A 144,179-nucleotide genomic window follows, 5' to 3' on the forward strand; every position below is an offset into this window, starting at 1 on the left:
CAGTACCACAGAAGATGCAGTGATACCATTCATAAAACAATTTCAGACTACAGTTTCAAATGCAATGCTTTGGAGGAAGCATTTGCTTAAAGCAGCATGAGCATCTATCCCTTTCTCTGTTGCAATGGCATGGCTTATGTAGAGTCTGGTAAGAAAACAGATCAAAAAATAAGAATGATCTGCTCAAGACACCCAATCTCCCTCCATGCTCACCATGGGACCAAGTAGTTATCACCACTGGGATGGAGTGGATTGAGACTTGAAATGACCAAGCAGAACACTTCCAAACAGGAACAGCGTGCTTATGCCATCTGCAAATGCTCCTTGAAACATAGTTCCTGTTATCTGAAATTTTCCACTGGATATCCCACATTCAACAATTAGTTGTTAAAGTATTAGCCAGAACCAAATTCAGTCATTCTTCAAATTTTTTTTTTGCATAACTCTTAATGTATTAAGAACACGTTTTGCATTTCCCAGCAATGGTAGTCCAGGGTCACTGGAAAAAGGTTATGCTTTGAAAGCATTGAAAGCATTTACTGCAATTTGCACTTAATGAAGCAGAAAGGGGCCTTTAACAGGCTTTCTGCAATGTACATTGATTTGTCACCAAATGGTGCTGGAAACACTTCACACCCCTTCAGCACCTGGCTTCTTAAAAAAAATTCTTTATTAACATTAAGAAAGAATAAGCACTAAAATATTAACTTAGTACTCAACAGTGTAGGAAGGGAAACCTACACTGGGTATAATGAAAGTGTAATTTTTGACATCATACATATGCAACGTATGACTAATTGCTGAACCCACATAAGAATGTTTTCTTTCAGTGAACCACTGGAACTACTATCTGAAGTACATGGATCACCACAGAACAGTGTTGGATTTACAAAAATGGCACTCAAACATAAATGAGGGCAATGTTGTTACAAGCTGATGAAATTATGGTATTTGGAAACAATGTAGGATCACACATGAACTACTGTAACGAAACTTCAACAGCATGCTTGGTCCCAGGAGCACTGGCTTGTGACTCATCAGAACAGGTCTCAGAAGTTATTGTCAAGGATCACTTCAAACTGCAAGGCTTTTCCAGCTCACAGGGAGAAACTGTACTAAACAGTTTTGTAATCAGACCTACACAAGTATATTTTCTCTCTACCTTTAGCAGTTCCACTTCAGATTACATAGAAGTGGCAAGGATTACAACTAATGACATACAACATTGTTGGAAGCCCTTTAGCCAGTACCATAATTAAACAACAAATATTTAATTGATTTTTAAGTTTCCTTCCAATTGTAATAAATTTGTCCCGCAACAGCAGCTACATTTTTGAACAAAACACATGAAATGTTCTCTTCTCTGATACACACACGTTTGCTTATTTCAGCTATAATCCAGAATGCATTTAATACTAACAGAGGAACAATATGGATGTCTTCCTCAAGGGAATCTTGTGTTCACAGATTGTAAACCCAAAGGGCCACAGACATATTTCCATATTACAACACAACAATCTCTGAAGAGAAGTAGACATAGACCACCCTGTTTACCATCAAATATTTTAAGAATCCTGTCAGATTAGAACCTCTCCCAATATATCAAGCAGTCGGTATGATGCACATGGTAAGATTTTACACCATTCTCAGCCACATTCAAGGTGCTCAGAGTTTATTTCTACTCCGGATTTTTTTTTTCCCTTTTAGCAGACACACTACTATTGTATCAAATCAAATACTCACCTCCAGCACCCGTGGTATCCATCCTTTCCGGTAACCATATGGGGGAGGTTCCCTTCGTGAGGAGACCAGAGCAGTCTGCCTGGATCTCTGAGCTCTTGCTCTTTCTTCTAGTTCTAGCTGATCTTGGGACAGCTGGGTTGGAGCTGGCAAAAAACTGGATATCCATGGACAGCAAGCAAAAGAGAATGACATAAAAGTTAATTCTTTTAACTTCACTCAAGGACACTCAACTATGCTTGAGCCAACTTCTTTCTAAGTTAATACTTTCTTACAATCGCTCTCTACAGATTAAGCAATAATTTCTAAAACTTGAGCATTGCACTTGTAAATGTGAGAGCAACTTCTGAGATTAGAGTGGCAAAGGCAATGTGTGCTTTCTCAGCATTCTGGAAGATTCTTAAAAAAACTAATGCTAAATTCACCCACATTCACATAATGTTTGAACAGAAGAGTGCGAATGCCCGTTTTCCAATCGTAAGGTCACACACCGTTTTCCTTTACACTGCTACGAAGAAGAAATAACTGCTGTGTTCCTATATCCCTAGTCCCAGTGACTCGCTCTCCCCTTCTCTCAAGGCAAACACACACAGACAGATCTGACAACAACCTTCCCTCTCGACGCCTGACACCTCCCTGCCAAGGGCAAGTGGGTACCCAATTTCTTAATTTCCCCTTTCTCAGCTCTTCTTGTCTGCAGAAACCTTTTATCCATTTACTAAGAAAGTATGCAGAGAAATTCGGGATTCCGGGGCAGCCACCGGAACTGCACTCCCACGCTCTGCAAGAGACACTACAACTCGTAACAAAGACCGCTCTCCCTCTCTGACGATGAAGAAACCTCGACAAAATCCCAAGGACCCAAGCGAGGCGGAGGAGCTCCTTCCACCCGCAGTTAACACGAGAAAGCAGAGCCGTGATCAGGGCCCAAACATCCGCTCCCGCCAGGGTTCCCCCAGGCCCGACCGGCCCCCGCCGCACTCCCTGCGGCCGCGGCCCGGCCGGCGGGCCCATTGCCCAGGAATGGCCGCGGCCTCTCAGCGCGCTCCCTAACCGCGGCCGCTGCCGTCGGCGGAGTCCCGCAGCGCGGCGGGGAATCCCCGGGCCGGCCCCGGGGGGTCGCAGCGCCCTCACGGCCCGGCTGGGCCTGCCCGACCCACCTGGTGAGCGCCATCTTGACCGCGTACACCGTCCGCTCGGCAGCCGGGCCGCCGAGGAGAGAGAAGGTGGCGCCGCCTGCACATGCGCCGTGCCCACAGCGTGGCCTGGGAGTTGTAGTCTCCGTAACGTCACCCCCGGCGCGGCGGCGCACACGGGTAGGCCACAAGGCATCCTGGGAGATGTAGTTTTACAGTATCCCGCTTTATTTCTTCAGCCATCCTATTCCGCTCCCCTGTACTATTCACACAAGTCTCCAACAAGTTCAGTAACTTCACAGTTCATCCAGCTGAAAATGCCCAAGTAAAAAGCAGAACATGTAGACCAAATGGATTGGAATAAAGTTTATTCTGATACCCGCTGCTTAGAAATTGTTCAACTGGGACATGGAAGTGAAGAAGAGAGACTTAAAGTGGTGTGAACATATTGATTTTAAATAGAAAGCTTCTGCATTAAAGAGGAGTTGTGCCGTCTACATTAAATGGGCATCCATATGTTACATAGGAGTTCTTTAAATCAAATCAAGAGATGCACTCTTTAGAGAATAATTAAAATTTGGAAGATGCAAAAATACTCAGGGAATTGAAATACATGGGAACTAGGTGGAGCTTTATATAGGAAAGTCACTATTCGAGTTAAAGTGGCAATACATAGCACCATATATAGCCAAAAACATTATTGATTAGTAGCTGCTACTGTTACATCGTATTTAATGAATCAAAGGCAGAAGAGTCCCACTGAACCAGACACGGTTCATCTAGAAGAGAAACAGAAGACAGGGAAGAAAAGGGTAGAATGACTAAAGAAACAAACGTCTCTATCTATCTATCTATCTATCTATCTATCATTAAAAATTATACCATAAGAGGCAGGAATATGATATGGCAGAGTAACTGTCTTGTAGTCCTCTAGTCATTTTGTCTGCCTTATCATCTCCTGATCTGAAAGGTGAACTACTCATGCAGGCTAAATTAATCTGCTACAACTTCTAGGACAGGGTAGATTTGGAGGAAGGTGAGGGTAATCCTGTGCAGTCTCTCTATGCCCAAACTCCTCATCTCCTGTGGGAATCAGCTTTTGGCTTAACATTGTGGTGACAGCAGCTCTGTCACCACCTCTATGAATGACAAATACTTTCCCTTGTCTCTGAGAAAGCTGGTGTCTTATGAGCACTTCAGACAAAGCTAAAGATACAAGACTTTGTCACCTACCATTTATCAATAATTTTCCTAAGCAAAACTCATCTGTCATCCCTTCTATCCATTTCTGTCACTCATTTAGTGACAGTATTGCTGTTGTCATATCTGGCAATATTGCCACCAGATTCAGGAGCCTTCTTTCCCCTCTTTGCCAAGGCTTCTGTGCCCAGCTGTTATACTAGTCTCAGTGAAAAAAGAATGTTTTATCCCTCCTACTTTGACATTTCTCCTTCTTCCTTTGCTGTGGAGCATTAATTAATACTGTATTGGGGGGAATGTATCACCACACCATTACTTTTATCTTCTGCTTCTGATGATCTTTTGATTAAAGAATTAGCATTGTGCAACACTTGAAGAGGTGTTCCACTAGGGTCGGGAAGTGGCTGGCCTCCCAAAATACAAAGGAACCATCAGCAGTGGATCAATTCTGACAAAGTATTTCTGAGGAACTTACAGAAGAAGGGACACACCATGATTTATACTGGTCACTGTTTTCATCAGCTTGCTATCAATATGAAATTGCTATTCATAAAGTCTGTATGTTTCCAAATGAGTGGCAAAATGTTCAGGGATATTGGGAGGAGAGTCATACAGTGTGAGCTAGATGACTTGGTAAGTAGAATCCATTTAAATGAGCTGTGTTTCAACATCACATTGTGCAAACATACATCTGTAAGAAATGGTGGTGTTAAGTACAGGCTGTGCTGGGAACCAGTGACTCTAAAAAGGACTCATGAGGGTTATGAGAGACAAGCAGCTTAGAAGAAATTTCTTGTGCTATGAAGTAACAAAAAGACTCATGCAGGCCATGGATGTAGAAGTAGGGATATGATGATCTCTAGAGGGACTCTTGTCCTGGTCTTCAAGTTTCTAAAACAATGCTGGAAGGTAGAAGAGGGTTAAAAGACTACAAAGGTATTATAAGGTTATCATTAATTGGAAGTATAAGGGAAATACAATAAGTAAATTTGTTTTGTGGTGAAGTTTAAGAGGTAAATGTTACTATTTCCAGATTAGAATGAGGTTAACTCCATTCATCTGTCCTTTGACAATTACATTACAAAAAAAAATTACCTGAGTGAGCAAATGAAAACATTTAGTGTATTTTGTTCATCAAAAAAAATTGAGAGGAGATTTGACCATCTTGTATATGTATCTGCACAAATTAGAAATGCAAGATATTAAGCCACTCCTTAATCTCATACAGGCGAAACAACCAGTGACTGGAAGTGGAAATTAGGAAAATTCAAATGAGAAGTTAGGTTGAAATATTTAACAATGAGAGCAATTAACCTTTGAAAAACTGTGGGAGGTGCTCACTTTCCTACCCCTTGTTATCTTCTAATCAAAGCTGAAATCTGGGAAGAGACAGTTTCATTATTACCAGATCTGCTTTAGGCAAGCCTGAGCAACCAGGGCCCATACAGGAACAGTCAGATTAAACTAATTGTCCCACAGTCACAGAGGGACAAGAAAAGTTAATATTCCCTTCTCAATTGATGATCTCTGTGCATCTTCATGTATCTCCTAGGTCTGGACTTTTTCTGAACCAGACCTCGTAAATGTTCAAATGGCAGAGCTATGCTCTGCTCTGTGCCGGTGCAGCCTCATCTTGTGACTGTGCACAGTCTTGGGCACCACAATGTAAGAAGGACATAAAGCTACAGAAGAATGTCCAAAGTATGGTAATGAGGATAGAGAAGGGCATTGAGGGGAAGCCTTTTGAGGAGCAACTGTGGTCCCTTGGTCTGTTCAACATGGAGGAGACTGAGGGGAAACCTCAATGCAGTTACAACTTCCTTGTGAGGGGAAGAGGAGGGGCAGACACCAATCTGTTTTCTGGGGTAACCAGTGTCAGGACCTGAGGGAATGGCCTGAAGCTGAGTCAGGGGAGGTTTAGGTTGGGTATTAGAGAAAGGTTCTTCATCCAGAGGGTGGTTGGGCACTGGAACAGGCTCCCCAAGGAAGTGGTCACACCAGCACCAAACCTCACAGAGCTCAAGAAGCATCAGGACAATTCTCTCAGGCACATGCTGTGATTCTTGGGGTGTCCTGTGCAGGGCCAAGTGTTGGACTCAATGATCCTGATGGGTCCCTTCTAACTTAGCTTATTCTGTGCTTCTCTCAAATGAAACATTAGGCAAGGAATGGTTCTGAGAATCTGAAACTTATTTTCCCCAAGTATAAATCCCTCTCTAAGACAAAAAGGATTAATTAGTTTCTGTCTTTATCAGGATGTTTTTTCGACAATATCTTTCTGGACAATAAAGATATCAGGTTTTCAAATGCATCTCTATACACAAAATGATCGTGCTAAAATGATCCTTAGTGTGGTAAGAACTCTGGAGTTGTTGGCATGGCTGGGAGTAAGGACATTTTTAGTTTGATGAGAACATCATAGCTGCTTTTAATAACATATTTCTGATGCATTCTGAGGAGTCTTTTGGGGTAGATTTAAGCTGTTAAATCCTCTGCACCTTTTTTATCTACTTCAGCACTTTGCACATTTGCAAATCCAGAATTAAATCGTTCATTAAATATCTTGTAACAAATTAAGATGATGATACAAAGGAATGGAATAAGCTATTGTTAATATCAGATATTGTATGCCTACCAGTTGCTGCATATACTCAGATAAAAATGATCAAAATAAAAGAATTTTCTTAACTCAAGGGATAAATTATGGACAGGTAAGATGCTAAACAGTGAAAGAGAAGAGATTTAACTAGATGGAAAGGTTCAACCACATCAGCAATCCCTGTACTTCACATTCCCTTAGGGGTTACAGACAGCACTCCAAAGGAATAATTATAGCTGGGGAGAAAAGATCACAAGGTTTATTAGTGCTTTTGTAAAAAAATCTTTAAATTCTTCTAGCCATGTTTGTGTTCTCTGGAATGACTGAAACGAGGCTGGTTTAATTTCTAGTTTTTGTTGCATATTGTAAAAAAACAAACTTTCTTGGGCAAAAATGTTCTTATGTAATTCTGTAAAAACCACAGACGCTGTGGATGTTTTGCAAAGGTCTTGGAAGCATTCCACTTCCAGGTGATAAGATCATTTCACACAGGACATGTTGGTACACTGACACTTCCCAACAACCTGCAAGAAGAAGTGGCGTGCCCTTTAGGCACCAACAGCTTTAGCAAATAAAGTAAGGGGAATTTTTTTGCCAGCAGAAATTATGAGAGAGAGGTATGGAGGTGGCATGCAATTGTCTAAATTGATGCCACACCACAAGGTAGAGCAAAGGCCTTGAAGGAACAAAATAGTGCTGGAAGTGGATTTTGCTGCTCATGTAAAGCCCTGCTCTCCAAGGAGCACATCACTTTCTATTGTCACATTCAGACTTTGGTGACTACTGACTCACAGGGACTGAATGACCTTGGGCAATGGGCATGTTTTTGTTGAGAGATATTTTATCCAAATATTGGCTCTGTACAGTGTGATTGGTAAGAAGATGCTGTTTTAAGATTTTATGGCTTCCCGAGTCAGCTCTGAAGTTTCTATTGCTGATATAAAGGCAAAACCTGCCAATATCCATTTAAGTTGGACCAAGAATGGGGTGGGTTTGACCTATCAGAAGACCTGTGTTGCAGGCTGGGTCCTGGCAGGCCTGTCTGTGTTATCTTCTGGAATTACCTCCAGATAGGAGGTTGCTGTATTTCCTATCTTTCATGTTGCTTTGCACATCTGTCAACTATTACACAGAGATTTTTTTAATATTTCATCTGATGACCTGACCAAATCAGAAAAGAAACAGAAAATATTTGAGAAGCACAGATCTCTAGCAGTAGAGATCCCACCAGCCACATCTTTAATTGTATGACTTGGCATTGCTACAGTGATTTTTAGAGTTTAACTTGTTTATAGCTGCAGAAGAGGGATCTGCCTCAATATTTGTGTTGCTGACTATCCACAGGATGGAGATCAGAAGAGTCAAGGGTCAAGGTGTTCTGGTAACCATTTCTCACCATTCCTTTTCATATCTCCTCTAAGATGCTCCTCTAGGTCCACAAAATCACCTGCTCTCTGGGACTGTTTTCTTCTCTTTTCCCATGCCTCCTCTCCATACATGAGGAATGAGAAATGAGCTTTTGTGGATATCTTGCCATGTTCTTCATCAAAGTGAATCTAAAAGAGACATTGATTCTCTCTAGGGAGGGCTGATGCTGACCTTCTGTCCTCTCTTCAGGCAGTCTGTCTGCTCTGCTGCTTGGGACAGAGAAGCTGAGTCTTTGGGTTTGCATCTGCATTTCATGAGATTCACACCTGGGATGCAAATATCTTCAACAGGAATGAAAAGGAAACGCTTTTCACTTTTCGCAGTTTGGCTTTCACAGCAATTTGGGGTAATCTGAGATTTAATTTATTCACCAGTTGAAAAGGGAAGGGAAATCAAGCCAGCATCTTTCTTTCAAGCCAGGATTTTTCTTGCATAGCCCCGTGCAGGCACACACAAAAGAGCTCTGATCACTCTAACTAGGTGCTTGTTCTAATTATAGAAAGATTTAGCGTTGGTTACATAATTGCCCACTGCACATCAGCACATGGCATTGTTATGCTACAAAAGCCTCTTTTTTTATTCCTCTCTCTGCAGCAGACCCAGTGTCAGCCTGTTTAACAGCAAGCTGCAAGGAACAAAATAATTCTGAAGAAACCTTCCATAGCTTTCCCAGGAGAGGCCAGCAAAAATCAGATGCTGACCTGCTCCCTGTGCTGGGAGCATTGCCAGCATGTGGGATCTAGCTGTTGAAGCAGGGGATTGATAGCCCGGGCAGCAGTCTTTTAAGCATCCCGGGTAGAAGCAGTGGGCTGTGGTCAGGAATCAGTGGTTGTGCTGAGGTTAGAGTCACTATTTTTAATTTTATATGCAATAGCACAGTAGCTTTAAATGGACACCCCACTATTATGCCCACTGTCAGCCTGAGCCATGGAGGTTGTCAATTTGTAAACACAAAAATCTATCACAAAATTTACATATGCTTTAGTAGAACAGTGGACCTTTTCCCTGTATTTTTAAGCTTTTTAAATTATGTGATTCAGAGTTGTTACTTCATGTTCAATCTGTATTTATTTCTCTCATTTCCTCAGCAGTATGTCAGGTTCACATCTCCCTAACTTTTTATTTTCTTCTTTTTTTCCCTCCAAACCGTGAAGCTTCCTTCCAACAAAGAGTCCTTCCTACATAATTTGTAATGGTCCAAGACTAAGCTGCAATGCTTCACTGCCCCGCATCCGTTCAAAAGCTCCCATCTGTCCTAGAAGGGAAAGAAACTTACAGCATTGCAGCCAGTTTAGCCATCATATGGCTGATGCAGCAACTGGCCATGTGGGCCCTGTATCTTCAGAGTGCTAGTAGGGTAATCACCCTTATCTCTGCCCTTCATAATTTGTAGCTACTTTGTTTCTTAGAGATAATATTTAGCAGGAAGACCTCACTGTGCAGGCATTGGCATTAAGGTCTGCCGCAGAGTACAAGTGAGGAAAACAAAAATGAAGCCAGACAGAAACAAAAGGGATACTGTGGCAGCTTGATTCTATCTGAACGGCACATGCCAACCAGTGCTGCTCTGTCACTCCCCTCCTCAGCTGGACAGGGAGAGACAATAACAAAAGCCTCATGGGTTGAGATAAAGACAGGGAGAGATCATTCACTACTTACTGTCAGGGGCAAAACATGGGGACTGGGGACAATGAAATTAATTTATTTTTAATTTATTACCAATCAGATCAGAGTAGGATAGTGACAAATAACCCCAAATTTTAAAAAAACACCTTCCCCAACTCTCCCTTCTTCCTGAGCTCAACTTCACTCCCTATTTTCTCTATTTCACCTCCATCAGAAGAACAGGGTGTCACGGAATGGAGTCTGTGGTCAGTTCATCACACATGAATGTATGTTGCTGTTCCTTCTATCACAGGAATAGAAATCACACTCTTCCCCTGCTCCATTGTGGGGTCCCTCCCCTGAAGAGTTCTCCGCGAACTTCTCTAATGTGAGTCATTCCCATTACCTCCAGTTCCTCATTAACTTCTCCAGCATGGCCCCTTCACAGGGTCACAAGTCCTGCTAGCAAATCTGCTCCAGTGTGGGCTCCTTTATTCTCATAGAGAATTCCACAGGTCCTGCCAGGTCCTGCTCTAGAGGGTCAGCAGCATCCACTTGCTGCAGGTGGACATCTGATACACCATGGCCATCCATGGGCTGCACAGGCACAACTGCCTTATCATGGTCTTCACCATAGCCTGCAGGGGAATCTCAGCTCTGGCACCTGGAGTACTATGACCCTGAGATTAGTTCAGCTGGTTAGAGATTGGTGCTAATAACACTGGGGTTGCAGGATTGATCCTCAGTATGGGCCATTCACTGAAGAGTTGGGACTTGATGTTCCTTCTAGGTGCCTTAGGATATTCTGTGATCTGAAAATAGCCACCTTCTCTGCCTCTCCTTCTCCATTGACCTTGGTGTCTACAAGAGCTGTCTCTTTCACATATTTCCATTCCTTTCTTCTCTGACTGCAAATACTTCTGCACAATAACTTTTTTTCTCTTCTTCGCTATGCTATCACAGAGGTGTTACCACGGTCACTGACAGGCTTGGCCTTGGCCAGTGGAGGGCCTGTCTTAGAGCCATCTGGTGTTAGCCCTGTCAGACATGGGGGATGCTTCCACCAGCTTTCACAAAAGCCACCCTGTAGCCCCCCTGCCCCCCACTAACAAAATGCTGCGACACAAATCCAATACAGGTGTCCATCAAATGTTTCCAATATTATGTTGATCTTTTAGGAAAATATTTAACACACCATTGTCCCCCAGGTAGGGAGAAGATAGTTAAATTTCCTTTACAGCACTTTTCCACAGGGGTTTGGATGAAAAACCTGTTCATCCAGGAAGAGAGACTTGATTTCAGGATGTTTTCTTGAGTGCAATATCCTAGTCTCCTGAGCTAGTAGATGGGGACAGGGGGCAGAACAGCCCCCCCGTAATCCAGGAGGAAGCTGTTAATGACCTGCTGAGCTACTTAGATGCTGACAAGTCTATGGAACTGGATGGGATCCATCCTAGAGTGATGAGGGAGCTGGCAGACGGGCTTGTGAAGCTGCTCTCCATCATTTACCATCAGTCCTGGCTCCCTGGGGAGGTCTCTTATGATTCAAGGTAACGGTAACCCAACGTGAATCCATCTTTAAGAAGGGCCAAAAGGAGGATCTGGGAAACTACAGGCCTGTCAGCCGGACCTTGGTGCCTGGCAAGTTTATGGAACAGATCATCTGGAGTAAAATCATACTTCACCTACAGGATGCCCAAGCAATCAGACCCAGCCAGCATGGATGTTGGAGAGGTAGGCCCTGGTCCGGGATCTGCCTGATGTATGAGGGGAAGGTCGTGGATGTTGTCTACCCAGACTAGTGAAGGCTCTGGAGCACAGATCCTATGAGGAGTGGCTGAGGGAACGGGGGGTGTTTAGCCTGGAGAGGAGGAGGATCCGGGGAGACATTATCACTCTCTACTACCGCCTGAAAGGAAGCTGCAGCCAGGTGAGGGTTGGCACCTTCACCCAGGCAACCAGCAATAGCACAAGAGGACACAAGCTGTGGAAGCGGAGATTTAAGTTGGACATTAGGAAGTTCTTCACAGAAAGGGTGATTAAACATTGGAATAGAATGACTAAATATTGGAATGGCCTGAATGGGGAGGTGGTGGAATCAGTATCCCTGGCAGTGTTCAAGAAAAGACTGTATGTGACACTTAGTACTGTGGCCTAATTGACAAGGTAATGTCAGGTCATAGACAGGACTCAATGATCCTAAAGGTCTTTTCCAACCTAGTTGATTGGGTGAAATAGGATGTGAAATTTAATTTAAGTATGAATTTTTTTTTAAGAGCACAGAAGATGGGTTTTCTGAGACCCCCACTGACAAAGTGGGACTGCGTTTACCCTGCAATTGCCGAAGGGAGGTAGGAAGCCTTTAATCCGGGGTGCGAGCTGCTCACTTCCCCGCAGAAAGGCATCAGCGCAGCCCCGGAGCCGTCGAGGTGCAGCGTTCCATTCCCCCCGACCTCCCCCCGGTAGTCCCCTGTGGGCTCGTCCAAGGACCGCCCCTTGCAGTCCCGCCGCTCCCCCGCCCCTCCGAGCGGCCGCGACGGGAGACTACACTTCCCGGCGTGCCGTGCGAGCCAGGGCCGTACCGTGTGCGAGGTGGAGGGGGGGAGCGGCGAGGGGCGCGCGTGAGTTGAAGTGCCGGCGAGGCGGTCGGTAAGTGCCGCTCCGAGCGCAACCGGAGCGCCCGGGCCTTCCCACCCTCACGGCCGCCTCGGCGACTCCGGGCCCAGGCAGCGAATGCCGCTCTCAGCTGCGGCCCCGGCGGAGGGGACCCGGTTGTTGCAGGGCTCGGCGCGGCCGGGGCTGCTCGCGGAGGCGGGAGCGGCGCGGGGCGCGGACGCTGCTCTGAGAGAGCCGGCCTGGCCTGAAGCAGAACCCAGAGCAGGCGGCGCCGGCCCCTTGTGTCCTTCATGGGCGGATCTCGGGCGCGGCGGCGGACTCGGGCCCTGGGTCCTCACTGTCCTCGGGGTGGTCAGCGGTCGCCGCCGCTTGCCGAGCCTGGGCAGGTGGCGGTGGGGTCACCTTCGGGGCTCCGACAGGGAGCCGGCACCGTCTCGGCTGCCCCTGGTGGGAACAGGAGAAGCTTAGCTGTAACGCGAGGGACGCTTAGGTGTGCCCAGTTGTGTAAAAGTCAAAAAAGCCACCTCACTTAGGTGAAAATAGAGCTGGAGGTGATCTGTCAACGCAGGGCTTAATATCGAGAGGCTGTGACATCCCAAGGCTTGTTTGACAGCTGACAGGGCCCTTAAGATATCCCTAGGGGTGTCGTAATGGCTCATTTACATGGAAAAGACTTCTCTATACCTTATGCAAAACATTGAAATACGATTTACTTCAGACAATTATATTTCTGTACCTTATATTGGAGGGGTTTTAATTATTCCCTTTTTATTGCTGCAACATGTTAAGCATGAAAGTAGGAACTTTCTTGCTAAAGAATTCAGCTTGCTGCCTGTTTTATTTGCTACCTAAAGTTCCCGTCTTCTATTTGTGACGTACAGCTGGTGGGTATGGCAATAGATGTGATGTAACAAACTGCAGATTATAGCTTCAGGTAGGAATAAGATGCAAGAACAGATGGACCTGCATCCTGCTTTCAATAAAATGTTCTTTTAGTAATTGAGAAAGTGAAGGAAAAAATAATGAAAAAGAGAGGCATATTTTCTGTTAAGAAAATGTCACTACACCTTTCACTTTTCAATAAATGTAATTTTACAGAAATGTACAAGGAGCACAAATGATTTAATTAAAACACTCTGCAAAAAAATGACTTTTGAAGGTGACAGAGGATACAAGAGATCTCTGTACAAAAAAGATTGGTCCTGTTGGAAGAAACCCCAAAATTTCTGGAATTACAATGAGGCAGGAGAAGGAGGGCAACTTTTTTTTTGTGAAGTGTGTGTGCATTTGGCTGCAGTTAAGAGCCCAGTTTTATTTTCTGTTGAGTGTGATCATAGATTCAAAGGAGTCCTGGTCAGCCCGCTACCCATTCTGGCAGGAGAAAGAGCTGGGTTGCTGCAGGCGGCTGTGACAGGCACTGACGGAATATGTCTCAGCTTTTCTGCCTCACAATTACCTAGGGTTTGTAAGGAAATAAAAGGAAATAATAAAGTTTAGCTAAGGTTCATGTACAAAGGTCTCTTGTGTTATATTAGCTTGCTTTGCTGATTGTGTTCTTGTGAACTGTTTTTGAAAGACTTGACCTGTGTCACTGCATGTGTTTTTTGATTACAAGGCTTCTGAGAGAAAAGGCACAAGCAGACTGACCCTGCTAAAACTTCACAATGAGAAGTAGGCACGTTTCTCAGTCAAGTCTGGGATGGGAGGATTGGTAGGCTCCACCTTGATGGGGTAAGAGCCTGAACTGTGTCGAGGGTGCTCTTGAGAGCTTGCAATAAAGTGACAATACCTTTTGATTTGTGGTAGAAGCAGAAGGAATGGTCAATCATACCTTCTATCCAATACCAGCCATAGGGAAAGGAAAGAAAAATGTACCTAACTCCTTATTTTTTTTCATATCTGAGTCCTCTACAGTGACATAAAGAAATGGAAAATAAAATATATATATTAACATGTAATGAGTTACATGTTAATGCTACTTTACATACCGCAATCAATGAATGTAGTGATCCTAAGTGCTTAGTGTGCGAGATGTGTTCATTCCCCACCCTTGTCTCACAGAAAAAAAAGTGATTGAGAAGTGTCTCACCCCAGGCCTGTATTGGGCCTGTGACAGAGCTAGGAATAGGCTGTAGATTCCTGCACAAGACTGTTCTTCCAGTACGTTCCCTGTCTGACACTTGAATGCGATGGTAACAATGAGAAAACCAATCTCTCTTGGTCACTCTGATCAGTTCTCCCATCCCCTGTGGTTGTCTGGCACAGACTGCTGGAGTGGGATACAACCTCCTGGGGTGCATTGCCTTTTCCCAGACCACTCTTTATCAATGTGGAACTTTAAGAACTAGCCTGGCAGAGTTTCTAACAAGCTTTGGGTGTTCTTGATGTTGCAAGAGCTCTTTCTAAGCCCTGTTTTTTTTATATCTTCTGTTGTCCCCTTAAAATCTGCCTATGCTGTGATATCTTCAAAAATTTGTGTTGAAGTGCCTGTTGATAGGATCAGAATTGACTTTTGGTGATCTCAGGCTTCCTTCTGTCTGTCTACCTGTTGTATCTATCTCCTTGAAAAGCCTTTGGGATGCTGAACAAATGTTTTGTTGCACATATGCAAGGTCTAGCAGTTAGTTACTTCTGGATTTGTGGCCAGTAGACGCTGTTGAGTTAGGAATAGCAATGAGCAACTTGCCCTCAGTTGCTGGGTGATTGCTTGAGCTCTTGGCTGAGGGCAGTGCTAGCAATGTGTCATTAGGAAAGGAGCAATTAAAACTTGGATTGTCAGGTCCTCTGGGGCTGTAGGCATCAGATCACTAAGTCCTGATCAGATGTTACAGTTGCTGTTTCATGTCTTGGCAGGGTTCATCAGTCATGGCACTAAGGGCCTTGAAATTTGCCTCATTGACAGCAGCTGCTTCTGGCATCTATCTGTATGGAAACAAGTTCCTGGATCCTAATGACTTTGGAGTTGTTCGTGTGGGCCGAGCCATTGCCACAGTAAGTTCTATCGCAGCAGTGTGCAGGAAGATTGCTAGATGGATAAGGGAATTGAAGTTCACAAAAACTTGGGGTTTTCTCCATTCCCTGTCTGCATTTTCAGTTGGCAGCTGGCTTAGGAAGTGCGAATGTCTGTCGGGAGCTCTTCAAGTTTTTGATACATGATGAGAAAGGAGGTGAAAGCATGTAAGGAATACAGCTGTTGTTTGCACATTTTGGAAAAAGAAAAATGAAGATACTGCACTTCAGAGAGCTGTCTCTGTTTCCCTGGATAGGGTCAGACCTTCAGAGCAAGGTCTCACTTTGGGCCCACATTTTCATCAGCTACCCTTCAAGGTCAGTCGCCCAGGTGCAGTGTCCTGCTGCCTTTTGGGAGTGACTTAGTTCAAACCCTCCTCTCTGCATATGCCATTTTCACATTCTGTTGTAAGTATCCTGGTTGTATTGATAAATTAGGGTAACCATTGTCCTATGACCCTCGGTATGAGATTTCAGGAGAGAAGGACTGGTGTTCTGTGGATCATTCTCAAAGCAAGAGTAAAGTATGAAGTACGAATTTTCAAAGTATGAGTAAAGTAGAAGTATGATTACATACTTCTGAGATTGGAATGGTTTCCAGATGTGTAAAATGAATGCTGTATCTGCCTGGCATCACTGATATTTCTCAGAAAACTGGGATTGGAGACTGCTGCCTTTTCCTTGACGATGTTCACTGATGAATCCATGAGCAGCCAGGAACATGGAGAGCAGAGACACTGGAGGGGGTATCAGTCTCCCTGTACCTCACTTGCATTATACATCTGTCACTTCAGGCCACAATCTCCATCATTTATAGACCCCCAGTGGTAAGCAGCTGTCTATCTGCATTTTCTGTGACTTCTAAGCACTTCGTTAATGAGTTTTACAAGGAGTCAGCTCCTGAGGGCAGATGCAATGAGAAACAAGCTCTGTGGGTTGGCTCAGGTGCCATGTGCGTGCAGCATCATAAACTGTTGGGAAGAATGAATGATTGTTTTGAAAGGGTGAAGGCAGAAATACAAACTGTAATCTTTCCTTCTTACTTAACAAGTTCTAAGCTTTGTGCTCTGTCCCTGACGATAAGGTGCTGCCTGGTGGCAAGGAGCAGCTCTTTCCCTTTTAATGCACAGGAAATTGAGGCATGGAGAGGGAATGCAGCTTATTGCTGGAGGAAAATCTGTTATTCAGGGTGTTTGGGTTCTCCAGTGTGTCCTTGAGTTCTGCTTGCTTGGCTAGTGTTTCTCAGTCTTTCTTAAGCTACTGTTTTTGTGGTAATCGACTATTTAAGACAAAATAAGTGAGAAGTTCCAGTGATGAGGCTGTACAGTTGGTCTGTTTTGAGTGATGGTGAGAGATTACCTTCCTGAAGAATGGGAAGTAGGGGAAAGGAAATATTCTTTGCTTTAGCTGGTGGCAAATCACAGACATGCCTGACTTTCATGTTCTCTGCCTTCAGGGAGGTCACAAGTCATTGGCTATAAAGCGCTTCACTGGTCCTGCTCTTAAATGCATTAGAGGGTTCTGCACTCATAGCTGCAAGCAGTGACCCCGAAACCAAGTTACCAGTCTTCTGTAAGGGATGGCAGCATGTGTTTAAATCTGTGTGTATACTTTTAAAAAATAATGTTCTGTCTCCTTCTGAATTCTCTGTTTCCTTTGGTATGTATGACTGCATGTATTTGAGTTGCTTCTGAGAGGTTCTTTAGTCTTGCTGCACCAGTGACCTCTGCCTTCCCTGCTCATTGTTGAACAGTGAGAAGTCAGCTCTCATCTGAAGACAGGCAGCCAGAACTGCTGTCACTCTTTAGCCATGGACCAGGTGAAGCCAATAGAGCAGACATTTAATTCTAAGAAGCTGAGCTTTGGGTTTATTCTTTTTGCAAATTTTTGCAAATGGGAGATAAATCTCTGTAGCAAACAAGTGTTATTGGTTATCGGTGTCATCTACATGGACCTAAGTATCTGTCCTTCAATCTAGTCCTGCCCTGTATTCTTATCTGGATGCTTGATTCTGTCATTGAACCATAGCCAGGCAAAAGCAGACTGTAACGAAGCTTGTAAGTTCAACAGCAGCTGACACAAAACTTTAAGACAAGTTACAGTGGGGCAAACAAAACAAGACAAAAGAGAAGCCTGAAGAAAAGAACACATGAGGATCAAGGAATCTGAAGTACAACTGTGAGACTCTGGACAGATTTAATCTGAGTTTGATAAGAGAGATTTGACTCTGGTTGTATTTTAAGCATGTTGATTCAGTAGCTCTTGGCAGACTCCATAAGAAACTTGATAAAGCTCACTAGCAGAAAATTTCTTCTTAATGCTCTGTTTAGGGAACTGGCTCTTATGTATGGGTAGACAGCTATTCAGGGGGAACATTGTGCCACAACTTGGTAAGATCTGAGGATAGGTTTAGGAGCAGTGGTAGAGTGTATGTGCAGTGTTGAGTTTTCATTGATACCAAGTGGGACATTTAACACTGAGCAGGATGCAAGCTCAGTGAAAGTAATCTGGCATTTGTAAAGGGACGGATTGGTTGATTTTGTTTATCTTTTTTTAACTTCAAGCTTCAGTCTTACACTGTAACATGAATGACAGCACTAGTCTTGGATGAGAACGAAGTCAGTGATGTGGGCAGCATCACGCTGCAAAGCGTTTCTGTATTCTGTATTTCAAAATTAGAAACCTGGCAGAGCCGTTGTGCATTTGCTGTATTCTTTTGAGAGTATATGAGTTGTTTTCGTTATGTGGAAGGAACATTCTGTGCAGTAGCTAGACACTGGGAGGGATTTGGCAATGTCAGAGTTGCCTATCAGGATCATCATAATATTAATTTAGTGTTTAAGATTATAGTGTAATTAGCAACCGCTTAATTAATTCCCTCTTCCTCTGTAATACAGGCCAATCTGTTAGCTGCTTCTTTTTCAGTTGGAGGTGATAATTACCCTTGTGGACCAGAGATAAAATAAGAACCAACTCAAGCCTTCATGCAAGACTGATTTGAACCTCCCTCCACTTCAAAGTTGTTCTTTGAGATTGTGAAGATGCTTTGAAAAATTTTTCTTCTGAATGGTCTCTGCAGCTGTGCAGCTCCTGAGTTGACCAGGGGCAAGAGAACCTGAAAATCCAGGAAAAAAATTAGATGTGTTCACTTTACAATTTGGAAAAAAGGAAACATAAGAAACCTAACCTCCAGAAGGAGGGAGTGTGTCTGTTTGTTACTGATTCCCATCTTGGTCCTCTCTTGGATGCATTTCTGAGTTTTTGACTCTTTCCCTGTTTTCAGTTTTGCTGGCTTTGTCTCAAACCAGGTTTGCTCTCCTTGCCTCCCTGGCTTTCCTGATACATTGACTGTACTTTGTGGCTTTCCTGGGCATGTTTATGGTGTAAAGTGGGACTGGTATCTGGGGTGCCAGAATGGAATGCTGCCCCTTCAGTAGGGGGATTTGAAGAAAACTGACTTTCAGTGGGAGTTATGCAAATGGTTCTTCATGACAAGGATCTTGAAGTTCAAACGGCACATTAGTGGACAGGCTAGTTGTATGTTCCCTTCTCTCCCTCCAAACATGACCTGTAGATTTCTCTCCCATTCACTGATGTTCTGACTGTGGAAAGAGAGGAACTTTAGGGATAGGAATTTTGAAATACCCCAGATCTATTTTCAGAAATCATTAAGGCACTTAAGAATATAATTCCATTGTCCATGGCAATGTCTAACAGGCTTGAGCTGGATCCCATATTCTGGTATTGTAATTGGATATTTGACCCTTTGGCTCCATAGTTCTTTGTGCGGTTGAACATCCCCAAAAGTATCGCTGCTTGTGCTAATCTTGAGTTTGTCTTCAATCACTCTGTTCCCTGCTGAGCCTCCACCCAGAGCAAGCTGGTTAGGCAGTTTGGAGCTATGAAGTGGGATAACTGATGTGGCACAAAAAGAGTCTGAATGGCCTCTGTTACTAGCAGCAGACCTTATTGTGGAAGCCCCAGATGGCTGACTGAAGATGGGAGTCTGCTGTGCAAGGTGCTGTACAGAGATTAGGAAAATGCTTTGAGCATCTCAAATAGCACATAGTATAGGAGTGTCAAGTTTTGCTTATGTAAAGTGACATATCAATAAGGTCCCTGCACTTCTTTTTATAAGTGTTCATTGAAATTAAAATGTTTTCATTTAATTTATTAATGAGCCTGTTGTTCAGGCTTCACCATGGAGCCTGAACTTTAAAGTCTAAGATACATGCATTCTCTTTAACAGAAGTCTTACTGTTTTGATAACTGTAGAGCTTGCTCAGCATTTCTGGTTTCATTTGCAGACGGCAGTTATCACCTATGACTACCTGACCTCTCTTCGGAGTGTCCCATATGGATCAGAGGAGTATGAGTTCCTCAAGTCACAGGTAGGTAATAGCCCTCAACTGCATTCCTCAGAAACTGCAAGACACAGATGTGTTGCTGTAATGCTATCAGCTTAGTAATTCAATATGCTTTCTACCAGATTGTTAACAGCAGTATTAGATAATAGCCCCATTTTAGATCAGCGTCTTGCAGGACTTGCGTTGCCCAGTGAAGAAGGTCCTTTGTCAAAAGTAGCCATATGCATCCATTGCTCACTTACGTCCAGTAGAGACTCCTTGGTGTATGCATTTGGTTCTGCTGCCCAGACTGGTTGTGTGGCAGTCAGCTGCTGAGAGTGGCCCGGCAGTACTTTCCTATTCTGCATATTGTTTGGTAATGGCCATAACATAAAGGCTGACTGATTTAAGTAAAAGCAGTGTCTTGGAAAGGAAATAATAGAGATGAATCATACTTGCAGATCTCTGAGGAAATGAGAATTGTGCAAAGAAGTGTACATCTCACTGCGAAACACACTGTTGTGTTTTGATATCAGTAATTAACAATAATAGCAAAAACATTTCTAGTAGGAAGGAAGACAAGCACCCCTACTGCTCCTCTCAAGTCTTCTGCTGCATCTTTCATTCCAGCCTACATCCCTATAGTTCACTGAGCTGTGAATGACGCACAGTTTTAATTGAGTGTTTGTGATATATGTTAGCCAGAGTTCCTCTGCTATTCCACTTCAAGGCCTCTTCGGAGTGGGAAGTACAGCTTGTGCCAAATTAGGCCAGTCTGCATAGTGTGTTTGATTGAAGTAAGGTCTTTAGCCTCTTTTTTCTTCTTGGTGCATGTAGGATTTAGGCCACTGGTGTGGTTGGTTATAATGCATGGAGTGGTGTTCTCCAGGGATTCTCAGACTGGAATGACTATAAAGCTGGAAACAGCCTTGAGTAAGGTAGAGATCAGTGACATTGGACTCTAACATGCTTCAGTATTCCTCTGGCAGAAAATCCACATCATCAATATGGTCTTAGTAAATCTGGAATGGTTTGCAGAACGGCTTCCTTGGGCTTGTTCTCATCCTCTGTTGTCTGAAGATGCAAAGCTGTTCTAATGTAGCTCCCTGTCCCAAGTGAGTGGCACTTATGCCCTGGCATAAACTGGAGATAGGTGTGTTGGAGTCTGGAGCTTCACTGTCCATCTGCCCAACATCTCTGCCCTGGACCTTTGAAACCTGGTTTGCAAAAGGGCTGCATGTAGCTTCCTTGAGCGACACCCAAGTTGTGGAGTTATCAGTACTGTGGACAGCTTATCATTTGGTAGAATTTGCAGCAGCTGTTGCAAATTCCTCATCTTTTGCTGTGTATCTGCACGGTTTCATTAACCTCTGTTAAGCGGGTTTTGATGATTTGTCAATCCATGCCCCAGGCAGGCAGAAAGGGCCCTGTTTGCTAGCATTGCACAGAGCTGTGGCCTCCCTGCTTGGCTGCCAGGACTAGCTGCCAGGATTAGGCAGCTCCTGCAAATGGCAGAGCCAGTGGCAAGCACAGCATGCCAGCATGGCCAGCACTAGCCTTCAGGTGCATAAAGAGGCATGAGCTTGGAGACAGGAGGAAGCCAGCACAGGCATAGCATGAATTGGTGAAACTCATTGACCAGTGGAGGCCAGTCCTGCTGTTGACAGGTGTTACAGAGTGCAACCACTAAGCCTGGCAGGAACAGCTCTTGTGGATTCTTCAGCAACATCCCTGTAGAGCTTGTGCTAGTGAAGCATCAGTTTGGCATGGGAGATACTTTGGATCTGGGCAATTGTACACCAAACTGTTTATCTCAGTGCAGTTTTAAGTGGATGGCAACCAAGTGTTCACCACCTTCCAGCTCTTTTTTGTTGTTTTCGTACTAGCTCAGAATGACTTGTAAGAAGTTACCCCATGGGAGCTGGTACTTAAGATTTGTCACTGGATAGGGCCTAGAGGATGTGAATGCCCCGCCCAAATAACTGTTTTAACAATACTTATACAGATGTTGCTTCTACTAGCTTCTGTCTTGGATAGATCTCTAGTACTCTAAACCCTTCACTGTACTCTCTCTGTCCTTCTAATGAGGCCAGCTTAACCTGCTTTTCATATACTGAAAGTTTGCAATTTTCTTTTAAGCATGTGCATGAATTAGCTGCTGATTTCCAGATGCTGTGCCTAGAAGAGAGACTGTGAGGCAGGGTGTATATGTATGTGTGGGTGTGGGTGTGTGAGATTTGGTGACCATGGGACTGCTGATAGTGCCAAAAGGTCTGAATCCGGTTTTTGTGCCTCTTTCTCCAGTACTGGGGTGCAGGTGCATGTATGCCTGTGATGTGCTTGCAGCTGGGAGTGGAAAAACTCTTTTTCCTGTGGATCTCCTCTTGGTACTCAGCATACTGGTGATGCTACTCCAGTGTAAATAATGCTTAACTTGTTCTCCATGAATTCCCAGTGAGACATTAAACTGGGGTCTCTAAATTACCCATGGCCTTGCATGAGAGATGGGAAGGTTCAGTGGCAGCACCAGTCCCTGAGCCTACTGGGGCCAAACAGGGACATAGTCATTAGGAAACAATTAAATGCAAAGCAGATTAAGAAGGAAATGGGTTCCCCAGGGACTTTTAGCCAGGTTCCTGCTTAGCTCCAAGGAATTATCTTCAATTTTACTATATATTTCTGTCCCTTATGAACCACTTTTGATGCTAATACTCTAAGCCCCTCCGTTCCTCAGTTCCCAGCACTTTTTTATGGCCAGCAGATGGGAAGTGTTTACTACTTTCCTTTAGGTGGCAAGCAGTAGATGGGAATTCACTGTGTGTCCTGAGGTTAGTTTGCCTCTCCCTGGATCTCCTGTCAACTAGGAGATATGAAACCCACTTGCCAGATGGCACACATCACTGTCCCTCAGCAACAGCTATTTTTCATTCCTGCCCCTGCCTGAGGCAGAGATGAACCTGCTTATGTGCTCAGGCTTTATGTCCTTCCCAGTGGTTGTTTCATTTCACCATGGATGGCTCAACCACATTGAAAATTCAATCTTTCTCCTAAGTTAGGGGTCCTTTCCTGGTATGTGGGCCTTTTTCCTGCATATGATGGTACTGCCAGTGTACTGATGTCAAGGGCAGTGGTAGCCATGGCTCCAAGACATCGTATATCTGAAGGTCTAGTGTCAGGAGCGTTAGGGGAGCATTGGGCTTTCTTCAATTAACGTTTGTTTCATTAAATGATTCTGGACATCTTTGCACATGTAAGCTTGGGCATTTCTTTTCTATTCCAACTGGCACTGGACCAGAGGAGGAAGGAGGGCAGCCTGCTCAGTGCCATTTCCTTACCTGTTGTTTTCTCAACAAAACATTGTATTCTGTAGAAGGCTGCATTTCTCTGACATTCTTCTGCCTCAGTGAATGTTGGCCCTTCGCAATGTGTGTCTCCTCAGTACCAAGTCAGCTTACCATGTGACATTTCCAGAGAGGTGTTCCTCTCAGTGTAGGATCTGGATGTCTTGGCTGACACTCCTTCATTGCTGGCATCAATTTCTGTTGATCCTGCTGTCAATCAGGAAGCGTGTCACAGCATGCAGTTTGTTTAAGGGCTAGTATCAATGGAATTCTGGGTTGTCAGTGTAGCAGTTGCAATGGGTCAATTGTCTTGCAGATTTTGGTACAAGTGGTCACAGTTGAAAATCTTGAGCAGAACATCTTTTTGTTGTTTTCCTCTGTCGGACAAAAGGTTACTGCTTTGAGGGTTGTTTTTTTATTTTGTAATGAAGAGGAGACAACAAGGAGAAAAAGGATCTGTGGGCAAGGTATCTCAGAAGACAGTGGGAATCCATTCTTGAATTAACTTCATTGGCTACAAAATTGCTTTGTCAGGGACAAGCCATTTGGGGAGATTAATTAAAGTCCTCCTTTTGAGGGCAGAATGAGGCTGTTCTCCTCATTCAAACTTACGGTTATTGGGCTGTCAGTACCTGGGCAAATATTTGGAAAGCGTAACCTTGTGCCATCATTATGCAGAATACAATTTCTTGCTCCTTGGAGGTTCTTCCTGGCTTCACTATGTTTACTTCTCACAGTGGAGTAGGTATTTTCAAATTGAGTTTTGTCTCACAGTGAAGTGGCACAGTTGAAGGATCTTGGAAAGAAGAGAAATGAATGTTTGTGTGTGCATGTTTTCAAAAATAATCTACAGTTTCTGGGTAGTTCAGACCAATGAAAAAGCTTGTGTCTTTGAATTTCCCTTGTGATTCAGTGACACTGTGTGCCTTAAATATTAAGTGATGTCCTAAAATAGTTTCTTCCTGATGGAAGTGGACTGAATCTGCAGAGACAAGTCTTCAGGAACTCTCCATGGTATTCCTTCAAAAAAGCAACTGTGAATGGGGATTTTGGGCTGTTCTCCACCACAGCCAGTGTACACAGTGGTGGGTCTACTTGTACTTCAGCCTCTGGTGAACTGAGAAAAATTAACTTTCCTATGAGACACGAAATAGCCATTAGATGGCAGTGACTTTCTGTCACCAAACTAAATGGGAACCAGTAATAGAGAGGTGAAGAGCTTCAGAGCCATCCACAGTCCCTGAGCTGCTCATGTTTGGTTGCCCTATTATGTGCTCCCTGGGGTATCTCTTCATCTAAAAGGCATGGTCAACACTAATGCAATCTAAAAAAGCTACTCTCAGGGCCAGCTGGTGGCTTGATGACTCTGCATTTGAGCGCTGCTGTCTAGCAAACTTCCTGACAACACATAAAGAGTGAAAGCTTTGCACTGAAAACATAACAAGCTGTAAAATAAATCTTATAATTATAAGACACTTCCTTTTCCTCCTTGTGCTTTCTGGAGTGGTGTCAGCTGAATGCTCTGGCCATAGCATCTCTAGGTTTTAATTTTGTGGCATTAAAAAGGTCCATTTTTTGTGGGATCTGTGCCTATGAAACTAGATGTTCTTCAGTCATCTGCAGTGATTTATTTAGAAAAATGGCCCATCTACCGTGACATTTTTGAAGGAGGAAGGAGGAGAAAAGTGAAGGTAAGGAGGCAGTGCCTCATCTATTGCATGCTTTTTCCTGGCGGTGCAGGCTTGTCGGTGAAGTGCTTTGCTCCAGGAGTGTAAGTGTGAATTGTGCACTCGGCTTGCCTGAGCCGTCTCTTCAGCCTCCCAGTAGCAGTGGCACAGTATGCCTGGGGAGCCTTCATCTATGTCTCCTCCAGGTGGGGCTATCCTTTTTCATTTGAATCCCTGAGGACGTCATCACATTGCTTCCGTAGAGCTGTTGAAGAGGTACATAGTAGCCAGAGTACTATCTGAAGAACATCTCTGGTAGAGTGGGGAAACCATTAAGAAGCTCTGGGAGGATGGAGGCTGCAAGGAGTTTGCATCATAAGAAACATAAAAAGAACAAATGAGAAGTGGAGAAATAGTCAGGTTTTATATAGTGTTTGACTATGCCTTGGGTGCCAGTGTGACATGAACACTCAGCAGTGCAAAGTCAAGAGATTAGGCAAGAGATGGTATCTTCTCTGAAAAGCTCATGGTCATGGTTGATTTCCTAGATTTTCACCCTAGATGTGAGTGGTGCAAATACATGCAAACATGGAATTTCTCAGAGGCTGAAGGTCTGTGTAAAGAGGGAAGAAGACAAAAAGCAGAAATTACTTAGCGTGCTACTGTAAGTGACTTAATGCTGATCCCATTGACATTGGATCAGGCCCTGATTAGGGTTGTTTTCTTAATGACTGTGTCACCTTGAACTACTGACCAGTTTGTATGGTTCACAGAACACAGAAACAGATTATTCTGAGTTGGAAGGGTCCCACAAGGATCATTGAGTCCAACTTTTAAAGGAATGGCCCATATGGTGGTTGGAGGCGACCTCTAAAATCAGTAGAGCTGAGAGATAGCCAATACTTAATCCATTCTAAGAACAGGAAGACAGCTAGCTTGAGAGGAAAAATAATCTTATCTGAGGCTAGGAAAAATAGATACCTAAAAGTTTCATTTTGGGAGAGACATATACTTGCAACGTCAAAGTGGACTTCTGAAATGTTTTGTTTGCCCTTTGAGTCCTCAGCAAGACCCATATTGTGGATTCTGTTCTCTTTTCTAAAGTTCTTGTAGTTAGCTTGCAGTGAAACTATCTTGAAATACTCCAAATTAGGAGTACAAATTAGATGTAAAACCAGGGGTGAAGAGAATAGCAGAGGCATGCAGAGGCTATTTCATGGATCAGTCCAGGTTGGAATTTCAGAGGGGGACTAAATATTGTAGATTTTCTCTGCTAAAGCAGTGACCTTATCACATTCTCCCCGAAGTGGATCTGATAAAAGAGTGTGCTGGAGGGCAGCTCACAAGTACCTTACCTGTCAAGCAAGTGTCTTCATTTAGCCAGTTAAAGTCAGTGGTGAGGGAATTGTTGTGGTGGGTGGTGTCTTGCAAACCCTCCTCTGGACTTATTCGCAATGTGGGAGGCATCTTAGTGGGTTCCAGACAAATCCTTTTGACATATGTGGGGGCTATGCTGTTTGCATACTTGAGGGAAAGGTGTCTCTGAAAGGAACTGCTGTATTCTTCCATCTGGTGTTCCAGTGCCAGGCAGGACTCTGTCAGGCCTGGGGAAGCCTTGTGGACTAGGAAAAAGGGAAGCTGTTTCTCTTGAACTAGAGTAGTTGATGATTTAGTTCTAGGAATAAACCAAAAAGTATAATTCAGTGTCAGGTTTTAAAGCTACCCCTTGCTTCATTTACTAGTGTTCAGGTGCCCTGCCTAGGAATGTGAATTTTTGTACATCAGGGCAGGTAGACACGTGTCAGTTTGTTCAGGGAGGAGTCCTTATAGTCAAGTAGCCATTTTCTGAACAGAGTCAAAGGTTCAAAGGTTTATTTGGAAGAGTTAATCCAAGATCGTAATCACATTCACTGGTACACTAGTTAAACTTACTTTAGTCCTGTAGGACTGGCTTGGGGTGTCTTTATTTTTGTTGGGTTGTTTACTTGTATCTTTTTTGGTTTGAAAGTTCTGTCTCAGTGGTTGCAAGTTCTGCTGATGGTGCACCATTCAGAGCAGCTTGCTGCTCCTTCCTCTGCAGTAGCATCATTTTGGCAGGTCTGACACCAGTAACAACTTGTTTTTGTCAGTGTACTGAGCCGATGTGACATGGAAGAGGGTCACAGCCAGCAGATAAACAGGGGTCATCTTTATAAAGCCTCCACTCTGTTCCGAGATCCACTTTAACAAAGAATTTGCATGTGAGCTTGTACATATATGAACCTTCCAAATATTTTATGAAATGCTTTCTGCCAAGCCTGAATCCATTTACTATGTTGCTAGTTTTGCTGAATTTAGAGGTAATTTCATTGAAAAGGTCACTAGCAGAATTGCTTTTCAAAAAAAAAAAACCAACCATCTCTTAAAATGTCTTTACTGCCTGTGCAGTCTTTGTTTGAAAATGTACTCATTTTGAGTTGCCTGTGAACTCTGTAGCTGTGCAGCCTGTTTGTTATTGTAGGGCTTTTCTGAACACAAGTTGTTTTTTACAGAACTGCTGAAGGGCAGCAGGCTTTGTTTATCATAGGACTGTTGTGTGAAGAGAAGTAGGGAGGAAGATAAGCTTTTCTCCCTCTGGCCCTTTCCTTTGCATTCACAGTCAAGCAGCACAGCCGGGCATTTCCAGAGCTCAGCAGGAGCTGTTTCGTCTCTGCAATGCCCTGGTATCACCTGTTCTGTCTCTCTTCCTCTCCAGGACAACATCCCTGCCTCTATTTCTTGCAGTAAAGTAAATTTTTGCTGTGTCATTCTGAATTGTGAGTTATTCTGTGCCAACATACAGAATGGTGATCCTTGACTGGGGAATGTTATGTTAGAATGATGGCTCCTGAGTGATGGGGATTGAGAAACAGCAAGGCTGTTAGCTGGAACTGCACCTTCTTCACTCTGAGCTGGTGCTCATTCAGGACTGTGTGCTTGAAGACAAGAGGTGACTGCAATCTGATGCATGTGGGGGGCTCCCAAGATCAGTACCAGCTCCTCCTGACCTGACTGGCGGGGTTGTATCCTCTGCAACTTTCCTTGACTTCCACTCTTCCCAAAGCGGACTGAATCTGTACCAGAAGTGAGGGTGATGTTTGATTCTTTTAAACCTATGTTTTGATTTTAGGATAGCAAGTGTTTGGTAATGTGGTTAAGTACTGAGCAAAATGCACGTAGAAGCAGCTTTGTGCATGCATCTCTTCTGGTGTATCCCCATCTGAATGCATGCAGCTTCTTACACTGGCCCTACACAGCTGAGCTATCTGTTCACTTCCAGTGCCATCCTGTACCAGGCCCGATTCAGCTTCCTGCCTGCTCCAGCTCTGCCCTTACCTCTGCCCACCCCAGCCCTGGCTGCCACCTCTCTGGCCTCTGCCCTGCTGGCAGATTGGATATAGGCTTACCCTACCTGGCCTTGCATTCCGTGGTAACTCATGTGGGAAAGATTTGCCACAGTCCTGATTTTCTGAGAACTGGGACTCAAGTGCTGGGAGGACATACTGCTGAACACAGGCAGGACAGCTCTCCCAGGCTGTTGCTTTGCACACTTGTGTCAATGACAGTCAAACAAGCAGGTTTCCCCTTCCCAGTTCCTCTCTGGAGTAGGATTCCCAGCTTTGGCAGAACATGGTCCTCATCTGAGAAGATGAGCTCCACAGTGTGTGTGCCTTAGTCTCATTCCTGTAAATCTCACTCCAGAGATGGCCAGATGTCAGGTTCCACAGGATGTTGAAATCCAACGAGCTCACTGCCCGAGGAACTCTTCTGTTTACAAATAGCCTAGAAACCCACTATATTTCCTGTTGGTAGGGATGGAGTGAAGCAACTAATGCAGACGTGTATTTTATTTGAAGGATACTAAATTTAAATAAAGCAACAATAAAGAGGTCAAGCTCTGTCCTTTTGCAAAATCTTTGAAATGATGGGATGTGTATGTAGCTAATATAGGAAAGTTCCTTTAAATAGTGTTCACTGTTTATAATTGTTGGACATATGTGTAGTAAATTAAAGAAGCAATGTATTGGTGAGACCATTTACCCACAGGACACCCATCCCAGTGACAGGTGCCTCACCTTTCACCTGCATTGCTCAACAAATTTCTTCTCAAGAGGGGAAATGAATTCTCAATAACAACATGCCTAGTAATTACCCGCACTGTAATTCTGATGTGCAGTGCTGTCACCCACCATCAGGTGGGAGTGGAAAAGGCACTGCATTTTGTTGATGGTTGAACATTTGTTTTCCTCATCATTTTGACACCAGAGGTAATTGCCATTCCTGAAATATTCTCTCGCTACCATTACAAAGCAACTGTTAGGGACAAACTAATTATGAAGAATCTCGTTATGACAGATTAATAGGCCAACAGAGGGGATTTCTTTTTTTTACTTTCAGGCAACTGAGTAGTAAAATCTAACAGCTCCTGTATAAGTGCTAGAAACACGTGCTTCTCTGTAAGCCAACAGATTTTTTCTTAGAAATGGGAGATTTGAAAAACTTGAACTAGCATATAGAATGGGTTTCCAAGCTTCCTTTTACTGAGCTTTCAGTTTCCCAACATTATGTGCCAAAATGATCTAGGGTGGGGCCATTGCCATATGGAGGAGAGGTCTTCATGGCTGGTATCAGACCAGTGTCTTCTGTCTGGGTCATGGTTGAGCAGCATCATGAAGGCTTGAAGTGAAGAATGCTGGACTTGTGGATTTTATGGATTTTAGAACAGGACACAGTCTTTTACTATCTTTTATTATCTGGACTGCTTTACTGCCACTAAGGGTTTTCTGTGTCAGGGAGGCCAAACTAATGTGCCGGTTGAGTTCCAAGTGTTCAGTCTGCTTGTGTCCCCCTGGAAGTTGCAGAATACCTGCTCCAAATTATTCTTATGGTATGCTATCTGGGAGCTGTTATGACGTGGCCCAAACATGTCTGCTTTCCTGTAGTAGATGGAATTGAGGCACCTTGCTTCCCCATGACTGAACCATTCTGTGAATTCTCAGAGGAGGAGGACTTTGAAATGCCTATATTTCTCACTGTTGACACAATGTATGCATAGTTTGGACAGCAATCCATTTAGACTTGGTAATTGTGCTTTCAAAGAGTTAGGTGTGTATCTTGTGGCTGAGTGGCTACTGTGGGGTGCTAGTGAATGCCAGGGGCTGATGAGCAAACCATTAAGAGGGAGCCAATTATAGACTTCAAAATAGAAATAATATAGAGAAGCTCCTGGATGAGGTCTGTTCATGTTCTCAGCTTTGCCTCGATGTTTCCCTCAAGTTGTCAGGCAACTACAGATCAAAGGATCCATGTAGCTGGGATTGAGTCCCCTCTTACCATCTCCAGCTAGGTGTTTGTCCTAGCAGCACTCTGTCCAGGAAAGGAGAAAATCTTCAGAGGTAATCAATGCACAGCCCCCATTCATGCCATGGTCTCCTTAATGAGAGAACAGGGAAGCTCTGTTATTTCCTGAGACTGAATCAAGACTGTGTTTATGTCATTTTCCATCTTCTCCTGCCTGCTGACTTCAACTCCCAGTTTTAGTGTAACTTCATTCTTCATGGGATCTCTGTGTGGAGTATATAAATGCTTTAATATTAAATATTTGAGGCTAGGAGTCATAGATAGTATTAGCTTTGGATTACTAGCATGTGCTTTAATTTCTTTGCTTCATGTCCATCTTGTGTTGTGCAAATTCTTTAACGTCTTTTTTTTTTTTTTGCCATGCAAATATTGTCTTTGGGAACAATCACAGTGATTGCACTTGGCCACCAAGATCTGATTTTTTGGAGGATCTCTATCAGTATTATTGTTCTATTAGGTTTTGCAACAACACCTTTTGTCTTGAGTTTACTATTTATGCCTTCTAGCCAAGGTTAGACATTGGCTGTCTTTGACTAGCCTGTTGATGGAGAAATGTTGAATATGTAGTTTTATATAAAGATGATCTCAGTTTTATTCCCTTCACAACCTTGGTGAGCCACAGCCAAGTGCAGGGGAGGAATGCACAATATTGTTTGTTTTGATACTAGCTGCAATAAAGGCAGTTGTCTCTGATGCTGCTTCCTTCTGCTTTCTGTGGGAGCAAAAGTAATCTACTCTGAGTAACATGTGGCCTTACCTGGGCTCTTCTTTTGTTCATCTCAGTTTAGTGCCATGTCAGATATTCGTGTTTTACTTCATTAAATTGCTATCTCATGCTATTTTGAAGTGGCACTCTCATAGTCAATATTGGTTCTCTCTCTTCCTTGTGTTCCTAGCCGCCATAAGGATTCAGCAGACCAAATGCTATCTTCACTGGCACGCACATAAGCCAGTTTTGTCCAAATTCTCCTTCCACTGACACCTGCAGATACCTACCGTTTTCAGAGAGAAAGCAGTGGCTGCAAGAAAGTATTGGACTTTCTAATAGCAGTTTAACGAGTCTATTGTGTATGAATCATAAGTGACACCAGCTCACTCTCCCGTACTGGTGACATTGATGGGATGCTAATAGACACCAGCTGCCTTCCTTGGTGTGGAGCTGTGTGGTGTCAACTAGATGAAAAAGCTGGAGTTATTGATACTTTTTTTTTTTTTTTCCACTGTAGTCAGCAACTCTGATGGATACCCAGAAGGGAACAGACCTGCTGAGTAACAAAGATACATTCCTTGTGGTTATTTTCTTTTTTAACATGGGCACTTTTTTGAACACAGAACTGCACTTTGCCATTGGTGATGACTTACTGGCATTGCAGCCACTTTCTCTGTTGGATGTGGTGTTATGACAGTCACTGCAGTTTTTTGGAATTGACAGCATAATCCCATGGTTGTTATCTTTCTTGACTTCCTCGTCAATCCAATTTAATCACTTGTAGGTATTTCATGTGTTACTGTCTCTTTCCTCCTCAGGCATCCAGTTCCTGTGGGAAGAGGTCTGTACTTTAAAGGTCAGAGCTTCTCAGATTAAAGAAGGGGGAAGGAATCTGCCTCTGTCAGTTTGGTAAGGGGCTGTATTCTCTTTAGAGACACTGCAATAAAAACTCTTTTTTCTGGGGTCTGTCACCAAGGTGAATGCTGGTGTGTGTCTGCATGGCTGTAAGAGAGGGAGCCGGCTTGCTCTGCTCCTCTGGCTGTTGGAGTGACCTGCCAGGAGAGAAGTTACATATGTACAAGGGGGAGAAGCTGCTGTTGCACAATTTAATCACTTGACGTTGACTCAGACAGATCCTGACTGGAGGTCAGCTGTGACGTGCAGCTGGTAGGGTGGGATTTGACTGTTGGGAAGAGAAAAATGCCAGCCCAGATTCTTTAGCATTGACAAAGTGGATGTGACGATTCCTTCCCTCCAGCTGCAGCAGCTGCCTCTGTGCTTCCTACTTTTCTGCACACCCACAGTAGGCGAGCAGACTGTGAAGCTACTGTCTGGACCCTCAGCTGAGCTAGATGAGACGTAGTTGAGCTTTCTCGATGGTGCTTGGGCCATCCATCCTCATAAAACTTACATTTCAGTGTGCCTTTCAGTCTGTCTTCTGCATGTTGCAGCTTCCTGTGGAGTTCATGGCTTTTCCAGTTCTATTTTATTGCAGGATGGAGTATAGGAACTCAGGGAAGAGGCTGTTAGATCTCCATCTTCCTTCTTGCTGCTAGGATTCTTCACTTAGCTTTGAAAGTGTAGCCAAATCCATGTGAGCTTCAGTGACAGCTAATTGTTACTGTGGCCTTCCTTGTTTGAGCTCTTCCCCCCACCGTCCTTATGGCCCAAGACCAGCCCTCACTTCCCATGCTACTGCCTTTCCACGGTGTTCTTAACTGGAAATAGCTGTCTGGGGAGTATTCTCCCTTCAGGTGATTTTTACTGCACAGCATCATCTCTTGCTATTCTGTCAATAGTATGTGATTTCTGCAGGGTATGACAGCAGCTCCTGTTTAGGAAATACTTCTGAGTGTAATACATATCTTCACTGATACTATTGCTTACAGTAACTAAAAACAGCAAATGAAACAAGACTTCATAGGACTGATGGGAAGGTGTGAGAGCCTCCCACACAGCTAAACACAATGCTAAATTAGATGGTGTCTTTACAGCACTCAGCTTGTTTTCACTGGCATCCTACGTGGTTTGATCCAAGCTGAAGGGAATTAATTTTGTTAGCCAGATTTTGAGTGGTGCTGTGTCAAATTTATTATCATTTCACCTGCCTCTGTGGAGCTGCAGGCTTTGTGATCAATGGATCAAGACATGTGCCTCATTTCATTGTGGCTTCTGTGAATGTCTCTGTTCCTTCTGCAGGCATGCTGTTGAATTACTTTCTATCCTCCTTGGGTTCTCTGCAATGAGGCACAGGACAGATCTATTTGTATATTAGCTATCAGGACAACAAGGCACTGAATGCACTTTTATGGACTTGCTGTCTTTGCAAGTACTATATTTTTGTGTAGACATGGGTCTGATCCTTCTGTCTTTGGCAAATCTGATCTGATTTTATCTTATTTTCATGTGTAAGTAACCATTAATGGTAATGTATGTGCCCCACGGAGGAGCCTGTGTGAAGGACCTTCACAGGGTAAAAGAGCCTCAAGAGCAGAATCTTGTTCACTGGAGGTAAAGTCTGTGTATGTAGGGAACTCATCTTGACTCTCAGATTCCTGCCATAGGCACAGAAGTTCTACAGCCCAGTTATTTTAGCATGTTATTTTCCCTTTGTCTCTGACCAGCCCTTCCCTGTGCTTCTTGTTTTCCTGGCTCAGGAGACTTACACAGAACAGTGCATTATATCACAGAGGTGTCTAGAGGGGAAACAGCTGCTCTCTTCTGATTTTTATCCTGAACTGCCCCACAGATAACTAATTGCAGCTCAGTTGCTTCTATTAGCTATTTACCTAAAATTGAGCTGGCTAATGAAAATGTTTCTAATTAATACGAGGCAGATTAAAACTCATTACAGCAAGGTCGTCAGTAATGAGAGATAATCAGACCACAAATGACCGAGCTTGGAGTAAAATGAAGATGGAACACAAGCAGGCAATTGGTGCTGGTTGTGCATGCACCAGCCAGCAAGGGCAGGGTTCAGCAAGGTCTGTACTGGTGCTCTGCTCTGCAGTTGAGAAACACTGCTTCCTACTCTGCAGAGCAGCTTGCAAGTGACTGGCCAAAGGGGTGGATCTCAGCCTAGTGTAAAAATGTTTTCGGAACCAAGTGGCATCTCACACTAGTGGTTTGTTGCTAGGCCAGCCTTCAATCACCTATATAAACAAAGTTGTGAATAGGGCTTTTAGCAGTAAGACTTGGGAGTATGTATGGCACAGGTGGGATGTCAACACTTGTGTGCACTTGTTTGTGGAAATTCTGAGTCCTGATGTTTGGGGGGTGTGAGCTTGCATATCTGTTCAGTTTAAAATGTGTTTGCCTAGGTTTGGAAGAGTCTGTTGTGATCTCCAGGGAAGTTTTGCTTGAATTATAAAATGTATTTGCTTTAATTTCAGCTACCTGTAGGACTACTGAAACAAAGCCACAGCACCAACACCAGATTTCAGCTGTCTGTAGGCCTACTGTCTATATTCCATTAGTACTGAGTTTACTGGCCATCCCGCTAGTTGTGTCACTCCTTGTGTCTGTGTTTATGAAATTGAGAAGCTAAGAAGTTGTCACTTTATTCAAGGGGATCCTCTCCGTCCTTAATCCTTTCCAAACTATAAAGCTCTCTTTCTCACTTTGTTTCTGTCCCACTGGCAACCAACTGTTGTGCCAGAATTTCTGAAGGATGTTATTAAGTTATACATAACTCACACAAATAGTGAATTATTAGGTAGTGAGGTACATTGCACCAGGGCTTATTCCAGTTCCAAAGACATGGATCTATCTATCATCGGCAGCATGATCAGTTAGTATTGGTATAAGGAGGCATTGGAATAGCAAATATCTAGTGTGCCTAGGAATGAGCTTTTGTAAAAGGTAAGTAGGAAAGATAATACAAAAAGCAGGCAATAACATTGTTTAGAGTTGTGTGTCTTCCTGCAGCATCCTTGCTGCCAGTCAGTTTTGATTACCAGTTTGGTAGTGTTAGTGACGGCTGTAGCAGTTTATATTTACTGTATGCTTATTCAGATTAATTGAAAGAGGAGATAACAGCCCCTTAGACAGAACTACACTGTCACTGAAATGGGTTCTACGTTTTGTATTGCTGTTTTTAAAGCACCCAAGTACCCTATTCACATCATCAGTAGCTGTATCCTCCCTAAGGATCTTTACAGATCTTTTGTCAAGGCCACTGATTTCAGTTTCTCACTGTGTTAAATTGAGGTGGACATCTTTTCATTTTTCTCTGGTTTGTGCTGCCCTGGGTCATCTAAAGCCATTTCTACAGTTTTACTAGTCCTGTGCTTATGGCCCTGTCATTATCTGGGGTGGAAGAGAAAAGGTTCTTTGCTATATTCTCTGACATGTCTTTTCTCCTGACCCAACTCTGTTTTGGGGATACCCACCACAGAGGTGATGACATCCTCTTTTGCCTCTGAAGGGAGTCCAGAGGACAGCCTGGCTCTTCCAGTTCAGTCTCTTACTGCAGGCATTTCTGCAAGAGTGTTCTTGTCCGGGATGGCTGACAGCATATATGCTTGGGATGCTTCCTCCCCACTCTGTGCTACAGGTTTCTTCCCAGCATCCCAAAGGCTTAATATGAAAGACCATAAGCAGCAGTTCTGTTCTGTGGAAGGAAAGCAAGAGTTTGTCACCAATGTCACAAGTCCTTTGAATGGCAGGTAATTTTGTGAATGTGGAAGACCCTTGCACAGGTTGACCTCAGCAGAAGATTTAACCAGAATTTGGGAGCTGGATACACCAAATAGGTTCTCTAAAGGTTTTAATAATGCACCCTGTTTGTATTCTCTCATTGTGGCCAGACAGTAGGGTAATTTTTGTCTTGATGTCTTGAGCAATAGTGTTTAAAGCCCTTTAGACATTTTATTACCTGTAATGTTCTTATGAGTCTGTAAAATGGAGAATAGCAATCCTGAGTTTTGTAAAGGGCTTTGTAAAAGCACTTCTAGAGATGAAAAGCTCCATATAAAATCAGGTATGGTTGTTTTATCATAAATATCTAAAGCCTTTCTGAATTCCATTAAGCTCTTGGCTTTTCTATCCTCTGACAGTGAGTGCCACTGGTTAATGCTGAATTGTGCAAAATGGGATGTAAAAAAAACCAACTTAAAAACGGTTGTTGTTTTCTCGAATGCCCTATTTGTGGGTTTATATGAGTTGGAAATAGGAATGGGAACTTTTTATTTTCATGATCACATACAACTTTTCTCTCTTATGCATCAACAGTCTCCTAACATGTCAAATCTCTTTTTAAATAGACTCTTTTATATGACGTGGTCATGTTTTCCCTTGTCCTTTTTTATCTATCTTTTTTTGTGATAGGATGTCTAGAATCCAGGGTTGGGTTGTGAATTCAATTTATACAATAATCTTTTGATGGTTTTAATATTTTAAGCTTTTTTATCACAGTCAAACAGGTTTTTTTAAATTTTTCTGACTCACTGTATGCATTGAGCAGGCTGAGCTGTCCACAAGAATGTGATCCAAGTGTTGGATGGTTCCAGTTAATTGAGAGCCCAGCAGTGTGTGCGGGGAGGACAGACTGCACCTCCCAATATGTGTGACCTTGTAGCCGTCTATGCTGAGTGTGAGATCTCCCAGTATATTGATTTTTCGCCTGTCTTTGGCAGAGTTTACTTTTCCACAGCGATGAATAATATCTCTTACGTCTCGTGGAATTTTTGTCACTGCACTATTCTCTTCTTTGCCAGATCACTAGCAAGAAAGTTAAACTTCGGTGTAAGAACAGGTATAATGGGACACTTTGCTGTTTGTTTTTAACAGTAATGCAGGTCAATCCTTTTATAGTAGACAGCTCCATCTGTGCACTACCTGGACCTCTTCCCCTTTTCATCATGTTTCTCTGTTTTCAGTGCTAGTTCATCCTCCCTGGAAGTAACAATGAATGCAGGTCCTAAGATGGACAAGGCTTCTGCAGGATCATCTGGTCTGAAGATGCTCAGAGCAGGTTGAAATGAAACTGTCGTGAAAACAGCACTAAATGTTGCTGCCTTGTCCTAATTGGAGTGTCTTCCATTGCTGCTATCTGTAGTGCTGGGTCTCTGAGCTGGGAATGGGATGAGGAAGTGATGTTCTTGTATCTCCAATAGTTACTGAGTTTTCCTTTCATTCTTTGTGAGGATATTTATTGAAAGCCACTTGAAAGTCCCAGTAAATACCTCTTTTCTAATACCTCTTTTCTATTCTCTATTGTATTAGCAAGCTCACAGTATTTTGGTAGACTGGTGAAAAATGACTTTTTTCCCCTCAAAATCCCTGTTTGCTTTTTATCAGTCATATCACATTTAGCTAGATGATTTTTAGTACTCTCTGTAATTATTGTCTCAACTAATTTAGTTGATACAGAATTAAAGCTTGCAGGACTATAGTTTCCCAGATTAGTCTAGATTTTTCTTAAAAATCAGGGCAACATTTATTCCCTTTCAGTCCTCTGCAAGTTAACAGTTTTAATATGAGATTTCCTTTTATTATGGTTATTAGCATCTCAGCTACTTTTTGAATTCATCTCTAATTTTTATGTGATTGAAATTTCCCAGGTATTTTCTGGAGACACCTTCTTGAAATACTGTCTTGGAGAATGTCTCTCCATTGCAAGCAGTGATGGGCAGGCTGTTCTCTGCATTCCTAATCCTCATTTCACCTTTTGCCAGCTAAGAGTATGCCCTGCAGAGCTGGGATATCTTTACTGAGGGATTTCATATGAGGAGTTGCTTCCACCACTTACTTTACTGTGTTCAGTGCCCTTTCTGAGCACTTTTGCCACCAGGTCTGTCACCAGATATCAAATACTGAAGTTCTCACTGGTAGATTTTAGTTTGAGTATTTGTTTTCTTCTAAATTAATTCCTTTATTGTTAAGACCAGATCAGCACCTGCCAGTTTAAGACATCTGCACATTTGATATTCTGATAAGCAGTTATGTGCCAGTAATCTGTGTGAGTAAAGGCTCCTCCTAAAGCAACCAAATTACTTGGGAAGCCGGGTCTGATTGTACATCAAAGATAAATTAAAATACACCCCTTTGCAACTCTGCTTGCTGAACATGTGCTTCATCCCAGAGATGCCTCTTCTCCACACCTAAGAGTTGTTACTTTCACAGTTTTAATAATCAGTGTTAATCCCAGTCTAACTGAGGTTTAGGTAAAGCAGAGGAGTTGGATAGCCATTTGGGCCAATGTAGAATTTGTCCTGCTGAAATTTGGAGAAGGGTTTTGAGACAGAAAGAGATGCCCATGTGGACTGAGGAAAGAGCTGTGTGCACAGACAGCATTTGTGATCTGAACGGCTTTCTGATGGAAGCTTCTTCTTGATATTCCTTGGTATGTGAAATGCTTCCTTCCTTTGTAGTGTGCTCCTAGGGGTCTGTGAATACATCTGTGTAAAACTAGGTGTTGTTTCCAGCTCTTTCCTCTGATAAAAGCAGTCTTCAAAATTTTGCTTGGGCAACATAGAGCAGTATCTTGCAGAAAAGTTCTGAGCCATTCTGGGGGTTTCCATTCACCTTGCATTTTCTTCAAGGAGGAACAGAAATGTGGGCCACCGCTATTGAACATCATAGTAGGAATGTGACGCTCTGTCTATGATGAGGGGAATGTAGTCTGTCAGAGAAACAAGTGCTGCATCTGGAGTGACCTGTCTTGGGGAGATCCATGAAAATAATAGAGATCATTAGGAAACTTTTCCTCTAAAAAACCTTATCTGGTTGATAAGAAAAGGGTCCTTGGAAGCTGCATTCACAGTCCTACTTCTGCCTCTTATGTACTTCTGCCTCTAATGCAGACTGGAGTTTTGTAAGATGTAGGGATAGAGATGTAATTTTTCTGGAATAAGTTGCTTGGTCATCTCATCTCTCCAGAAGTGCAGGAGGTGGATTTCCCTGGTCCAGTCAGCCAGCCAGCCAGGGCATCTGTCTCTTAGGTGTTTAAGCCAAGCCAGTTGTGAGAGCACAGTGGAGGATGCTTTGAAGGGGGTTTTATTCTGTTTTGTTCCTGGGGCCCTCTGTAAGGATCCTCTTGTCGAGGACTGCTGCATCCATGAGGCCAACCAGCTTCTCAACAGCTTGGATAAATTAGTGAGGGCAAAAATTTCCTCTCACCTTGTGCTAGAGGAAAAAGGGGCTATTGCCACCTCCTTCTCAGTGCTAACCCAGATGTGAAGATACACCCTGTATGGAGGCATGTCTACAACCAGTTGCATTTTTAGTTTAGTTGCATGAGTTTTCCAGCCTGTTTTTCCCACCTCCCTTGGGAATCCATGCAGTGTGGGTAATGTGCTGGAGCCAGCACCTCTACCCTGAGCTGGCTGCTTGGCCTGGCACCCAGCACTGCACTACAGCCCCGGGTTGCTGCTGCTCTGCCCTGAGTCATGCTGCAACCTGGAGTCATTTGATGAGCTCCTGCTGTGTGTGGGAGATTGCAGGTCCCTGTGGTGGCCTGAGCTCAATGCTGGGAGCTCAGTGCTGGGTTTCTTGGAACATATCTGTAAGTGCATTGCCCCTGTTTCCTGTCGGTGCTTTTGGCTGTGGCTGTGCAATACTTTGAGGTGTGTGGCTGGCCACGACTCTCCTTCACTGCTGGCAGGGGTTTTCCTCCACAGCTGGAGGCAGTGGGTAGAGGGTGACTATTAGAGCTGCAAAAACACTGTTTCACTGTGATGGGCTGCACTACCTGTGCTGTGACAAGCAACCCAGCTGCACTGGCTCCCTCTCTCCCTTTCTCTTTCATCCCATTAATCCCACCTTGGTCTTCTTGCTCTCTTCTGTTACAGTTTCCTTTCCTTGTTCCTGTTTTCCCTGCTTTTGTCCTTGCTGCACACAGGGAAGGAGAGCAGGGAAAGAGCTAGGGCAGAGGCTTGTTACAGCAGGAGCTTCAAAGCTGTTGTGTAAAATGCAGGAGAATGATGTGTGAGACTTGAGGCATACTCATGGGTTTTATTTGTAGCCGACATGTGTGAGTGTTTTTGAGCTGGCAATGCTGGGCTAAGCTCACTCACCTAGCCTGAGTTACACTTGCCTGTATTTGCCCATGTAGGAAAATGTGCGTGTACGTGTGTGTGAGCATGTGTGCATCAAACTCTGAAGTCTCACACTGAGGGTGAGACTTGCACATTAGTCTTTCTCCTCACACTCCCCTAGGCCTGTGTTTCATGCACTAGCTTCCAGCACTCAGTCTGTCCCTGACACATAGCCAAATGCGAGACACTCAGCCTGTCCCATGATGTGACATGGCACTGCTTTGCACAGAGAGCAAATATAGCTACTGAATGGCTGGGTATATATGGTGTTCATGAATGTTTGTGGTATTGTTCCTTTTTGTCACATACTTCAAGGTGTTTGGTGGAGTCCATCACAACAGGATCTTGTGCCATTGAGGGCTGCAGACACAGGGTTTGACCTTCAATGACTTCTGACACAGAAGCCAGAGGAATGAGGAGACTTCATGCAGATTGGTGTCAGGCATTAACAGGACATGGGTGTACAGTTATTTTTTGTTATTGATCTGATTAGGTTTTATTAATGTATCAGGGTAAACTTATATGAAATTCATTAAATATTATTCAATATAGCTGTGTCCTTGGTAGGAGGCTTTTCTAGTGACAGTAATAAAGGGAGAATAAATCATTGTCACTGAAGGATGTGGTGGCTGGTATGTTCTTGAGGAGCAAAATGAACCATAAAGCTGAAATACAGACCAGGCAAGTGGTTGGCAATGGGTTTTGTCATTTGGAAGTTGCATTTTGGCCACTGTGAGCGCAGCTGGCAAGTCTTACAACACTTAGTTGCTCAAACGACTGTCACTGCAGACTTTGTTGGCAATGTAAGCATTAAGACCCAAGACCTGACTGGACTGGAGGGATGTAATTTCCCCTTGTGTGTTTCAAAGTGAGGTGAGAAAGACGAAGGACTGCGCACATACTGTCCTCCTCACTGCCAAGCAGAGATCTGTAATTTTGATTTTTAACAGACTCTTCTTCTGAACTCCTGGGAGTTTCTGGGATGGTATCTGTGGTTTTCTTCTCATTTTAATTCACTGCACTCACACTAAGAGTCTAACATAAGAGTTGTGGTGATGATTTTTTTCTTTTGTCAAGCAGTTTCCAAACTGTGCATCATAGTGCAGAATTGCCGTGCCAAACCAATGCTGCCCTATGGCCAGACAAAATGTGCTGTTACTGATCGTGTTGCCTATGCAAACAAGTGTTGAAGCCCTTTATATTTGGGAGTATCTTGTCCTGGTCTGGTTCAGATCCTTTAAATCCAGCCAGAGTCCTAATAGTGGACTGACACATTAGATGATGATGCCTACAATCAAGAATGGAAATCCTTGGTCTGCTTAAATATTGGACAAAAAAGATACATATGTGGACATATGCATGTAACAGACAGCAAAAGGGCTTGACGGATGTTCTGGTCTCTTTGCAGGTGCACCTGCGCTCTGCTGAGCGCCTCCGGGAGTTGTGCTGCTCCAACAGAGGCACCTTCATCAAGGTGGGGCAGCACCTGGGAGCGCTGGACTACCTCCTGCCTGAGGAGTACACCCGCACCCTCAAGGTGCTGCATAGCCAGGCCCCGCAGAGCACCAGGCAGGAGATTGAGCAAGTTATCCGTGAGGATCTGGGAAAAGAGGTAGGGGCAGCCATAACATGTGTTGGCTTCTCAGGCCTCAGCAAGCCCCGGACAGCCAGAGGAAGGAAGACAGCAGCTAGAGGAAGGAAAACTGCTGTTTCTCAGTTATATGAGATACCGAGGGGAGGTACCTTGTCCTTGCTTCTGAGTGAAGGCCATGCGAGTTTTCCCTGTCCATCAATGGGCATTATTGGCAGGCTTTGGTGAGGAGAAGATAACAGGAGGAAGGGTTTGAAAGGTGCCAAATGGAAATGGCAGGACTCAGCAGAGCAGCGTACTCTGTATGCCAAGATGAACAGGGTTGCTGGAGGTCAGGATGGAGGGCTGTCTGCCACACTGAGGAGTGGGAGCTGGAGGTATTGATGTTTAGGACAAAGATATATTGGCAGAGCTCTGTGAGGGATGACTGCTCTCCCCTGGCTGCACTAGACCAATTCCAGCTAGCACTGACAGCCCTTTACTTTCTCGAGCCCCTAATTAACCCCCAAAGAAAATAATAGCATAAATCACTTTTGGTGCTGCAGTCAGGTAACGCAGTAGCTCAGGAGTCAGTGCCATCATTAACCCTCAGCAGCCCACAGCACTGAGATCAGTAGGTAGGTGACTGTGTTCATTTAGATATAAGGGAAGTAACCACAGTAAATTACTGAGGGTGTTCTGCTACTTTGCATCTTGCTCTTTACAAGATACCCCCTCACACTCTAGCCCAGGTTGAGGAGAAGCATTTCAAGGATCATGGCTGACATAGTAAGAAGGGAGGCAGGAGGCAGCAGTATGCAAAGGTGATGCTAGGGAAAGTTGTGTGAGAGGGAGGAAGACAGAAGGTTGAATAAGGGAAGCAGTGTGTACATCTTTTGTTTCTCATATATAAAGGTTTTTGGGGTTATTTTGGTTGTTCTGGCCTGTTTGACTGTGTGGTAAGGATGTGTGGGGGAAACATAAGGTAAGTGAAGTATTTGCACCTAGAGGGTGTATTATGGGCATATTTGAATGGGGCGAGTCTGCCTATGTGTAGTTTAAGGGTATACATATTGTCTAGCCAAGAATGACCCTTAATATTTCCCTACAGTTTAATGGCAGGGTTAATGTCAGCCCCCAGTCTGCAACACACTCCCTCTGTTAGGATTCTGTCCTTGTAGCATGGCTGGTGCCAACTATTTCATAGCTCAGTGGATAGATGGAGCAGAGCAGGCTGACCGCTCCCTGCAGGCCTCTGTCTCCATGGGCTTCCATGTGGCAATCTCCCACAGGAGCTGTGGAAAGCTACCCCAAAGTTAACCCATGTTAAATTACCGCACTAGCCACCTCTGGCACAGTTTATTTGGTGTCTCTTAAAGGCTGAAATAGGTGCTTGGAGGTGGGACCTTTTCTCTCAAGTGTGTGTGCAGCTGCCACTGATAATCCCTGGTTTCTTTGTGCTTCTTGGGAGCTAGATGAATGCTGTGTGCCTCATTGATTCCCAGTGAAGCAGCTCGAATATAGTCTCCACAGCAACCTTACCTCATAGCATTCACTTCCTTAGCATGGGCAGTGCTGGGCAATATTTAATTTTAAAGTTACAGAGGGAGGGAGTGTAAAAAAGGTAGAAATGGGAAGAAAGTGATGGAGAGAAGATGGTAACAAGAGAAAGAGAGCAATGATAAAAGAGATAAATGAAGAGAATTACATATATAAAAATAAAGTACCTTGTAAAACTGGGTAGTATTGAAAGCTGATGTAAATGCCTGTATTAATATTTACAAGGTACCAAATCAAGATATTTAAAACCAGAAAGGATTTGGGAACCTAATGCACCAAAGCTGTCATTGCTGGAGCCTAGAGGGTTTAAAAGGGTTGCTTCAGGAACAAGTTTGATTTCAGTGTAGCCAGATCCTCAGTATATTTTAAATATGATATACTTTAGCTGAAATATAGGTGGCAGAGTGGAAGGTGGAGTATCAGGGCAGAGAAGAGTGCAGAGAGTGATCCTGAAATTTTCATTCCTGGGGCCAGCATCACACCTGGGAACTTGCAGATGAATTCAAATAGAAGGAAAAAATGGCAATGGGGGAATCTTCTCACAGTGCCTAGGCCTAGTCCTGCTGCTCTTGAATTTGGTGGTAGGACTTCCAGAACTCCTGTCAGGACCAAGAGCAGGGCTCTTTATATGAATCTTAAGTGTAGGCAAGAAGTAAGTACATACAGCCTGGATCAGTGCAGAACAAATGGGAGAAAGAGAAACTGGAAATACAGTGATACCCAGGGAGGAATGTGACAAGCTAACAAATTAGGCAAGAGCTTGCAAAAGGGCAGGAAGATCAAAAAAGCCAATTTCATGTACAGAAGCATTATATTTTTAGTCAATTAGAAATAATCAGCCTTCTGATGTGACCTACTCCTGCAAATCTTATCATGGGCTTGGATCTTTGATAAATGTTTTGTGGGAAAACTGGCTTAAATGGAGACCATGCCAATGGGATGGATGTTTGAGCAAAGACAGAGAATTTGTGAGGTGGATTTCTGGCAGTTCAACATGACTCTGTTGCCCCCACACAAACTTACTTGATACCCTGCTTATGGGGTCTCCCATTTTAGGCTAGCATCATGGCTGGGGACTGGGAGCTGCAGCATGTAGCTCTGATGTAAAGGCAAATGGCATAGGTTTGACACAGAAGGAGAAGCATCATATTTGCTGACTAGTGAGTTTTCCTGTCTAATCCTATTTTAAGTCCAGGGCTAGTTTGTGTACCTATCAGGGATTGTTGGGATTAAGATAATCAGTAGTGTGCAAATGCTGTCTTTCTAATCTCAGCCACAGTGGTTTGGATGAGTGATAGTGGGAGGTGATCATTCTCTTGAGTGTTATATGCAAGAGGTTGAGGTGGACAGTGGGATTTGCAGGGTAACACAAGGTAGTGGCAGTGGGAGAGGCTGCACAAAGAAATTTTTGCAATAACTCCTGGAAACTATCACCACTGGGATCACAGAGCAAGAATCTTTTTGGGAGACAGTGGAGATACTGCAGGTTGGGCTTGTTCTGGGTGTATTCCTTGGAGCAGTTGGGAAAAGCTCTGTTCATAAGAATGGGTGTTAAGATATGAATGAAAGAGTCTCTCCTGCCTCTATTTTTATCTTCCTTGCTTGAACAAGGTTCTGAAAGTGAAAAGGTGTCAAGCGTGGAAAATGAAAGCAAGCCAAATATGTTCTTTCTCTGCAGAACTATTAATGACACAGGGAGAGACAGCTGGTTCAGCTAAGTGCTGTATCTCAACGAAGTGCATGCAGAGCAGAGCCAGGCAACTTCTGGTGAAATGTGGACACCACACATTTTAGGAAGAAAGACTGATGAGAAGCTCTGGAAAATAAAACTTTCAGAGTGGGTGCACCTTAAAAGCACAAAATCTTTGTGCTTAGAAACTAGAAAAGGTGGAAGAAATTTTGACAGCACTGGAATTAGGGACATTTCCTTCCCCTGGTAGGTTTGTTGGAAAGGATTGTCATGTGGCTGTGGGGTACAGGGATACTGGGGAGATGATGCCACTCTGTTCTGATTAAGGACCTTTCACATCATCCCTTATCATAGGATGTAGTGGTTGCAGAAGGACTTGTCAGCTTATACAACCCTGGTCTTCCAAATATCCTTTGTGCCTTTCTGTTGCGTGGCTCCACTACTGTCCAGTGCGTTCCCTAATATGGTCTCACTTCTCTGCTACTCCACAGTGCTGTCACAGTTGTGTGTCACTGTGGCATCTCCTTGCTTCACTGTGTACTCTTCTCTATGCCAACACACACTCTTTCTTGTCCCAAAATACCTCCTCATGTTGCACATCCAAGTAGGCCATAGCCTACCCACTCAGCACCACTGTATTACTTCTCCTGTGTACAGCAAAATGTCACTTTTCACATCCTATTGCTCATCATCTTCCAGCCCATCCTTACACATTGGCATTTTTTAATCAACTTATTGGCCTTTTCCCTAGGACTTCTTATTCTCCTTCTTGATATCTTTGTGTCTGTGCCATACTCATGTATGTTTGTGCCATACTCTACTCAGGCCTTAACTCATGTTGGAGGTAATTTTCCTTGGTGGGAGACACTCCCTTCCTCCCCATCCCTATCCCAGTTCCTGCTTCTTTCTGGCAGGTTCCTGTTGGGAAGCTTCTCTAGTCATTGCTCCTGTCTCTGGTGTGAGATTGTTTGGTTGGGGATTAGGGCAAGGATAAAGTTAGCACACCTCCAGCTGAGGGCAGTGTGGTCCCAGGCAGGGTCTTTCCCATGTTGATGAGGTGCTTTTCTCGGTTTGTGGCTGCCCAGGTGCTCTGTGTCCAGGCTGTCATTGCTTGGGGAGTGACAGGCTGCTGTTAGGCATGTGACTAGCCATGGGAGTGAGTGTATCTCCTTGTCTCTTGACCTACCTTCACATCTAACAGTTGCTGAAACTGTTGCAGAGGAGTAGAAATGGTTGAAGCTGAGCATCCTCAGATGTTGTCAAAAGAGGGATCCCAAGAAATCCTGACTGCAGGTATCCATATCTGCATACATATATATGCCATTGCTGGTGAGTTTTCTGTGCTTCAGGGAAGGCTGAGGCAAAACAGTTGCATAGGGAGAACACGCCAGTGATTTAAAGCTCTGCTTACAATGCTTGCTTTATTTAAGATGGTAGAAAAGGCTGAGGAGAGCTCAGAGGTCAAGACTTCTCTGCTGAAGCCAAATCATATAAAGGGCTTAAACAGATGGAAAGATAGTCATTTGGAGGGATGTCATTCTAGCTCTGCTTTGTGGAAATGCAGGTAATGGAAAGTAGTTTATAATTGCTTGATTACCCAGCACCTCCAAGGAGACCATCCTTTTCATCCACAGTTAATTGCAGCTTTTACAGGTTGTTGAAGCACTGTTTTGCCATTTGCAAGAAACCTCCCGCAGCCATACAGTAAAGGAGCTTGTTGATTGAGCAGGGCAGGATATGTCAATGCTTTGACTGTGATTTATAAACAAAGCACATGTGGTAGAAGAACCTCCTGTGCTGTGATTTGTGAAGGAGGATGCATTTCCACAGTGATGTTTGGAGGATTCAGCCTTGGATTTCTGCTATTGTACCTGGCACAGCCCAGTGCTGTGCAAGTAAGAAACAGATACTTGTCTAAAAATTCATTGTCTTTGCAGCAAAACTGTGGCTAAGGAGAATACTGCCCTTTGTCAAATGTAAGTGTTAGAGACTATACAATATAGAATTTTTGTCAAGTCTCTAAAGGGGAAAATGATGCCTAAAGATTTTTAGCTTTTTATATATTTTTCATAGATTTGTAGCCTTGTGGATTGCTAATTTGTGACTGCAGCTCCTAGTACTTTTCCTACCCTTTCTCCCTATATTTTAGAACACTAATCTAACCTTCTAACACATTCCTGAAATAATTTTAGTCTTACTTAAAAGGAGGACCATCAATAAGGACATCTTGTTTTCCAACCAGGATTAGGAGACACAAAAAGTGGGATAGAGAAGCCCCTCTCTATCCAGTGGGACCAATTCCAATGGGGTAGTACCCAGGGAAAAATTACCTAACCAACTGCTCTTCTAATTGGACAATATTTAATAGGTATACTAATCAACTAACCTTACAAAAATTGTAGAATTACTGTACTGTGTGTGGTTTTTGCCATATTGTGTACCTGAAGGTTTTCAAGTAAAGGTTTGCTATGTTATTATCACTGTAATGTTATTTGGGGAGGTTAGTTCTCTTTCCAGGCAACACTTTAATTTGCTCCCTGTCTTGGCTTAGGAGTGGTATTCTCTAATTTAGTACTCCAGCTAAAACCAACTGAGGGCATAAAAGGCAAAGATCACGGGTTGAGATAAGAACAATTTACTGGAAACAGCAATCAGATAAGAAACAAACAATAACAGCAATAATATTAATAACAAAAGAAACAATTTATCTGAAAAGCCCCTGACAATAATACCTAACTCTTCTGTCCACCATTTAACTAGACTTGGAGGAACCCCTTCTCCTTGGAAGAGAAGGAGAGTCCCTTTCTCCTGCCACTGGCAATGGCATGAGGTGGGATCAGGTAACTTTAGGGTCCTGGCCACAACCCCTCCTGGCTATTGCAAAAGATTAACCCTGTCCTGATTGGAACTAGAGCACTCCCAAAGTTCCCAAAGTGTTTTTTGCATTGGGTGTATGAAATATTACTAATCTGTTGTTGAAATGTACCCATATACACCTGGCAGTATGGTCACTGCAGTGATCTGCAGTGATGCTGCATGACCGTTTGACAGGGAGGGACAAAAATTGTGTACCCCTGTGTACTGCGATGGGAAAGAGAGAATGAAAGCACAGCAAGGTGCTAATCCCCAGTGCAAGAGACTTCCCTGTCCTTATACTGTTATGAGAGTATGAGAAATAGCAGGAATAGAAAAAATACTTCTTACTCCTATTTCTGTATAAATTCTTGGTATAGTATGGCAGCCTTCACTGTGACGGTGACAGGGAGAAGGATGGACTTGATTCCCTATCTTCTGGAATAGTCGATGAGAATTTTAAGCTCTCACAAGACATATGCTTCTTTCTAATTTGCAGAATTATTCAAGTCATGCTCAGCCCTGGGGGAGAGGACCCAGGCCCTCAATAGGCTGTTGGGTGTTACACTGCATGTCCTACAGCATCCAAGGTATTCCCAAAGTAGCATGAGCCACTTTCTGTAGCTGGCTCCATATGGTGCTCTAGAGAAGATTCATTTACTGTGCTAGGTCGCAAGGTCTTCATGTCATAATGGTTGCTGCAGGTTCTGTTACGGCTTCAGAAAGCCTTTTCCCAGGCGGGCAGTGTTGTTTAACCCATCCAGGATGCCAGGACACTCCTCCAGTGTTGCACAGCCTTGTGGTTGAGTGCTCTGCCCAAAAGCACTGATGTATGGCACAGTGCACAGTGCCTCCTGTAGTTGCCTGGGGCTGTGGAGTGACACAAAATGGCTTTGCTGAACACCCAGGTCTCCTGTAGCTTATGAACCTGGTTCTGTCCTAAAACACCATGTCCAGCAATGCTGTGCTGGGGTGGTCTGTGAAGTGCATCACTGTGCATTACCTCACTAACAGACTCAGGGCAACCAGATCTAGGTCAGCAAGAGCCTCTTTTGCCTGCTATGGGTGTTGTTGGTTAAAGGAAATCTCCTTATTCTGCATTACCCTCCATTACCCACCCACATGGAAGCTGAGCTGTGGCAGGCCATTACTCTGACAGTGTGAGGTGCTGGAAAGTGGGATGGGAAGATACAGCCCTTCTCTCACCACTCTGAGTCTCTTGCAGTACACACTGCAGGGCTTCCAAGCAGACGTCAATAAAAACCACATTTTTATTAAAACTGTAATGGCGAATAAAAAACCTTCACATTTCTTTCAATAACTTGGGATATAAAAAAGAGATTTTTATCAATTATGAAAAAGATTTTGGCCATAAAAAGGTAATTTAAAGAGTCTGAGATGGATGGCGAATAGCATTAATGTCACCCAGAACAAATGGTCTTGCATTACTCAACTGAAAGGCACAAGTGGCTGCCTGTGCAGGTCCCGCTGCTGCTGCAGCCTCTACTGTGCTTGCCCTGCCTTGTCTTTGGTAATTGGCCTCAGTCACTGGCAGATCCCAGTGTGGCTGCCTCTACATTGAGCCCTTGTGGGGACAGCAGCTGTCCATAACTGCTGCTCCAAGGGCAGATTTGGAAAGCAAACAGAGCTTTATGTGCCTCAGGTAGTGAACTTGCTTTGTTTCTTGTGTCCCTGCTCAGTCTGTATGCAAACTCCACTGTTACTGACTCTTGCTGTCGTGCCAAGGACAGCCTGGTGTCCTTACTGCCAGGGGAGCTTTTGAAGAGCATACTGCCTTTTTCCATGGGTTTTCTCTCCACTCAGAGCTCCTGGGAGAGTTTGGCTGGGTCCTGCTCATGGCAGCCTCTCCCTGGGTACTCTAGGCCCCACAGTCTAAGAGAGGGGAGGTTTTGAGTATAGATTAGAGGATAATCTTTGACTTCTTTCAAATTAGTAAGATTTACAGTATAGAAGGTTTGACATTTGAAGGACTGTTTTGAGGGCCTTCTGTAAGGAAAATAAAACTTCAGATCAGAAATTGCAATGGGGAATGACCTGGTAAGGAATAGTTCTGAACTGGATGCTTAGTGATGTTTTTTGCCTTCAATTTACAAATTCTTTAGGTGCCTGGGGATTAGTGTATGACATACCTGCATGGAATTTGTTTGCTCAGTGTCTGCAGATGGTAAGCCATGTTCAGTACAGTTTTCTGAGTTTTGATTACACCTGAAGTGTTGCTCTGAAGCAAACACATCTTGGCTGACAGTACACACAACAGCTGTGTCAGACTGTATTCAGTGTCCACATCCTGTAGAGGTGGCGGATGTGCTGCACAGCAATGCTCAGGCCATTGACAGAAAACACTTTTCAGCATGTGGGTAACTCTTCCAATTCCAAACTATTACTGGAAATTGCAGTCTGTAACTGAGATTAATAGTTCTTATTCTTGCATATGGAGATTTTTTTTTCCAAATGTGTATTTCCTTTGCTCAGCAATCGCCAGGCATTTCTGACACAGCAGGATCCGTGTAGGGGCAGAAACCTTGAGCTGCTGTTTTGAGGGACTGGCTTCTGTTTCAAAGCCCGCTGCTGATACTCTCTGAAATATTCTTGATGATCGGATCTTGACACAGACTGCATTTACTATGCCTGATTTTTCTCTGAGGGAGTGAAGAATCCTGTCATCTGCCTGCCTGCCCACTGATCTTCTAATCTCCTACTTGATGCTGCCTAATCATAATTTCTTTCAGAATTTTACATCTGCATAGTTACTTGGCTCTTGACCCATCAGAAACATGAAAACTTTATGCAGTGAGTTAGGGAACTTTTGGCAATAGGTTATTTGTAGATGAAACAAATGACGTAAGATCAAATAAGGAGTTACAGGGCCTGACCTTGACATATTTGTATTTTTCTAACACACAGAATAGTCACATAGAATTTTTACAAATTTATGAGATGTACGGTGATCTAATAAGTTTTGTTTTATGGCACTTCCGGGATCTGTTTGACAGACAGCTCTTGATTCTATGGAAGGATGCTGAGCCATAAAAAACATTTAAACTGTGCTTGCAAGTTTTCTTCCCTGTGAAAAAAACTGGTAGGAGCATTGGAAATTCTCATTATAAGAAGCCACACACTCAACATGCTTTTACGTTTTGAGGATTGAGGCAAAAATTGGGATCTAAGGTGTCTCAAAGTTCTTTACACCATTAGTGAGCAAAGTGTGTTTGTTCCTTATAGGCAGACCACCCTGAGGAAGTTTTCTGATGTTACCTTTGTGAACATTAGGCACATTTTGCACTTATTTTCTGTAAGCTTTGCAGTATTTAGTTTTACAGGATGTTTAGTTCAGAGCCAAACCTTTGAAGCTGTCTGTGACAACTGAAGAAGTAAACTCATGTGACCTATTGCTTGTGCCAGGAGAGCTCAGCTGAAGCAAGCCTACAAGTTTCTCCCCTACAAAACTCACATAACTACTGCATCTCAAGTTAGCAAGTTCTTGGAAAAGGCTCTTCAGCATCAATCCTTCCAAATTTCAAGTTATTAGTAGAAAATTTAAATTAGTTAGCTCATTTTGGATAATGCATGAAACTGAAGTGGTATCAGTTGTGCGTGGAGAACAAAGCTAACTTTCTCAAGCACCTTATTGGATGTAGCTGATTGGTTCAGGTCTATTAACTGCTATTCCCATTTATCAAGAAAGGCTAGAGCAATTAAAATTACCAGGGCTTGTTAAGAGGGGTTATAGTAAAGAAGTCTGTCCATGTAACTTCTCCCGCCTTGCCCTTTGTAAACTGCTAATGTCTTTGCCCTGGCTGCCAAGAAAACCTATAAGCCAATGCCTCCTCTCTCAGTCCATCTTTTGTCCTTTGGACCATAACCATAAACTAAACTCTTCCTCTTCTGTTTTTTTTTTTTGTTTTACTGTTTTGTTTTTTATTTGAAAGAGGTGTGAGGCTCATTCTTAATGGGATGTTCTAGCCAAGGCCTTTGCCAGTCCCTTGCAGTCATTAAAACCAGCTCAGGAATTACAGTTCAACTGCTCCAAGATAAACATTTGAGACAGTGGGTGGTTCTCAGTGAGTGAGCAGGAAGGAATGGAAAGGTATGGAGCAGACTGGTTCTATGGGCCTTATCTCTCTAATGACTACACAATCACAGCACACCGATGACAGTGTGTTGGACTGAGTGTCTCCAATGACTTGTACCTGATAAGGGAGGAAGTGCAGTCTGACCACTCTGGGATACTCTGTCCTGGCTTTGCTCTCAATAGGACATGTCTGAAGTGGATCTCAGTACTTGGCCCTTCTTCGGTGAGTGAATCCTGGGTTGTAATGAGGTGCTTTTTGAGATGGTTACAATAGATTGAATCCCCCAAACTATTATCTTCATCCACAGAAGGCAAAATATTTTGAACTGTAGGAAACAGAGCTACGTATCAGTTAGTATTTAGAGCCTTCCTATTATGAGTGCCCTGTTCCTACCAGAGGCTGTCTTTGTTACTTCATTTTTGAGCTGCATTTTTGAGCCTGAGGGAAGGAAGAAAGGCAGTTGTATTCTGGCTTTAGAATAATGGGTTGCTAGATGGCTTGGAAATGCATGTGAATTAATCAAAATTACCCCCCTAGTTTTGTTTCCATAGCCTACTTTTGTCCTGGTGACAACCTCTAGCAGTACACACTGGGGATGCCAGAGGAGAACTTACATTCAAGCTGTTTCCTATTGCACCCTGGACTGTCAGCCCTTCCCTTTGCAGTACTCGTCACCCTGCAGTGACAGCAGCAATGCTAGGCCTGTAAGTGTAGTTGATTTATGTTAACTGTTGAAACAATAATGTTTAATCTGTAAAGTGCTAATCTATTTTTTATGTTGATTATGAATAGGCCAGCTGTGCCTACTTTACTATTCATGGAGTTTAGTGAACAAGCCCATTTCACAGGCTGGGTTTGGAGGGTAATTTACATGAGAGCAGACACTGCTTTAAGGAAAGCAAGTCAGCTGGGTTGCACCAATGAAGCAGGGATTTGGCAGCCCTGCACTAAGATCCAAGGGCAAGGAAAAAAAGCATGGGAGGAAGAGGAGAAAAGTAGATAATAAATGAACTGTAGAAGGAGCAGACAGATCAGAGCAGACATGTGAAAAGTAGGGGAAATATTGTCAGGAAAAGAAAGAAAAAGTTGATATTCAGAGGAGAGATTGACAAGAAGGAAACAGGATAGGATGTGGCTGATTTAGCATAGGACTTTTTGCATCACTGCAGAGAGCTCAGGGCTTCATTGCATGTATGACTGATCATTAGGGATGACCTAATGCATGGTGCCAGTGACCCTATTGGCAAAGTCAGTTTTGGATTTAATTTGTTGTGCAGTTGTCTCTCTTGAGGGACTTTTATCATCTCTGTACATTTTTTCCAAGAGTTGGCTGCAAAGGATACAAACTCCAGGGCCTCATCCAGACCTCTTTGTAAGTTATTCTACCTCAGTTTCTGCTTAGTCCCTGCACCTTGGTCTCTGTGGTGTGGACTGCTGAATAGCAGTGTCTTTCGCATTGATTTGTCTGCCATGTATGCTGGTGTTTCAATATCCCATCAAGGCACAGTAACGGGCTTATGAGCTTTACATCTTCGGCAGAGCTTTACTACCTTTTAAGCATAATTATTCTAAAGTAGTGACCTTTTCTTGATAGCAGTTCAGTTCAGGCAGGGCTGCCCACATCTGCCAGACTGTGTGTACTTCCAGGTCCACTTCAGATCCCTACTCCTACTTCCCTGTTCTATTAATCTGGGGCAGTGTTGTGCATCAGTAAGACTTCAGGCCTGTTTGTATCTATGTAATTATAACCAAAGCCAGAGGAAAGGATATAACTGGGCAAAATCTGTCTGGGACTGGGCTTTGCCCTCTGCATGTCATCATTGTGTACTGTGCCTCTGTCCACCCTGGTGACAGGCTGCTGGATCATCCAGTGCTGCTTCTGTCATTCCTGCTCTTTGTCCCAGGTGATGAAGATCATCAGAGGGCTGGGACACCTCTTCTGTGAGCACAGGATGAGAGTGTTGAAGTTGTTCAGCCTGACAGAGGATTGGGGGAGACATCATAGCACCTTCCAGTACCTAAAGGGGACCAACAAGAGAGCTGGAGAGATACTTTTATGAGGGTGTGGTAGTGATAGGACAAGGGGGAATGACTTCAAATGGAAAGATAGTAGGTTTAGGTTAGATATTAGGAAAAAATTATTTTCTGTGGAGGTGGTGAGGTGCTGGAACAGACAGCCTAGAGAAATTGTGTCTGCCACATTCCTAGAAGTGTTTAAAGCCATGCTGGATGGGGCTTTGAACAACCTGGTTTAGTGGAAGGTGCCCCTGCCCATGGCAGGGAGGTTTGAACTAGGTGATCTTTAAGGTCTCTTCCAACCCAAACCATTCTATGATACTACAAAACAAAATGTAGTATTGTCTTGCACACACACTGCAGGAACCCTGCAACCTCCTCTTTGCACACCCTGCCTCTGCACACACACAAACACCATCCTGATCCTTTTCTTCATTTGCCTCTATGTGGATGGGTTTTGCCTACAATTCCCCACACAAGCTGTGTACACAAATGCCCTGCTTCATGCTTCCTTTTTAACTCTGTGCTCAAGCCTTGGCACAGCTTCAGTTCCTGACCAAATCCTTGTACCTGACCTCTTCCAAACATCCCCTCATCACACTCTGTATAGTCACATAAAACTGCCCATATACATTCCACCCCCCCCCCAACTCTCCTGCCTTGTCTTATACACTTCTTGAAGCCCCCAGGCTTTCAAAGCTGAATCAGAGGCATTTTAAGATGAAGCACAGGTGATGTGTGTTCCTGAAGGTCCCCATATATCCTCAGGCACTGGCAGCTGGTTATTTCTCACAGGACTGCTGCTGTTGTGCAGGCTTACTGCTGACAAGGCCCTTGGGGCATCTCTGCAGTCCTCTCTGAGCCTCCCCCTGCCTGGCTGTGACTAACATGGAGCTTGTTTGTTGTGTCTCCTTGACCCTTTCCTACACAGGTTTCAGCCAGTGCATGGCAGGGATGTGTTTATTTCTGGAGTCAAAATGGTCTTGGAAGTTCATTTGCTTCTGGGTGTTCTCTTAAACCTAACCTTCTTGCTTATGTGCCAACTGGCCCCATCTCTGTGGCATTTCAAGTGAGGCTTCATCCTGAAGAAGAATATTTTTACATTGAGAACTACCAGTCATGGGAACAACTTCCCTAGGGATGTAGTAGAAACCTCATCATTGGAGATTTTCAAGATGTTACAATCTCTTTTAGGCTTCCTTTCCCATGAGAAGTTAAACCAGACCATCTTTTGACGTCACTTCCAACCAGAGCTGTTCTATGATTTGATGATTCTTTACAAATGTTCTGTCTTTGTACCAGGCTGCTGGTGTCTGTAGGGGTAATGCATCATTTGGGAATGTCTTTAGGAATTCAGTCAAGGGTTTCTGTGTGTTGGGGACCTCCACGTATTTCACTAATGTGTGGCTCAAGAGAAATGTGGACTTTGAGGGGATGGGGGACAATTGGCTTGTTTTCATCTGTCATTTGTGAGCATTAGCACTTGATGTCTGTTACCAGAGTCAGACCTCGAAGTCAATGTTGATGAAAAGGTCAAGGCTGCAGGTCTGCTTGACAGAAAGTTGGTGACATTCTCTGTTGTGTTAGGAAAGGAGATAGAAGGTATGGTTTGACTTTTTTTTGAGAAGATTAGGAACTATACTTTAGCTTTGTTGAATGTGAGCAGAGATGTGACTGTGTGAAAGATGACTGAGAAACAGTCTGAAATGGTAGTCTGGCTAGAAGCAGGCTGATGTAGAGTACTGAGCCAGAACTACAAATCAGCAGAAAGGAAGTGGGAATTTTATGTGAGCTGTTATGCAGATGCAGTGGTGGGGGTAGAGGTTGCGAGCAGAGCTTTGTGTAACATCTCCAGAAAGCTGGGCAAGGGATAAGCCAGCTGCTCAGAGAGCCATTGAAAGAGCAGAAGGGTGAGGGGACTCTTCCTTCCTTAGGAGGCTACTGGGATGTTCCTGCTATGTTAGCACTTTCAGCTCTGTTGTTTGGGAGCTGAAGAGCTTCAAAGAACACAGAAAGCCTTAATAGAAAGGGACCACGCTCTACTTCAGCCATGGAATAGGAATCCCTTTGGGTAGATGGGATGCAGCAAAGAGTTGTCTTCTGCTGTGCTTCCACTGTGCACTGGTGTTGGAAATGAGACCCTCCTTTGTTAGCAGGGGGAGGAAAGAGAAAGAATGCTTTCAATTAAAATACAAAAGGTGGCTGGGAGTGGAGTTGTTGTGTGCTCTTGAAAGACTGTGATTCTAGTCTGTCTGAACAACTGAGAAGCATGGCTCCATCCTCACAGACATGAGAGATGCAGAGGAAGTAGTATTTCCCCAAAACGTCAGAGAGAAAAGAGTGGATTTAAGGAACATTGATCAACTGGAAGAAAGATAAAAGAGAAACTAAATGGAGCATTTGTATTTTCAGGGAAAGAGCAGGGAAGCATCTGCCCCATATCCTGCACTGTTGGAGTGAATAAGTAGCTCACAAATCATATTTTCTTTTTCAGAATGATGGAATGGATAGCAAACCGGATTATATATGTACATACACACCTTGGCTTTACTTAGCCTTTGGTCTGTGGATTTTGCATAGGCTATAAGATACCTATGTCAAGCAAAATAGAGTGCACAGTGACATTGTTTACTGTGCACATAGGGAGACTGTAGTTTTACATCTTCCCTTTCCACACAAGCAGGAGTCAACAACAGTTGGTGGACTCTTGCTTGACCATTAGGACAAGGAAGCACTCGCTGCTGTTGGAGGCCAGTCACAGACAGGCTGGGATGCAGAAATGGTTTAGGGTATCAGGAAGATGACTAGGTGCACAAGATGTTATATTCTGAGATGGAAAGAAGTGGGATGCTGAACAGGCCACAGGTCATTGTGCTAATTAACTGCATGTAGAGACAGAAAATAAGCATTTTCTCAATGTTCATGTCAGTGTTAGACGGACTGTTAATCCCTTTGTTATCACTTGAGGATTCTGAAGAAATAGTTGATTCAGTCATGCAAGGTTCTTCCACCTTCCATCTTCTTCCATCTTCTCCAGGAAGTGAACTGGACTTGCAGCTTAAAATTATGATGTAGCTTCCAACAGCAAAACCTTTCCCTTGGTAATGGACATTTCTGAGAAATATAATTTCTGGGAATGTAATTCTGTGTCTGAGATTATAGACGTGGGGGAAAACTACCTGTATAGAATACTTTGTCCAGGAATAATGTTCACACACATGTGCATGGATGAGAAACTTGTTTGGAGACATCCCAGCTTTGCTATTTCCTTTCTCTGGTGTCATCTATATGCTTCTGCTACCAAAGATGTTGTGCTAGCCCTGCAGATGATATCTGGACTCTGCTTTCTTACAATTTATCTTGATATCTGCCTTGCAGCAGAAGTTTATTGTGCAGTTTCTCTGCTTTCAGAGTGCTTTGTGAAACCAGCACCTGGACAAAGAACAGCCAGATGAAGCTAAACACAGAAGAGGCTGTGGTGAAATGCTATTAGAAAACCTGTAGAACTCCCAGCTGTTGAAAGCAACTCTGGGTACTGAGCTAATCTGTTAATCCTGTGTCTCTGGAAGGTAGTGGGACATCCAGTAACTTAACTGGTGAAAAACATTTATCTCCTTGTGCCAGTCAGGAGGATTTTCCTGAGCCAGTTATGTTCCAGTCTGGCTATGACGGTCCTTGCTTTTGTTAGGCTGAATGTTTTTTATTTGTGGGAGCCATGGATATGAGGTCCACCTCACACACAGGGCCTCAGGAGACATACATCTGCTCTGTCTGCTCATTGCTCTTACTGCCTGTTGTAGCTGTCACCACTGAGATCCAGGTTTCGATCTGGGATGAGTGATAGTCTCAGACAGTTCTGCCTTGTCTTAAGGATCTGACTTACTCAGGAAAATAAATGAAGCTAACATGAGTGTGTCTGAGCACAGACTATTATGCAGGAGTCATCAGGGATGGAATAAAGGTGCTTCTCCTCAAGGTATAGCTCTGTAGTAATTAAAGGTACGATAGCAAGTAAAGTAGACTGATACTATTGCTGCACAGCTCAGTGGATGGATATGATGAATATTAAGAGTGGCTTCATGTAAGCTTTTCAACTGTTTGTCTAGCCAAAAGAGACTACAGAAAAAGGATCATAGGTGAGGAGAACAGGAAGTAGCCAGGATCCTGGGTAGCAGACAATGAATGAGTGAGCAAACATTGGTCTTTGGCTGAGGGGGATCAATGACTTTTCCCTTAGCAGAGTTCATTTTCTCTAGCACTAAACACTGAGAAATGCTGTTGGCAGGACCCCAGAGAAGGTTCTCAGGGTTTTAGCAGGTAGAGGGGCTGCAGAGATCCAAAGTGGTGGTAGGTAGAAAAAACAGGAAAAAGTGAACTTCACACCCCACCTGAGTAACAGCCCTTTTTCTAGAAGAAAAGCTGATGGTTGATGGACAGCACTGATTTTGAGCTATTTTTGTGAAATATTAGCAGTGATTAATGAAGTTAGTGGTGATTGGCATGCCAGGAGCAAATGTGTACCATTGGCACATGACATGTTTGTAGCTGTGTGAAGTAACTGTTGTATATGTATTATACAGATAGGTTTTTAAAATCAAAGCTAAAAATTTGGTCCTTATAAATTAGGCAAGGGCAGATTTCTAGCTGTATTGACAGCCCTAATTCCGCTCATCACAGCATGAGCGCTGTGACATGGAGTGGCCCAGCATCACATGGGATATCAAGGAGAAACAATGTTAGACCTCAGCTCTCCCAAATTCTAGGCAGGCACCTTATTGCATATCTCCCCCTGAAAAGAACCACCTTACTTTTCCATCCAGTACACTGAAAGATGCAGGGGTTTTCTGTAATAAGCCATAGGTAGTTGTTGCAGTGCATGAGAACACACACATACCTTTACCAACATTCATTTGGATGCAGCATATACCTCTTTATATATGTGCATCTAAGTCTAAATGTAATATGAACAGCAGCGAATCTATTGAAAACAAAACCACTATTCTGTATACATCTACAATATTATTAAAAATACCGAATTAATAAATACATGTTCTTGACAGATGAATTTAGAAACCATCAATTAAGCTTGGCATTCATTAGGTGGGGAGAAGTCCAATCAGATTTCACTGACTCAACAAAGCTGCCTATAAATTGTGGGCTTTTTGTTCTGACGTTTGATGAATTATTCTTCATAATCCACTGTCTACTGCGATAAATCTAATCTTTCAGTTTTTGCTGTCTTAATAATTCTTAGAGCAACACTGTGACATTTTGTTTTTGTAAAGGGGATAGAAAGGCTGGGACAATGGAAAAAACCCCTCACTTGCTGTCTGGGAAGTATATTACTCTATACCAAGGTAATATTTTTCTCACACCTAGAACTCTGGTTTTGCAGACTTGGAGGGATCAGTGAGACCTTAGCAACATAGGCCGTTATGTGTCTCTTGAAAAGATGACCAGCCTAGGATGTGGTTCACATTCCTTAAGCCAGGAAGGTCATTCAGATTTCTGAGAGCAATAGCGTGCTAGTTTTGGTAAAGTGAATTCCAAAAGTTAAGAATACCTTCTGTTGTTAGTGATCCTGCATCTCACTGCTCCCTAAATCTGTCATGAACAAACTGCTGACACATGGGCAACATTCATCACAGTGGCAGAGCAGAGCCACCTCATCTCATGTAGAAGATACTATATAGTGTTGGGCTGGAGAAGGGCTCCATGACTTAGGCTTCTGCTCCAGAGTACCATGCTAGCAGCCTTTCTGGAGCGGGAAAAGGGCATATCTCTCTGTGAAGTGGGCAAATTAAAACCAGGCAGTAATATGCCATCATTTGCTGCAGCACATGGATATAAAAAGGTTTGGATTAAGAGGCAATATATTTCAAAAGAAATTAGCTAGCAAGACATGCACATTTAACTTTTATGGGTTAGAGATTAAGATATCAGGCTGGAACTTGGGATATCTGAGTTAAATCCCAGCTCTGTCAGACTTCTCAGAACATGCTAGGCAGGTCGTGTAAGGTAATACTTTTAGAAAGGACTCAGGATTTGGGAGTTTAAATCCAATTGATTTCCAGTATCTTCCTAAGTGTTTAAGGATAGGATTCACAAAAAATACGGAGGCATCCTGATGCCCAGCATTGTGGCATCAGGTAGTACATGCTGCAGACTATGGGAAGAACAGCTGTGCTTTGAGAAAGCACTTCAGCATGTGAGGAAGCCTGTAGCTGACATCTGGGAACTCCTAGAAAGCGTGAGTTTGTGCAGGGCCTGTTGCAACTGTGCACCTCATACCATGGCCCTCTGGGCTTAATGTGGTCTCTAGCTGCAACTTCAGCATGAATCCATGCTAGTAAATGTGTAAGTAGATAGATCCTGTTAGAGCTTTTATATCAGTTCCATGAGGTGTGAATACTAATACCAACAATCAAGCATATTTTGTGTATTTAAAATTAAATGAGCTTCATTCTTTAGAATTAAACAGTAAGGGCTGTGTTTCCAGCAAATGAAGTACAGTGCACATTCATTTGCTGGTGCAGCACATGCATGATGGGGACCTGTGCAGAAGGAGTGAGGGAAACCATTGTGTGCAGGGACACCACTCACCTGTACAGCTGTAAACCTGCAGCTGGCTGTCCTGTTCCTTTAAAAGAGAAGCCCTAAAGTTCCTTTTAAACCTGTAAGGAAACTATGCTTGTTTCATCTCCTGCCAGGATTTCAGATGGTAACAGTGAGTTTGATGAGGCCATTTGAGACCAGCTGTAGCCTGGAAAAAACTTGAGAGTTCCTTAAGTCAGGTGGACTCCAAGAGTGTCCCAGACCTTTGTTTGCTAATTATCCATCCTGGAAATGACAGGTTTTTTTAAGGGTGCTTGTGAGCAGTAAGGGTCTGCAGCCTGTTCCAAGAATTCCCTGCTTGCATGAAATGGGTGCAGCCACCTTCCCTGGGAAAGAGCCCACTCCCTGGCAGGCAGTGTGGTTATCAGGCTCACCTCTTCTCTGCTTCCATATCATACCGCCTCTTGCTTGCTTTTGCCTGTCTGGGACACACAGCCTGCAGCAGAGGCATTAGCTACCTCCAGTGAGCTGAGAAAAGACAATTCCATAATGAATGAGGGTCATTTGCTAAGTGAGGGGTCCTGGAGCCCTGCCATAATTGTGCTTCTGCTTTATCTCAGCCTCACACCTGCTCACGTAATGGCTCAGCTGTGATCTGCTCCCTCCCCCTGTGTATGCTCTGCCCTTCTTCCCCTGGGGTATCCATCAGTTCTGTAGCCCTGTTGCAATCCCTCACCTTCCTGTCCTTGTCTGCAGCCTGTGAATGTGCACAAATTTGCCCTGGAACTGTGGGAGGGCCACTGGGTTGGCTCTACTGGACATCACTGTTAACCTGACTTCCACGTCCTAAGTAGCAAGTTTTAAAATGAAACTCTTCTATCCCAAATAACTCCTAGATGCAGCTTTCTTCCATTATGTTTCTTTAGAAAACTTAGCCACATGATAATGAGGTATGTATTATTCCTGCCAGAGGGAACATGTGCATCTTTTCTTTCCCCTGCATGCATTCAGTACTGGTGAATATGGCTGGATTGACAGTGTAAGCAATTAAGAGGTTTTGAAATCCAGAGCAGATGGAATTTTATCCAATTTATATATGATCTTACTATAAATGTACCTTATTGGATTCAAGCCAGTGAACTCCCAAATCTGTGTTTTAACCTTTGGAGTATGTTACCCAGCCTGTTGACAATTAGAGTGGTAACCACTTCGTAAAAAGGTACATCCCTCTGATACAGGGATGTAGGGTAGTGAGAGAATTGAAGAAAGCCCCAGCTTGACCTCATGTGGCAAGTTCTTTGTTTGCATTTTTTTCTTCCTTGTGGGATCTTACAGCCCAGCAGGCTCTTGGCTACCTTAAATCTTTACCCTTAACAGATCCTCTCTTCAGGCAATACGTACACTTCACATAAAGGTAAAAGTCCCTGTGTCTTGAACACATTTTCTCTTGAGACACAAATGTCAATGGGTTTGAATTATGGACCTGCTGTAATTAAAAACCACATAACTAGTTGTTTTTAAATGCAGTTGTTTTACTTAATTGATTTTGCCGCCAGGACCAAAGAGAATTAATTAAATAAATAAAATGCACCTTCCTAGTGAATTACTGGAGGCATCTGAGTCTGTGTTGGTATCTAATTACTGCAAATGCTCCAGTTTGTTGCTAGCAGTAGTTTTCTGTGGAAGGAGCTGGGAGAGAAGGGGTAAGGTGGTGTGGGAGGGGGCTCATTCCTTGGCAGCTGCAGGAGGGAACAGGCTGCTCCTTGTAGTATTTTTCTTCCTTTTCAGCAGAAGAGTATTCGTTTAAGGCTTTGCATGAAGACTTTGCTTAGAAGGTCTTTATTCATATTTAATTGCTAGGTTGCTGCAGCTCCCATCTTTAATTACCTTTTAAAAAGCAGGTTATAAAAATGCACTGACATTCTTTCTTTTTTGTTACTGCATAAATTACAGGCTTCTCAACTGCTCACTTGAAATCAGTTGAGCCCGCGAGAAGTGTAGGACAGGTTCCCTTTGCTGACTTCTGGAAACCTCAGAGCTTATGTTCACCTTGCTCTACAGAGCAGGACAAAAATCCTCAACTAGCATTACATGAACTATGCCTGAAGCCACATATCTGTGCTGGCCCTTCCTGTGAGCTGACTGACTGTGTGGAGGGGCCTGGCTTGTTAGCTAGGCTGAAATTGCACTGCCATGGTTGTAGTGTTTGCAGAGCCTGTGTTGCCTGGTGCTGACAAGAGTTGGTGCTCTCTAGCATGGTGCTCTGTTATGCAGGGCAGAGGCCTCTTCCCTCTCCCATTGCCTCACCCATGTCTACCTTGGATTTTGCTTTCTGGACCTGCTTCTGGTAAATCTATTTAATCTACAACTTTCCTTGTAGTCTAGTCCTGGATTTCTCAGCCAGAGCTTCTAATAATTTCCTCTCCTGCTCACCAAGTGCTTTTCTGTCTCTGATTGGCACTTCTTCTGAGTTGAGAGCACTGGTTACTTTTACAGAAGGTGTGACAAAGTCCATCACATTAAACAGGCCAAGCTGTCGAGGTTGAAACAGCAATTTTTGTCCCCCTGCCCTGAATGCTGCTCTTAACCACTGCTCCCAGTCATGTGCTGGCATTCACCAAGTAAGCTAGCTGCTGCTGCTGTAATGCACAGGAATACACACTGCCAGGTTTCAGGGGTGGTGGTGGGTGGTATTAAATATCTGCAAAAGAAATACATGCAAAGGAACAGCTGTTGGCTTCTACACCCAGGATGCTGACCATAATCATTCCAAAACATTTTCAGGACAGCCCAAAGAAGTCTCTCTCATACTACCTGGCCACTACAAGTCCAAGATGAAACATATTGCTGGGACTCTGTCACAGGTTTCCATGAGCAGAGTATCTCCAGGGCACTTGCACATTTGGCAGGCTTCACTCAGAGGCCAAACAATGACAAGGCTAAGAGAGGGGACAGAAGAAGGATGAAAGGGCTGAGTCTGTCCAGCTTTGGCACAAGAACTCTCTGGCCTGTGGGCAGGGCTTTCCTGAGAACAGCCTCTGTTACCTCAAGCTGATGCCTCTTTCTCTTCTTTCGGCAGATAAAAGAGCTCTTTATGAGTTTTGAGGACACTCCCCTGGGAGCAGCATCACTAGCCCAGGTACACAAAGCAGTGCTGCAGGATGGGAGAACGGTGGCAGTGAAAATCCAGCACCCCAAGGTCCAAGCTCAGAGCTCCAAGGATATTTTGCTCATGGAGGTAAAACTACCGGTTGACATCAACTTACAGAACAATTGCCACTGAAACGTATAAGGACCACATTCACCCATGGTGTAAGCAGGTATAACAACATCAATCTGTGGCTTTGAAACCTCCACAGAGATCAATGCTGTCTTGCAGGATTAATACAGAAAATTGGTGAGGATTGCAGTGCTGGTGATTGTGTGGATGGAGACTGAACAAAAGGGTAAGAGGGAAGGAGGGCAGAAGGAGAAGACAGGTAAAGATAAATGACATCATAGTAAGTCCATATAAGATTTAAGAAATAGAGAGTCCTCAAGTCTTTTTACAGCCTGTGTGCCCCTTAACTGGTTTCGGTTCTCTTGTAGTCAGGGCTGTGTGGCCAAGGAAAATCACAGTCCATGATTAGCATGGTTTTTTTTTTATTAAATTCTGTTGTGGATTCAACAGTGGATGAGGTTGCTATGATTCAGTTTTGTTTCTTGATCAGCTCTGTAATGCTGAACTGATTCATGGTAGAAACAAAAACACTAAAATACGGAGAGGTTCACCCAACAGCGGCAAATACACAAATGAGGAATTCACCTGGGAAAATGTTTCAATGTGTATAGAACAGTATATACAGTAAGTGCACATTAATTGGCAGATGGGTAGGTCCATGGCACTAAAGAAGTGAAGCTGAGGAGTTCTGGTCAGTGTTTGGAGGGCATTGCTCATGCAGTAACACTTCTCCATCACTGTGAAGAAGAAGATCAGAAATCAAAAGTTCTGCCAGCAACCTCTCAGAGTACCACGTAAGTAAAGCTTCTCTAGGCAGTTAAAATACCCTGCTTTGAGTAGTCCTGGCTAGTCTGCATAGCAGCACAGCTGGTTCCAGCTGGGGAACATGAGTTTGCAGCTGAATATTTAATTTGAACTCATAGTGAAAGAAATTTTTGGGTTCCAAAGAGATGTCCCAGTAAGATAGGATCTGTCTGTCTGTGCTGGTTTGAAAACACAGAGTTGTTTGAACTGGCTTTGGGTCCAGCTATAGATTTGAATTTGATTCAGATCTTCTCCAGGACTCACTGCAGCGATCTGCCCAATGAATTTGCTCCTGTGAGTCATCACATGCACAGCACTTCTCAGGCGGCTTATGACATCCTTCACTCCCTCCCAAAACAAGGTGGCAGAAAAAGAGCAGTCAAGGATTAAGGATGAGCAGGTAATGAAAGAGTATGGGATCAGGGCAATAAGAGGATTCTCTGTGAATGACCCAAACCCGTGTTTACCTTGAGACATTTACCCTTCTGATAGTGAATATCACAGAAACATATCTCCTCACACCATGTTGCTGTGATTGCTGATTATACTGGTAAGAGACATTTAAACAAATTATTTTAGAATGATTCCTGTCTTTTCCGGCTTTAAACTATTCCTCTTGGGAAACTTGAAGGTAAACCAATTTATTTTCTTTTGGTAGTTTAGTACTGTCTTTCTTGTACAGACAGTCTGGTTTACCATCCACATGTTGTATATAAATAGGTATTAGGAAAATAGCTCAGAATATGACACATGTGGTTTTCTTTATAAAAGGTGTCTCTTGTGGAGTCTTGGCTTACTTGTATCATATCCTTGTGTGGGACTGTTTTTGTGTAGACTGCATAGAAAGCCAGGTCACATGCTAATGTTCTGGTCCTTTAAGAATCAGACAGACATTGAAGCTAGGTAAAGAGGTTAATTTAAATATTTATGGGATGGTCTCATTTAGAGACTGATGGGAAAGAATCTGAACAAGAAAAGGAAAATTCATAAATTCACTTGAGATTTTGTAGCATCAATTGCTGACTCTTTAAAAATCAGTGCAGCATCTGATAAACCCAGAGAGAGATACCTCACTGCTCTCTATATATCAATAATTATTTCAAGACCATATGTCAGAAAAGGGGTAGGCAAAATACTTGTTAGGATGTCCCTGCTGATAGTCAAGTTGGCAAATTTTTTGAAAAAAGCATTTGAAGAAAGTGAAAAAAAAATGCATTAATTTTGTCATGTCAGGCACCAATGAAATAATCTTGGAGATCCTCTGAAGTTTATGTTCGTGTTCATGAAGATCGCTGGTTACATTTCATTTGGGTGACATAAATTTGAAAGGATTTATGCCTCTAGATGTAGCAGTAAAAAGTACAATTCAGTAGTGTCTGGAACCTGGTGATTACATTTTTAAAGGAACATTGAGTTTGCAACTGACATTTAGATAAGAGAAGTTGAGACGGGGTGGAGAACAAATGTTGTCACACAACTGAACAGGAGCAGTGATGGTTCATAAATTTATTTTTGTCATACATTTCAATGATGGCAGCTTCCTGTGTGTACTTTAAATGTTCCTCCTGCAGTGCAGGAGTTCCCACCTCTGTGGTGGAGATCAAGAAAGGGAAATTGTGCAATAACACACACTTAAAGGCCTGTTTCTGTTTCCAGATAAATATGCAGAACAGGTGAAATGAAGACAGCAAAGTGCCATTTTTATGTTTTTTTTTACTTGTTTTATGATTCAGTTAAAAACAGCTAAACAAATTTTTTACTTCAGGTGGAGAAACTGTCCCTTTGTTTGGACAGAAAGCATATTTGGCTGCTGTGCAGCTTTGATTATGCCATCCAATTGTGTAATGTTGATTCACTCACCCTTAAGTGTTGCTTCAATCAAATGTTTTTGGCTGAGATTTTCAAGATGCTGTGTCACTGAATATCTAATCCCTTTAAGAAGAAGAGCATTCCATGTGGTGGATATATGATATTTGGAAAATATATCAGCCTTGTGAGGATGGCTTTGCCTGATACTGAAGAGCAACTTGCCCTCTCACCCCCACCAGAAATGTTACTTAAAGATGTGTAGCCTACTAATTGTATCCAAACTCCGCTGTCTTCTTTGAACTGCCCAGAGGATTTTCTCTGCTCAGCAGTGGAAGTAATAAAGAGGTGACAAGTCTTACTTTAGATCTTCCTCATCTACATTATCTGAGATCTGTTCAAATGAAGCCAAAGAGTGACTTGTAGAATTACAGGACTCAGAAGAAGGTGTTGCTCCAGGGCAACACCCTTGGTGAGATCTGGTCATGTGGTCTCTTCTCCAGAGCTTTGTTCTTGTCTAGGCAGCAGCCAGCTGGCCACTTTTTGATGTGTGTGCCATCATTTAACTCCTAGGTGTGCCTTCCTCTGTGGAAGTACAGGCCAAAATTTGTCTTACATGACCAAGGCATGATACTGTGTTTTATTGTGATACTGCAGGAACTCTAAAAGCACTTAGTTTTTTTTATCTGGAAGTTTTATGGAATGATACTATCTAAACATCACTGTGTGTAGCTGTGTGACTTTGGAGCCAGCATGCAACTAATTGTCTGTTTGCTTGTTTTCAGGTTCTCCTCTTGGTTGTGAAGCAGATTTTTCCAGATTTTGAGTTCATGTGGCTGGTGGAAGAAGCTAAGAAGAATCTGCCCTTAGAGCTGGATTTCCTCAATGAAGGCAGAAATGCTGAGAAGGTTGCTCATATGCTCAAAAACTTTGACTTCCTGAAGGTGAGGAAGCACATATTTCTCTCTGTATATGTGCATGAATAGTCTCCTTTACTATGTCTTATGCCCCTCATTCACCAAATGGAGGAGCCATGGAGGGAGAATGGAGTTCAGCCCCTCTGTGTTGTTCATTCTAGACTGCTCTGCTGATACAGACCAGAAAATTCTCTGAGACATGCCTTCTTCTTGTCTGTTTCCTACTGAATGCACTCTATTGGGTCAGGAGTGGTGGCTTGGGACCAGTTGTCTTTGGAGCTTGCTACTCATTTTCCCAAGTTTTCTTTCTGAATTTCATTTTCAATTTCTTTCTGAACTTGTTCAGAGACTATGGATTTGCCATCCTTTGCTGAACCTGAAGTTGATGGTACCTTTCCTTGGGCTCTGTCTCAGCTGAGGGTAAGAAATGGACACAGAACAGAAAAGCTAGACTGAAACTGGTGATGTCAAGTAGTATTGTGGACACCTTGTATCTCAGGAAGACGCATATTCACATGAGTCCTTCCTACTGCAAAAAAGCACATTCTCACTCTAGAATTGGACATTTACCCTTCATACCCATATGTGGCTAATTCATGTTATCTTCATACAGAAATCAAATTGCACCCATGTTTGGTCTTCCCCTCTGATACTTTTATCCCACCTCCCCTGCCACACACTTATGTTACTGATAAATGTCTGAAATACAACCAGACACGTACACATCTCATTCTTGGAAAGACATATGCTCACATCTTCAAAGTCACACGTTCATAAATCTTTTGCTGAGGTACAAGAGACACAAGCCTCCAGTGTGTGCTTTCTGGAAACACACATAGTGCCATGGTTGCAGTCACTGATGTGACTGTGCCCATGGCACATACAGAAAGGCAGCAGAAATCACACTCTGCTGTGGATCATCTTGTATACACACTTCTAAATGAGCTTGCCACCTCCTGTTTATGCAGAAGTTCAAGATAGGAGTGACAGTGGTCTGAAAGAAGGTGAGTTTTTGTTAGGCTTTACAGGCTGATAAATCCATTTTTCCTTGCTTCTTCCACGTAAGGGCTGTAATTCCATATTGCCCAATTCCAGCTTTGGAGCAGTCCTTTCAGAGCCCAGTGGTAGCAGTGGCCTTCCCTTAGACACAGATAGCTAAAAGCCACCGCATGGAAGGTCAGAGGCCAATGGATTTGTTGAGTGGGTGCTTACCAGAAGTGATGCACCTTGGAGAGTGTATCTGTTGCAGCTGTAAGTAGCATATTGTGAAGTAAATTCCCTTGGAGGCAGCCAAACACCTCCTTGCTGGGCTAAGGAGCTATCATGATATCAATATGTGTAACAATAACAAATTACTTGAGATGGCCAAATAATGGATCCTTCTGTCTGACCTGCCAATTCAGAGACGTGTTCATCACCTAAAAGCAACAGAAGAATTGGGCTCCTGTATCATAAATTTTCCTAAACATGCTAGAAAGCTGAGAAGTAGATTTTGTGCTGTGAACCTCTTTGAGCTTTTAAAGCCAGAGATAAATTATTTCCACACACAAGCATTAGAGCCAAACATCTGTGAGTAATTAAAAAAAATCACTGAAGAATTTGGCTGTGATTGAGAGAGGCATCTCCAATAGCATGAATAGCACTTTACAAGCCCACTGACTTGCCCGTGTAAATCTTGAGACAAGAATGATGTCGTTGGAAGTGATACAAGGGATCAGTGAGCTAGATGGGATGGGGAGCTGTTAGTTTTGGAGTTAGCAGGCTTTCTCACCAATCTAACTGCAAAGAATGGGCATCCAGATAAGCTGGGAAGCCTGTATCTGAATCCCCCTTGATCAGAGCGGGTCTATGGCATCAAAGTCTAAGCAAGGTTCACATGCAAAGTATACCAGGAATGTTGAATGGTGGGACTGAGGGACATTGAAATTGCTCAGCAGAGGAACCTTTGATGTAAGGTGGCACACACATGGTGAAGTAGAACTGGTCTCTCTAGGACATGAATAGGAGGGAAGCAGATAGTTTCTAAGAGACTAGGGTATTATCAGTAGTTAAAAGCAACAAATGCTGCTTGTTGAGGAGCTATGATGAGCTACAGTGTCTGGCTGGTCATCCTCTGGTTTTGGTCAGTTGATGAACAACACCTCTTCTTCCTGTCCTGCCTCAAGGTGCTGGTCCTGAGTCCATGGCTTAATCAGGGGGTGAGGAGAGGGGACTGCACAGCTGGCTTATTATTTGCATGATCCAAAATTATCATCTCTGTACTGGGGCACAGTAATGGGAGTGGGCAGAGCTCCCTTATGTCTTTGCTAAAATATACATGTGTGGCTTCACCCATGTGCAAAAGCAGATTAGGGTAGATTGGGGGTTTGGTCAGCACAGTAACATGAGGAATTTCAAAAGGGAATTCAGCAAAATGGCTCTTGACAATAGGGACTTCAGCATGGGAGAAATTTGTCTGGAGAGAGAGGCTAGAAAATGGGGAGCCATCCTGAGAGACACTTTCATCACTGACTCCTTGGATGACACCAGACCTCTTCTCTGGTACCTTACTCAGCTTGATCTACCACAGCTTGAATGAAAAGTGCTTTGACATTTTACACTCATTACTATGTTGCTGCCAATAAGATAGATAAGGGTCTTCCCAAGCAAGTCCCTTATTTGTGACACTTGATTTTTCTCCCAGTTCAATTGCAGATGGCCTTAAGTATGCAGGGTTTATCAGCTCAAAGGCATTCATGTTCCAAGGGGCACTGCGGAGATACAGTTTATGACGATGGCTTATAATTTTTAAAGCTGCTTGTTTGTGTGTAGCAAACAAGATGCAGTTCCTGTCTAAAGGAGCTGAGTGGATGATTCATAAACTTGCAATAGGTACTAGTTAAACAGCTGAGCTAGAGGAGCTGCAGAGCAGGTAAGAAAGGTATCTCAGACATCACAGGGAATGGGAGGTGTTCAGAATCCTGTAGAGCATGGTCAGAAATGTTACATGAGATCAGATTCTACTGTAGTTGAAATGGTGTATTACCCTTGTGTGCATTGGTGCTGTCCTGCGGAAGAGGCTGATAGATGGAATTACCTCCCTTGTGCTCATCAAAAGAGCAAAGTCTGCGCTTCAGCTGCTTTCATTTTTACTTCTCTTCTGGGATTTGTGTCATATATTCTCCTTCTTTTCCCAAGATGTTGCCTGACCTAACCCACGTGTTTCTGTTTCAGGTCCCCAGGATCTACTGGGATCTTTCAACAAGGCGTGTCCTTCTCATGGAGTTTATGGAAGGGGGACAAGTGAATGACAGGGCCTATATGGAGAGGAATGGCATCAATGTCAATGAGGTAGTTTCTCAGCCATCTCTGAATTTGGTGTAAAACTGATTTTGACCTTGATGCAGAATGGAGACTGACAGGACAGGATGGGACAGGGTAGAAGAATAAGCACACACAGAGCAGTCAGTCTGAGAGATCTCTGTTCTTGTGCTCTTTGGAAAAGGGAGATCTTCAGGGAGACATAGTGAAAGATGGCCATGCTCTTACATTAAAGACACCCGTGGTTTGTTCCAAGATGGAAGTTCCTGTTACCCTAAAGGAACAACTTAAGTTTCTGATTATTTTTATCTCATGGACTTAGCTATTAAGAGAGCTTTGAAAAGTTCTGACTGTAGCAAAACATGGTCAGCTCCATTCATCTGGACAAGTCAACTGGTCCAAACTGAGAGAGTTGTTTCTTTGAGAGAGTTTATCCTATACTTCCACTATAGGCAGAGGTGAAATCTAGCCCACACACTCAGATAGAAGAGTGAATATTCCTCAAGTGTTGAGACAGTCTCAAGCCCCTTGAGAAGGGCTTGTTTTGATGCATTAATAGAAGGGCTCTTGAGCAATATGTACATTTAGATGTTGAGGTGGGCTTCTTCCTAGATCTCAGACAGCAGATCCATTTTGAGATTGAGGTCATTAGCATAGTGTAGCTCCCTGGGATTTTCTTTGTATTTTCTCAGACTGGTGGAGATAGCAAAGTTATAGAGAAACGGCTAATTTCAGTTTTTCTATCTTGCAGAGGCTTTTGCTTGTGATAGGAGCAATATAGAGTGAAAATATCTGCTAATTTTTTTGTTTATCCATGCCTTTGGGAAGGTTGTTTCATGATGACTTGGCACAATACATTCCATGCAGCAATGAAGTCCCATGCTTTCCTGAGTCTGAGCTGGTCTCTAAATAATAGCTAAGAAGTAATTTTTGAAAAGTTGTCAGTGGGCTTCTACTACTGTAGGAGCAATGTGTAAGTTTCAGAGAATTGCAGACATCTGACAGATAGAGGATGCTATTCAGCTCAGTTGTAGGACTGAATTTTCTTCCTTTTCTCTCCCCACTGTCTGAAGTTGAAGATTAACTTTTACTGATTGCCAGCAAAGCAATGTAGAAAGGAGGAAATATTGAGCCTGTCAGAATCATATGATGGGAAAGGAGGTCTGTTATTATGGCCACAGTAAGATGAGGTAGGGGCAGTGCGCACCCCAAACTTCTCCTGCGGCAAGGTACAGCAGATGGGGAGAAATATTGCCTAGGTTAATTATTGGCTGCTGCTGTTGTTGCCCTGGGTAAAGGACTGCATGGCTTGGTTGGGAGATGGGCAAAAGGCGGCAGACACTGAAAGGAGCGTGAGGAGGGGTGGCAACCCACGTTTCAAAACTGTGACCTGGCTTATAATATGACAGCAATCTTGGCTTTCAAGAGATGCATTAGCTCCCTACACATCCCCCAAATATATTTATTTTATCAATCCCTCTATCATTTTCCTCCATTTTGTTTTATGGTGTGGAGGAAGAACAGTCTTCACAGAGCGGGGTTTCTTTTTTGTGACAATGCAGCCTTGAAAAGCAAGCTGAGCCTCTCTCCTCTAAATGGAAAGGATCCCTGAGGTGAAAGCTCCCTTCAAACCAGGTTACTGACATTTACTTAATACCGTCTGTAGCAGGATTATCATTAAAGCTGCCCAAAAGCACATTAATCTCTCTGGATCCGTCCAAGTGCTGGATTGTAATGGCATTTAATCAGAGAAGGCTTTGATTTCTAAAGACAAGTGCAAACATTGAAATATCTGCCTGTGGAACAGTTACTTATTCATGTACAAGTGTACTTGTACACTGTAGTGTAGTTGAGGAGGAACATGCAGCTAGGATATTGACAGTGAAAGGGAAATCTGGAGAGGGGAGTTACCAAGAATGAGCTAGCAGGAATTTTAAGGGAAGACTAGAACATGGCAGGGCTAAGAAGGGGGGCATCTGGAAACTGGGCTTTTCCTCTATTAAAACGCAGTAATGCTTGCAGTCTTAGTTGGGAAGGTATATTTGGAAGAAGTGGGTAGAACAGGGAAGAGAGAAAAATTAGACTGTGGGGCTCTCAAGGGGTTTGTAGCATAGTATATACAGGAGGAAAGGAAGGGCAGTGAGACTACTTAGAGCATGGATTTTTAAAGATCCCAAATGACACAAATGTTCCTTTTGCATCTATTCTGAATATACCTGATTCATTTAGAGAGATCTTATTTGTATACAAATCTTAACATTGTCTTTGGTCTGCCACATGGATTCTCCATTCCTTCTTTGTGAGTTCTCTGCCTGTCTCTGCAGAGACTGCTGTATCAGCAGGCTCTAGGACCTGTGGAGCTTCCAGATATGCTCATGGCATGTGCTGTATTGCCTCAAACTAACCAGCCAGGTCAGGTAGCCAAGAGTCCCTATGATCAGCCTGATTTGGATTTGAGTCAAGGAAAAGAAACCATTGTTTCTTTTGCCATGTACTTCAGCTCACCAAGAACCTGGTCATGAGGCATGGTTGATTCAGAAGTCAGAAAAGTGTTTTGTCCAGCTGAGAACTGAAAGCAAACAACTAAGGTACTTAAGATGAGCTACTGTGCGCAATTATTGCCATCTGTTACTCCATCCTACTATGGCTTTTTGATTCTTTCTGTTACTAAATGGGTTCTACACTGAAACTGTATCTCTTTGCTTGATAAAGAGCCCAGTACCTTCCTGTAGCTGACAGCGTTGCAACTTGAAATACCCTTTCAATGTGGCATTTACCCTTCTGCCAAGAGTCAGGAGCTGTAGCTGTGTAGCTGCTAAAATTTAAGTGGGATTTCCCAGGGTGGGATCCTTTTGTCAGCAGTGGAAACCTGTCATGTCTCAAGTATTTGCGCTGATAACACTCAAGTGTTAGATGAAGCGGAGCGTGGAGAAGAGCACTGTTTCTGGGGAAGATGGCTATTCTTGCTCTTTGCACTTACTGAGTTAGTCTGGGGAGAAGTTCATTTGCGAATGTCCTGCGTTTCATCTTGTCTGAAGCTTAGTGAAATTCAGAAGGCACTGATAAGTAAAAATAGTGACCTCCAGTATTTTCAGCTTTTGAACTGGGCACAGACACCTGATAGAAGAGTTAAATTAGACACTGACTTGTTTCTTACTGAAAGTTGGTATTGAGCATCAATGTCAATCAATTGCTTAAGTCTCAACAATATGCTTTACATTAAATCAAGGAAATACAATTGCGTTTAAAGCCAAGGGAAATGATCCCCATGGTCATTTTGTGTCTGACAGAGATGCAAGAAACAAAAAAAATAATGACTAGTCTTCTTTAGCTGTGTCCTTTTGAGAATCTGTGCAAACTTGATGAGTTAGTCCCTCAGTTCCCTGGGTGGATGAGTCAGAACATTTCTCTCCACTTACATGCCATGAAAGATGGAGCATTGAGCATGAAAATAATTTCCTGAGTTCCCAACAGAGAGTACAGGGCATACTAGGAGTGCACTCCAGGAGTCCCAAAAACTATTCCTGTATCTTAATGACATCAGGTGTGTTCAGACATCATATTGCTGTGATGCTAGATCACTGCATAGTAATAGTACTGCCTAACAGAGCACTTTTGAGCCTCACAACTGGATGATAGAGGGCAGAGTGTGAAATAAGATCTCTTGTGTGACCACCCTCTTACTATGGATAAGAGCTATTTCAGAGCAGAGGCAGAGAAGACTTCAAATTGTGGCTATTCTCTGCCCACACCCTTTGCTAATTTGACACCAGTTTAATTGGGCAGAATTGCCCTAGCAGGATTAAGCAAAACCTTAGACGATGGCTGTAATAACAACAATGAAAGCAAGCAAAAGCCCAATACAGTCTTCAATCCAATTAACCTTCGATTAAGGTTCCAAAATCAATGCTATTATTTTGGCCGGAGGAGGTAATATTGAGCCCTGAGAAATGAGCTGCACAACGACCTTTACTTTTAATGAGATCAATAGAAGTTAGTGTCGCCATCTCTTAAAATAATTGGCAAATATTACAGACAAATTAAGGCCAGAGACTAGTATCTGCTTCTGATCTAAAGAGACAGTCACAGATGGAGGTGGGATGGGAAGGGATGATGCCCTATCAGGCAGTTTCATCTAGGACTTACCAGGGGCAGGCAGTGAGGTCATCTCTACAGGACCATGACACAGTATTTTTTTCTGTGCTTTTCTTCTTCATGTCAGTTAGAGGCATGGAACCATTCCAGCTTGCTTACAAGTCCAGGAAAGTATCAGTGACTTTCCCCAGATAACCCAGGCTGGTTTGTTACATTGCACTATATCATGCTACCCATGAGCACGATTTATGTGCTTTTTACTGTAGGAACACTCACAAGCTCAAATTTGCATGCATTTTTTCTTTTCTGAGAGGTTTCTTGCTACCTCTTATGTATTGGTGTTTTTAAAGATACTCAGTTGTGATGAACTTTCTCGAGTTTTGTTACTGTCACGTTGCTTTGTCAGCAGGTATGTTGATTAGTTGCATACAAGGGCAAGGGTGACAGGTTGTCTAGGTTTTCAGAACTGATGACAGCAACATATTGTGTCTGGGTACTTACATATACAAGAAGAAATACATCACTGGTGGTACCTGCACTACAGCTTGGGATCCTCTGAGTTAGGTGACAGAAATGTAGTTAGGTGTACTTGTTAAAATATTTGGTACACTGCACATGACTCCATTAACTAGAAAACATGGGGATTAGTAGGGAAATTGCAAAGTAGGTAAGAAACTCATAGAGGCAGTGGTTGAGAGAGGTTGCCACAGTGGAGTTTTGTGAATTTGTTTTTCAAATAGATTTCATTTAACAAACTGGTGATGACCTCAACACAAACACAACTGTATCAAGGAGATTGTTGATGACACCAAGCTGAGAGGTCTGACATCGTAGAGGAGGACTGGAGTAGCAATAGCACTTGTTGGCCTTGAGGACTAAAGTGGTAGCATCCTGTAGAAAATGGGGCATATTTCTGCTGTTTATTATGCTGTTTCATATCTGACTGGTGGACACATTGGGGTAGTAAATACTGGAGAGGAACAGAACTAGTTAAACTCTAGGATTGTGCTAGTTAAGGAAATTATTTAAACTGAACATATTAAAGTTAGGCTGGGATTTATGGGAAACATTCTGATCACCTAAAAGTAAATTTTTGGAACAGCTGCCAAAGTCATACTTTGTCTTAAATATTTCTGGTGAACTTGACCAGTTTATAGAAGGATTGTGTGATGCTGTACAGTAACAACCCTTAATGTTTGCACTGCAATCTTATTTTCTTCTGTATTTGTTTGTAACTCGCATACGATAGTTTGTGACATGTAACATCTTTGCCAGACTGAGTAAGTAAAGGGCACTTCATGCGCTTAGGTTGGTGAGGAGTTACTCCCAAGTCCGGCTGTTATACTTGTATCTGTCACTCCATTGTGTCAGCAATCTGTTTATTTCTCAAATCTGTTTTTTTCCAAAATGAAAACATTGGGCTGAAAATGTGAGGTTTGCCTGACATGGTGTCGTGGTCACGTCACATAATTCTGGCAATGGCAGGTTGGTATTTGCATTGATTGGTAAGGCCACAGGCTCACTTGGTGACTGTAGTCATCATGTTCTGATACAGCACAGACAGGGAAATTTAACTTCTTTCAGGCACTAACACACCTTCTGGCAATAGGCAGGGACATGTCTCTGGCCAGACCCAGACTCTGATGTCATCCTGATATATCAAGCTAAGCTCTGCTTGCTGATCAGCATAGGTTTTGTTCTTATATGTTACCCCTAAATTATGCCATTCATGATTACACCCGCTTTTGCCTGGTTTTATTTCTTGTAGTACATACAGAACTACAGGTGCTTCTACTTCCTTGCTATTCAAACCTCCCAACTGGTAGACTTTCCTCCTCTGCCATTCCTTAGCCAACTTTGGAATCTTCAGCTCTTTTAATTTTTTTTTCCCCAGTAAATGCCTCCTGCATCCTGCTCATTTATTTGTTTTTTTCTGAACTCCCTCTCTGTAGTCTGCACCTCTTGAGTTAATGAGGTGTCTAGAAGTGAATGCAGAATTCCAAGACTGATTATTTTTTTTACAGTATGCATCAGAACAATGCTGAGGGATACTGGTAATGATAAAGACCTTGTTTTGTTGGATGATAAACAGAGAAAGGACTGATGACCTCTCTGTGTCATAACAAAAAGCCTTTATGTTAACCATGGTTTTTGCTTCTGTAAATCATTGCAACCTTTTTTTCTAATTTGTGATGCACCTTCACCCTGAGGTCTTACATAGCCTAAATGCATGCTGAATTCCTCCCTTCTCCTGAGCAGAGGTTTTCATAAGTCTGTTTCCTCATTTCACTTAGCTGTCTTCTTCCAGAGTGAATTCTGTAGATATTATTTATCCAGTGGCCTTCTCAATAAGGAATAAGGGCCTGAAGTGACAAGGCACAGTACAGAAGAATTAATGTATATAAGGGTTTAATGTTTTTTTCCTAAACTTTTTCTCAAGAAATCTGAACTCCCTTTGTCTGAATTACAATGATAGGTTGCTATTCACATACTACACTTTAAGACCTAGAGTGTAAAACTTCCTATTTTGTTTAGAATTTGACAGTATTGTTGCTTTCTATCTTAATTTATTTTGTATCCTATTTTAGAGGTATGACAACAGACAAAATTATGTGAAAATACTTTAGTGTGCATCACAGCTCCATGGTAATTTTTTTCCAAAAGTGAAGACTGTTTATATGCTTGCACCATAAATCCCTGTAACATATCTTCTGTATGCTAATGAAGTAGTACATAATACATTCATATGTCTTAAAGAAGTAATAAAGTTTAGTTGAAGATACTGGAGATACTCAAGGTTGCATGTTGGGGAACATGTAAATATAAGTACAGCAGGGAAAAGAGAGAGATGATGGTGATCTTGCAGTGAACATGATCTTCTACCAATGACCCAACCTGTGAGTCTGAACAGGGCTCGTTTTCATGGGAGGGTGGGAAGATGGATCTCAAGCTGCTTTTGTGTTGCATTACAGGTTGCAAGAGGCTATGACCATAGGTCTATTTAGTCACCTTTCTGCTGATAGTGGCTTAGGATTGGGGACCTTCTCTGCATCTGGAGCTTGCAGCCATATCATAAGATGCTGTCAATGAGAGTGGCATGGATAACCTGGTGAGAGGTGTTTTTGTAGGATCCTAGGATATTTGGGTTTGGAAGGGAACCTCAGGAGGGCTTTCATCAAATCTCCTTCTAAGGCAGGGTCATTTATGAGGTCAGACCAGCATTGCACAACCTCTTCAGCTATGACCAATCAATAGGTTTGTAGAACTACCAACCCTTGTCTGGACTTGTCCTCAGCAGGAATGAGGCATCATGTTGGGCCCCAGATTGTCCCCAAGTCCTCATCTTCAATAACTCTGTGCTTTTCCATGCCCTTGGAGGACAAACAGCTGTGACAGTGAGGGCCGAGTGTGGTTAGCCTGGCGTGTGCAAAGTGAGTCCCTGGTCCCTGGGAGGCTTTGTGAGTGAATGCTGTGATGGGCTTAAAACAGACTATTTGGCACGTCCTTGGACTGTTAGCAGAGGCTACTCAGCTCTTATATGAGATCACAGCACCTGGTACTTCGGTCCTGTCTAATTTTAGAGCTTGCCGATCAAGGAGACTTGTAAGGGTCACTTCATGGCTCTGGTGATCTCTACTGGTGATTCAGAAGGGAAACATCACTCCCCTCAGTCAGTACTTAAAATAACACCTGCATGGCGTTAGGGAAGCTGCACTACAGGAGATCACAGGGCTGTGCTGTTCCGTCCGTGTCGGTGATTCATCATGGGGCGAGCCAGCATTCATGTGATTCAGCAGTGGTTCCAGGTCCCACTTGAGGGAGAGGATTGTTTCACCTGATTCTACTGCTGTCTCTGTAGTTGTGCTGCAGGGAGGGTTCTTGTTCTTTCTCTTCATTTGTAGTTACTTGGCCACTATTCATGGTGAATACTCTTCTCAGAGGTGGCTGTATTTCAGAGATGGGTAAAGGAAGCCCTTTCTTGTCTGTCTGCTCTTCTGCAGGATGAGCTGTCACTACTATCCCTCTTCTACCACCTCTGCTTATGAGGACAGCTGTCAGTTTGCTGCTTACATAGTGTGTCTGGAGATATGCTTGGAATAGTTTATAATGGCTGTCTTTTAATTGCTTGTACAGCACTCTGCTGTGGAGCGCTGTGCCTCTTTGTGATGGCAGGGAGGGCTGGTGGAATGGCAGGACAAGGCTGCTGTGTTGTTGCATGGCAGGGGGTTGATCCCATGCCCTGGGGATGTTTGCTTTCTCCTAGGAGGTTTTTAACATTAATAACACCTCTTGGTGATAAGGAGCAGTAGTATGGAGGGACACAGCAGTGACAGGATGTTTTAAACAGCTTTTCTGTGCTTCTTCATCTTCACAGACATTGAACAGATTAGCATGGGTATGAGGAAAGAAAGAGGGAAAGTGGCAGAGAGTGTGATGGAGGGAGGCGAGACGGAGCGCATGTTCATTCTGGTGGGCAGATGGACTGGCTGCGTCTCTCCCCACCCCTTCTCCACCATGTCCTGTTGCCATCCATGGATGGAAACCTGAGTCTTCTTCCAAGCAGTCTCACCCAACCCAGAAGCAATTTCCATGCCTTCCCTGTGAATGCATGTCCACCACTATCTGCTTTCCCACTTCCCTCCTCATTGCCAGAAACCCCATTCCTACCCACAGGTACTGTCTCTTTTTTATGCTAGACAAGTGTCTTTAAATATCATGTGATCCCACATCCACCTTCATGGTGATCCTTGCATGGATCCTTTCCTGAATGCCCTGGACCACCCTGCTACTGGTAGATGCCAGCAGCCACCCTGTGCCTCCATCAGCTGCGGGACCTCTGCATGGGAATATCCGCATGTACAGACCCTTGCTTCCTGGGTTGTCACACAGAGGCTGCCTCCCCTCCCCGGCAGGCACCCTACTGTGGGTGGCAGTGTGTGACCATCTCTTGTCTCCTCGCAGATCTCTCGCAACCTGGGAAAGCTCTACAGTGAAATGATTTTTGTGAATGGCTTTGTGCATTGTGACCCACACCCAGGCAATGTGCTGGTGAAGAAGTGCCCAGCCTCTGGCAAGGCCCACATTATCCTCCTGGATCACGGGCTCTACCAGGTATGTAGGTATGAGGGGCTTCCAGGGCCTTGTGAAGGTGCCTTTGGGCACCAGGCTACAGTCTTGCCCTTCTAAGCACATATGAATACATTTTTCATATTACTTCCATAACCCTCCAATAATATATTTTGACTCTGAAGTGGAGGATGGGGCACAGGTGAGGGGTGCAAGACTTTTTCCCCTGTTTCTTGTCCTCTATGGGCTTCTGGGGACCATGTTTCCCTTCCCAGGTGCTGAGTGAGTCATTCCGCATGGACTACTGCCGGCTTTGGCAGGCCCTCATCAAGGCTGATATGAAGAGGGTGCAGAAGTACAGCCGGCGACTTGGGGCAGGGGATTTGTATCCTCTCTTTGCCTGCATGCTGACTGCCAGGTCTTGGGAATCTGTCAACAGGGGCATTGACCAGTCACCAGTCTCTGCCAGTGAGGTAGGTCTTGTGTGTCCTTCCCTAATGTGTGCCCTTGCTTCTCTTCAGTACCTTTCTTTGTTGAAATCATTTGCACCACTGATAGTACAGCAGTGCTGGGCAACCCCTGGCAGCTCTGTAGCAATTTCTGTATTGATAGCTGAGCTAGAAAAAGCCCATACTCCTTCTGCAATGTGTTTTATAGTGGCTGAATTTAATTTCCCAGATTCACTTATCATGGGCTGCTTAAATTTTGTATAATATTTTAATACCTAAGTGTTCACTCTTTCTGGCTGGGGAAACATTTGTAGATTGTCCTTTTCTTAAAAAAAATGTTGAATGCAGCTGTGCAGGAAACCATCAAGGAGGCGAGGATAAGGTACAGGAGACATAAAGGTTTAGTGGGAAGACATGAGAAGAATAATGCATTATCACTATTCATATAAATGACTATCAGCACTGATATAAACTCCTAAAAACTTCTGGAAATTACCTTCCAATCAAAAACCCTATTAACTTGGAGTCAAGGTTGCTTAGCTGCAGATTCTGTCAACTCAATCACTACAAATCTGGGAAATTGCTGCTTACATTTTCCACCCTTCCATACACACATGTGCTGGGATCCTTCTCACTCCTCCTCGCACACCTGATATACACAATACCCCACCTTAAGAATACTAGCAGCCCTGCCAGCTGTGCTGTTTCTAGAGAAGAACATAAAGTGATGTGATTCAGCCAATGGACAAGTGTCTGTAAGTAGAAGTGTGTTGTATCCTATGGTTTGCTTTTATCTGCACACATCTGGAGTAGAGAGGATGGAATTCATTTAAGGAGTGTTATAATATTGCCCTATGAAATTCTCTTCTAAAAGTTTCTTCATCTTGATGGATGTGGCAGAATTTGCTGTACTGGCTTGCCATTATCCATGGCAATGAGTAGGTCATTGGGTAATGGACCCCCTCCCAATTATCTCAGTTAATTTTCTGCACATCAGAAATAATATAATGACTATCTAACAGTCATTAGAAGTCTGTGCTTCATCTGGTGAGTTCTGGAGATGGTAGCTCCAGAAAAAAATTCAAAGCTGCCAAAGCAAGTTGGCACAGTGCTGACTCCAATACTACAAGGCCAGTGTTAAATCTGAGTTAGTGAGCAATGTTTATTCCCAACTCGCTTGTGAAGGTTATGCCAGAGGTGTAGCTGCAGCTACACAGTACTCTGTGTGTGCTAATGAACTTTGTCATTGAGTTGAATTGCGTGTATGGAACCAGCTCTGTTGTCTTTGCCTACATGACACAATTAATGCTGAAACTAGATAATCCTGCAGCAGATAATGGGGAGCTGAGCAGATTTGCTGTGGCATTAGGAAATGAGCTGCTGCTTGCCCTTACTTTAGAGGTGAATTTGAAAGATTTTATCAGCAGCAAGAGCTGAGCGCTGTGTAGGCAGGTACCATCAGTGCAGAGCTCCAGAGAGTGTGCCTGAGGATGTATCAACATGACAGTAGCCTGTGAGACAAGGAAGTAACCTTCCTGAAACAAAATCTTTTCTGTAGTGCTGTACTCAGTCTGGGATACTGCATCTTGAGAAAGGTTTGATGAAACTGGAGCAAGTCCAATAGGAATCTGCAAGGACTAGTGGCCAAACAGATGTAGCCCATGAGGTAAGTCTGAGCAAGTTAGGTCAGAAAAAATTCTAGAAAAGGCAGGTCAGAAAGGGTTGTAGAAGTGATTTTTGAGTTTTTTGAAGAGTGCTGCAAGCAGGACAAATGCAATGAATTTAAACATGGGTTTAAATTCAGCTAAACATGAGAAAAGCCAGATCTAGTGGCAAAGCAGTGAAATGCCACTGCAGATGGTCTGGGGAGGTTTTGGTTCGTGTTACTGGAGAGTTTTAGGTGCAGGCTGGGAAAATGTAGGAGGATTGCCATAGGTATAGTTGTTCCTGCCTTAAGCCATCCATGGCCAGGCAGCTGATTGCTCAGGGTGGCTGCTAGCCTCATCTCATCTGATTTTATGATGGCTTTTGCTGCATCCTGCAGCAGTCTCAGCAGCTGCAGCCAAGGGGCTTTTCTCAGGTCCTGTGGCATAGCTTATTTCTTCCTCTGCACACTTGACAGAAAATGACAGTTCTGATGACAGATCATGTGGTTGTTTTGTGATGTGGACAAGCAGCTGGAGCTAAAAATAAAAAGAAAAGAAATAGAAAAGAAAACCTATGTCTGGAAAATAATGTAGGCAATGATGCTGGCTGGGAAAAGGAATAAGAGATAATCAGGCAGCAATTTTCTGCCAACAAACAATTTAAGAAAACAACATTTAGGAGTGCTAGGCATCTTCTTGCTGAAGCCTTGTGTATCTGGTCAGTGATGGAGGCAGAAGGACACAAGGATTTGTTTGTCAGCAGCAAAGCAATATGGTTTTGTGTGAGCTGTGTACATCTCTGACCATCATGACCTGCACACCGGTTTGTGCAGGTCTGTTCCTTTATAATAAGTTTGAAGTTCATAAAAAGTGAGTGTGAGATCTCATGTCACGAAATATAGGCCATCCTTCATTCCAGAAGAGACAAGGCTTAAGAGCTGTCATTTCCCACAAAGAAGCCTCCATACTGTAAGAAGTTATTTACTGCCCCCTTGCATGCGTTCTCCTGGATTTTGTAGATTGCAGATATTGCAGGGACTTGTCTTTGGATTTCATGTCATGGTTCATGTCATGGCCTCTGTAGGAGGGGGTAGGGGCAGGGTATGCTTATAGGATCAGCTCCCAGCTACACTGTGCTACATTTACTGGGATGGCAAGGGAACTCTCAGATCTAAAAACAGGAATAAGAAGCAAGGCTGACTGTCTTGCATGCTCTGGTGACTTGTATTTGGAGAGGAGCTCAGTTAAGTGGCTCAGACTGTAGCCCCTAAGTTTTCACTAGGTTCTTACAGTAAGCAATGTGTTTGTTGGAATCTGGAGAACTAGAGATAATGAAGGATTGCCTTGGACTTACACTCGTTCCTTAAGTATCTGCTATGAGCTGCTGTCATATAGGATATAGATCTAGATCTGACAGATGACAATTTGAGGATTTTTGATCTTTTGGGTTATCATGATGCTTAACTGTGTAATTCTTTCTCACCTCTGCTGAATTGTGTTGAGGACAGAGGACTAGCATTGGAAACGGCTTCACCAGTATAGCATAGAGCTGTCAGCTGCATGGGGAAGCAAAGATCAAGCAGCCTGGTTGTCTTTGCAGCCTCCACCTTCCTCAGAAATTCTACTACCTGCACCTCTGCCGGTTTTGGGGCTGGTGAGGTGAGAAGTCTCCAACGGCAGTAATGAGATCTGGTTGCTGCAGGCTGCCTAGGACCAAGAACCAAGGTAGCAGTGTCTGTTCTCCTGAGAGGCTATTAATCCTGCCAGTGAGGGGATAGGTCCTTATCTCACCGAGGGGAAAATGGGATCTGGCAAGAGTGATCTGTGCAGTGAGTGCTGTGCCCAGTGTCTGCAGGAAAGAAGGACGGAGCTCTTTAGCTTCTGTCCTAGTGTCATGGTCGGTTAAAACACTGTCTCTTCCTGGCAAATCTCAGCTGCATCTGGACCCAGATTTCCCATGTACTCTCACCTTCTCTCTCCTTTCTCCCTGACATGACCTGACTGGCCACAGGACATGGAGATCCGGTCCAATGCTGCCGCTTACTTGCCCCAGATCACCCAGCTCCTCAACAATGTTCCCCGCCAGATGCTGCTTCTGCTGAAGACCAATGACTTGTTAAGGGGGATTGAGTCAGCCCTGCACACACGGGCCAGTGCCAGCTCCTTCCTCAATATGTCTCGCTGCTGCATCAGAGCTGTTTCCACGTGAGTCTCTTATCCAGACACCAGAGGCCAGACAGGGAGTAGCAGGAGCTGACTATCTCTGTGGTCTGGGAGATGAGGGGAGATGAGGTACAGCAGGCTTGTCAGGGTCCAGTCCCACTGCAGCTGTGCAAGGCAAGCAGGACAGACCCTGAGATGAAGGTCAGATCCAATCAAAAGTCCACATGATTAGGCAACATCCTGGTGATGGGGCAGGTCTAAGAACAAATGAGAAAGTCAGTCTAGATTATGTCTGGTGGTTGTCAAGCAGGTCCATGGTGACAAGACAGGGCTGAGATCAAGCAAAGAGGTCCATGTGGAGGTCCAGCTCATGGGGCTTCACAGCAGGACATGAGCTGGGGACTATTACTCTTCCAGTGTAGCTCAGGCTGGAACTGAAGGTGCACGTCTGAGATTAACTGAGGTTTCTGGGCCTATGAACAGAGGGTTGGGGGTGGTTCCAGGCTAGTCAGGGCCATTAAGACTTATTAGGGCCCCACTCAGGGGGGCTGATAAGGCTCTGACTTAACCTCTTGACCTATTACTGTTAGCTGTGGATCTCTTCCCCTCATTGTGGTCCTGTCCCTGCTCAGCTACATGTCTCAGCCGTTGTCTGTGCTTTTCTTACATCCATCAGATTTTCCAGAGGACAAACCTGTCACCCTGGGGCTGGGGACAGGGATAGAGTTGGAGACCTTAGGTTAAGGGTTTAGGATTTGTCCCCCAGAGGAGGGGAAGAGGCTTCCCTCCCATTATAGGCATTACCACTGGGCAGTATTTGTGAGTAGCATAGTTCTGAAAGTTCACTGCAGCTTGATTGAGGGAATTGGGCTGACTGAAGATCAGGCTGATGTTTAAAAGCCAGGAACAGGAGTTGTGCAAGTGATTGCCTTCTCTGAGTCTTATGAATCAACACACTTCTTCCTCAGATTCCTCCTCCTTGCAGATGAAATAACAGTTATTTCTTGGGCTGATGAGGGACCTGTGAATCCCAGTTAGCTTCTGCTAAAGAAAGGTGGAGAAATACTTTTCCTGGAATCTGTGTGTCAGGATTGCTGGACTCTTACAAGTGTGCTACCAGGAAAAGCAATAGTAGTGTGCACCGGTCCATGTGAGCTGAGGTGAAGCTGGGCATAGAAGCATAGGAATGCCATAACCTAGGATCACTACATAGAGAACTGAATTCTCAAGTGAGCAGGCTGTCTCTTCTGCCAGATTCATTCCAAAAAAGGCAGTCCCCCGCTCCTCAGAAGCACTGCTTAGAGAAAATCCCTGCTTCCTGAGGATTCTCCATATGGGGGATAGCGCCCACCCCTGGGGAGGGTCAGCTATGTGGAAGATGTAGGACAGGCCTCTTTCTTCCTGGGCTGTTTCCTGCTGGATCTAATGCAGCTGTTTCTCTCATTCTAGGTACCAGAGGAGCAAGAGTCACTCGCTTTACAGGAAGGCCCAGATCTCATTCACAGAAGCCCTAAGCCTGTGGCAGATCAACTTATATGAACTCTTTCTGTGGCTGAAGGGGTCCCAGCTGGGGAACTGGGTCATTGCTCTCCTGAGACGGATGCACCATTTAATGTACTGACATGAACTGGTGGGAGAGGCCTGAGTGCTCCCTCCCTCCCTTATGTTCTCCATGGCACATCTGCCTTTTTGACTATTTCTGTCTATTTTTGGGTCTTACTCCACATTACACACTGCACTGTCCTTTTCTTTTACAGCATTAGCTTCCCCTGTGGCACAGAGAGATTAAGTTGATACCAGAGCCCTACTGTTTTGTGGTTTAGGTAAAGTAGGTGCATGATACCTGGTGGCAGGAAAGACAGAAAATAATACCTTCTTTCCTCATTTGTGCAGGTTAAGTTCCACTCAGATTCTAGAGGGATTGTGCTGGGAGCAAATGCCTCTTTGACTCTTTCTTAAACAATCTTAAAGAATTTAAGAGAATCCCAGCCCTACCTAGAATGCCCCAAAATATTTTTCAGACCCTCAGAGAGGGGTGGTAAGTCCCTTTAAAATACAATAGGGTTTATATTAATTTGTGCAATCTCTTTAGTCTGATTTCTGTTTAGGTGTGCGGAAGGTTTCTCAGAGGAATGAGACCTTGTGGAAAGCTGTCACTAGGGTTTTTTTCTTCCAGCACCAGGGAAAGAGGACACAAATGGTGAGAGTGGTGGACTGGGAGTCTGACTTCATAAGATGCATCTCCAGTCCTGTCAGCAAGTGCCTCTGTTTTTGGACTTCTCCCGGCCTGTTTCCTTGCAGGTGAAATGGAGGAAGGGGACAGTGATCTTGCCTCTCTTCTGAAATTCAGGAAAGGCAGTAAGAAGGACAGTTCAGGGCTCTGAAACTGCTGGTAATGTATATGTACTTTACAAAACTATCACACAACAAAATAAATGTGTTGTATCAAAGACCTCTGGGGGAGGGATGCTTGGCTGTGCACTAGAGTTATGTTTGAGCCTCTAACCTTAGTCCTGTTTCCATTTCTCCACAAAGGAGCGATGCCAGGCAGTGCTGGTAATTCCTTGTAAGCAAAATGTCCACTTGGTCTTTTCTATATCCAAGAAGTTTGTACCACATCTGAGTCCTCTAGTACTGCATCAAATGCATGTTGGGATGGAATGGAGGAGCCGTCATCTTTCTGCTGGGAGGATATCTCATACCCTTCTGCCCAGATCCACACTGAGCCTGCCTCCTCCCTGCCTGTGGGAGTATGCTACAGCACATCTGTGAGATGTCACCATCCCCATGCCACAGTGAGCATTTCACCTTGTCACTGCCTGTGATGTTTTACTACTCCAGCCTCAGACAAAAACCTGGCATTGCTCAGTGGTGCAAGTGACAGATTTGATGGCTTTAACTCTGTAGTTGTGGGACAGCTACCAGAAAGCCTCACCTAGAGGCCTGCTTGTGTGAGACATATCTGAGATACTGGGAGACATCTCTGTTGCTTGTAAGAATACCTTTATCCAGGAAAGGTGGATGGAGGTGACTGTTCACATAATCTCAGCTTTCCTCATAACCTGTCTTGGTGAAAGGGGAGATGAAGGACAGGATGGGAATGTCCGTCTACTGTCAGAAAGCTTGCTAAACTGAGAGTTACTCAGGAACCAAACTGTGCCTGAGGGCAAGCCACAAGAAGGTCATTCCCTCTCCCAGTTTCCATACAACTTCCCAATTTGCACAGGTGCGAGACCCCACCTTGAAATGAGTTAATTTGCTTGGGAAGGGAAGCAGGGGACAGAGTGCAGGTAAGTGTGTGTGAGTCCCTGGTGAATCAGTCATCTTTGTGGCTGTGTGGGAAGGGGAAGGAATATAATATAGAAAAGGTACCTGGTTACTAGTGGGCTTGGGCATGATGAGTTAGGGACTGCAGATGTGCATACAGTGACTGTGTACACGCACAAGCATGTAGGCAGAACTGGCTGGCTCAGGACTGCCAAGAAGTGGTAAGGCTAACGTCCTTGCAAAGCTTGTCCCCAACCCATGCAATGACAGGTCAGAGATTCCCTTGACTTCTGGGTCATATGATGGCATCAGGGACTGGAGTGGTGATAATTGCAGGATGAGACTCCTGAGTCAACGAAGAGTCACTGAGGCCCTGGAATACTGGTGCTGCATCCTGTACATGACTAATCTTTGCTCATGTGAGCAGTCTGACTGAATTAGTGCCTTGCTCAGGCTTTTAGAGCTGGTAGGCTGGCCAGCATGGGTGGGCCTGATTTGTTCTCCTCATAGGTAGAGCTCCTCTCAGAAAGCTCGACTGCTGTGCCTTGTTAAAGTCCAAGAGACCCTCTAGTAATGGTCACCAACTGCATATCCTCACCTTTTAAATGCCTGTGCAAATGCCTTTGCCTGTTCATGGCAGGATATACCGACCATAGCACCGTTTGTGTTTCTCATCTGTAAGTGAAAGGTCATCCTACATTTAGGCCTTCATTTCTAGAGGATTCCGTGTTGTGGAGAGGCTCCCTGTAGCTGTCATTTGCATTGGCTGTCAAGCTCACAGCGTGCTCTCAGCCATGCATGTTCTTTCACTCCTTCAAAATCCTACCACATGACTGCTAGTTCTGCTACCTGAGGACGGCCCTGACTCTAAAAGTGGTAGGGAACCAGCAGCCCCTCGGACTGGTTTCGGGCAGTGTGCAGCAGGCAGAGAACAGGGAATATTCGGCAGAGCTTTGTCTGTTGTCATTAGTCTCTGCTGGGAGGCTGTGTGTTGCAGTGTTAGCGGAGGGACTTCTCCATCCATTGTGCTCAGCTTTCACCCTTCCTACAGTCAATCGATGAAAGTTTGTCTTAAGGAAGAAGCAAACACGTGGACTTTGACCTTGTAACATTCCTGCCTTGTCTTTTTGCTGAAAGCACTCAAAGGTGAATGTGTTAACAGCGTTTTGAAAAGACACTTCCTCATCCCAATTTGCAGTTGTCAAACATGGGTAGCCTGGATCAGGTCTGTGCACTTGGCCTCTCTTTCCAACCTGCATTTAATGGTGTTTTCACCACCAGCAAACACAGCTTCTGCTGCTTGGCTTGCTGTCTGCCCAGCTTTAGCTGTGAGCAAACTAAAGTTTGGTCCAGACACTAAATGCGTGGCCACTAAATGGTGGCCCTGGAGCCCACCAACTCTTTCTCAGGACTAACATGGAGGTTAGAGCTGTTGGCCAGAGGTGCAAAACTGATGGGCATCTTTCAGCTCCTGTAATAAACATGAAGTACTTTGTTGTAGCCTTATGGCATCACCAATCCTAATGCTCTCAGATGTGTTGGGAAACCAGTGGACATTTCATCTAGCATTTATATGTGCCATCATTATATCCACTGGAGGTGGAAAATGGGGCAGTCAGGGAAAATGCAGTTGCTGTGCAAAACTTCAAGAATCTTTGGTATGAAGTGAACTTGCTTTTGCACATGCAGCTGAAAAAAAGCCAGTCTGAACACCCTAGCCTTTGCCTAGCCCATCTAGTGAACACTATTGATGACAAATGGGTGGCATTTAGAGTCGCAGATCAAGGCTGCGTGATGCTATCTGCCATCTTGCCAGAGCACACAAACCTCATGCAGTTGCAGTGTAGAAGCTTCAGAATGAATCACACACTGCTCCCCACAGCATATGTCTTACAAACTGTGACATGTGTGCATCTTGTGCCATTCCACTGCATCACTTGGCAGGGCTCTTCCCCCACCTCCACTGTGCATCCCTGTGTCACCCTGTACTATTCCCTCTGCCCTCACACCCTGTGTCCAAAGGGGCCACAATGCCCAGCATTCAGATAGGAGCAAAAAGAGGGATGCCTGGAGTGATACAGCCCTCAGGGCAGTCATTGCCTTATTCCTTTCATCCCCTGATAACTGAATGGCTAGGAAGATGGATATTTCTTCCTCCTTGACTCCTCTCTATAAGCAAGAGGCTGGGGCCGGCTTTTGCCCCTGCAGCCTGAGCTCTGTCCTTGCCCATCTCACCCAGGGTTTGTGCTTGTCTGGGTGATGGCAAGAAATCTGTATTGCAGCTTTCAAATGGCCCAGAGCAAACAAACAGCACTGAGATAAGAGGGGTGCAGGCTGGGGCCATGCAGTGTGCTAGGAGGGGGAATTTGCTGGTGCTGCTGAGCTGAAAGGTGGGAGGAATGCTTCAGAGGATGCCAGTCCTCAGGATAAATCCAGGTCAGGTTGGGGCTGCTGATTTTCTAGTAACCTGGATAGACATATCCTAAGGTGAAGCAGAGTGTATGGAAAAGAAGCAGTTGGAGTCTTTTGTTTGCTCATGACTTTCTTCTTGGTGTCCTCTGAAAAGCAGCAGAAGGGCTGCTCTCTGCACTGAAGAGCCATCTCCTGCCTACAGGCTGCGACAAAGGTCTTGTTTGCTGTAGGAATGCAGTATCTCCCAAGGAATTCTGCTTTCCTCTGCTGCCCCTGCTTTGGGCTCCTAAGCCACATAACTGCAGCTTTGCACTTTGGGCAAAGCTGCAAGCAGTGCTGGGGCCAGGACCTCCAAAGTTTCCTAGGGGCCACCCTAGGCAGCGAGGTACCAGCAGCTGACATCTCTGAGGTCAAGCTGCTGCCACCACTCCATGTTCACTGCCTCCTGCCAAGTTGTGTGGAGAGAGCCTGCAAGACCAAAGGCTTTCTGCTCCTTCCCCTTGGAAGTCCTCAGTTTTGCTGGTTGGGGAGTGATTGCTGTTCTGCCCCTGTTGATGTGAGAGGACTTGGTCTCAGCTGCTTTGCTGCAGCATGGCACTAGCCAGTGGCTAGCACAGTGTTGGCACTCCAGCCAGGCAGCAAACTGTTCTTCACAGAGCAGTGGGAGGATGCATGTGATTCTGACTGTTTGTAGCAATTAATTTTTCTAGTGAGTCCTGGGAGTTTGGAGATGGGAGGAGAGGTGAGGGAAGAGAAGGGGAAGGAACAGGAAAGGAATGGAAAAAGGAAAGGGAAGGGCTGATCCTCTGTCATCTCCACGGAGGTGCCTGCAGGATGTGGGTCGTCCTCCTTCCTTCAGCATCTGCTCAGGTGCTGGCCAGGACTGTAAAAGAGTTGGACAGTAAGAGACTGGCATTTAACTAATTATCTGCCTCAGAAAAATTACCATTTCCAAGTATTATACTAGGTGATGGTTACATCACCTCACATGTTGTTCTATGAGGTATCACTAGAACTGGGAAAACCTAGTAGTGTACTAGCAGCCCTGGAGGAAGGGCTTATGGGGAACCCCAGCTAAATACAAACTTACAGTGGAAATCATGTCCAAGGCTACTTGTTCTCCTCCTCTCCTTGGTGCTACTGAGTCCACACCTGAAACTATGTCCTCTTTTGGTTCTCTCAGTTGAAGATAGATGTTGGAAAACTGTATTGGGTCTGGTGGAGGGCACATGACATGGTAAGGACCTATTCCTATGGCCTGTCAGGGAGATGGAATTGTTTAGTCCTGGAAGGAAGAGGTAAAGGGATGAGTTGATAATGGCTGGAGGCTCTGAAAGGGGATTAGAACCTCCTTCTGGCAGTACCAGATGAGTAAATAAACGCTGGTGGCCACATGTCAGTTTGCAAAGTTAGGAATGAACCTCCACCCACCACAAAAAGGTGGTGCAAAGCTAGGTGATATGTCACCCAGAAAGGGTCTCCATCCTGGCTGGCCAGCAGAGTGGTTCAGCTGGCAAGAGTCTCCCTCAGAGCAGGAGAGGAGTCAGATGCCAGGTGGCCCCTCGCAGCCAGCCCGTTGGTGGAACCGTACAGCCATGGCATGGAGTAGGCAGGGAGCTGGCTCACACTGCCATTGAGTCAGTGCTGTGGGATGAGGCTGGATCTGGGTTTCAGCTTTCCCAGCTCTCCTTCTGTGTCACTGTCTGTGCTCAGATGTGAAATAACATCCCTGACTGGTTGTTGCTTTGAAGTCCAGTCCAGGGCTTAGCCGCTGTTTTTGTTTGGTTCAGTTGTAGAGGTGGGTGTGAGCCTGCCTGTGCTGGCAAATGCCAGCCTGCGTAGCTTGCTTTGCAGTTTTTATCAGCCAGCTGCCTCTTGTGTCCTTCTTTCTTGGCAAAACCTGCACGTCACAGTGCCTTACAGAGAAGAGGCAGTGGGTGCCTTCCCAGGACCCTGTTGTGGCTAACACAGGCTTTAAATAGGTTTTAACTGGGAGTAAATTGTATGCACATCCAGCTGAAGGCTTCCTGAGTGGGCTGGAAGGATGCTCAGTGTTCTCTGTGTGATGGTAGTCAGGTCCCATCAAGACAGTTTGAAGTTTCCCTGAGAAGGCATTTGGAGCTACACCTGTCTAGGGTAGTGATCAGTGCCTCTGTCCCCTGCAGGAAACATGGCTGTGTGTCCATCCACATCAGTGCCTGAGGGAGCCCTGGGCAGAGCCATTGCCATACTCTTGACCATACTCTTGCCCCCGACCCTGTGCAGCTCATGGTGACCTTGTTGAATGCTAACCTTTTTGGGTTGACTTGTGTGATCCAGAGAGCGTCGTTCTGTGCCATCCTCAGTGTCACTCCAGATCAGCCACGATGTCAGAACTCAGGATGCTCTGTGCACAGCTTTGCCTTGAGCTGCTTGCTGTAACCAGGTACTCGTGACTTCTGGTGGTCTGGTAAAGACTGTTCATCTAGACTGCATGAACAGTGGAGTAGGGAGGAGCCGTGGTATTTTGCTATTATTTTATTTTTACTTTCTTTTTATTTCTGTTTCATTCAGAGTCTGTTTTACGGAGGCTACTTTTCCATATTCTGATACATATGAGCATAAAAACCACTCGTAAGTTCTCTTCCTGTAACTGAAGCTCTGCTATGAAAGTTGCAGCACTGGGTCTGACCTAGCAGGACAAGTCTGCATGTAAAATGTACATTAGCTGCTGGTGGCTTGCAAGCTTGAAGCTTCAGGCTCAGCATTGATGTGCACAAGCAAGCATCTCCCCAGGGTGGCTGCCCCATGAGCCCTTGCTCTCCTCTCAACCCTCAGCCTAACAGTACATCTAGCTTTAATAAAGCAAAGATGGAAGAGGTTACTAAATGGTAGCTAATAAACAAAGTGACATGCATGAAGCCTGGTAATAACATATTGCTCTTAAAGAAAACGTGAAAAAAAATAAAAATTATGGGCATTGTTATTGCTGTCTTGTACTTCACCAAGGCTAAACTATCCATCATGCCGATAAGGCTGAAAGGAAAACTTGGCAATATAAGATGCATACATCACAGGGCAGTGAGTCCCATGGTCACCTGCACTGCACCCAGTCTGTGCTGGGACTGCAGTAGCTTCTCTGCATCATCAGATAAACTGGAGCAGAGTGAGCCTGTCACTATAGTCTCTGTGAGCAAAAGGTCAGCAGGCAAATAGCTGTTGTGCAGCAGCTGGTTTGGAGACCTAAGCAATGAGGTGATGCAGACTGAGAATTAACTTTGGGGTATTAATGGGCCTAAAACATATTGGTGTGAATTGGAGAGAGCACCAGAGGAAGACAAAGGGAAAAAGGCAGTGATGTGGGGCGGGAGTCAACTAAATGTGGTACCATTGATAACTTTGCACAATAGGCTGAACAATCAGTTTTATGGGAGAAGAGTCTTTCCCTGTAGAAACCATACTTGGCTGTTCAGTTGTGTTGCCAGGGAATGAGAGTTTCTGAAGCCAGTGAATGTGATGGAGAGCTGTGCAGGCAGTGTAAGGTTGCCCTTGCAGCCCTTGCAGGCTGAGGACTGTTTCCTGCAGTTTGCTCTTCGGTCTTCATCCTGCCCAGGTTATGTGGTTGATGGAACTCCTTCATTTTTAAGACTGCTCTTTGGCCTTACTCAAAGGAGCTGTGTCCAAGATCTTCCCATGGTTTCCTTTGGTTGCTACATTTGCTCTCTCTGCCAAATAGTGGCTGCACAAGAAACGAACCCTGTCGGGGTCCCCATGGGAGGGGTTGCAAAGCTGCTTGGGTGCTCCTGTGCTATGTGCACTGCCCTTGGCAGCTCTCAAAATTTGCTACGGGAACAGGTGCTTCTATCTCCCCTGCCCTGGAGCCTTCTGCAAAATCTGGGCTGGGGAGTCCTACCCTGATGACGTGAATGGCTCTGGATGCACTGCATAAGCTTTCTCCACAGCCTGTCTTCTGCTGGGAGTGGGGAAGGATTATTTGCCAAATTGTGCTATGGGGGAAGAAAAATCACAACTGCATGTGTAGCGGGCAGGCAGCAGGGCACAGAGCTGGCTGTTATCTTGGCAGTTACCTTCTTCACTTGCTTAGGGGCCTGTAGATGTCAGAACATGGCTGCTGAAATGAAATTCTCTTAAACCTCATAAATCATGGGCAGGACATAGTGCTGCGTGAAGGCTGCCCCTGACATTTAGCTTGGCCTTGTCACATCAGCACCATAGCAGGGATGGTCTTCTGCAGAGATCCTGCTGGGCTGGGTCATGATCTGTGTCCATACAAATGCATCCTGTGGCAGTGGCAGCTCAGCAGAGCCAGATACAGCTCTCTGCCTTTCTCCCTTTGCTACTTTCCGTCTGGGCTGAGCTCCCATTCACCCTTGCCTTAGCTGCCACCAGCCCCATCTCTGGCCATTGGGGGAGGTTTCAGGAGAAGATGGAGCACCACCTGGCAGAGAGGTGCTTTGTACTGCAGTGGCACATCTTAGTAGAGCACAAGGAAGATGTAAGGAAAAGCCTTGGCAATAGCCCAAAGCAAACTCCTCTCAGACAGTGGCACAGTGGCGTTATATGACACCAGGGTCATCCCCAACTTACACCAGCATGATTACCAGGCCTCTCTAGGACATTGCCAGGGCATGAGTGCTGGCAGGGAGCACAACGTGACCAAGTTGCCTACTGACCTCTCAATTGACGCGTGGGGATGGGGTGGCAGAGGTAGGGGAATAGGGAGGGAGGCTGGTGAAACTGCCCAGCTCTGGAAATCAGCAACACTTTTGTCTCCTTCAGGGCTGCTGGTCATGAAAACTAACAATGTGACAAATGCCAAGGGTTGGGGCTATCCCTGGACAGCTCAGGCCATGCTGTTTACTCGCACTCCCCACCCCTCACATATCCCTATATCCCCCTTTATTGTCTTGCTCCTATTCTTACAAGCTGCCATCAGGCCAGCGGAGCCACAGCTGCAGCAGACATAGGGACCCCACTGCCATCCACACAGCCCGGGCCCCCTCACAGGTGCCTGCCAGGATGGGACACACTGTGACCCACTGGAGCCAGCCTCATGGAGGTAGGTCCCAACCAGCTGCCATCAGTCCGGGACATGCCCCTCTTCCCCATACAGCAGGGTTTTGGCACTGGCTGCCACTGGGGACACCCAGCTTCTCCCTCTCAGGTAGTGACAAAAGCAATTACCTCACTGCTGAGCTCTCCAGCTGGCTGCTGAAACACTTACCTGAAATTAGCTGTGGCCAGTGCGTCGCAGAGGTGAATGCGGTTGTGATTATGAATGCACTTCTTGTTTGTCTTTTCAGTGCTGAAATCCTGTCAGCGAGGAGAAGCGATAATAACATGCTATTAAGTTCTTTCTGGATAATGTAATTCAGGAGTCAGGAGGCAGTTTGGTCATTTATGCCTTTGAAAAGCTCAGAATAATTTTCAGTGTCATTATCTTCCATTTTAAAGAGACCGTTTCAAACATCAATACCAAAAGCCCCTCTCCTCACCACCTCCCCCCTGCTTATGTGGTTTTCTTCCACTTTTTGTTCCTGTTTTCTCTGAGCTTTCAGGGATCTGGGGTTTGTTTCCAGTCATTCATTCCCCCTGAAAACAGACCACACCCTCCCTCTCTTTCACCCTTTCTTTTTTTATAGTGGGTTTTGGAACTCACTGCTATTTTATTTAGCATCTTTAAGTTGTGGTTGGTGAAACATCCTATTGTGAAGCGGGGGAGCACTGCTTGGGTCTCAGTGGCAGGGAGAGGAGGGTGGATGTGATGTGGATTCAGGTCTGCAAGGGTTTGAAGCAGTGTGTGTCCCCCCGCTGCCAGCGAGCAGGTGGGATGAGCTGCCGTGAGAGTCTGGCTGCCCTTGGGAATGGTGGCTGTCTGGCACCACACATGCTGGAGGTTTGGGTTGCATTGGGATGCCCAGGAGCAAGTCCTGCTGCCAAGGCCATGGCATAAGTATGGTGCTGGGGAGCCCATGCATCCTTGCCACCCAGCTCCCAACCACTCCCTCACCCTCTCTCCAGGCATGGCCACTGCCAATGGGCCTTATGTTTTTTGCTCATGCTTTGTTAAGCGTGTGCTTCAGAGTAAGCAGTTAATGGATACTTTTGCCCTGAAATAGCCCCCAGGATAGGGAGCTGAGAGGCTTCCTAGCAGATGCAACTTCAACACCAGCTTACATTGCAGGCATGAAAACAGACAGATGTCTCTGAGTGAATGCAGCAAAGATTATTATCCAGAACTGGGGCAGGAAAACAATCTAGTTCTTCTCCAGCATGCGCAGAGCATGGCTGAAGAAGAGAATTTTGTTCATTAAGTTAACTGGCAGTGATCCCTGAAATACCAGCCTTGGCCTTAAGTTTGTCTCTAGGCTAGGAAAACATCCTAGCCTTTATGTTTTTAAAAGAGGAAGGTATATGGCTCCTTCCATTTTTTATATGCTGGCTCTGCCAAAGTTTCGGTGCAAATAGGAGGGATAATGCCCTACCATTTTCCGCCTACTTCCTTCAGAGGGGAAATGGGATCTCCCAAGCAGAGTACAGAAGATCCACAGGGAGCATGCAGGCATCCATCATTAAGCCTGGTTCGTATTGTTCAGCAACTTCTGAAGGAACTGTCAAGCTCTCATGTGCCAGTGAAGTCAGCAGTGGAGTCAGGCTGTGACCTGGCATGAGCTTATTTGCGGAGCTGGTGTGGGAAGACTTGCACAGAGAGCAGGCTCATTGGCCTCGCTCTGCCTAGAGGATGCGGGAGCATTAGCTGCACAGTGTGGCTTCATTACAAAGCTGGCCCAGGATCGTTAGCATAGAGGATACAGTCTCCTTGGGACAGATGTAAAGAGGGAAGAGAATGCTCTTTCCTTTGTGAGAGATGGAGAGGGCTTTTAAACATTTTTGGCAGTCCCAGACATGAATGCACAGTTCAGGGCTGGCCAATGATGCCAGGAAGGGAACCCTCATGATAAACTGGGTACAATGGATGCATCTGCTCCCAGATGCTGTGTCTGCTGTCTCCAGAGAGGCCAGAGAAACAGAGTCCTGCTGCTGATCCACCTATTATGGGCTGTGCCTGCCTCCATTGCCTGCTGACTCCCTGCTCCATGTCCAGCTGCAAGTGCCCTTCTGAGTGCAGAGGCAAATTAAATGTGGTTCCTATGGCCTGCAGTAGTTACGGGATTTCTCCCATGAAGGTTTGCTAGTACTTGGTATTTTAGCTCGCACTGCAGTCTCTCACGGTGGGGGTGCTCAGAGAGTCCTCTCTCCCCTCTCCACCTACCTATTTTCATTACATCTAAAAGACTTTAATTATCTCTGGGATCTGTATGCCTCTCTTGGTTGAAACTGGAGAAGGATTTGAATAGATGCTTGTCAGTAGGAAACTGGTAAAGGTTCAGGCAGCCCAGTCCCTCCTCTCAGGGCAGCTTGATGGGATAAGCTGTCTGCCCTTTAAAAAATGACTAATATAGGAAACACAAAGGAAAAAAGAGAAAGAAAAAATGGTGAAAAGTAGAGGAAAATGGATTTCTTAAATGCCTTGTTATATCAGTCAGATGCCCATTCACTCTGCCAGCAGCTTGGCTTGATGGCACTCCCATCAAGAAGCTTGTGTTCTGCACTTCTCTTCTTGCATATTTGTTCCACTTGCAACTGGTTTTCTGAGGCAAATTTCTCCCCAGTTTCTGCTACACTGAAAGGCTGTTGGCCATCACCTCATGGCACTGCTGGCTGGTTCTATAGGCACGGCAAATAAGGCACAGGGAGGGTCTGACAGCACAGGGCACAGCTTCCCCTCAGTCCTTGCTTTAGCCACAAGGCAGATGTTGCCTCATCTTGGCTTCATGAAGCTGGTAGGGCTGTTCCCACCTGCCCAAGACAGTCTGTGTGGTAGACCCATGTACTGAGTAATTTCCCTGTTACTTTTTTTGCTGCACCCTTCCTTCTTAGCCCACTCTGCAGTGATGTTTCTCTCATGCTTGGTTGGCCTCTCCAGGCTGAAGGAGACCTGGCTGTGGTTTGGGCTATATTGTAAAGATGTTGATGTTGCTTATCAATTGTCCTTGTTCTGGAGAGATGTTGGGTGTGGTTTAGATCACTTCAAAGACCAATAGTTTAGTCTTTAATAGTGGTGTAACTTAGATCTCGGCTCAGCCTGGGCAGTTGGGACAGGCACAGCAGTCAGGCTGGAGGCATTTTGGCAAGGCTATGAGGAAAGCCAAGTCTGCAATGGCATCACCAGGCTAGAAGTTTTCCAACCAACCATAGAAGCACCAGCTCTGGCAGGAAAGTCTTAGAGTATTGCAAGAACCCTGTGAGCTCACAGGATGTGGGCTCAGCATCAGCATGATGTTTACCTCCAGCTCACTTCCATATTTGCTTTAGATAATAACACTATTCAGATTCCATAAGTCATCTGAAAACTCTACCTTGGCTCCCATGGCTCTTTGCAAGGAGAGTTTCCCCTCCTGATGTAACAGAGGTCACTGCAGTGTGAGAGCAGGCAAGTTATCTCCTGACAGCTAATCATCACGTCAAAATTCCTGTGCTCCTCTTCCAGCCATCTTCTGGGATCTGAGGGTGTGGAGCTGCTAGTTTGAGTGTGCATATGTGTGCTGATTTTTATGTGTGCATGTGCTGGCCAGAAGACTGAACTCCAGCCTGTGCTGCTCTTGCTCCCGATGCACTGCCTTCTCCACGCTCCGCCGGTTGTGCAGTCAGAGACCTTCTAGCACTAGTGCCAAAGGACTGCAACAGACCCCTGGGTGGCAGCAGGCCATTTGGTTGATGGATTATCCACTCCAAGCATGAGACAGTAATCTTCAGAGGAACAGGCCCAGAGAAAGGGGCAGAGTTAATCACTTTGAGCATGGATAACAGTTGGAGAAGGAGGGGGTGAGTAATTCTAAGAGAAAACAGTGGGGTTTAGAGGGGAAGAGGAAGCAAGAGGGAAATGAAAAGCATACAGCAAAACGTCGAGGGCCCTTGCTTGGTCAGAAGAGACAGAGGATGATTTGGTTTATTGCAGCAGGATGGGACTCAGCCTCCCCCAGCACCCTTATTTTGTCATTGATTTCTCACATGTTCAATGGGAAACAGCTGCCCACTGATCTCTCCACAGTGGGACACTGCAGCCTCTGCCCATAAATACAGACATGCTGCATGGTTACAAATGGGAGAGGTTGGGGAGTAGAGTGCTGTTTACCCTCTGACCTCATTGCCTGTACTGGGATGGCAATGAGAAGTGCTCTGGCAGGTATATTATGCTGTATGGATTGAAAGAACAGGTTTTGCTTGAGATTATATTAAGAAATGGGGAATTTAGATTACAAAGGCAGCTCTATGTTACTACAATATTCACATAAAGATATTTGTGAACTCCGTACTATATTACTCCAGGGAAGCTATTCTGGGCTTCACACCAAAGCAGCTGTATGTTGGGCAGAGGGTTTTTTCACATTTCTGATCTGCAGCTGGGTTAGTGAGTATATTAGCCATTATTTCCATATCTTAACAGTTTATCTCTAGGCTTCTAGCAGCCCACACAGCATTTCTCATTTCACAGAAGGGCTTTGATATATGGGGGTTGAAAGCATTGCAAGTCCTGTGTATCAATGCCTGAGTTAAAAACTGAATAACCATTGTCAAGAGACAGGATATGTTTATATTGTCATGGCATGTGCCAGTGGATGATCCCATTACACACAGTCTTTCAATTTATTTTTCTTTTTTTTGGCCACAGAAGGATGTGACACGGCCCAGAGATTTTGCAGGGTTTGGGACAGATTTAAGAGACCTGAAGTGAGAGCCTTGTAAGCACCACCGTTCTGTTGTGGGTTTTCATTGATATCAGTTCAAAGGGAAATCCACACCAGTCCTGGACTGAGTCCCTGAGAGCACATGCAGGCTTTTCACCACCTCTGCTCCAGAGCTGCATGAATAAAGAAAATGTGTACGCCATTTGCAGTCACAAATCTTGTAGTTCTCTTTTGCTGGAAGGACAAACCACATGCACTAAACAAACATCTGGCATTACACAGACTAAAGGACAATAGATGAAAAAAAGTAATTAAAAATATTAGCACTAGTTACAATTAAAAACCACAATTTGTAACATAAGACTGGAATCTTAATGGCCAGATCATGCTCCATCTAGTCCAGCCTGCAGCCTCTAAAAGTAGTTCTTTCTGACTGGTGCAGAAGGCAGTGGAAAAGCCACACAAATGGACAGCACTTAGAACTTGCCAAGTGGAGCAGTTTCTTCCTAATCTATACTTCTGTTTATAACAGGTCTAAACTTTTAACAAGAAGGTTTGTATCTCTTAAGACTTATGAATATATATATGTATGTATTTACATATATTGCATTTGTGCCTGAATACCTTAAAACTGTTAAAACCAATGCAGGGTACAGTGACAAACCAACTGACTGCATTTTTCTGGGCCCAGCCGTTCCTTGTGATACAACAGTGACAAAGACTGTCACAGTGGTCACCAAGGTGTCCTGTCCAAGCCTTCTTAATCATATGAATCACTTGACTCCATCACATCACCAGATCATCTTAGGCACTTAAGTTGTGTGGGCTGGAGTTGAATCACCAAGACCCTATGAGGCATCTCAGTTCCCAAGATCAGTTCAGTTGCTCCAGCCAACTGCATGTAAATTCCAGAGCATCTTCAAAAATACAGTAAAGGTGCTGTAGAAGCCCAGAAGATATGGGGCTAATATGCATGTCTCAAACACGAATAGCCAGATAGTCATGGAACCCACCAAGGACTACTGGTAAGAACATGCTGCACAAATGAGCAAGAAAGAACACTGTGGCTGGAGAAAGGGGCCATATAGAAGTAGGGCGCTGCTTGTCTGGGACAAATATCCTTGTTCTGGCTCCTGAGATAGGCACAACATAATGCAGTGGAAGTGCAGGTATGAGGTTCAAGAAGTGTCATGGGCTGTTGAGCCAAGGTCAGTCCTGCAGGGGAAGATCAAAACCACCAAAGACCTCCAAAAACTTCTGGCCCATTTTCAGAAAGAAACAAACTATGCATTATAACTAATTTTCATTAAAAGAATAACTTAGCTTCAGGGTGGGGAAAACTTACCTGTACAGAGGTACCCTCACAAAGCCCAGGTGTGTGCTTCCAGGACCCTGGACACTCCATCAGCTGGATCAAATCTGGAGCCAAGGCCCTCCCTCCCTCCCTCCCTGTATTTATAAGGTATTAACTTAAACCCATTTCCACACCAAGTGCATCAGTTGTGTTATAAAGCCATTTGAACTTGGACAACCTCTCCTGTCCCCTCCCACTCATTGGCCTGGTGTTTGGGATGTTGGGGAGCCAAAGAAAAAATGCTGCTGGTCCCTGTGGAAGAAATAATCACTTGATGAGAACTGCCATCTGTCATGGCTTTTAGAGAGAAAGTCAAGAGTGTAGGCTGCAAGGGTTTTGTCTGAAGAATTTGAAGGAAGAGTTGAATGCCTTGAATTGGAGACAATGGACAGGAGATGAAGGTGGAGGACTCTTCAAATATAAAGTCCCAGACTTTATATATGAGATGGAGAGGAGCTGGCCTCTATTGATCACCACTGCCTGGTGGGCCTGCAGTGCTTGGGAAATGTGGAAGCTGTGGAGAGACAGGGTCTTGTGTGGAATCTGTAGTTCCAAGCTGAAAGAAGACAAGAAAATTCTTCACGGAATTCAGGGAAGAGCCTTGCAGATGCATCATGGCCCACCTTGCAGGGATCTCCCTTGGGATGATGGAACATTTGCTGTCATGGCCTCTCTGGCTCCTCCTGAAGCTGCCAGCAAGAAGGATATCTGGGGAAAGTGTGATAGCTCCTGAGCTGTATTTCAGCCTTGGGAGGCCCCAACCCTGTGGTTACCATGCAGTATTGAGTGCGTGTTTTTTGTAAATACCTATTCTGTAGTTTTCCTCTGCAAGTGAAATTACTCAACAGTACTCATTGCTTCAGCCAAACAATTTTTTAATAGCTACAGTATAAGAGAAAAAGAACATCTTGGTTCCAAGCACTTGTTAAAGGATCTTAAAACCCCCAACCACAGCACATTCTCTGGTGCAACATGACTCAGTGTCTTTGGCTGACGTCTTTGGTGACATCGCTGATGACTAAAGGTTTTTCCCAAGCAGCAGAAAGTTTAAACCCTGATTTACAGCAAGGGATGGTATATTAATACCAGCAGTATTTTTCTTTTGCTGTTATCAGGGTGTGGCACAGAAGGGGAAGAGTGAGCATACCTCTTCCTGCTGGGATGAGGGTAAGAGATATATGCAGTGTACTAGAAGCTGTCCTGTAATTATGGCTGGGACAAAAGAAGAAGCCAGCCATATTCCACTCACAATAATCAGGAGATCACTAAAGATTCTATTCAGGCAGAAATATTTTCCCATCAATTCATTACAAATTATAAAGAGGTTACAGCTCTGGATTCTGGTTGCCTTTTCTCTTGCTGAAGTTAATGAGTGCATCTGCTGAAGGCTTTGGTAGCTCATTTGGTGTGACACATGGGCAATGTGAAGAAGGAAGGGAACAAGGGGCAGGGGGAAGAGCCTAGAGCAGGGAGGGTGTCCCAAGGAGCAGGGTTGTTTGTCTGGTGACCTGGAGAAAGGTGAGTATTTGCCCTCTTCTTTGGGAAAAATACAAGGCAAGGGTGGCTGGTGGAAGTGCTGCTCCACCATGGTGGTGGCTTTTGAATATGACAGCGTATCTCTTCTTGAACTTCTTTGTGAGTCTGACAATGAGCACATGAGGGGACCTTCATCCTGTCTGTCTGTTGGTTGTGAGTGTGGGATGGTGTTTGATGGCAGCTGAGGACAAATGTGAGAAAGTATGAGAAAAGCAAAGCAGTGCGGAGACTTTTGGATGGCTGTGTTTTGGCAGCTGTGTTTTGTGGAGGTCTCTGCCAGCATGTATTCCACCTCACCCCATGTCACTGAGGAGAATTTTGATTGAGTGCATCAATGCATTGCTTACACAGACAAAAAACATTGCTGTTGGCTCACCAGCACCTGTTTTCCTCTCTGGTCTTCTAAAGAATTTGGTCATGTGAGGAGAAGCTTGCAGTAGAAACATCTCTGGGAGACTCAAAACATAAACCATGCTTTATTAAGCAGTATCTGACACTTTTGCTGAGACTAGTACTAGGTCTTATTGACTGACCAAAGCTACCAAGCCTACTGACCCTGAGAGGCTGCTCTTAAACATGGAGGTCTGTGGCAGGCTGTATTTGTTATGAAGATAACATATACTCTTGTTAATCCCACTTGTGTCAGCTACTCAATAACCTATCTCACAGATTCCTCTGTATCTGTGAAGCCATTTATCTGCTGAGACAAATGTTCTCCTCTCCCACCATCAGTGGCAAAGGTCATCAAGGTGGAAGCAAAGAGCTTCCGTGAAGTGATAGGAATCTGTGGCAAAATAGGTTTTGGATATATAGTTCTGTAAATTCACCACCTACTTTGATGTCAAGATGCTAAATAACAACTTTTGGTTTTGCAGACCCTACAAAGCAATCTTGACTTTGAAATCTTTTTATCTTAGCCACAAGGACTCTCTGGAAACTTGAGGAATGAACAATGTCAGAGGAGCAATATCCAAGATGAAAGGAATATAAGCAAAGCTCTGAGGTTGCTATCCAAGAAGAGTTTGTAAATAGATAGGAATTTATGAGGGTAAGCTAGAAATGCACCCTTGAGCTCTATGGCTGGCTCTCCCTTCTTGCAGAGTCAGGAAATGAACCTGAGAAGCATCTATTGGACACTGTTAACATGTTGTAGCGCACCTCTTTGGGCTCTGTTACCCTCTCAATAGCTTTTGTTCAACGGTGGATATTTATATCTAGTTGACAGACATGACTGAAGGCACATTCTTTACCTGTTACACAATTTAATTTCTTCATAACGTGAAGAAAAAAGCCACATAGGAGTTAAAATTATAGTATTCCTCCTATGGTATCTAGATGCTGGCTAGCAGCAAAAGCTCTCAAGGAAAAGGATGCTTGGAGTCTGTGTGGGGGCATTAAATTAGATTTATTTTAATTTGGGCAGAAGAATGTTAAGTACGAAAATTAAAACACACAAATAATTAGCATCTGAGATTGCAGGAAGCAATTCATTTAATAATTCCACTGTGAGCTTTCTGGGCTTAAGGTTCTGGGGTGTGTTCTTAGTTTTTTGCTTGTGGCACTCTTTCGGCTGCTGTCTCTATGCTACGTTGCTTCACACCTGGATTGACCTGCCTTTATAATGTGTCCTTGACATCCAGTCAAGGTGGTTTTGAAGCAGAAACAGTCCCATTAAAATGCTGGTGGGAAATCTGAGGTTCTTTTTCTAGTGCTATTAATAGTGGGTTGTATCTTCCTCTAAAATGTGGCTGTGCTTTCATGCTCCCATCTGAGCCTCTCCAAGGATTCCTGGATGTGTCTGTCAGAGATCCTTGTTCATAGTACTGGATGTATGTGTTGGAAGAAATGCAGGGAAGGGCCACTAACACGGCTGCTGTCCAATCTGAATGTGGTGAAGTACATGAAGGCTTCATGCACATGATGGAATTTAGTCAGGAAACTTTTAGTACTTGTGTGAATTCCTCTCTGCCTGATCCAGTTGGTATCCAAGAAGTGTCATGGCCAAGACATGCTGAAGTGGCTACAGAGTACAGCAACTGACAAGTGGTGTCCCTTGGGAGTCTGTATTGGGACCAGTGTTATTTAATATCTTTATTAATTACATAGATGAAGAAATCAAGTGCACCCTCAGCAAATTTGCAGGTGACAGCAAGCTGAGTGGTGTGGTTGGCACATCTGAAGGATAGGATGGCATTCAGAGGGATCTGGATAAGCTTGAGAAGGAGGGCCATGGGAACCTCATGAGGTTTAACAAGGTCAAGTACAAGGTGCTGTACTCAGGTTGGGGCAACCTCTGACATCAACACCTGCTGGGGATGAACAGAATGGGAGCAGACCTGCTGGGAAGGACTTGGGGGTGCTGGTGAATGAGAAGCTAGGCATGACGCAGGTTTTGGAGCCCAGAGGGACAGTTTGTATCCTGGGCTGCATCCAAAGCAGCGTGGGCAGCAGGGTGAGGTAGGGGATTCTGCCTTTCTGCTCTGGCGAGATCCTACCTGCTGTGCTGTGTGCAGCTCTAGGGTCCCCAGCATGGAAGAACATGGATGTGTTGGAGTACATCCAGTGAAGGGCCAAGTTCTTTATAGGGATGTAGCACCTTCCCTATGAGGAGAGGCTGAGAGAACTGGATTTGTTCAGCCTGGAGAAGAAAGACATCAGGGTGACCTAATTGCAGCCTTCAAGTACCTAAAGGAAGCCTACAAGACAGACTTTTGACAAGATCATGTAGTGATAGGACAAGGGGGAATGGCTTCAAACCGAGAGTAGGTTTAGACATTAGGAAAAAATGCATTCCTGTGAGGGTGGTGAGGCACTGGAATAGGTTGCCCAGAGAAGCAGGGGATGCCCCATCCCTGGAAGTGTTCAAGGCCAGGTTGGATGAGGTTCTGAGTGATCTGGTCTAGTGAAAGGTATCCCTGTCCATGGCAGGAGAGTTGGAACTAGGTGATCTTTAAGATCCTTTCCAGCCCAAACCATCCTGTGATTCTGTGAATTCCAGCAGGCAGTCTGTGCAGGCTTTGGAAAGGAGCATGATGAGTAATTAGGCATTGTATTGCAACACAGCTACGCAGGGAAGTTTAAATGCCTCTTTCCAGCTATTGCCTGATTGCTGCTGCATTAACAGGAGCAAAAATCCTCTCTCTTTTGGCATCCAAACCCTGCATATAGAGTACATTTGTAGCAGGGACTTGAGGTTTCAGCTAATTTTGCTGCACTTTTTTCAATCTTCTACCTTCACTGTCATCTCTATTCTTCTTTTCTAAAACTCTGTCATGCCTGCTATCCATCCATCTATCACAGCCCCTTGCCACCTGCTTCATGATTTTAAGAAAGCAAACACATTTCTTGGCATGTACAGTTTTTGTAGTAACAAATTTTGTGTATTAATGCACTTGGCTTTAGGAAAGACAAGACCTACCTTGAAGCAAAGGGCCTAAATCAAATGCTTCAAATGCATAAAGATCTTCAGACTCAAAACTTTGGAACAGCTACTACTGCCAATTTTTAAATTTTTTTAGCTTGTCGTTGTTTTGAATTTTGGGTTTTTTTATGTATGCTTTAGGATACTAACCAAAAGGGACTTGAAGAAAAATGTAGGCCTTCACTTTGGACTATAAACTTCTCCTACCAATATACTTAGTGTTTTCCTTCACTTCTGTATCAGTTGGAAAAAGTGGGGGGGGAAATGGAGCAAGTTGGTAAGATAGCCTGGCTTGGTTTCTCCATCCAGATCTTCTGTTTCCTGGTGTACTAAAGTCACCTCTTCCACAGTAAGTTACTGACTGAGGGCAATGCATGTCCACCAAATAGCCTGTGAATGGCTGCCTATCTCAGTGTCCTTGCCCATCAGCTGAGCCACCTGCTCAGCCTTTGCTTCACATATAGATTCTGTGGAGGGGACTAGTAACCTAGAGCTGACCTTCTTACTTGGTTCTAGGGCCCAGGTCTGGAAAGAAAGACCAGATTAATATTACAGAAAGTGAAAGAGCAGCCACTGAATAATTAGCATAGGGCCTGGAGTTTGGCACTGGGATGATGGAGGCAGGGAAGCACTGGCACAATTTTGAACATGGTAAATCCATCTTAAGACAAGTCTAAGATAGTGAAGTTGGGTTGGGATTTTTTTCTTCTGAACTAATGGAGAATGCTAAGCCTTAGAGAGGGCCAAGATCATATAGCATGGAAGTAAACACCTATTTTTGTTACAAAAAGTTTGAACTGTTCATCCCAGCCTTCTAGTCTCCTGGCAACAGTAAAGAACAGACCATGCCGGGACCACTATTTTAATCAACCTAATTGTAGGTCCTCTCTCTCCCCCCCAGCAATCAGCCTCCTGGGAGATAGAAAACACTTTTAAGCATGTCACCTAAAGGACTTGGAGACCCTTTAGCTTTCCATGCTGCAGTTACATGTTTTGCAGTACAGTATTCATTTAATATTTCTTGCCTGGAAACAAGGTATGACTTTGGGGGGTTTGCATTTTCCCCTCCATTACATTAAAATGAATTTGTTGCTTTAACTTCACCAAAAATACTCCAGTTGGATACTAACTGCAAATAGAAACGCTTTACAGTTCCAACATGTTTCCCTGACTACCTCTCTTCCTGTCCATGATGTTCAGAAGGCCTTTCTATCTCCTGTCCAGAGAAGTGCTCTTTTGCCTATGCAGATATGCAAAACAATAAATATTTTGTGTACAAAGCATACAGTGACAAGAAAAATTTACTCTGGTAATGAGAAACATTAACAATTTTCAGTTTTTCCTAAATACTTCTGGTACTTTATCAGGGAATTGGTTTATCCTAACCTTCTCAGCCTCCTGGACCTCTGCAGCCCCTGGGCTTCACTTTCCAGCAAGAAGCCTTGGTACTGAAGTACCATCACAAAGTGGGAAATTCTAACATCTGGGATGATACTGTGAACAAGCTCAGAAGTGTATGGCTACACGTAACTGGTGTAATGGTTGGTGTGAAAATGCTTCAGTGCAGTGTAATTAAATTGCTGTGTGCAGTGCAAAGGAACTAGGCTGTCCCTTTTCCTCTCACTCTCTTTCACTGTATCTATTGGCAGTAAAAGGCAAAAATAACAGTTTTGTATTTTTCTCCTCAAAACTGTATACACAGTACTGGATGAAAACCCATCTGCTCTCCTTTGTCAGCTGGCAGGGCACATCACAGCTTCCTCTTCTTGCTTTCTCTTCTTCTTTAGAGCACCTGCCAACAATTAGGAAGCCATTTCTGCCCTTTTTTTTTTTTCCTGTTTACACTTTTTCCCCTCTGTGTTCAAAGGATTGACCTCAAATCTATCCTTATCAGACAGGTGACCTGAAGTGCATGCTTCTAGCCATGGCTCTTTGAGGGTCACTGCTGGAAAGCCTCCCAGGCATGATAAGAGATTTCTGTTTCCACAGTTGATCCTGCAGCACCACTTGTGCACAAAAATCCTGCCCAAGAAATGGGTAGGACCCACACCAAGCAGAGTTGCTGGGGGTTCAGGGTACCTGTGTCCATGTGGGCATCCTGCTGTGCTGTGCTGGGAACACTGGATGCCCAGGAAGTTCTCTTGCCTTTTTGCAAGTGAGCTCTTGAGCAGTGGGCAGTATCTTGAGGCAATTTGGCAGGCACTGGCGGGGCTGATGCAATTCTTTCTTTATTTCCCACTCTGTTCTAATGCTGTAACCCAGCAAAGGCCTATCTATCAGAACTGGGAGCAGTGTGCAGCCCTCATCAGGTCACTAAATAAAACCCCATGTGCTGCTCAATGGCGCCTCAATTTCTGTTTTATTGTTACAGGAATACTTTCTTTTTTCATCTGTATCCTTGCTCTCCCTACCCCTTTTTCTTTTGAAAAAATCCACGGAGTGATTAGATTTGCAAATGAATGGGCAGGGAAGTGACAACAGAAGTGAGCTGGAGCTGAGGAGCACAGGTATAATTACTGTAATTAACTCAAGCAGCAGGGGCACAGCCAGTGTTGGGAGCATCGCTGGGAGTTGCCGTGGGCGAGAGATGGGAGAGGAAGAATGGCCAGCTGCAGAGATAGTCTGCTCCAGGGGTCCCCGTTCCCCCCTTGGGTACATTTATAAGAAAAGCGTAGTCATGTCCTGTCCCTGTGGCATGTCCACTTAGGCTGCAGGGACCCACGTCTCCCCAGATGTGGTGCAGATGAGCTCGTTCTGTCTTGTACTAAAATTACTCAATGTCCTGCTTGGGCAGCCACTTAAGGAGATGCCCTCATTTCCTGTAAGTCCCCAGGAGGTGGGGACACCCTGAGTGCAACAGCAGTATCCCCCAGACAGACAGAGTGGCAGGGAAGTGGAACCCCTCAGCCACAGCTGAGCCCTTGCAGGAGGAGTGGGACAACTGGGGCCAGCTGACAGCTTGTCTCAGAAGCTCTTCAGCATCAAAGTAAGTTACTCATCTGTCGCCCTGAAAACTCAGCTTCTGAGCTTGCTAACATAGTTTTCTAAGGACTTTCCCAGGACAGTAACTGTAAACATAGATATGTGTACATTCTTTCTGTTACACGTCTTGTGATGGGCATTTCTCATGGCCAGTGCAGTGAGAAAGTGTTATCCTGACCATCCAATCCCTGGCCGTGTTCAGAAGCCTATAAATCCTGGGAGGAACAATAAACTCTGCTCTTCCTTTCACCACACCTCGACCTGTGTCCGTGTGATCTATTCATCTTCAGTGGCAATACTCATCGACTTTGCTAGGTGCTGGTCTGTGACTTTATGGTTAATCTAAGAAATAGCCCTAAAGATCTTCATTGCTGGCAGACTGAATAGGAAGCATGACCTTCTCAATTTGGAGAGAATCACCATATGGGACCATATGGAAACACATGCATGGCATGGGAGAATGGTGTTTCATGTATTCCTGATTGTAACACCAGAAAAGTTTTATGATCACTAAAGAAGGAAGCAGTATGTCTTTGTATGCTCTAATTCCACTAGTTACAGTCCAATGGTAACTTTTCTCCTCTCGGTAGTAAACACTTCCATAACCTGTGTCACATTTCTCCAGGAGCACTGCTGGCCATGATGCTCCCAGCACATGCTCCCTGCCTGCTTCCATGAGCACACTCTGCCCTCCAGCAGAAAGCTGTGACATGTTGGTCTGCACAACAGGTCCTGCAACAACTCTAGCTCTTGGCAAAAGGACTTCTCTTTTTGTAAAGAGATGGGGGGCTGACTTCTAATACAGGTGCTAAAACCGTAAGTTGTCATTGGTCCTATCTTGGAGTCTGAGATTGACACTGGTTTTAGAGTTTTATAATCTTTCTAGATGTAACCATAATTTGTTGAGTGTGAGGAGTTCATACAGGAAGACATAAACAAAACAACGCCCAAAACCTCTATATTTTTTGGATATTCACAGACCAGCAAGCCTGGGATGTAAACAGTTTTCTTAGCTGGGGCTGTGGAGTGAGGGAGGTATGTACAGGCAACTGTGGAGGTCTGAGGCTCTGTAGTCACCCCTAGGAACAGTTACACAGGCTTGTTGGAAGAGGACTTGGGTTTTGTTGCTGAAAGATTAATGTTCCAGGCTCTGCTCCACATAGCGTTAAGAACATATAAATATGTGTCTGGCATATTTAGAAAGGAAATCTGCTGAAGCTAGGTAGGGAATGCTGTGTGTGTTTTGCTGTACTATAAAAACTTCAAAACTCTCCCTTTTCATTGTGGAAAATATCTGATGTGAGGGTCAGGGAATGCAGAGTTCTGCAAAGAGCTTTGGTTTAAACTTGCTACAACTGATCAAAAAAGCTATAGGAAATAGGATTGGAAGGGGCTTTGAGAGATCATCTAGTCTGTCTCCTTGCCCACGGCATATCCAGCTGCACCTCCTTTACCTTTGTCAATATTTTGACTGAGCTCTGGGCAATTTATTCCAGTGCTTCCCTATTCTTAACAGATTAGCCCAAATCTTCCATGCTGAAGTTGAATTTATTGCCTCTTATTCACCATGGGCATGGAAAACTGATTACCTTTTTCCTTGTAGCAGCTGTTCAGATATTTGAAAACTGTTATGGTGTGCTTCCCCAGTCATCATTTCTCTATCTGGACATCCTCTGTCTGTTCTGTCTACTCTCGTCCATGGATCCTAAACATTTGACCATTCCCCATCTCTCCTAGGGTCTCTCCAGTTGGCCTCTGTCTCAGAGTGGGACATCTAATACTGGATATAATCCTTCAGGGAAAAAAATCTACATCACAGATCTGTTAGACTGCCATTAGAGTCCCAATATGATACTTCTTTGTCCTGTGGTGGTAAGGGATGTTTTTTACTGCTTTTCAGACTGTGGTGTGCAGTAACTTCCAGACTCATTTTTGCAGAATTTCCACCTAGACAGATGTTCCTTTTTCTGTATTAATGAAGTTGATTTTTCCTGCTTAAGTCTAATTACATGAATATGTCCTGGTTGAATTTTATCTTGTGTTCTCAGATCATTTGTCCAATTTGGTGTGATTGTCTTGTATTCTATTTCTGTCCTCTAGTGTATTCAGTCTCACTCATCTCACTCATCACTCAGCTTGATGTCGTCTGCAGATTTAATAAGTATACTCTTTTTTCCATTATCCAAATCATTAATAGAAACACTGACTAGTGCTGGACCCTCCAATGAATACCTGTAGGATCCACTCAATACACCTTTCATTTGGCAATGTAATAATGATAAGTATTTTAAAGAAATGATTTTCTAACCAAATGTTACTATCCAACAGTATGTTCACCTGGACAATCTTCTCTTGAATATCTTGAGTTACATGTCAAAATATTGAGACATTGCACTTGTTGCCTCCCAAGCCCTGTTACTCTCTTGGAAGGGGGGACTAGATCACTGTGACTAGAGATGCTCTTGCAAATTCTCATTGCTTGTTATGCTGCTCTTTAGGAATAATTTCTACTTTAGGTTCAAGGCACTCCTGTTTAAAGGATACATTTCAGCACTTCAAACCAATGGCTCTCAGTGGCTTCACGTGTACTCATAAAATCCACTTCATGCTTGGAGGTAGTTACTTACTACTAGTTGTATTTATACCAAAGGGAAGGCTGAGTCTCAGGAAACTGATGCTTGGTCACATAAGAAAGGCTGAAATTAAGAACTGACCCAAGGAAACTTGCCCTAGATCCTGGTCCAAAAAACATAACTCAAATAAGCCAGGTTACAATGGGCAGCACAATTCTGCAGCTGCATTAGTAGCTTTCCTCAGAGATGCAGGCACCAAACAGGGCTGGCTATGACAACCAAGCCCCCTCAGGCTGTGGATGCTCCCAGCTTGGGTCTTCAGCTGCACTGGGCACTGGGCTGCCTAACAGGCACCATGCTGGGGCAGTGCTTAAAAGGAACAGAGTAAGCATAGTCCCACATTCCCTAAAGAAATGCCTTGCATCCGAATCCAGGAATGAGGATAGATTGTGTATCCCAGTTGTTCAGAGGTGTCCTGGGATGAGAGTTTGGGCAGACACCTTGCTCTGGGCATGTCCCCTCTCCTTGTGCACATCTTGCTGCTGTCTTTCTTGGGTTTTGGTCCCATTGACTGTGCCTTGCCCAAGGGGAATGAGGGCACTGTCTGCCAGCCTCAGGTGAGGAGTGGCACTGATATCCTACCTGCTGCTTTCTGGGCTAGGCCTTGACACAGCTGGGTGTGCTGCCAAGCACCTCAGCCACACACTAACTGGACTCTGTTCCTCGACATGTTCTGCAAATGGGCATTCAAATGCTCTATGTTCAGCAGACAATTGTCAGGGAATATCAAATTGCAATTGTCTGCCTCTCTTGTTGCTTGGATAATTGGATGGTAAAAAGCAGAATACTGATTCCCCCACCACAATAGGTAAATCCATTTAAGTATTTTTAGCAAGCAATGTGCCAAAATTAAAAGCTACTAAATATAGAAAGTTTCTGTGATTTTTAAAAAAATTTAAATTTTTTTTTTCCTTTGTCTTTTCTTGAAATCTTATTCACAAGAAATCTCTCTCATGTACTTTGGAAAGAAATGAAGAAATCAACAGCAATATGTATTTTTTTCCAGAGTGAGAAAAATGTTTTGTTCTGACACGTTAATTCCCTGCTGTATTCCAACATCACACTGAGTGGTGTTAGCATGACTGAAGGGACTCTTTCTAAAGTTCTAAAATTAATGTTTTTAGTTTCTCAGATCTGCCAAGGAAAGACTCACCTGTTACTGCACTGTGCTGTGAATGGGTGAGAACTGGGTGAAAAACTCAGGAGAAAGGGAAGAAAACCAGTAAAAATCACACCAATCAACATGTTGAATGCTCTCTTAGTCATTCTGGGGTTTGCCCCCTTTCTGTCAGTTCCTTGTCCATATTCATATCTAAAGCCCTGATGCTGAAGTCAGGTCTATGTGTATATGTGTAGGATCAAGGGGCACAGATTGGAGCTTTTCAGGGCATTAACCACTAATTATCTGCTTGAAAAACCCATATTACACTTTTAGAAATAATTTAAAAAATAAGGGCTGATGCAAATTAGTAATAAAATGTTGTCATCAGAATATCATCAAATTGCATTAAAAATTGCTTCTTAAGTGAGTTTAAGCTCAGTAAAAATACTGTAAGTTTTAGATGCTACTGGGGTACATAAAAGTGTCAGCAGAATTGGGATGCATGTTTGCTGATACAATAGGTCAGGTGACCAGAGTGGATCTAGTTTTCTCATGGCTTATACTATTAGAAATTGAAAAGACTTGTGAAGTAGAAAATGGGTGTTCTGCTATAAAAAGGAGAGCATCTGGTCCTGGATACCAAAGACCTGCTTCCACATGAGTTACACTTTTTTTCTCAGATGTTTCTGATGTTGGCATGCTGCTTACTTTAGCCAGAGCACTTAAGGCTGGGGAATGTATTTGAAAAACATAAAGTTTGCTCTCTTTGGAGCTACCTGCTTATAGAAAAGGAGTGTCTAGAGGTCCTTAAACGGAACATGCTTTCCCAGCTTGTTAAAGAAGTGGCAGCTGCATCGAGCCTTGTTTCCCTTTTGTCCTGAGGACCTCTTCCCAGATGGGCATAGGCCTAGCAGCAGAAATCACAAGATTACACTGGGGAGAGTGGAAAGCAGTGGAGCCTTCTCTTCTCTCTCTGGTGTGTGGCATCCTGGCCACACACAACCTCTTGGGTCATACTTCTGCCACAGTTTCTTGGTGCAATCCAAGTCAGTGCAATAATGGCCCTGCTGCCTGGAAAGATCTGCACAGCTGTCTCTAGAGATCCTCCGTGGGATGTAGCCATCCTCTGGCAGTGTGTATAGGGGCTCAGACTTGCAGGGCAGGGAAAGTTTCTTTAAAGATGATTAAATGCCGTCTCTCATGTACACCTCAGAGAAGGGGACATCTCTAGGACATGGGCTCAAACAAAATTAGAAGGTGAGCAGGTATCAGTATAGAAGAGCATGGGGATCCAGCTTACTCAAATTATTGTGGTTTTGCACAATTTCTGTCTGAAAAGATATTTTTCAGAGAGTTAGAGTTTGAACTTTGTGACATTCATTGAAGCACTCTTCTGTATGGATCTCTGCTGGTGTTAAATTCACATTTCACATCTCTTTATAGAAATTTAGTTTCTCTTCTGTTGTTGGTTTGCCTGTTTCCATGAATCTTCTCAGATAGAGGTGTACCTGTGTCATAGATTTAGCTGAAATTTGCCTACAAATTAAAGAGCTCTGGGGAGGTGGGGGAGGCAGGAGGAATGGCATGCTGCTGCAGGTGCACACAGCATGAACGCACGAGCCAGCCGCCCTACAAGCAGGCTGGTGCATTTAGTAGCAAGTCCCAAGCAGGCTTTTCCTCACTCTTGCTGTGAGTGCCCAGAGGGTTCTTACAGTTTGCCTGCTTGGAAGGCCTTGGGGATGGAATCTTTTTCCTTTCATGCAACTCTTGCAGGAACTCCTGCCTTGACATACTTCCATGACCTCCATGTACCCCTTTCCCTAGCCAGAGTCCTCTACCCTTCCCTGCATTGCTTTAATCTCTTTTTTCAGAAACTCCTTGTTCTTCCATCCCTCTCTTCCCCCTCTTGCCACTCTTTCACCCCTTTTACAAAAAGCTGCCTTGGGGAGCAGCAGAGAGGGTTAAACCTGCAAGGTCTTGTGGCTGGAGAAGTGCTGGTGGCCTTATGCATGGTAAAATGCCTTTTTGGCATGCAGAGCTGTGAGCAACCACCCTCTCCCTATTCCCCTCCTCAGGCTCTGTGCCAGCGGGCAAGCATTTGCAAAGCAAAATTACAGAGCTCTCTGGGTAATGATCTGCCCATTCGTTCTGTACAGCAGGTGGCTGGAGGCTGAATCCACGCCACTCCCTCTCAGCTCAATTCCATGCACATCAGGAGGAGATGGCTATTCCTCCCTTACAGCTGCTTCCAGGGAAGAGAGGCCAGGGGAGTCACCCTCCCAGCAGAAGAATGCCATGGGGATGAATCTCTTTCTGCAAGGAGCCACAGTGGGCTCCGACCAGAAAGGCCAGATTCAAATGCAAGCCATGTGCATGGGCAGAGAGGAGATGGCACCTTCACTCTGATCATACAAAGTTGCTGTGCAAGACAGCAGTGCCATTTCCCAACCTGCCAATTCTCCTCGGGGCATCAGGGACAGCAATTCTCAGTTGCTCAGGGTCAACATCCCAGTTCTCCTGGGATGCGTCAGTCATGCCCTTTTAAAACCTCTGTTCCTCTGTCTAAAACCTGTGATTCTGTGAGTCACAGACCGGCTGCAGGGACCCACCAAACTGCTGTCATTACTGGGGAGGAGTTGAGAGGCTGTTTTGACTTCCTACAAAGCTCTGAGATAGCCCACAGTGCTCACTTCTGATCCCAACTGCTTACCTTCCTGCATTAAGCCAGGTTGATGTCCTGGGGTGACAGCTGGATAAGGCTTTGAGCAACCTGGTCTAGTGGGAGGTGTCCCTGCCCATGGCAGGGGCATATTGGAACTAGATCTTTAAGATCCATTTTGTCCCCTTAACATTCTATGGTTTAGATCTATTTCTCCTCTGCCATTTGCTTACTCAAAGAAAGGCTAAGCAGGTGTGTACAGAGTCTGCAAGACCACCAGTGAACAGGCTAATCCTGGCTGTGATACATCCATGTGATTTTCCCCTCTTCCCTTCCCCTCATACTGCTTCTGAAGGCTTCCTATACCGGTGCCATCCTGCTTTCCCCTCTTGCCCTGCAAAAGCCTTCTTGGAGTCATCAGCCTGTACCATTCCCTTTCACTGTGCTGGGAAGCACAGTCTTTTTACATCAAAATGGGGGAAGGAGTCAGGCCACAGACAAAGATGAGCAAAACACCCCTAAGCATGTCATATCCACTTTCTTTTGGTTGCTGGGGAATAAACTCTGAGAATTAGGAAGTTGAAACATTTTATCTTTTACACTGTTGAAAAGGATGGGTGATGTATCCTGTTCTGGGTAAGAACTCAACCTGTATCTCTGTACCCATTTTATCCTCTGTGACACTTAGGCTCTCTCCTTCCAGAAGGAATCCTGTTAGGAGTCTCTTATCTGCATTTATCTTGCAAAATAAATATTTAATAAGCAAAGACAAATACTGTTAAAGGGCATTCTGAGACATTAACTTATTCCCCTAAGCAATAGAACAAACAAAGCAACTTCATTAGCTGTAATATAGCATAATGCCCGAGTGTCGCGCTTTGGGTGGTAGAGCTGGGCTTGCTCAGGTAAACCAGGAACTCTGGGGACTAGGATGGACCAAATTACGTGCAGGCTCTCCCATGACATAAAAGTGAAGCTCTCCTTCTTGGGGAGTGCAGGTTGGTCTGGCAGTTAAAGCCTGTGTGGTCACAGGAGTGACATACAAAGCTGGGGGAGTCACAGATTCCTATTCCTGTTGCAGCTCCTGAAGGCAGTCAGAGAATCCAGAGGAAAAGATGTGAATGCTGCCATCCTGGTGTGGTTGCCTCTGGGGCCTCATGTTATTTCTTACGCTTTTTGGCTTCTATGTGAAAACAAAACCCAGTGAGCAATAACTTCACAACAGCAGACAGAGGAAGACAGGGTGAAATGGGGGATAGCAGAAATGTGGACTGTAGTAAAAGAGGAAGTGAGGGGAAAAAGAGACCATATGGAGGAGATGAGTCCAGGGGACAATTCTGAATTATGACCTCTTCCAAGCCCTCCAGAACTTCAGTTCTTTTCAATGCAATGTGGGTCCTCTAAGAAATGATGTATGATAGACCACATTTTTATATATAAAGATTGATACATGAGGTAGTTTAAAATTTGTTATAATCTGATAAAATGTTACATGTATTGCAATATTTTCCCTGTCTCATGTATCTTCTCCCTTGTGATTTTAAAGCACATTGCAAGCTTTCCTTTCATTAAGGTTCCCAGGATCTTTGTAGGGCAGGCTTATCTCTGGACTACAGATAGCAAAATTTAAACTAAAAAGTTCAAAATGCTAAGCTAAGAAAATGACCCAGCATCCCAGGCCCCAGAAATGCTGGTAAATTTGAAGCCTGTCCATCAACACAGTCACCCATACAGCTGCACAGGAGAGGTAGTGACTTGTGCAAAGCCCATGGAAGAGCTGAGGAAGAGGAAGTTCTGCTACCTTGTATTTTTGCTGGCATCTCATGGGAAAGCCTCATTCATTGGCATGGGACTGACTGTAGCACAGATGCAGCCATGTGAGCAGTCCCCAGAGGGAGTTGTTAAGTGCTTAGGACACAGCCACTTTGGGCTTTGAAGTCTGTGGCTGTGCTCAGGGCAGGTCCCTCATCACCAAGGCCATCCAAACTAGCTCTGGATCCTCCAGCCCTTCTCCAGTCCATTTCTTCCTGTCATCTCAGCATCACTCAGCCCAGAAATAAATCCTGCTGCCAGGGATTGGGCGCCTACATGTGCTGCCTTGTTGGTGGCAGCCTTGGCCAGTGCTTATTTTGCTCTTAGCACTATCACCCTGTGGAGAAAATATTGCAGCACTGGTGTAGAGAGGTCTGTCTCTCTCGACACGTGGTGTACCTGCAGCAGATGAAAATTTGGTACTTTCAACACAAGAAAAGGCAAAGCTGGGGATGGGCAATTCAGTCTCTTTAGACCTCTCCTTTATCTTTATTTATTTTTCAAGATTGGAGGTTTCTCTGCCTCTCTTTGCTGCTGGACATCCCTGTCACAGCCTGTTAAGTTAGAGGCATCTCTCAGCACTACCCCGGCGCTCCCTCCTGCCAGCAGCCTGTGTGCATGTACACTGGAGAAGGACTGAGGGTCCTCATGCCTGGGACAGTCATGAGTACCCTCCTGACTAGCTTGGCCAGGCTGGGCCAGCAGTGGTGCTTTGGTGGTGGCCCCTGTGGCACTGGGTGGGTTGTTTGCAGTCCTGGTCCTGGGACACTTCATCTCAGAGATTGCCACCTACAGGAACGTGCCCTCTTGCCTGAACTATTCCCTTCATTGCTAAGCTATTAGTAGAGAGCTACAAAGTGGGCCTTGCTGCAATGTTCTCCAAGACACAAGAGCTTCCTCCTCCCAGTGAGGTCCTACTGCTGACTCGGGGCTTGGGTAATTTCTGTGTCCGAAGAGAGAAGACAGGATTGGATTTAGATCTTGGATGCAGCTGCACTAAGCCAGAAACATTGGTCTGGTAAACCAGAACTGGCACAGGACCTTAGGGCTGTCAAAGCTATGCAATTTTACCAGTATCAAATCCTCCTGAAAACTAAACATATTCCACACCCCCTGGGAGGATCCACTGTGAAGCCAAGTAAGTCTGGCTTGGAAATGTGTATTCAGTTTGGATCTTGGTCCTCTTCTCTGACTGCTCTGCAGCACACACTCCTAAAAGTGATTCTTCTCAATCCCTTGCACTTGTGCCACTGAATAAGGAACAGGAGATGCTGCCAGAGTTCACACTGAGTGCCACAGGGATCTAAAATAAATACTGCCATGTAATAGATTTTTATCCACTGCCTTGCTGTAATCCCCATCTGAATCCCTTCCAAATTGCAGTCAGGCAGCTGTTTGTACAAGTCAAACATTGATTCAGCTGCTCTCAAAAGAGATTCAGGAGGTACAGGTTGGAGGGAGTGCTAGCCAGGGTGCTGGAACAATGGGATTTATTTGTTATGAGCTGAAGGGTTAAACTCTTCCCACAGCACCCAGTACCAGAGTATCTCCCCTTTCCACACAGGAGGAGGAGGTACCCACAGAAAGGATAACTTCTGAAGCAGTGAGCCTGGCACCTTGGCAGGGCTTCAGAGGGAAGAATCACAGCTGCCTATGACTGACTTGTAGGGCCTACAGGCTGGGAGACCTCCTTGCAGTGTTAGGTAATCATCTGCTTCTCTGGGGTTGGAGCAAACCGCAGTTTCCTCAGCATCCCAGATAGTCTGTGTGTTGGGTTTTGCTTCCTGGGCTGTATCTGAAGTTTCAAATAGTCCCTGTTGAAACCCTTGGCAAGGATTGCTGTTTTTCCTAGGGGTGCTTGGAATCAGGGGCATGGCCTGATGTCCAGCACATGGGTCCCTCCCAGGCTTCTTTAGCCCATCTCAGCACCTGTGTGAAGGGAAGGAGCCCAGAAAAAGTCCTGGCATCCTGGGCGGTGGCTACCGGCACCGCTCTGCTCACACTCTCTGGCTTTCCTAATGTATGCAATGTTTTTTTTAGGGAAAGACCTTACAAGTCCTCACTGTTCTATTTCTACTTCATTTCATGCCCCCTCAATGGGCTTCAACATTCTGCTTTTCTCTTTGCCCATCACTTCCCTGGCATCGGTGGGGTTAAAGCACAGGGCCATCACGGACATGGAAAACCTTGGTCCTTGGTATTCCAAAAGTTTCAGGCTCATACAAGGGACCACGTGCTCTGGTTCAGGCCAGCTCCTCACACCAGCCTTCCAGTTTCCAGAACATGACATTAATTCCTACCAGTTAGGATCAGGACTGTTCTGCTCTACCAGTGGTGACTTCTGCAGTGCTCAGCCACTTGTAGACTTCTATCCCTATGCTAGAGAGCAGGGAGGAAGTCCAGCTGAGCCAGTTGTAAATTGAGTAAGCATAGCTCACTTGCAGAGATGGGGAGAGGCTGGAAAAGAGTGCTGTGGTGGATTATAGGTCATTGCAGTAGAGACCAGTAATTTGCCTGTGCTTTGTACAGCACTGAGCCCAGAACTGAGTCTTCAGTGAGTACTTTTACAATTCCTCTGTCCTTTCTGCTTGATCTTACAAAGGTTCTGCTGGTGCTGGGTTAGCTATGCAGCATCTCCATCAGGTTAAGAGCTTGCTGGAGGCGTTCTCCATAGTTCTTATGGTTCATGGATGATTTGCGAGCACAAAGATCTTGGGAATCGTGCTGAACCATTCTGTCTTAGGCACTAGTTCTAGGTACTTCAGCCTCTGCTCAGCAGCCATTGCTGATGCCTGCAGCAGAGCAAAATGAGCAAGATAGAAGTAAACAGGAGGAAAGGATGCAAAATCCATGAATGACTGCTGAGTGTTGTTTTAGAGATGGGGACTAGATAACTGGCAATGATGGTCTGCTGGAGCAGGGGAAAGATATTCTCCTGGCAGTTGATCACCAACAGATAAATCAGAGAAATTCAGTTTAACCAAAACAGATCTGAGCAAATCTCAAGTTTAGCCTAAGAGGAATGTTAAACTATCAGTGAAATGGCTTAAGAGTTTCTGTATTGGGTATTTAGGCTCATTTCCACAATTGCAGCAAACAAGCAGGATTATGGTGCAAGCCAGAGTGGCTGCAACTTAGGGGCTGGGGTAACCATGTGTAAGGGAACAAGGGGATTGCTGGCAGCATTTGTCTCCTACTTGACTTGGAACTTTGCAGATCAAGTGAAGATTCATTGAGGGAGAGGAAACAATTTAATCACCTGATTCACAAAGAATCCTGCTGCAACCATGATGGCCACAGACTCAGGTCATCTCAGGTTGGGGAGGAAGAAGAATGGAGCTGTCCACTCTCCAGGAGAGTGAGAGCAAGAGGCTTAAGGCTCCTCAGTGCTAGAGAAAGTAACGGAGTGCCCTGCAGCTCACAGCCCTGCTTGAAAATGATGGAGGCTGACAGATCTGGGATTAATCTAAAGGTTTCAGCTCTCTGAGCACTGAGTGGAAATTCGCCTCGAAACCACAGCACAGGAGCTCAACATGATGAAAGCACTAACTGGAAGGGGGAGGCAGAGGGAAGTGTGGGTCAGATAGCTCGCCCCACCTGATTATGCACAATCCTAAAGCCCTCGTCTCTTGCTCTCTCTGCCATGTGTCTGGGTAGAGAAGGAAGGTATTTAGTGCTAATAAGAGCATTAAGAAATAGGCCATTTTATTTTGTACGTTTAGGCAGGCTCTGCTGCAGATGCAACTTTGCATTGCTAATTAGATTCAAAGGCAAAGCTATACTCTCAGTGCTCAGCACTCCTGATTGTACCTGCTCATGCCCCCGGAGGAGCCAGGTCAGGTAGCCTGCACAAATACTGCAAGCTGTGGTTTTCCCTGTGCAGGTATTTGTAGGTGCTACGCTGCTTGTGTGGGATGAAAAGACAGAGTGGGAGGCTGACTAAGAGCTGGAGCCAAGGTGTGCTCTGCTGATGCAAACTTGGACTTCTCTTGCTCATCTTGTCTAGCAGCATATGGGAGAGGCTACATCCTATTCTGTCTATGTCCTTCCTGTGAGACTAGGATGCTGACTTAGTCCTGAATGTGGAAGGCCAGGATTTATCTGATTCGGCATCCATTAAAACTGCTGCTTTAGCCCATAAAATTATGGGGACACACCAACTTTTTTCCTAGTACACCAGATGCAGTTTTCAAGAAAGGATGCATATGTCCCCCCTTGCCCTCAGAGACCAATAACCTTTAGCTGAGGCTGATGAAAGTCTTTCCTCAGTGCAAGAAAATCACAAATTCTGTACATTCTGTACTACGTGAGTCTCCAAGTATTAGCACAGCTGTCACACTTAGCCATGTCTGCACGTTCATGCCTTCATATCCAATTCCAATACAACACTGCCATCACCCCTGTTGCTCACATCAAAGGACTGAATGCATCACAGTGCACAGTTTTAACTCCTTTCAGTTTAGCTTGTTCTATAAATACATAACCCACAGTGAATGGGCATGTGTAATATATCCCTGTGTATGGTTCTGCTTAGTGCTGTGGATGGAGCTGCTGATCTGATTATTTTAAAGTCACTGGGCTACATCTGCTGTAGGTATAAATTGGTACAGCACAGTGGTGTTGCCAGTTTATGCTAGGTGGAGACCTGGCTTATAATGTGAATCTGTAATAAAAACTTGCTTGTGTTCCTGAAAAGAGGAGATATTTTGAGTGTATAACCAAATTGGCATTCTTATCCAGGCTTCTACACGGTATAATTGTAATTCCAAAATTAAAAGTGTTATTAAATTATTAAATAATATAGCAGTGAAAGGTTAGTTTAAGGTTGTGCTTTTTATCTATTTGAAAGGGATATCAGCATGGTGATATATCCCAGCACACAAACTGGATATGTACCAGAGATGAATGAACACAGGCACAATTTCAGACCAACCAGCCAAATCTGAACACATGTCCTCTTCTAAGAAAGAAGTTTAGGAAAAATAATTTTCATCTCCATGATCCACACACCCAGTCATTATCACAGACATTATGATGGTCTCTCCCTGCTTATATTTTAGAAGAGCTCAAACCCTGAATTGCAATACAGTTGTTGTTAATTCAGAGTAAGTGGGTTACTCTGCAGCTGGTATCTGTTTGCCCATCTGATGTATGAATAGCAATCGATTTGGATTTTTTCTCTAAACATGGTGTGATAGTGAGTATGAGATCGTTGCCAAATCTCCATGAGGAATTATGCTTAGTTTGGCTAGAAGACTGATGCAGATTGACCACCCTATTAATGGGAGAAGCCTACAGTCCTCTCTAGCCTTGTTTTTCCATGGGTATTTTCCTCTGTATTGAGTCTCAGAAACTATTAACAACTTATAGCAAATAGAGGAAATGAGTGCTCCAGTTCTGAGCCCTTTACTAGATGAATTCCCAATAAATGTATGCCAATACTCATGCTGGTTTTCCTTTATTACCTTATTTTTTTTCTTTTCTATTAGATTTACCCTCCTATAACACCTTACTTCTTCTTCAGAGAGACTGCCAATATTTGGAGATGACTGCCTTTTTATTCTGCTATTATATGATTATTATGTATAATAACAGAATCATAGAATATCTTGAGTTGGAAGAAGCCCATAGGGATCATCAAAGTCCAGCTCCTGGCCCTGTACAGGACACCCCCAAAAATAACACACATACTGAGAGTGTTGTCCAAATGCTCCTTGCACTCTGGCAGCCTTGGTGCCATCACCACTTTGCTGGGGAGCCTGTTACAGTGCTCAACCAGCCTCTGCATGAAGAACCTTCTCCTAATATCCAACCTAAACCTCCCCTGGCAACCTTCAAGTGAGTCCCTTGGGTCCTGTCACTGGTCACCAGAGAGAAGAGATCAGTGCCTACATCTCTGCTTTGCCTCGCAAGGAAGCTGTAACTGCAGTGAGGTCTCCACTTGGTCTCCTCTTCCCCAGGCTAAGCAGACCAAGTGATCTCAGCCCCTCCTTTGGATACTCTCTAATAACTTTATGTCTTTCTTATATTTGGTGCCCCAAACTGCACAGAGCACTTGAGGTGAAACCACACCAGTGCAGAGTACAGTGGTTACTTCATGCTTATATTGTTAATTGCTATCCTAAACATAGCTACACCCAACACAGCTTTACAGCTATTTCAAGCTCTTTTTAACTTTTCTGAAGTCTGTTCTAGGCTGTTAATCTCATTCTAGGACTGAGGTGTGGGGAGAAGCCCTTTTCCCGATCAAGTTGACAGCGAGTCTGCTGCTTTGAGATTTTAGGAGACAAAGGACCAGGTAAGCTCTACATACTGTTGGGAACATCAGAGAAGTAACTCTGTGAAACAGCACTGTGGTTTGTGTTTATTCTCCCTGGGTGATACCTGCATTAAGGCACTTCGTTTACAAGTGATGACAAAGTTGTTCTCTGCTGCAAGCTGAGCCTGAAGGCAGGAGGCCAGAGTGTGATGGAAAAGATGGACTTTCTCAGAACGATACATTGCCTTTGCTTTCTCATAGCAGAGTTTTGAGGAGGAAATTCTTTGGCTTGGTGTGCAAGTACCAGAGACAGAATCAGTGATGTTGGGAAGAATGAAGGGGGGCGGGGGGAGGGAGGTAAATGGGCTTGGATGAATCAATAACAAACTTGAATCTTTGATCAAAACATGAAGTGACATGCCTTCCTCCTTCCCCTCCCTGCTGCTGTCTGTTCCTGACTTGGATAAAGCTCGGGGAAGTTGGGGAGTTAACAAATCTTTTTGAATAAGTGACTTTGCATCTCTATACAATCTCCATATATGGGGATATATTGTGCCAATCCCTAGGACGATGTAACATGACAAGTGAAGAGGCAAAAGATATATGAACCTCATGCAAAAGACCATGTGCAATTTCTGTCTTTGTGGAGTGAGCTGTACTGCCGACAGGCTCTCCAGCAGGGGAATGTTAGAGCTCAGGTTTGTCTGGGCTTTCTGTGCTTGTTAAACATTAGGTTGGAAAAAAACTAAGCTGCTGAGGCTTGAGTTTTAGTGCTTTCCCTCACCCCACTGCTGCTGTTTCAATACTGGCCTTCCTTGCTTAGCTTCTTCAGTGTGTCTCACCATGGGTGGTTGGAGCACACTGCTACTTCCCTGCCCTCTGCCAAGCCTGATGCTCCATGGCATGACTTCTGGTTCTGCCACTTCCAGGTGGATATGGAGATAACCAGCAATGTGTTGGCTCTTTCCCAGCCAGTCCCTGCCAGGGAGACAAAGCAGCACTTAGAACAAACATTATCTTTTGCAGTACACGAAGCTGTGATAAGTTGGGATGGTACTTGTGAGAAAAAAAGCAGTATGTGTTGAAAGCAAAAAAGACTGTCACCTCAGACCCTGGCCAGCTGAGTGGCATGAGATCCCTGCTGAATTTTGAAGACATATTTTTCTACACAGATTTGAGAGCTGCTAATGCCACAATTTTGCATCATCAGTGTGGCAGAAATTAATCTGTGACATTGCAATGGAATTCAAACAGAGAAGAAAGCGGTGGAACTTCATCCAGTATCCCCAGTTCCTGCAAGGAGCTGCTTCTAGTGGAAACTCCCCCAAGGTTACGCCTTTCTCTGAGGCAGAGTTTGGAAAATATTCCACTGATGCACTTTAATACAGAGGTGCTGCTTATGAAGTGGTTTGCTCCAACATGTAATATGTTGGCATGATTTTGATCACTCTGTATGCTACAGTCTCTGCACTGCCTATGGTACAGAAGCTCATGGTTTTGTGTTAAAGGTGACAGTGCTGGTTTATAGCCCATTTTATACCACTGTGTGCTGCCCTGAGCCAGGGTTGCAGCCTTGCAATGGTGTAAGTATAGTTGGTCATGCCTTGGGGCAAGGGGATGGATTATATAACCCTTGAAGTCTCCCTTCCAGACCAATTTTCTGTGACTGCAATGCACATGAACCTTGGAGGAAAAACTAACCTGCAGTGCCATGGCACTTTTTCCACCAACTCTTCATTTGATGGTTTCTTTCTCGCTATAAATCCTTCACCCATTCTTTCCCCTTCTCTGCAGCTCTCTAATTCTCTATAAGTGACTCTGTAAGTGCAAAACCACGTCCATGGGAATAAACTGATGCGTTTTCCCCTAGCATAAGTTTAGCTGTGTGCCCTGCCCCATGGTGGGGCACCCTGCAGCCAGAAGAAGATGCTCCAAAAGCAGTGTCAGCTTTTTTCTGCCACTGACTTGTTTGTTCCAGCCTCTCTTTCCCAGTTGCTGCCGACAAGGTAGCAATTATGCTCCCATCGATTCCGCCTCTTCAGGAATCACCCTGTGCTCACTGGCACACTGTCACAATCAATAGCCCAGCCCTTGTGGAGAGACAGCAAGGGGGCCAAAGAGGCAATTTGCTCACTGGACAGGTTATGATGAAATAATATTGTGTCAGGAGGTGAAGTGGCAGAGTGGCTGGCACTAAATATTTCCCTCTGTATTGCCACAGGAAAAGCTAGGGCTTGAGGAGATTTAAAGTCAAGCTCAATACCTGCTGCTTAGATCCTATTGGAGATAAAGTGTAACTGAAAGAATGTGGGTAAATGATTGTTTAGGAGACAAAATTGATGTGGGCCCTTAAACCTATCACTTCAGAGTCGTTCTTACTAGGACTGAGAGGAGGAGATTAAATACCTTTCATTTTTGACCTCTAGCTGATAGATATTAAACACATACCAGGTTCATTGTGGATAAAACTCATGGCTTTCAACAGCCGAGCTCAATCAATTAACTTATTGGTAAAAGACAAGTATTTCAGGGGAAAAAAAGGAATTTAATGCCTTGACAGTCACTGCTGTCATGCCATCTTAGAGGCATATTACAAATTAGGCAATCAAAAGTATCACTTTCAGCCAATTTTTAACAGGTAAAGTAGGGGGAATTTCAAGACTTCTCTGAAATATTTTCATTTTGTTTTCAGTAGCCCCTTGATGCTGTAGCTCAAATGAAATGAGTAAAGAGCTTTATGCCTGTTACTCCCTGGTTCAAAGCTCATTCCTGATACATGGTAGTCATCTCTCCTGAGTGTAGTATATTAGTCTTCAGCTTTGCTGGGCATAATCAGAGAACACTGTGGGTGCTGCTTAGCTCAAGGGTGACCATACCACCCATTCATACCCACTGCTCTCCTCCCAGCATAGATCAAATACTTAGAAATACATACAATTACTTAGAAATACAATACTGATTTCTGCCATGGAATCTGTAGTAATTTGCATAGGACAGCTGTGGAGCACTCTTAATCTGGAAGCTGCAGAGTCAGCAGAAGTCATCAGGGGCCCTGTGAGCAGCCTGCAGTTAGGCTGGCCACAGGCTGCTTTTCTACACACAGGGACATTATCAATGGCAGCACTGGGGTCTGTCTCTGTAGTGTGCTGTGCCTGAGAGCACTGCCCCGGAGAAACCATGGGATGGACGGAGGCTGCAAGGAAACCCCAAGGACTTAAAACTCTGTTAAATTAGAGGTTAGTGTATGCATGGAAGCCAGTGATAACAAGGTATTCAGCCAAATATGGGTTCATAGGAAAAGAAGGCTTAGTGTTTAGACCTGGGAAACTGCCTGAAGACTGCTGCTGCTCCCAGCTATGCCTCACACACACTTTGCCACCCCAGATGCATCATTTAGGCCAGATTTTTCAGAAGTGCCCAGTTATCTGGAGTGCTTCATTAGTGCTAACCCAAGTGTGGAGCACCTGCAGATGCCCCTTCATCAGCAGGACCTAGCATGCCTCTGTACATCTGTTCATCAAGTCAGCCAGCATTTAGGCATCTTGCAGTTATAACAGAGGCTTTCTGCTTTTAGCATCTCTCAGTTTCCACCTTTGTGAAATGGTGGCAATGCTGCAGGAGATAAATAGCTTAGTAGGAAGCCCAAAGGCCAAAATAGCCATTACACACTACGTGGCAGCTGGTAAACTTTGGGTAACTTGGCACTCCTAAGAAGACCTGGGTTTTAAGTGCCATCACAGGCTGCTCACTCCAGCTTGGAGTTTCCTTGCAGCCTCCATCCATCCCATGGTTTCTCCGGGGCAGTGCTCTCAGGCACAGCACACTACAGAGACAGACCCCAGTGCTGCCATTGATAAGGTCCCTGTGTGTAGAAAAGCAGCCTGTGGCCAGCCTAACTGCAGGCTGCTCACAGGGCCCCTGATGACTTCTGCTGACTCTGCAGCTTCCAGATTAAGAGTGCTCCACAGTTACCCTGTGCAAATGCAATACAGGCCCCTTTGTGAATAAATGGGGGCAGCAATGTTTGAGCCAGACCTGGCAAGGTAAGGAGCAGTTCCCTGGCAAGCAGAGAGCATCTGGCTTCCTCCAGCCCTGCAGAGGCAAAGGGCAAGGCATGACCCACCCCCTCCATACTGTACAGCTCCCATCTCTGCCAGATGAATGGTGCTTATTTGTCACCACAGAAAGGAAAACCCATCCATGTGCAATCACAACATCTGCTCGGCGGGGGCTGCTGCTGCTTGGCACTTGCCAGCACAAGGCTCAGCACTGTTTGCTGAACCCCACACCACGCTCCCTGGGGGCTTTGCAGCGGCACTGGCTGCACTGCAAGAAGGGTCAGGAATGCATGTGCCTCCTGCCAACAGGCTCAGAAGTGCTGCATCAGAGCCTAAAGTGAAGATTTCATGACTGTGTAGGGATGTGAGCAGGGAGCGGCAAGCTGAGGCCAGCGGACTCTGCCAGGGCACATCACCTGCCTGTAATCCTCCCTAAGGATTAGAAGGAGCTGGGCAGAGTGGGCTGGTAGGTGATAGGTGTTTGGCTGCATTTCCAAGGGTTTGCCATGAGAATTTGGATGATGCCTTCCTCTTTCTGTGGGGCTTCCTACCTGGAAATGCATTTAACAAGACATTTGAAGATTTCTTTATTTTTGTCCATTGCAGCGCAAATGAGTCTGACTCAAATCCTTAAATGCCAACACTTTTTTGGTACTGATTTGTCTCTGGATATGACACTAATGTGTCCTCCTCTCCAAGATACTGCGGTTAAGTTAAGCCATGGCATAGTCCTGCCTGAGGGCAAAGGGCAAAAGGAATGGGTTCCTGTGCAAGGCAGGAAAGCTCTGCCCCAACGATGGGGCAGCACCAGCCCCCAAGATGCAGGGGTATTGTGGGGTGCAGGTTTCCCCTTGTTGAACTGACAAGTCCATGCCTCTTATCTGTATTTGTGTAGTGATGAGGGCTTTCCACTAGAGAGAGACATGAGTACACACAGAAAACCTGTTTGCTATTTGTATCACGCAGTTCACCTGGCCAACATGGTGCAAAAGGGAATGGCTGGAGCTGACCGTGAAATGAGCTTTTTTGTCCTGCTGAAATTTTTACCTGTCTTTTCTGACTGACACTTGTCCACAAGTCAGGGTTTGGCAAAGAAAATCCTTTTCTTTTTTTTTTCTTGCTTTAAAACAAACCATTTTTATCCTTTGTAGTTCTTACAGAAGAGGCCAGAATATATTGAAATATTGGGCAGTTTTACACTAAAAAAATAAAGAAACTTGCCAAAAATAATTTTGTTAGAAATACATTTTTATAAGAAAATGTTCAGCTGGTTGCTGTTTATCTGACAAGAAACTGGATATTACCCAGACACAATTTGGTAACTCTCATTTTCTATATTTTCTCTACAGACAAAAACCCAATTCAGCGACCTCTGAAATATGCACATCTTGTGGAAGGACCATGATGATATTGAACACAATACATTTAAGAACAGAAGCATAACTTTCTTAGCTGAAAACACTAGGGAAATAGAAACATGGCCAAGGACAGTGGTGTTAATACTTCATTTATCATGCTGTAATCTGTGTAGCAGCCAGGCCTGTGATTTGCACACCAGAGGAAGCTGGTCCTTTCCGCTGTTTCTCACCAAAGACCCACACAGAAGCAGAACCAAACCCTCTGAGTGTGGTTTTGGAGCACCCATTTGAAGGGAAGAGCACTGTTGAGTGAGGTGTCTTTAGCACATCATGTATTGTTATATGTCTACAGTGTCAGTTTTCCTCTGGGGTCACCTGCAGCTCTGAGTGCAGAGGGTGTGTAGCACCTAAAGCTGCTTTGCCTGGGATTTGTGCTGAGCATACAACTCAGGGTGGCAGTGCTGTGAGTCACACAATTTCTTCTATTTTTGGATCCTGATTTTGAATGCTTTCCCCTGTGGTATATGGGTGGTTGGAGGAAACACACACATGCAGACTTCACATACTGCAAATAGAAAGTCTGCATTTAAAGGCGTCCTAGTGCTTACTTGCAGATCCTGCCAAACTTCAACCTGCTAGTCTTGATAAACACACTTTCCTGGGGTGTTGCTCGCTGGGAACAGATGGTCCCATGGGAAACAGATGGCCTCAGAGCTGGGAACTTCCAGAAGCTTGTGGGAGATGGGATCCCATGCTTTACCTCAAAGGCCCATCCTAAAGGCACAGTGAGAGCATTCTCCTCTACCATGTTTCTCATCCCATGAGAACTCTCCTTTCATTGCCATCAGGTGTGAGTGGGTACTTGAAGCCTTATTCTTTGATGCCTCCCAAATAGCTCATTGCCTGCAGATAAGTGTTTTGCACTACTTAGGGTAAGATCATCGCACACCTCCATCGTGAACAGAGACTGGGGTGTAAATCCATTGCTTTAGGTCTCTTGTGAGTTAAAATGGATCTGAACAAGTCACCTTTTAATATTCACTCTTGAATTACAGTCCCAGATTTGCTCTATTTTACAATCTTGGGAAACAGAGTTTAACTGAATTTAACTGATCCCTTCACCATCAACAGCCATTCCTGGAAATCACTGCCTCTTAGATTGTTTCCCTGATGTTTTCAAAAGAACATCTGATATCTTAAAGAGAGGTCTTTTGCTTTTGAGTTTATCTAACCTGGAGCTATTATGACTGTAGTAGCTGCTGGATTCATAACACCAAGGGCAGAAAGCCCCTCTGCATCCTGCCCAAGGCACCCCTCTCCTAGTTTTCTGTAGTATTTCTTGAGGGATATGGCCTAGACCCAAGAACATTGTTAAGCTCCCAGTTAGTATTTGTTCTCAATTTTCCCTTTGAAATCTGGCCCTCAGCTAGTGCAGTTTTCTCAAAACCTGCAACCCTCTGTTACACCAAGTTTTTGTTTGCTCCAGTTTGAAGGCCAGGCTTTCTGTGGGGAGATAATACCACACGTAGGGGAATAACTGTAAAGAGATACTATACTTGGGAAATTCTACCTCAGGATCGTGTTTTGTTGCATATCACTTCCTCCCTCTGTAAGACCACTCCGGCCTCCTAACAAACGCCTCTCTCCACTTACGGACTTCCATTCTATTTCAGAAATCTGGTAAATGCAGAAGCCTTTAGACAGAAAATGTAGACTAAAAGCTGTTCTAACCCAATGTTTCTTGCCTCTTCTTTGAAAGCCCAGTGCACAGTAAATGAAACTTACATGCTTCTTGAAGCTGCCCGTGTTATTATTGGAACTGATGCACATTCACTCCAACCAATCTATTTTTGTTTGAACCACTTACTCTGTATGAAACCAAGCATAATAACTACAGTCAATATAGATATATTTGTTTTTATTTAAACTCCTAAGTGTGCTAAAAGCAAGAAATGCTTTTCTCCCTGAAAACCAATATATATGTATAAATGGCAGAAAATGTACGTATCAGTCAAAGCAGGAGCGGCGCAGGGCCCGCTCCTGCCGCTGGCAGTACCACCCGCGGCGGCGGGCGGGGGGCCCGCGGCTCCGGCAGGGCCAGGAGGGGACGGGCTCTGCGGGGGACAGCAGCTCTCCCTGGGGAGCTGGCACCTTTCCCTTGCGGAGCGGCGGCAGGGGCCGGCAGCGTGTCCCGGGGCCGGCAGTGTGTCCCCGGGCCGCGGGCTCAGGGCACGGCCGGGCTCGGCCGGGGGCCGCTGTGGGAGCCCCGGCGCAGGATGGCCTTTGGCCTAGCGGGCGGCGGCGCCTGAGCCACCTGGGGAGTCTGTGGCGCCTCCGTCACAGCATTTCTTGGCAAGCATCCCACGCCATGCTCGAGGAGGCCAGAGCAGCAGGGGAGACCGAGCGAGCGTCCAAGGCCGAGCTGGAGCAGAGCAGCAGCTGAGGAGGCGGCTGGGCAGGCTGGGCCGGGGCGGCAGCTGGAGGTAAAGGCGCTGTCCCCGCTTTCCGGCATTGCTCTTGTGCTTAGGGCAGCCAGAGGGACGTGTAACGTGTGGGGAGGGGATCGGGGAGAATAAAGTAGGGAAGATAGTCTCGGCAGAGGCAAGGACTGCTTTCCCTGTCTGCCCATTTATTTGTCTCAGTACCAGAATAGTTAGAACTTTGTTCAATGACAATAAATTAAATTGGTTGAAAACCCCCCAAATCAGTAATCTGTTTTTTGCCCATGACATCAAAATACCTCTATGAGTGGATAGAAATGAACTCCTTTTTTTTTGGATGGGATTTTACCTCCAAAATTTAAAATGGAAGTTAACAGGCATCTTACTTCTGCTGTCTTGGGATCTGCTCGTCTGCTTTCATTCATCAGGCAACTTGTCACTTTTCATCATCAAGACGTTAATACACAGGAGAAGGAGAACTTCAAGAATGATCAGAATGGCTTACCAAGGTTAGAGGTGCAGTCCAAGGTGGCTTATGCCTATCTTGGTTGCTTTTGAAATGCAAGGTCATATTGCCTATTCTGACTACACACATCATCAACTACTACTTGTCCAAAGTACAAGCACCTGCTTTCTTCCTATCCTTCCCCCACAACCTTACATTGTGTCAAAGCTAGGAAATGCTAGGATCTGATGAGTAATCATGTGTCTTCTTGTTTTACAGCTCCTCCTAAAGTTCACAGACCATCACCTGTGTTTTCCTACACTCACACCTGTTTTTTCTGTTAGTGGGGTCCCCTCTTGTGACAGCTTTAAGACCGCTCTTCCACAAAGATTCAAAAGCTTCAGTTTTGTTATTCTCTTCCCATGCTCCTAGGCAGTCAGTGCTCATTACCAGAACCTCATTAAACACAGTGAATTGTGAATGGCTTGTTTCCAATCACATGGAGTTGTATCCAGCATACCACTGGACCTGTTCTGAACTCCACAAAAGAAAAATCTCAGACCATTAGGGAAACATAGACCATTAGTTGGTATGCAGAGCTGATTGATCCAGGAGCATCAACTGGGCGAGCTTCAGACCCCAGTACCTCCCAGTTAATCCATTTAGCACAGTGTTTGCATGTTTGCTGAGGCATTCAAAGGGGCTTTATGGAAAGAAGGATTTCTGTATAATGAATGGAAACAAACAAGATCAAAAGGCAGAGATAAGCAAACAGACAGGATTTCAAACCTAACCTGCGTTTAAACTGAGTGGCTGTCAATATTAATAACATAAAAGCAGCAGTGAAGTGTGGCTGACACACGCCAGGTAGAGAATGCTTAGAGACATCTGAAAATCCCATCAGAAATTGCAAAGGCAAATGTAATTAGCATGTCTGGAATTGTTTTAATTCATTTGGTTTATATTGTCTTGAGAAGCTGGCAAGGTTCCTCTGCACATAGCTTGTGCAGGCACAACTTTATCCTTTTCCAGTCCTTTTACCCCTTTTTGGCAGTCTATAAATGGAGGTAAGGGGTGATGCTAACATAGGATGTTCCTGCCTGTGGCATAAGGCACTTTCTCAGTGTATTCAGGATTCAAGACTAGTTGAAATTGCTGACCCTACTTGTCAGTTCTGCATGCTGGAAGAATTCAATTTTGCTCTGACTAAACATGCAGGTCACAGGACAGAAGCATTATCAGAATGATGTGGAGGTCTGTGGCTGGGCTTGCTGATGCTGATGTAGGCTGGGAGAGCAGAGTTGTGAGGGGGAAGGAGCAGAGAGGCCAGTTTGAGATACTGAAATGGGTAATGGCTCAAACATTTTTAAAATCACTGAGGAACTTTGCCCATTGTACCAAACTGTGCAGAGAAGCAACTACTGATCTGTGACCACTGAAGCCCACTCCCTCCCCCCAGATATACTACCTGATGGGAATTTGGACCACGAGTTAAGCCACCTGATGGGACAAGTAAACAAGGCTGGAGGAGGAAACTATATCCACAAGGAAAGCCAAACTCAGCAGCTGTGCTGAAAATCAGCTCTGGCTAGATTTGGCAGGAGGAGGCCATAGCCTACCAATGTATTTGCTGAGGCTGCAAATTTACATACTCTTCTTCTCTCAGCTGAGGGAGGAGAGCTTTTGGGTGTGTGATGGTGTAACCTCTGGTCAGGATTAGACAGAGGGGATGAACACCCACCACCAGAAGCTACAAGCCAGATAAGAATGAGACCCTGTGGTGAGTTCTCCCTTTCACAAATAGGCTGTTTTAAAACTCTCTGCCCTGCCCCTGTGAAAGGACATGTTCACATGGGACATTGACATGAGAGGCAGCTGTAATCATTTAAAAGGTGTCATAAACTGCCAAAGACCCCCAAAGTGCCCCCAGACTCATTTCTGAGGCATTCCACCAGAGGACTGCACATAATCCAAAGTGTTGCAACAGATCCAGAGTTGGTTGCAAAAGACAGTGTAAAACTCTCCCCCACAGGGTAAGTGCTGGGGCATTCCCACATATATCTGAACTGTATTAATCCATAGAACTCTGTGTTTTGTGGGACCCCCACCACTGAGAACACTGAACAGGAAGACCAGCGGGATGCCACTGGGCCCACAGAGTCATGATATCTTTTTACTTAATCTGTGTCTCTCTCACTATCTTTCTCCCATTTCCCCTTCTCTATTTCTATCTGTCTTTCTATCTCACATTTACTGTTAAATAAAATTCTTACTATTGACTTTGGCATGTGGTCTTGTTTGCACTTTGATTTGGGCAGAGGCATCTCTGTAATAATTTCAAAAATTGGATCTTAACAGCAAGTGATGCCTTTAGTCAAACCAAGGGTGGTTGAATTGATTGTGGATGTGCACTCCCTTTGTAGGATCAGACCAAAATGTAGACTCAGTACAGTGAGGAGTACAAAGCCAACAGGTAGAGGCACAGATTGGAGAAATCAGGTATAAAGGAAATGCAGGAGCTGAAACTGCAGTTTAATGTATCTACAAGTACACATTGAGCAGGTAGTGGCTGATGACAACATAGGGATTTGGGGGCTCCACAGTAAATTTCCAAAGCCATTTGCTCAGCAGATTAGTGCATAGCCCAGGAAATCAATAGCCAAAAAGGGTGGTTTATGTTGAAGCTGGCAAACAGGTACAAAATCACAGCAAATAAATGCAGAATGACTACACTCTCATGTCTGAATAAGCACATCTGGTGGAATTGTGGGAGGGCTACAGTGCACTCAGCTACATTTTTTTGATGTGACTTTGGCAATGAAGGGAGAGCCTTGCTGGAATATTTGGCAGGAATGAAGGCAGTGGTAGTGGGAGTACCTTGTGAGCTTAGGGTGCAGAGCAGGCTGCTTTTAGTGTCAATCAGGGCATTGGCCCTATACTGGGTGGGTCATCACCACAAGTGTCAGCTGTAAAGAGACATGATTTGATTTAATGAACTCATCCAGGCAACTAAAGGGCTAATATGATTCCTAAAATACAAACACTACAGGGAAATCTATTAACTGTGACTAAAATAAAAGCCTGGCTGGAAGTGAATCACAGACCCAGCTGTCACAGAGCAGTGGTTCCTGGCTGCTAAATCATGAGCACAGTACACAGAAAACAGTGAATGGGCATTGCTAACCCCAAGACTCCTGACTAGTTCTGGAGAATATCTGCTATTTCTAGTTGGGTTTGTGTGTCAGTGCTGGCAATGCTGACACCATTTCCAGAGCTGGTAAAGAAAAGGTGTGACAGCACTGCAACACCAAGCCAGGTGGAGAAGCAAGGTGAGTGAATAGCACAGTTGGGAGGAGAGGGGAGAAGACAACTGTGACAATAGTTGAAGTAGAATAAAAGGGCTGAGGAGGCCATACAAACAAACGCAGAACATTGCTTGATTTCTTAGTGAATGGCAGCTGTAGAAAGGCTGTTCTTGAGCCAACAGGTTGCTACGGTAGCCTGGATCCACAGTCAAGGAGGGCTGGTGAGAGCCATGGGCAAACCAGATTTTCTGTGAAACACCTGTGTGGAAGTCAAGGCAAACTCTGGGTGAGTAAGGCCAGACTGAATGAGGATGGAATCAAAAAAAGAAAATGGGATGATAGCAAGAGAGTACAGACCATCTTTCCAGGTGATGTCTTGGTTTGAATATGGCCACACTGGCATTGAAATATCAAGTGAACTGCTGCTGCTGCTTCCCTGGGGGAATGGTCAAAGCTGAAATAACTCAGCAGCCCTGGGCTGGTGGATTTGTTTTCATTTCAAAACACAATGATGTTATTTCTCTCCTCCTACTGCCCTTTTTTTTCCCTCAAGTGTTTAGAATTGGTATTTCTGCTATAACTAGGTCAGGGAACCTAAGTAGGTCAGGGTGACTCTCTAAATGTGGCAGGTCTAGAAGCAGAGCTGGAGACCTGACGGTGTGTATAAACAAAAGGTGGCATGCTGGGCCTAGTGGGAGGGATGATCCCTCAGGAAAGTGATGAGAGCTGAGCAATACCTTTGTAGGAACTGAGAAAGTGAGGTCTTGGGGCAGGGAACAGGGTCTGAGGGAGCAAGAAGGTTTGGGAATGGAATCCAAGCTGATGGGAGGAGTAGGGAAGAGAATGGGATTACAGCTGTAGATGTGAGGAGATCAGATAAAGGGTGAAAGCATTAGAGAGGGGCTAAAGCTGAGGAGGGAAAGAGCAAGAGATGTGTAGGCAGGAGCAGCTTAGAAGGACTGGGAATGCGGTTGCATGGAGGACAGAAGGTGGCAAAACTTGGGGAAAAAGCTTAGATAGTGAAGTGTATATGAGAGAGAAAGAGTGAGAAGGGCACAACAGAGATGATGTTTTTAACTAGAGCCTGGAAAATGAGAGATCAAGAAGAGAAGAATGTGGTATTCACATAGTGTGAAGCTGCCAAACCCAGCAAAGGTGTGGTGAAGCCATCGTTCTGCCCTTTCCCTCCTCTCTGGGAAGGGTGAGCATTCTGCAGGCAGAATGATAGAAGAGAAAGGGTCTGTGACTCTGCTTGTGCTTTTCAGTTGCACCTCAGCTTGCAGGGGCATTGCTGACTTTGATGTCAAAGTTCTGACTCCCATCCAAGGTTTGGTGTTCTTCCACTGGAGTCATCAAAATTTGCTTCCCTCAAAAGCAAAGATGATGAAGTTGCAGCAATGGGAAGAGATGTTTACATCAAAGGGAGGAACCCCCAGGGTTTGAAAGTTAATAATTTTTATGTGTCTAATTTTAGTCACCCAATGCCTTGCATGTTTGGGGTTGCCAGGTTGAAAATTATGCACATGACCCTGTGCGACCCTTCAAACTACTGTTCCATGAAAATGTGAAGACTTCATTTCCCCATCTGCAGCATCTCCCTTGTTCTTTTATCTTTTATGTTCTTTTATGGGTGCAAAATCCCTGCCTCCATGCAGGCTGTGTCTGCTGTGGGAGGGCATTCTGGGTCTGCTTCACACACTTGGGAATACTTCTTTCTCAACTGAGTAGGATACTGCATTGCACAATACCTTGTGGTCTCTTGGGCAGCTTATGTCTGTATTCAGCCCAGCTCCCACAGCTCCTCTCCTGGTAATGGTTGTTCTGCCCCATTACAAAGTGTGTAGTGTTGGTCAGAGGACAGAGTGTCAGCCTGTGGGGAGAGCCGTCCTGTTTCATTATTATTGTCAGCCCTGGCTGTAAGATACACTGGAGTGGTGTTGGCAGTGGGGCAACTAGAGCTGTCATCTGAGGCTTGTGTGCAGAGATCTGCTGTGCCTGAGCCCTTGTCAATGGTCCTTACTCCCATAGTTGCCATATTAATACTGAAAGTAATTTTAGTTTTCTTCTTCCATGGAAGTTATTATTCCTGACTAGCTGCTGCTCAAGTTTTGTAGGGTTTAGCTTTTTCTATTTGTTTTGGATAGCTATTACATGGTGCCTTACTGAAATTTGCCTCTTAGGGCTAAGAGCAGTGGATTTCGAAGAGAAAGAAGGACAAGAAAGAAATATTTGTTAAGGATGGGGTGAGTCTCCTAGTGATACCAGCCTGGTGTGCCTTCCTTTTTTCATCACAGATGCTGGTTGTGAAGGGAGTGTTCAGCTTTGGTTCTAGCAGCCAAATCCACTGATCAGTTTTGGGCCATTGGCAGTTCTGGAGTATTAAATCTATAAAGTTATCTCTGCATGGGCACTGTAAACAGATGTAATCATTTGGAATCAGTGGGCAGTGGTTAGATAGACCTGATAGGGATACAGTCTTGTACGATACAGTCTTGTACTGATGAGATATTAATAAAAAATGTCCGAGATTATTCTTATGTACCAGCATATACAACCTCCAAGAACAGGGCAAGAAATGCTTTAGGATATTGACTTTAAGTTTTCTTGTTGATTGTTTGGGTTTTTTAAAAGCCAGAATTGCTATGTGAATGCAAGTGCAAGACAGGGCAGCAGCATTTACTCTTCACTGGCAGTAGAGCAGATTTGTCTATAGGCACTGCAATATTCCCATAGGAGTAGAGGGTAAAGCTGGGTTCCTGTACAGAACAGTTGGATGTCTCATTTGGGATGTTCTTTAGGATGAATTAAGCCTCTGCATAAACCTAACATATAATTTGATGACCCCCTATACTGACCAGCTTAAGAGTATTAAGCAAAAACTTTTAAAAAACTTGAGAAACATAAAAACATATTTTATTGTTTTCCCCCCCAGTTGTTTCAGAGGTTTTTTTTCCACAGTGAAATTTTTCCTCAGTACTTTAATTTACTAGAAGAAATGGAGTACAGTTATTAACTCCCTTTGGGCTATAATTATAGCCATTTGATCTTTTTCTTTACTCCAAATACTACTTCTGACCATGAATACTTATATTACTTTTAAAAAGTGCAAAACAAATGTAAACTTATTTTGATGGTGAAATATGCCTTGAAAGAAAATATAGAGTATTTCCAAATATTTAATTTGATGAAACACCATGGAATTATGTGGAAACTAGACTGCAATATGAAAAGCTGAGCTGTCCAAGTGAAGCAAGGAATTGGAATTAATGTCACAACTTTATAACTGAGTTTTTTGAATACAAACAAATTTTTCAAAATCAGTAGCAACTTTTCAGAACTGTGATGACAGCATCTGATTTATTATTATTACCCCAACTATTATTATTATTATTAGAGTTAAGCTTTACCCATCTGCTTTCTTCTGTGCACACATTAAGAATAAAGACCACTCTGGGACTCCACAGAGAGTTCACACAGCACCAAAGCAGTGTAGCAACATGTATTAGACATGAGGAGGAATCGCCACAGAGATGAGGTAAACACCTGGGATTAGTGATGAGCAGAGTCACTAGAATCCATTGTGGTACTGAAGCCTCTTGAAAAGGAGCACCAAGAGTTGAAGAATTACAGAATACTGTTGTGCCTTCCCTGGTTGTTATGAAATCAAAGATGGGGTTGGTATCCAGCTGGTTCATGTCTCCACTTGAATGCCTTTCTTCCTCTCTCAGCTCTTCACCTTTTTTTTAATGTGCTCTCTTTTAGTACCTTCAAAAGTACCTCCCTGCTCTGCCACGCAGCGTCACTTCCATAACAGCTCAGCTCTGTGTTGCTTCCTCATACCTTGCTGATTTCTAAGGGAGCCTTTATGGTTTACAAGACCCCTACATTTCCCCTGCGGAGACAATGTTGTGTCACTCCTAGCTTCAAAATGCAGCAGGACCCACATAGTTAAGATCATAGAATGGTTTGGATCAGAAGTGGCCTCAAAGATCATCTCACTTTAACCCCCTGCCGTGGGCAGAGGTGCCTTCCGATAAATCAGGTTGCTCAAAGCCCTGTCCAACCTGTTCTTGAACACTTCCAGACATGGGGCATTCACAACTTCTCTGGACACTTCCAGTTCCTCATTTCCTTTTGAAAGCCTAAGAGTTAAAAGCTTTTAGGGAGAGATATGAAGGAAACCTCTTACACATAGGGGGAGAAATCTGATCACATATATCTGCTGGAAGCATCTGCAAATGAAAGAAGGAAGGTTAAAAGAGTGTGTTTAGCAGAAGTTTGCCTAGCAAGTAATATGTATCTTCATAGATATATCAGATACAGTCTGATATCCAGACTGCAGAAAAATAGTTATTAAACTATTGACACTACCTGTAGCTTCTACCAAAATCTTTAATCTGTTAACATGTCTTACGTTAAATTACAGTGATAACTCCATGGTTGCATTTTATGGTTTCCACACATTAAATATGGTGTTGATGTCAGCTTTTGCTCTGGACTAATAGTATGCTCAAGAGAAGGCTATAGGGGCATATTTGCCTTATACAAGATGTTGAGAAGGCCTTTCATTCTGTGTTGCTTTCCTCTTTGCTTAATCTTTGATACTTACCTGATTCTTTGAAATGTATCCAATTCTTCCTACAGATAAACTGCATGCAAGATGTGTTAGTAGCACTGACACACGCATTCCTGCAGAGGGTCTTCTGGTATGTTGGGACCCTGATCTTCACTGTGCCACTAGGGCAGAAAGATTTTGTGTTCTGGGCCTTGACCTGCACCTCTGGAGATCTGCATTTAATTTTCAGTTCTGCCACATACTTCCCAAGTGACCTTGTGCGAGTCATTTATTCTCTCAGCATTTAATTATCACCCTTTTGCAGATGAGAAGTTGACACTTCTCTGCCTTCCAGAGAGTAATGTGAGGATAAATTCATCAACCTTCATGTTCTGCTGTGAACAATGGGAGTTCACTGAGGCAAAGCAAAGTCCAATGAGGAGATGAGACAGCACAGGGAACCAAAGCAAGGATGAAGCCCATTTTAGCTAGCTAGAGAGCTGTGCTGTATGAAGAGAGTGCATGATGTTGTGCAGGGATTTACATCAATCCTCTGAGTGTGCAGTACTATGACCTCAGTATCCTAGCCTTCATTACAGTGACAAACTGGAGGGTGGGGGGAACACAAGGTTCCTAGGTCTCTTTTAGTAAGTAGTCATCAGATGGCTCATTCGCTTATGTCACTTTTTTTGTGATGCTCCTGCCTTTTCATTTCTGTAGCTAGTCTGAGTCAAGCATGGAAAATGGTCATTTACTGAGATTACAGAATGTGGGTTGTATCACAAATAGGAGGAAAAGGTGCAAAGCATAAAAATGCTCTCTTGGAGAGAAAATGTTCCATGTCAGTCTGTCTTGTCATTGTGATTTATTGTTCTAGAACAGTTGAACATTTCTATTCTCACTGCCAAAGGACTTCAAGTGTATGGGACATTTCCAGTGCTCCCTAAGGAGATGGCTTTCATTTTTAAAGATGACAGCTGTGGGTCTTGATCACATGAACATATATCTTGACCTTGGAGTGAAGTTATTAAAAAAGTAGGTGCAATTCAGAGGAGTGCAATTGCTGCTGAGGTGTTGGAGTCAGCTGCCTACGTATCTCTTGACTGGTTAGTCACTAAGTGCATGCCATAGACACTGAACAGTCCAGACAGTGCCTCCCTTGTCTGGTTACAGTTGGAAACTTCCAAGACTTCCAAGCAGAGAGCTAGCTGGCCCTTCCTTTAAAAATGTTCCTGCAAGTAATTCAATGTTGACTGGTATTTTGCAGCTGTTGCACTGCCAATGTTCAGAAGGGTGGACTTCAAGTGCCTTTCTCATCTTACTCCTTCAAGAGCAGGCGAGCATTGAGCATCCTTCTGTGTGGCCAGAGCATGAACTCAACCTTGAAGTCATTTGGGATGCCAAATTACATATGTCAGTTGGCCTCTTTTCAGGTATGGATGGAGGCAATTGCTTGTCCCCAGAACAGCAAAATGCTATCAGACAGCTCTGGTCTAATTTTTGGTTTATTCTTCACAGCTTTTATTAAAGCTAAATGGAGCTTCAGGTTTTTAGCACTTTGGAATGTCATGTTACAAGACAGGCCTCTTCTCTGTTAATGGAATCATCTACACTGACTGTGTAGATGAAAAACATTTATAAGAACTAGACTTCATTATTTTTATTATTTTTTTTCAGGTGCTGAAAAATCTTTCCCACTTGCTGCTTGATATTAGATTTAAAATAAAAAAAAAAAAAAAAAAAAAGCCTTGGTAATTGATTTAGCTTCAGAATGCAGTTCCCTTGTTTTGCAGCTTCCAGGAAATACAGATAGTCTGCTTGGATGTGTGCATTTTGGGATCTTTTGGGAGTTTTCTACTTGTGAATCTCTTGGTTTTATAAGATGATACTCTATCTTGGCTAGTAGAGTCCAAGATGGTAAAAAAGAGACTAGAGACCTGGGGGACCAGATTTTTGAATATTCAAGTGGCTATTGGTAATCTCTTTCAGTTTGAATAATGTACCTGTATATCTTTAGGATGCAAGATCTAGTTGGGGAAGCAAGTTCATGTGGGTGGTTTTTGTTTGCTTGTTTGGGTTTTTTGTGTGTTTTTTGTTTGTTTTTTTTGTTTGTTTTCTTTGTTTGTTTGTTTATGTTGTTTCCTTTCTGTCCCAGTGGCATTTTAAAAATACTCTTCCCAGCATTTCTAATGTTAGGGAGAATTCTAGGAAAATCAAGCAGCCTATGAGAAGTAGATGCTGCCTTTGCTGCATCTTCATCCTGGCTTCTCTGGAGTAATATTGTAGGGGTATAAAACATGTTTCCTGTTAGGAAAAAATGTGCTGTAAAGAAGGAAGCCTAAGTAAATATACAATAAAGAGATGTATAAAAGTGTCTTCAAGAGACAATTCATGGCTCTGTTAGTATCACAAGGAGATTTTTGTGGGGGTTTTTAAAGGCCCTTGCTGTAGTACAGGGAATGACTATAACACCAAACTTTAAACCCCATGCTGAAAACAAACAGCCAGCATGTTCTCAGCCTTTTCAGCATCTGTTAAATAAGGCAGTATAAAGAGCTGTGCTGTGGATATTAAAGGCTTGGCACACTCCTAGTATAGCTGTCACTGGGAAAAGGTATTTATAAAATGTGCTGTGGACCAAATATGGTATTGCTGCTAATAGTGAAGCAGCCCCAGCAAAACGCCTTTGGAACTTACATGAGGTATGATAATTCAACAAGACCTTTCACCAAAAAATTGCAGAGTGGGGAATGAACAAAACCTTCCTCTTCCTGCAGTGTGCCAGGTCATATGGGTGGGTACAGCTGATACTCAGGCACACGTAACAAAACTTGGCAACAGGAAGTGAAGGGAAGTCACATGCTTAGCAGAAACTTCAAGGGCACACTCAGGAGACAGAATGTAATTACTCAATTTGGATTTTAGCCATGACAGTGAGTTAACCCTCAGAGCAAGCATGGTTTTATTTATCTCTCTTCCTCATCCTGAGAGTTCCGAAGATTAGAGGTAGGCACTTAGGACCCTTTATTTAATTTTTTTGATAAGCTTTTTCTATTACCTGCAATCTTATAATATCTGAGCCTTAAAAACATGAATTAATTTAGTCTAATATATATCTGTGACTCTGAGAAGTATCTTCCCAGCTGCCTTTTCACACCTAGAAATCTTCCATGAGAGAAATATAAGATTAGGGCAGTTTGGTTTGTTCCTTGCATTGGGGATTACGGTTTTAGTTGCTGTCCTTTTTCACAAAGGAAGGGCATAAATATCCAGGTTAGAAAATAATGGGTAATTTAAGGAGCCTCAAAGGACCTAGTGGAAAACAGGGAATTTCCCCTTGCTGCTGTCCTTACTCATGATGAGTGCAGAATGAGGGGCTAATCACTGTATATTTCATGAACAAAATATCAAGTTTATTCCTGTATAGTGTATTGTGTGTTAGGCAGCTGGCTTGTCCCCTCTACCTTCTGGCTGACAGCAGGATTCTCTGATCAGGTAAGGTTTCCTGTTACGTGAGCCCTACCATTGGAGTGCACATGGAAAGCGTGTGCTTCCTCTCATTAAAGTGTTGCTTTTGATAAAAGATATGAGATATTGTGCTGGTTTGGGCTGGAGTAAATTTTCTTCACAGTGGCTGTTATGGGGCTGTGTTTTGGATTTGTGCTGAACGCAGGGTTGATATTTGAGAGATGTTTTTGTTGTTGTTGGGCAGGGCTTACACAGAGCCAAAGCCTTTTCTGCTTTCTGTGCTGCTAAGCTGGTGAGGAACTTGGGGGTCCAGGGGATGCTGGGAGGAGACACAGCCAGGACAGGTGACCCAAAGTGCCCAAAGGGATATTCCAGACTGTGTGACATCGTGCTCAGTATAGAATGTGAGGGGAAGCAGGAGGAGGGGAGGGATGTTTGGAGTGATGGTGTTTGTCTTCCCAAGTCACTGTTATGTGTGATGGGGCCCTGCTCTCCTGGAGACAGCTGAACACCTGCCTGCCATGGGAAGCGGTGAATCAATTCCTTGTTTTGCTTTGCTTACATGTGTGGCTTTTGTTTTCTCTATTAAACTGTCTTTATTTCAACACTTGGATTTTCCAGCTTTTACCATTCCAATTCTCTGCCCGATCCTGCTGGTGGGGGAGTAAGTGGCTGTGTGGTGCCTGCTTGCTGGCTGGGTTAAACCATGACAGATGTGTTTCCCCCCAGTTTTTTAGACTGTTTCCTGCAGAACAGCTGCACAGTGCTCTGAGGCTTGCTGCTGGCCAAGGCCCCTGTCAGCATAGAAATAACTAGATAGGTTGACCAGAATAAAAAGATTAAGTCAGGTAAACTGCAGACAGATTACCCTCCAATATTTAATTTCTTCATTTTGTAATCCATAGTCTATTCCTTTCCCTGTCATAGAAATAAACGAGCAATGGACTGCTTTAAGTCCAGTCATGCTTCAGAGTGCAGAAGTCTGAGTTCAGAGTGCTCCACAGAAGACTTCTCTACACAGAAAGCTTTAGATGCGTTGCATGCACAGACCTCTCTGTGACTTAAGCATAAGGAAAGATGCTCATACTGTGAAGTCTGGTGAGATCACAGATCAGTTGTGATCAGAGCTGCCTCGCATCAGGAAGCTATCAGGACGGTAAGCAAGGGCAACAGGATCCAGACTCGAAGCTCAAGTTTGTGTGTTGAAATAGTCCAAGGATACGCTGCAATGACTGGCAGCCCGAACCACTTCTCACGTCGAGCAAGTTCCGTTCGCAGGGTGGGCACAGGTGAGAGCTCTCCCGGACAGGTTCGGCCAAGGGGAGGGCACAGGTGAGAGCTCTCCCGGACAGGTTCGGCTAAGGGGAGGGCACAGATGAGAGCTCGCCCGGGCAGGTGCGGCCGCGGAAAGGCTGCAGCGGGGACAGCACCCGCGGATTTCAGCACCATGGAGAGCGGCACCGGCGGCGGGCATCGCGGCGCGATCGCCCTCACGCCGCCGCAGGATACTTGCTGCTTTTATGAAGTCTTTCTTTGCCAAGCACTTCCCAAACACTCACTTGTCTGAAGAGAATTGTAAAAAAAAAAAATCAAAAAAAAAAATCGAAATTTTTTCTCAAGAGCACTCAGCAAAATGGCAGGTTTACAGTCAGTACTTGGGCAGCACTTTTCATGCAAGGGTTTCCACGCATTTTGTGAATATTAATGAAGTCAGCTGCAAAATCAATCATCCCTTTATAACGGAG

General features: G+C 44.4%; 2 protein-coding genes across 6 annotated transcripts in view; one reads left to right on the forward strand and one right to left on the reverse strand.

Moving 5' to 3' along the window:
* Nucleotides 1-3,004, reverse strand: part of SNW1 (SNW domain containing 1) — an 18,363-nt gene extending 15,359 nt beyond the window's left edge. For both annotated transcript variants that reach the window (XM_015630944.3, XM_015630943.3), the window contains exons 1-2: nucleotides 2,901-3,004; nucleotides 1,744-1,897 (exon numbers count right to left, since the gene is read on the reverse strand). In XM_015630944.3, coding sequence (XP_015486430.1) covers nucleotides 1,744-1,897; nucleotides 2,901-2,914 — 168 coding nt within the window. In that variant the 5' untranslated portion in view covers nucleotides 2,915-3,004. The remainder of the gene's footprint in view (nucleotides 1-1,743; nucleotides 1,898-2,900) is intronic.
* Nucleotides 3,005-12,251: 9,247 nt separating this feature from the next.
* ADCK1 (aarF domain containing kinase 1) lies at nucleotides 12,252-86,074 on the forward strand. Of its 4 annotated transcripts, XM_015631137.2 has the most exons (11): nucleotides 12,253-12,357; nucleotides 15,178-15,315; nucleotides 19,641-19,724; nucleotides 41,222-41,425; nucleotides 63,231-63,389; nucleotides 66,767-66,925; nucleotides 70,112-70,228; nucleotides 79,256-79,405; nucleotides 79,636-79,833; nucleotides 83,467-83,660; nucleotides 85,068-86,071. In XM_015631137.2, the coding sequence occupies exons 2-11, from the start codon at nucleotides 15,190-15,192 to the stop codon at nucleotides 85,237-85,239; spliced, it is 1,563 nt and encodes a 520-aa protein (XP_015486623.1). In that variant the 5' UTR covers nucleotides 12,253-12,357; nucleotides 15,178-15,189; the 3' UTR covers nucleotides 85,240-86,071. The 4 variants fall into 4 exon arrangements, with proteins under 4 accessions (XP_015486624.1, XP_015486623.1, XP_033371033.1 ...); XM_015631138.1 differs by lacking the exons at nucleotides 83,467-83,660; nucleotides 85,068-86,071 and adding an exon at nucleotides 81,368-83,459 and having other exon boundaries at nucleotides 12,252-12,357; XM_033515142.1 differs by lacking the exon at nucleotides 63,231-63,389 and having other exon boundaries at nucleotides 85,068-86,074.
* Nucleotides 86,075-144,179: the final 58,105 nt, after the last annotated feature.

The sequence above is a fragment of the Parus major genome, chromosome 5 (genome assembly GCF_001522545.3).
Source record: "Parus major isolate Abel chromosome 5, Parus_major1.1, whole genome shotgun sequence".
In the NCBI taxonomy this organism is placed as follows: Eukaryota; Metazoa; Chordata; class Aves; order Passeriformes; family Paridae; genus Parus; species Parus major.

Excerpts from the sequence above, each read along its gene's own strand:
- ADCK1 (XM_015631136.2), top strand. The coding sequence starts at position 15,166 with ATGTCTTGGCAGGGTTCATCAGTCATGGCACTAAGGGCCTTGAAATTT. Across the intron at positions 19,725-41,221 it reads ATGAGTTCCTCAAGTCACAG|GTGCACCTGCGCTCTGCTGA; the intron begins GTAGGTAATAGC and ends GTCTCTTTGCAG. Across the intron at positions 79,406-79,635 it reads TGGATCACGGGCTCTACCAG|GTGCTGAGTGAGTCATTCCG; the intron begins GTATGTAGGTAT and ends TTCCCTTCCCAG.